This window comes from Sarcophilus harrisii, chromosome 2, assembly GCF_902635505.1.
Source record: "Sarcophilus harrisii chromosome 2, mSarHar1.11, whole genome shotgun sequence".
NCBI lineage: Eukaryota > Metazoa > Chordata > Mammalia > Dasyuromorphia > Dasyuridae > Sarcophilus > Sarcophilus harrisii.
In genome coordinates, this window is record NC_045427.1 from 493,323,659 (window position 1) to 493,449,761 (window position 126,103).

At 37.3% G+C, this 126,103-nt stretch overlaps 1 gene segment (V, D, J or C); it reads left to right on the plus strand.

The window, feature by feature from the left end:
- Positions 1-15,377: 15,377 nt before the first annotated feature.
- LOC100935636 lies at positions 15,378-106,785 on the plus strand. The segment is given in 5 exon segments: positions 30,321-30,482; positions 103,280-103,537; positions 104,017-104,061; positions 105,457-105,564; positions 106,120-106,785. Coding segments are annotated over 4 exon segments (438 nt in total).
- The last annotated feature ends 19,318 nt before the right edge of the window (positions 106,786-126,103 follow it).

Here is a 126,103-nt window from a genome sequence, read left to right on the forward strand (position 1 = left end):
TGGAAGAAGGTAAAAGAGTTGGAAGGGTATGGAGAGTCAATTTCATATCTAGCATGTGTTCCACCTGAAGTCAGCCACAGAAACTCTCTGGGCCTGTTTCCTCCTTTGTAAAATGTTTGGACTAAATATTTTAGCCCTTTCTACATCTAAATCTGTGACTCTACAAATTGTCCCCCTGGGTCACCTCACTCCAACCAAAGTAATATCCTATGGACAAAATGGAATCCAGCCAGAGCTTAGAGGCAGATCCACACTCTTTTTATATAGAGCAGAGACTCTGAAAATTTGGGGGTGGGAGGGACCCTGATAGCCATCTGGTGAAGCAAAATGAGGGCAGCAACCCTCCAGCCCCTGAACAACAAAGCCCACCACACACAAAGGAACCTAAAACATGAGCCCATGCTGAAGCAAGCACAGCAAATGGTGATTGCTTCTTTTCTACCTTAATCCTCATGACTTGCCTATTAGTGAATCCTTGCAAGCAGCTTAAAACCCAAGTCTCATCTTTGAATAGCCCTCTGGAGCCTTACTATGAATCCTGGTCTTGGTCTAATTTCTCTTTCATTTCCACTGAGCCATCCAACTGTCTCTAAGGCAAACAGGATTAAGTGACTTGCTCAGGGTCACACAGCTACTAAGTACCTGAAGCCAGATTTTAAACTTGGTCTTCTTGAGTCCAGTTCTCATATTCTATCCACTGAGCCATCCAGCTGCCTCTTCTGGATACAAAGAAAGTGCTTAACAAACATTTGTTTCCTTTTCTTCCCAAACCAGCACCCGTAACTACTGTTAGGAGCACACATACATCCCTCCAGTGGCCTGGGCTAATAAAGAACAACTGTAGGGTAGCTACAAATTGCTCCTTTTTCTGAATCAGCGGCTCTCAGTGTTGCCCAGACCTAACCAACCATTCTCTCTGGAGATCAGAACCAAAAGCCCAAAGTTACATTCTCAGATTTTGTTAGTAGAAGCATACATTTGCCACCCTAGCAACTGTGTTTATAGATCAGTAATAAAGATTTTGTTTTTCCTTATCAGGGGCCACAGGCACAGAAACAAATCAATTAAAGTTAAGTGAGACTTCATTTATTGGTTTTTCCCCCTCAGAGAGCATGTAACAACTGCTTTTTAAATGAATTATTAAATTCATAAATTGTTGCATGAAATGTTACTCAATATATAAATACATATTTTGTTTGGTGTGGTTCTAAATGAGAGGTAGTATGGCATAATGAAGAGTACTCTGAATTTGGAGTTGAGACCTGCATTCAAATCTTGTCTCTCCCCCTGAATAGCTGTGTAACTGACAATAAGACTTCTCTATAGATCATCTGTAAAATGGGGCTAATAATATTACATGCACCTACCTCAAAGGGTTATTGTAAGGGAAAATGCAGCATAAAATTTAAAGGACTATATAAATTTGAGTTATTACCTGCCTCATAGGGATTTGTGAGGAAATTGCTTTGTAGGTCTTAAAGCACTAGATAAATGGAAATCATTATCTAAAAATAAACTTCATTTTCCTATTGTGACCAGTTAAAGGAGAACCAGGAGGAGGGGGTTGGTATACATAGAGAAAGAGGGAAATACTAAAAGAGACACACACTGTGCTAAGCACGGGTGAGACACTTAGGAAAGGAAGCTCATTAGACTTAGACAGGAATATGCAAAGTGTTCTTGTCACATCCTGCTTGCACTAAGGTTGGGGACTTTAGAATATATCATCATGGGGAAATGATCAGTCAATTTTTATTCCTTAGCTCAGATGTATAGTGAGTACCTCACAATATTCAAAGATTTTTTCACTGTTTTTATCAGGAAATCCTTAAGGTTTTGGGGAGAGAACGTACTGAATTTGGAGTCACAGGATCTGGATTCAAATTCTGACTCTGATATTTACCTTGATATTTACTCCTAGATAACCTTAAATAACTTACTTCATTTCTCTGAGCCTTATCTCATCTGTAGAATTGTTGCACAAAGCAGTTACGAAGCAACTTTTTTTACCTCTAAATCTATAAATCTATGAATTCTTCCCCAGGTTGCCCACCCAGACCCAAATGATATCATATGGACAGGATGAACTCCAGCTAGAGTCAGGAGCTAGATCCACATCCATGCTAAGTATAAACTGTAAAAAATACTCTAGGAAATTACTAGATGGATTCAAGAAACACTAGGGAGGCACAAAAATAAAAGAGGAGAATGGGAAGCATCCTCCAACCCCACAGAATCTATTCACCAGCATTAGCAGTAGTAGTCATGATGGTGGTGATGATAGGAGGGGTGGTAGTAGTAGTGGTGGTGGTGATAGTAGTGGTGGTGGTGGTGGTGGTGGTAGTAATAGCAATAGTAGTAGCAGAAGTAGTAGCAGTAGTAGTAGTAGAGTAGTAGTAGTAGTAGTAGTAGAAGCAGCAGCAGTAGCAGCAGCAGCAGCAGCAGCAGCAGCAGCAGCAGCAGCAGCAGCAGCAGCAGCAGTAGTAGTAGTAGAATAGTAGTAATAGTAATAGAAGCAGTAGTGGTGGTAATAATAGTAGTAGTAGTAGTAGAGTAGTAGTAGTAGTAGCAGTAGTAGTAGTAGTCATAGCAGTAGTAATAATAGTTGTAGCAGTAGTGGTAGTAGCAGAAATAGTAGTAGTAATAGTAGTAGCAGAGTAGTAGTAGTAGTAATAGTAGTAGTAGTATAGTAGTAGTAGCAGTAGTAGTGGTGGTCATGGTGGTCGTTGTGATAATGGTAGCAGCAGTAGTAGTGTTGGTAGTAGGAAAAGAAGGAGGAAAAAAATAGTAATGGTAGTGATAGTTGTGGTAACAGTGGTAGTGGTAGTGATTGTAGTAGTAATAGTAGTAATAACTTATTTACATTATGCTTTAAGTCTATAGAACACCACACTCAACAACCCTTTAAGGTAAACAATATGGTTTTTTTGTATATTTTTCCCATTTTATCATCACGGAAACTGGGATTCAGAGAGATGAATCATTTGTCTCAAAGGCCATACCAGAATCTAGGTGTTCTGATCCTAAGATTCTTCACTCTACCAAGCTTTATTTTCCTGAACACAGGGGCTCTCCCTGTACTAGCAGTCATGTCTCTCTTCCTCTGTGAAGAAAAAGCCTTCATTTGCATACATCTATTATGCTAAATTTCTATACTATATATAATATTTTACATATATAAACTCTATAGCTAATCCTCAAAAGTTAATTGATAATGGGTAAGCAAGCTTAATCAGGAAGAATTGAATGGTTCCCCGTGGGTCAATCCTCAGTTTCAACAATGAATAAAAAGTAGCAACCAAGCTAATATGGAAGATAAGTAATAAAAAATAAAGACAGGCTTTCCTTGGAGTTCTGCAAAAGCAGACCAAGAAAGACCTATTACTGATATGTTCTAGTAACAAAAGGAGGGCATGTGGTGTAATAGCTAGAACTCTAAACCTGAAGTTGGAAAGATGTGAGTTCCAAGCCTGCTTCAGACACTTCTTAGCTGTCTGAATAGAAATCGATACATAAAAGGCAAGTGTTAAATTTGAGGAGTGAAAATTTACACCTTGGAAATTAACAAATGGATATCAATATCGTCAGGAAGTGGGGATTCTTTCAGGTCTCTGCTCATCAAATTGTGTCAATATGAAGGATAATTTAAGTAACTCTGAAGAATGATAGTGAAAGTATACTGAACTCCTACATAAGAAAAAACTGCCGGACTATTAGTAGCAAGATCAATAATCCCATACTGTTTAGCTTCACACTGCGCTACCAGGTATCTCATTAGCAAAGTCTGGAATGGCCATGGCAAAGGGGATAACAAATTAATTCAGCTTCTGATTATCTAGTATTAGTCACCAGGCACCATCCACTATCTTTGTTGGCCACAAAGGGTTATTATGAGGGGAGTTTGTAAAGCAAAACTCTCTGATCTCCTTCATCTCAATTACAAGGGAGGAAAGTGCTTTAATAAGCCATCCCTCCAGGACCCTATATTATTTAATATTAACTACATGAGATTGTTTTAGCAACTCCAAGAGCATCCATTTAGTTCTACCCACGATAAGTGGCATAGAAGCTACCAAACATATCAAACACAGGTACCAACTTCCAAAGAATTCATAATATCTGTGTTGTAATATGACAAATATCTACTAATGTATCCCCTCCCTGTTCTAACATTGATCAGGCTTGAATTTTTCTAAAGGTTTTCTAACAAAAAGAGGAGGCCTGTGTGAATGGAGCAAGCTTAAACTACTTCTAACAGCTTTCTCATCAATTCTGAATGATTTGATATGGCTTTCTTGGGTACAGAAAAGGTGGGGTCAGGGCCCTTCAGATTCAGTGAATGCCAGGAGACCAATCAAGTTAGTGTCCTGTCATGATAAATAGAAGCATTTTCATATGGAAATGGGGGGGGGGGCAAGTTGAATATTCTTCCTATGGCTGGGCTAAATAAATCTCCTTGAATTAACTTAAATAGCCAAGATTGCCTCATTTCATCTTAACTTGGGACCTGAACTAGCAAGATGCCCCCTCTTAACATATACCCACTATACATATCCCTAATCAGCTATCACAACTGAGAACCTCAAAGTTGGGGGAAAGGGAATTTATAGGTCACTTAGTCCAGCTTAATCCCCTCCAAAATGTTTCCCCACACATAATCATTCAGGATCTACTTGAAAACCTTCAGTGATTAAAAATTTACTATCTTCTGAAGCAATGGGATAATATCCATTGTTGGGTAGTTTTCCCATTCTTTAAGCCTAAATTTGTTTCTTTGCAATTTCTACCTATTGTTTCTAGTTCTGGCCTCTGGAGCCAAAGCTGACTCTGCAGATAGGGACTGGACATTTGGTCCGAGATTCTCCTCCCACCTCCCTTATATTTTTCATATACAGTAGACTAGCCCCAATCAATGATGGGAAAAAATTGTTCACAGAAAAGCATTGGAATATGAGCAGTACCAACAGAAGATCCCTCAAGGTTAATTCAGCATCACAAATAAAATTACTATCTACATGCTCATAAAAAATGACACCTATGGTAACAGCCTAAAGGGAGAAGGTGGGGGAGGGATGGAACAAGATGTGCTGGAACTGAACCTTCAATCAATTGTTAAATTTTCAGCATAAACATTTATACCTTAGAAATCAGCAAAATTTATAGATTAGGCCTTGATTTATTATTGGATTGATTTGCTAGACTTAGAGAAATGATGGGGGAAATGTTAATAATGCTGATTAAGTTGAAAAGCATGTCCTACTTACATTTTGGGAGAGTGAGAGATCCAGTTGTAAAACATTTAGCAGAGTGAGTATGAGACCCTTATCTCAGCCATGTCTCTCAGTCATCCTTGCCAAAACTCATTTATTTTATAACTACATATCTTCCAAACATAGCCTTTTATCTACTCACAAATTCTACCCTAAGTGCAGATTATCTTCACCTCTCATCAGAAATATTGCAATAACATTTTAATATGTCTTCTTGCTTTCATTCTTTCCTTTCTCTAATCTATCAAGCACCCAACTACCAAATTAATATTCCTAAAACGTAGTCTGTACCCTTACTCAAAAATTTTAATGACTCTCTATTGACTCAAAGATAAAATACAAAATTCTAATCTAATACTATTCTAAAACTCACTATAATTAATGCTGCTACCTACCTTTACATTTTTTCTTCATCTTATTCTCCATCATGCTCTCCCTGTTCCAGGCTAACTGTGGCTAGTACCCCCGACTATGTTCCCCATATGCAATGTCTCCTCTCCTTCCTCCACCCCTTTGTATAGATGGTTCTCCCAAATCTGAAAGGTACTCCCCTTCTCACATGTACTCCTTCAATTCCCAAACTTCTTTCAAAATTCAATCTAGATGTCACTTCCTATATAAAATCTTTTCTAATTATCAGCCCTGCCAATCCAGCTGTTAATGTTCTTTCTTTCTTTAAATTACCACATGTATACTTTGTGTTTATCTGGATATACATTGTATCCACCTAGGATATATATTCAAAGTCAAATAAGAGCTACTGTTAGCACTTCACATTTCATTTCATGATTTGCTCATCTAAAAATGATCTCCAAGCCCCGGATCAAACATTGCCTCCTCCACAAAACCTTCCTGTATTTCCCCCTAGGTGGACATGCTCTTTTCCTCATCCAGTTTCAAAACACTTTGTGCTGGTTTTATCTGCTTTCCATATTCTAATTTGTGTTATATTTGCTTGTCTACATATCATCTCTATTAGATTGCAAGTTCACAGTCTCACTAACCCTGTCTTTCCCCATCTACAAGATGAGAAAATTGGACTATATGGACTCTAAGGTCCCTTCTAGTTCTAAATCCTAGGATACCTTAAAATTGCCAACTTTTCATTTCTTGTCATCTTACCTTAGCTCATGTCAGCAGCCAGAAGCTGTCCACAGAAAACACTTGAAAGATCAACCTATTTGTTCACTTGTGCCACCTAGTGGAAAACAAAATCAGGAATTCTGATGAAAAAGAACCTAGGGTTTAGAAAATAATGATTTTTTTTTTAATTATTCAGCTTTCCTTTAAATGGCAGAATGTCAAAACTATGGAAGAGACCTTGGAAATCATTTAATATAACTCCCTCATATATATTAAGAAAAAAGGAAGCCTATAAAAATTAAGTGCCTTTCCCAAAATTTCATAGATGGGGTGTCCCAAAAGCCTTAAAGACTTTTGGCATACCTTGTAGAATCATGATGCAGTCAATGGAAGAAGGAATATGGAGCCAGAGGACTTCATTTCCAATTTAGGCTACCAGTTATGTGACCTTTGCCAGTCAATCTATCTGAACCTAAGTTTCTTCATCTGCAAAAAAAGAGGGGGTTGCACTAGATAAATCTAAAATCCCTTCCGGCTCTAAATCTATCATCCTATGGAATGTCAGAGTAAATAGGACTTCAATGCTTTTTTTCCCCTCAAACACTTATTGATATTTTTAGCTTATTGATATTCAGGGAATGGCAATACAGTAGAAAAGTTATGATAAGGTGACTAATTCACATATAAATGTCAGTTAAAGGAACTGTGTGTTTTGAATCTGGAGAAGAAAGACTTGGAGGTAGAGGATAGATGCCTACAAATACTTGCAGAACTGTCATGTAGAAGATGAATAGACTTGTTGAGCTTGGTTCCAGAGGGCAAAACCAAGACCAAAGGAAAGAAATTACAGGGAGATATCTGAGCTTCCTGAATAAAATGTCTTAAGACCTAGAATTGTTTCCAAAAAAGCATAATGTGACTCCAAAGTTAATGAGTAAATGGTCACTGTTCATATCCGAGCAAGAAGCTGTAGAAAGATTCCTGCTTCAATTAGGTTGCACTGGATAACCTCTAGGACCCCATCCAAATTCTAGATTAAGATTCTGAAATTTAATTTTGTGATTCTTTAAAGATAAATAAAGCCTTTGTCTCTGAAGCCCCTGGAACTTAACCTACCTAGTGACCTCACTGGGTAACATACTTATTTGGACTTGAGTTCCCATCTCAAAAATATGGGACAGACTCATAAGCTGACACTGACTTGAAAGCTGATCATTCTATAAGAGTCAACCTATTTTCTAGTGAGGAATAGGAGAGCAAAAATAGAGCAATGGAATCATATTGAGGGACAGGGTCAGCTTCAGACCTGTTTTTACCAGTGCAGGAAGTTCTTTCTACAAATGGAGATTAGCAACCTCTTCCCTTGAAAATCTATCTAGGAGCCTGGAAAATTGGGATTTGTCCACACTCATACAAGTAGTATGTTTCAGAGGTAGAATCAGCTTTCTATGCATTATGTCATGCTGCCTCTCTGTGATTTTCTGTTCAGGCTCATGATTTCATCAGTATAATGAATTCCCAGTGAGGAAAATCCTTCTACCAATTCAAATCAGCAGGGTTTTTTTGCAAATTATACTCTCATAAATTTGCCTAGTACTGAGAGGTAAAGTGATTTGCCCAAGGTCACCCAGAAATATGTGTCAGAAGTAGGACCTAAACTCTAGACTTCCTAAACTCTTGGACCAGTTCTCTATCCAGTACACCAGGCTGCCTTTCTTATCATTATCACCCTTTAATTTATACACTGCTTTAGTTTACAAAAATAGCTTTCTTCTAAAAAGGTGCTGCAAGTTTTATTCCTTCTGTTTTACAAATAAAGAAACTGAGTCCCAACTAAATAAAGTAACTATCTAGGACTGACATCAAAGTCTCCTGAGTCAAGTGCTGGGACACTTGACTTTTCATACTACTCTTTAAATTTATTAGGTATTATGCAAACATGAAACTCATCATTGTGTAAAAAGCCTGGCAGCGAACAATCCAACCTGACTTTCATTCCTTTGAGAAGGACTTGATACATCCAAGGGTCTAACACATATTGCAGGTGCAGCCTAAAAACTGATAACCCCAACATCAATAAAGTGAAAATCACTGTTGACCTGAACCCTGTGTGGTCAAACACTGCCCCCTCTGGGTAAAGGTCACTGCTTTCTGAATGGCCATCTCTTCCTGATCTGCTGTCTACAGCCTCTGTTGAACAAAGCTTATAAGCACTACTGAATATTTATAGAAAGACTTAGGGATCCTTTTCCTAATCTAATGTGTCTTTGACGTTAAGTAATTGACAATTTAATCATTCAAGGTCCTCTATAATGTTTCCTGCCTTTTTCAACCATTGCCCTTCTCTCTGATAGAATCAAACTAAACTCATCACCCGAAACATAGCCCAATTCTCTTCTGCTCCCTACATCTCTCTTCATATTTAAAGTGAAATGGCATAGTGGATATACTGAATAACGCAATGGATAGAATACTGGATCTGGTGTCAAGAATTCAGCATCAGATGCTTTATAGCTCTGTGAACTTTGGCAAATTACTAGACCTTTGACTCAGTTACCTCAACTGTAAAAATTACAAAATCCCCTTTCACTCCTACTACACCATCAAGGACGCCTTAGGCCTAATACTACTACTCCTAGTACTCCTCCTTCTAGCCCTATTCTCACCAGACTTACTCGGAGACCCAGACAACTTCTTACCAGCAAATCCACTAAACACACCCCCTCACATCAAACCAGAATGATACTTCCTATTTGCATACGCAGTCCTACACTCTATCCCCAACAAATTAGGCGGAGTTCTCGCTTTACTAGCATCTATCCTAATCTTCCTAATCATCCCTCTGCTCCATACAGCCAACCAACGAAGCATGATATTCCATCCAGTATCCCAAACCTTATTCGGAATCCTTACTTGGATAATAATAGCATTTGGCACCAGAGTCAGCATTTAATAAATGTTTGTTACCTTCCCAATATCTAAATGTTTTCTTTTTCATTGCCTATATCTTAAATTCCAATTCAAAAATCCACATCTTCTGTAAATCCCCAAATGGCAACCCTTTCAGCTCAGACCTGAAAGAGGTCCTTGTTTTGTAAGACACTTATAATGTCACATTATATATTCTGAGCATGTCCATATCTGCTAGACAGTAAGTTATGTCCCTGTTAGACTTCAAGCTCCCTGGGGATCATATTTACACTAGCTCACAACATCATTATTGTGAGGAAAGTACAGCATAAATGTGAGTCATTATTATTGGGCAAGCTGACTTCCCATCATTCTCTATTTGTCCAAATTCTTCAGGGGAGAGATGCCAAATAAGTCTAATAAACAAAGCTGTGAGATCTAGAAAATGGTATATGAACCATAGAAGCAAACACCTATAGATATAAGGGACTTCAAGCATTTTACTCTAATGCCCTCATTTTATAGATAAATTGAGACCCTCAGAAATTAAGTGATTTGCCAAAATTACCGTGTTATTACATGACAAAGTCAAGATTTGAAGTCATGCCTTTTAAATCCAGATCCAACTCTCTTTTTACTCTACAACACTTTCAGTCCCCACATATTTCCAATTATACTTAGCTATGAATGTGTCATTCCAAATTCTGTATTCCCAAAGACTTAGCTGCCCTCTGTTATTCTCCATAAGTATAATTACATGAGAAATGTATCCTTTTGGTCCAGAATTCTGCTAAGTATTATCACAAGATATCACATTGATCATGAGTGAACTGAGATGACATTTAGAATTTTAGGTCAAAATATTGTTGGAGTGTTGTCCCATTATTGATCTTGCATGGAAAGTGTCCAAATACTAAAGAATTCATTATAAAACTGTCACCCACAAAAAAGAGCAATCACAAAGGATGGGTGCCATGTGAGACAAAGGATCATTTTAATTTATTTTCTTTTCTGTGAATTACCATAACCAAAGAATTCACCCTATCTCCTAGTTATAATTTTCTATATATGTAGCAAAGTTGGCTCTCAGATAGCTAGCTTACTCCAAACTGGAAGCAGTATGAACTCAATCTAGAAAAATGGCAGGAAAAAAGAACAAAGGGTTCAGAATTACATGGGGGTTTTTTGGATTGTCTATAAATTTTAACTATAGTTGCTTTAAATTATAGACACTTCTATCTAGTATAAATACTTCTACTTCATTGACTGCAAATTCTCAAAGAGATGAGATTACCAGCCTATTTTACTCGCTTCCTGAGGAATCTATATATAAGTCAAGAAGCAGCAGGGAGGCAGGGAGCACCTAAGCATACCCTAAGATCTTCCAAAAATGGTGTTTGGAATCTCTTTTTTAAGTAAAATTTAGTTGTTAATTTGTATAATTATCTAATTTTCATTTCTCTAATTTATTTGATAAATTTGATAAATAAAATAACTTTTTTGACTGAATATTTGATAAAAGTTTACCTTTTAATTTTTTTTAATTACCTGGATATATATTCTACTGAAACATTGCATATAGTTGGGCTCCAAAATATTGGCCTTTGTTTAGTGGATCAAATGAAATAAAAGTAAAGCACTTTGTAAACTTTATGAAAGTATTATATGTTAGCTATTATGAATATTATTTTACCATTTTTATTAATGCCAAGAAATGATAGTATATTTAAAGAACTGAATCATATTACTAATGATAGCCTCCCAATAAACAAAACCAGAAGACAAAAGGATTTTTAGGGTAATTGGAAGAATTCAAACCAATGCAACAATCATGTATCATATACTTACTATATACAAGGCATTCTTGGATTCTAGGAATACAAAAATAAAAATGAACCAAATGTCTCTCCTTAAAGAAGCTGACTGAGGAATTAACCAACCTGGTTTTATTATGGTCTCAAACATCAAAAAATATTATTTCTTGGAATATTCAGTCATCTTGCTTTTGATACTTATGATGTCCATAAACAAAAAGATCCCTACCATAAATTAATTTCCAACATACATTGAAGAAATGAAAAGATAGATAAACGTGACAAAGACCCTTCAAATCAGGGGCCAATATGTTTGGCACTTGGTAACTTCACTGGGAGGGCAGATGGCAAAAAAAAAAAACCCAAAAGCTTATCAAGCATTTGGAAGACTTACCTTTATATACATGAATACTTTCAAGAGACAAAAGGCATAGGGCATGGCAAATACCAAATAAAATCATTAAATAATTAAATTTATTATATCTTAAAATTAAGAGATGACTGTTTCCTAATGCAGAAGTCATCAGTTTCAGCTGCCTGAGTATAGTCAGATCATCAACTAGTTAGAGCAAAAGTCAAAATCAACAAACATTAAATTAGAAAGAAAGAGTTAAGATAAGAAGACTCCATAAACAGTTGTAACAGCATCAGATTGACTGATTCAAATGGACTATTAATACCTCCAAAAAAAGGATAATGAGAAAAGAGAAAGATATTGACCTTGATTAATAATATTTCTTATAGAAATTTAACTGGCATAAAACTGTGAGTAGAGCAAGGAGGCCAAAGGAGACTAAAAAACAATTTACCAATTTGGCAAATGAAAAGATATGGCAGACAAGAGCAATACTACTTTAAGATGAAAAATAAAACAACATGTAGGTGGATGGTGGAAGATTACAAACAATACATTTTTATGAAAGTGTGAACAGCAGGGTAGAGAAAACAAGTCTACTAGAAAGCTTGGCACAAAACCCAAATGAGTCACATCATCCCAAGAGCATTCATAGATTAAACTGGCAGGAAAACAACAAACAGATGGAAATGGAATGGATTTGTCAACATTTCTGTAACAATCTAACTTTATCATTGAAAAAAAGAAGAACTATCAGATTTGGATTCTAGTACCTCAAGTCCAATATACTACTTAGGGTACAGAAATAGTACTTAGTTGACAAAATCAGGAATGGTGAATGGACCAAATATACTTAGGAAATCTGTGCTTCATAAAACATTGAAAGAATTTAGGGATCATTTTTATAAAATAACTCAGAGAAAGGTGCCCAAAAAAAGCTAAAAAAGAGAACTTTTTTAGTCTAAACCTAGGATTGAACAGATCTCATTATTTCCTCAACAACAAGACAAGAAAAAAAATCAATAATTTCTGATCCATATGTCTATTATCTTATCTTTATAAAATCTACGAAAGTAAGTTACATTTGAGGATATGCTGAATGAAAATATGAGAAAGAAACAGGTAGGTTTTTACACATCATATCTTTTCCATAACACAATGGACTGAAAGTAGCCAAGAATACAAGATTCTATTGCATTAATTATTTATGGACTACCGAAAAAAGAAAAATGTTTAACTTAGAGTAAAGGATGTCTCAAAAACTACTCAAAAGAATTCTTTTTTGCATGTCTTTAAGAACATGCTAGATTCTTTGATCAAAGCAACAGCAGTTAACTGCTCAATTACTATGAAGATACATCAAAACATAAAATGGAGAGGTGTATGTTTGCCCAAATTGTTTACCTACTATCATGAAAGATGTTCTACACAAGGTTCAAATGAAAGAGAGATGTTCCATTAGTCATGAGGTCTCCTAGATGCTCCTATCTATAGATGCTGTTGTGCTGATTACATCAAGTTCCAGAACATTACAGAGCTTCCCCAGTGAGATTCATGATTACTCAAAAGAAATCAATCAAAAATTCCACACTGAAAAAATGTTATTTACCAAACCATTACCTGTACTCGGATGAGAATTCCAGCACACAAAGTTAGAATGTGTCTACATATGTATGTAAACATGCATGTATACACCGGGTTTTTCTATTTTCATATATGCATACATGTATCATATGGGTCAAGGATTACAATGGGACAATGACTTGGTTCCAGAATTGAATAAGAGAAAAAGAGCATGGATTTCATTTGGGAACGTGTACAATGCAAGGGAATTTCAGAAAAATATCTACTTCTACTTCATTGACTGCAAATTCTCAGAGATGAGATTACCAGACCATTTTGCTCGCTTCCTAAGGAATCTGTATATAAGTCAAAAAGCAATAGATAGAACTGAATATGGAACATTTGATTGGTTTAAGATTAGAAAAGAAATATGACAAATATGTTCTTGAAACTATTTATAATTTCAGTCTATAACAACTTATCAGAATAAGTGCTGGGTTTGCTGACCAGTCTGTAAAATAATCCCCCTTTAATTATTCTAATAACAAATTCTTCAAATTCCAAAAGAGAGTGGGGACCTTCCTCACTCAAAATCTTCAGATTGAAACAAGATGAATACTTGTTGGTGATCAAATTATGAACAAGAAGAGATTCTTGTTCAAATCGGCACTGAAAGAGATAGCCTATGATGTCCCTTCCACCTTTTTCCTCTTTTTGTTAAGGTTCCAGACAAGGTATTTCTGAAGAATTTGTAGGCTCAGCCTCATGTCCAAACAGAGACAAAGATATTATTATTGTAAAACCCTTGGCAGTGGGAGGTAAGTTCCAAAATGAAGTTAGTGAAGAAGAGGAAGAATAAGAACATATTGTTAAATATTTAACAATTGGCTCTCCAGGGGGAAAAATGTCCAAGTACTTTTAAATTTAGTCTGCATTAGTAACATCTTCTCCATCACTTTCTTTAATCTAGACAATCCACAATAAATCAAGCCTTGACTTGTAGCACATATATGCTCCCACTGAAAAACTAATAATTGTTTTAACACTCCAGAATCCAGGAGTCCAAAGACAGCTTTGAATTCAAATTTTACCACCTACCGGTTATATGACCTTGGTATTTCACCACTAAGAGTATCAATTTCCTCTTCCGTACAATGAAGTTGAACACCTGGGTTAAGGGTTTAAAGTTAGGAGTTAACAAACTTCTTACCTCAGGGAGTTTACAATTTAATCCAATCATGGGACTAAAATGTGAGGTACAGATTGGACAAATTGACCTCAATTTTACATATAATATCTGATGTTCTTTCGAGTGCTAAATTTTATAATCTAGTCCCTTGATTCATTAGGTTGCCCTGTTTCAACTCAATAAAGATTTGTTGAAATATGACAACCAGAAGCAAATGACACTTTCCAAAGGGATTCTAGAAATGCCCTCTGCCCTCTCTTTCATGCCCTGGTTTCTACTCATGCGTACATTGGAGAGAAACTCCAGAATCCATTTGAGATTCATAGAATCTCAGGACTGGAATTGGTCCTAGAGATCCCACCATTTATAAGTGTACATGACTGGTGTGCTATTTTGATTTGGGTTAATGGGATGGGGTTGCTTTATTCTGGAGTGCCCTCTACTGCTTGAATCCTCCCATTGCAGCAGGCATTTCATCCTGTGGGTTTCAATTTAATTCAAGTTACCCACTATCTCTATATTATTCACATGTGAATTATCTTACTAGACTGTAAACTCAGTGAGATTATGGGCCAAATTTTCTCTATAGCTGTATCTTCCCCAGTAGCTAACACAGTGGCTGCTTAATTAAAAAAAATTTTTTTGAAAGGTTAACTTCCACAAGAAAATTTCAACAAGGAAGACTCATCTTTGTGATTTCAAATCTGGCCTCAGACACTTATTAGCAGTATGACCCTATGCAAGTCACTTAACCCTAGTTGCCTCAGTTTCCTCATCTATAAAATGAGCTGGAGCAGGAAATGGAAAGTTACTCCAGGGGCTTTGCAAGAAAACTCCAAATAGGGTTCTGAAAAACCAGGTATGTCTGAAAATGACTGAAGAACAACAAAAATTTCTGTTGAATTTACTGTCAGGGAAATGAACAGTTATCAGACTAACACAATCTTTGTCCTTGGGGAATTTACCAAGTAAAGGGGTTTGAGGTAAAAGGTGAACAAAGCCAGAAATAGAATTTGGGATCAGAAACCTTAGGATTGAATCACAGCTCTACTATGCATTATCACTTTTGCTTTGTGTACATGACCTCATTTCTCTAAGTCTCACTTTTTTCATCTCTAAAATGAAAAGGTTAGAAGAGATGATCTTTAAGGTCCCTTCTAGTTTTAAATTCTGTGAATCTGCAGCACAAGGAAGAGTGTTAGGTCCATCAGCATGCTACAAGAGTTCAGAGGAGGGAAAAAGTTTCATCCTCTTGGGGAAATGCAAGATGGATTCATGTAGAAGGTGACATATGAGCTGCAAGTTGATGTACAGAAAGTAGGTCAAAAGAGGGAAAATTCTCTCTATAAGCTACTTGAGTTAAAGTCTATTCTTTCTGCTTCCCTTCACCTTCTAGGTCTACAGCTGACAGCTGCTTCTCTGCCTAGCCCAAAGGCACATGGTTTGTTGACCCTAGTGCAAAGCAATGAAGAAAACAGTGACTTTAAGGTGATGGAGCAGCACCCTGACAAAATGGAAGAAAATTGTCCTACAGAAGAGGAACCGGGGGTCATGGGGAACTTTGGAAAGAATGCATGAAGGTCATCCATTTCCCTTCTTAGGGTTAAAGAAAAATTGAGACAGAAGACAGTTATTATTCCAAATCAGAAGCAATGAAAAATGAACCCATACTCAGTGAGAAGAACCTGAAAATTGCATCTTGTGCTAATACGGAGGGAGTTAAATGCATACCAGGTGGGCTTATAACTGTTTTATCGTGGAAAGAATATTAAATGTGCAGTCATAGGAGATGGGTTTGAATTCTGACTTATGACCTCTATGATCTTGAGGAAGTTAACTTTCTTAGCTTCTCTTTCCTTATCTGTAAATTAAGATTTTTAATTGATATGATCTTTTAGGTCTCTTCCAGCTCTAACATTCTATGATTCTTTACAGATCTAATCTGTGAACATCATTAGCGTTTTCCTCCCTCAGTGTGTGATTCCTGGTAAGAGGCAAAAATAGCAGTTTCATTTGAGGAGCAGAATGATTTCTTGGTCCAGTGAATATATATTACAGACTCATCAGAGCTTGAGGGCTTGTGTCCAGATGCCAACTTAAGAGCTGGCTATCATTATCTCCAATAAAGGCAAATCAACAAAAATAGCTTATGGGGAAAATATCAATTTGACCCAAAAAAAAAAATCTCGTAGAGTGTGAAAACATTTTACTATCTTACTTGATCTCCTTTTGGCCTGAAATTTCTTCACTTCCCCCCATTCCATACTATAAAATGGAGGACCCCTTTGGAAAAACTAGTGAGTGACTAACAGTAAATACTGCCCCTATAGGGCAAAATTGAAACTATATCTCCTTAAGTTAAATTAATGTGTATTGTTTTTGTAAAGATGTTCACTCCTGTGGGAATCAGGGAGATAAGAAACTAACATTTGGAGCTGGGACTAGAGTACATGTGATTCTCAGTAAGTAATACCTGACAGAATTATTCTTCTTTCATCCAAATGTTATCAAAGAAAAGCTAGAACAGCTCCTCAAAGAATAGGCAAGGAAGATGAATATGTGTACAATTACAGTTCTTTAGGTATGAGTCTGTTTAGTCTCCTAACTTTTTTTCCCTAAATATCCTTGGGTCAGTTTCAGAAATCAACCCCCTGGGGAAAGACTTTCACTATTTAGAACTGGGGAGGAATTTTAGTTTAGGGGGGAGTGGATTGTTTTTAAGCCTAATGATTAGAACAAAAATAGATTTGCCTTTGCAGTTAAGTATGAGGCTGAGTGAATAGTTCATTTTCAGAGACCTTGTCTGCTATGAAATGAATAATCCTAAACAAGAGCCAATCCACAAACAATTTCAGTTTTAATTTCAACATTTATTTTAATACTTAGGGGATAGGAGAAGGAAGACACATTTGCCTTCCTGAGAGTATTTTTCTCACATTGATTTCTCAGTGCCTCTCAAAGGTTATAATATTTATTGTAATTATTTATTATTGTTATTCTTTTATTAATATTATTATCGTTAATAATTTGACATTTGTCTAATGTTCCAGGATTTTCGCAGTGTTTTGTTTTTTTTTTTACATTTTGTCATGTGATTTCAAAAGCAGGTCAGTATTGCTACCATGTACTCAGTAAACATGATCTCATTTTTTCCTCACAGTAGCTATTGGAGGTATAGAATGTAAATATAATGTGATCACCCCATTTTACAGATAAGGATACTAAGATTTAACAAGGTTAATTAACTTGTTCAGGGTCATTGATAACAGAAGCAGGACTAGAATTCAGGTCATATAACTACATGGGGGGATGCTAGTTAAAAATTATGAATTATTGAAATAGGTTTTCCTGGCAGTTGGCATGAGATCCCTCGGGGTCATGTCTCTAATGTCAAGATGAAATTAGGGATTCAGTTTCATAGAGAACATATCTCAAAGCTTAGAGCTTGGGACTATGTCCTTAGGTCCATGCAGGTTCTTGCAAAGGAGTAGAGCAATGTGTGAAGCAAGGCAACAACGCTGCCAAATTTGGAAAAGGAACCTGGCTCTCTGTAAAACCGGGTAAGGTTGGCGCTATCATCCTCAAGATCTGAATCTTTCAGAATATAGTAAATCCAGATGATTCCTTGGCCTGTGGGTGTCCCTATTTGAAATATGGTTTTCCCTATAGGTCTGCAAAGAGATGCTCAAATACTGATCTTGAGTTCTGTGAATTTTCTTTTATATATTTTGAAAACTTTCAATATAATTCGTTTTCTTTGTCATATTATGTAATTTAATTTGTGCATTAAAAATATTATTTTGAGAAGAGGTTCACAGGCTTTACCAGACTGGGGGAAATGGTTAATAGGACCTTGTCTTTGGCATCAGGGAGTTTTGGTAAAGGCCCCAAGAACTATGAAATGAATGACAAGAAGCTCACTTTGGGAAAAGGAACACAATTGACAATGGGACTGGATAAGAAGCTTGGGTCCAGAACCCACAACTTTAACTATATCTCTAGGTTATACCAATGACCTGAGTAACTGTGAGGGTAGTAATTCTTATCTGAATGTGAATACCACTTATCCATGAGAAGAAACCACCTTCCTTCTGGTTTGTAGGGAGCCTATAGTTTTTGTAAAAAGATTAATTTCTGTGGGAAGGAAGGAAACAGAAAAGTTACATTTGGAATTGGAACAGTGGTGAGAATAAAACCTAGTAAGTGACTATCTTTAAACTGGAAGAACAAATTTGTTTATTTTGGGATTTGAATGTTAGAGAAGGGGCCAAACAAAATTGAGTATTTTTCCTGATGTAATAGATTTAGAAACTCTGACTTCATGGTCAAATGTTGAGTCATATCTGAGCTTCCTCTCCTTCAGGAATAGCACACAGTCTTTCCAAGGCTGAGAGAGACATCACAATGAGACACACGATGATATTTTGAGTTCCATTTCTATTATGGAGTTAAAATACCTGGGGGGTTAGATGGTTTTTAGGAATCATCTCACTTAATCCTGTCCTTTTATAAATGAAAAATTTGGGGTTCAGACAAGATGAATGACACACTCTGAAATCCAAGACAGTTTCAGGCTATTATAATTCATTGCTCTCATCATATTAATAGTCAAAAATGGATAGCATTTTAGTTCTCTTCGTGGTTAATATTAATGATAGCATGGTTTGGAGTATTCCAAACACTGCCCACTCTGTGCTGAGAGTTTGGCAAGGAACTGTTGACTTCCCAAGGGAACAGAAACAATTCACTGTATATCTAGTGAGAAAAAAAAAAGTGGGCAAGGAGAACAGGTGAATTGCTTCAGTAACACTGCAGATACTTGAATTGGGGACAAAAGCAATCTTTAAGCTGATTTAGGGAATGACACAAAGCATGAGAAGATAAAGCTGCTCTTGTCAGGTAGTGGCCATGATCATTAGATATTCCTGCATAAGTGTTTGGTGCTAGATGGCATGGCTTAAACAGGCATGGCCCCTTGACTAGAGGCATTTATGAGATAATATAAGTCACAGCATTTGGTAAATGATAAAACAACATACAATTAAGCAATGAGGCAGACTAAAAAGAGTACTGCTAATTATTACCTGGGTGGCCTTGGCCAAATAAGTCATTGCACCCTTTGGGTCTGTTTCCTTAGCAAAATTCAATCTAATTCAACAAGTGTTTATTAGACATCTCCTGGGAATCAAGCATTGGAGATACAAAGGCATAAATTGAAAATTGACCCTGCCTTCAAGGAGCTTACATTCTATTTATGGGAAACAATAGTATATGCACAGATAAGTACATGCAAATATATGTATAAATATATATACATATGTATATACAATGTATATATGTGTATTCATACACACATACATATATATATATATATATATATATACTCATATATGTACGAAGTAGCTGTAAGAAATTTCAGAGGTGAAATAATATGTTAATCATTGGAGGATTTGAAAAGATCTCTTGTAGGTGATATTAGGTGATTCTTGAATAAAGACAGAATCCAAAAGGGGAGGGAGGCAGGGAATGAAGGGATTAGTTCAATTTTGCCATACATTCTATTCTTATTATGAAGACTACAACCCACACAGATTTTCAGAAGCATTTTATTGCAAGTGATAAATATATACTGTGATAGAGATCATTTTCTCTATCACTTAGTGATCTGAGTCTTTCGTAGATTGAAGCACAATCTACCTTAGATTTTGATAGTTTGAGATATGTTTATCAGAATTGAAACCTTGGATCACCAGGAAGATATCTGATGTCCTTTTCCTAGATTATGACAGGTCAGGAGAAATCTTGGACCTTGGGTTAGAATATAAAGTTGGGCTAAGTGAAAACAGTCACCATTGGTTTTTACAAAGCATTTATGCATAGTGTTAATCAGGATGCTGGTTTCAAGTTGACATTTGGAAAGGGGACATACCTTACAGTGAGTCCTGGTAAGTGGATCAGAAACACAGTCCCCATACTTGAATGTAATTTAGGAGTGAGTGATGCAATTTACATATATGTATATTAATATAGATTTGGATCCTAGACCAAAAAAAATGCCAATATCTTTGAAACTAATTGGCACAATGATATTCTCTATGTGAGGAGGCTCAGCCATGCTGCAGGTTAAGGATCTGAATTTTTTCCCTAAATTTTTTCTATTTCAATGAAACACAAAAGGACCACAAGCATTACTCTATAATGAGGCTTATTGCCTCCATACATTCCTACTAGTTTATCTGTATGAGGGAAGAAGTTCACTTGAAACAAGATTTGGAGGTATAAAGTACATCCTAAGCAGAGGAATCTCTAGGTTCACCTTGGTTCCTTTTGAAATTAATTGCTCTTTGTTTTAAGAAATGCCTTTGGGAAATGAATCAGATGATAAAACCCAGTCCTGTTGTTGAAATTTGAACAACGATTATGTTTTGCTCTATACCAGGGGTGTGGAGCCTTTTTCTCTGCCAAGGGCCGTTTGGCTATTTACAACATCACTTGAGAGCCTACAAAATTATAAACTTAAAAACTCAAGCACTGGGAGGTTGATGTATCTAGCTTTCAGCTCATCGTTGTTTGAGATTGCAGTGTCAGAACCAAATCAAATGATTTCACAAGCCTTCTACAGCTTGTGGACCTGACATTTCCCACCCTTGCTCTAACTTGATCCAGATCCTGTACATGAGGATGTATGGGACCCAGTCCCACCAATTCAGCAACCTATGAGCATTGATTTTGCAAGCTGTTATGTGCCTGGCACTATCCTAATGTTGTAGAAACAAATTGTATGTGAGAATTCCTGTCTTCGGAGAGTCTCCATTGTTGTGGAAAGATCCTCAGTTTCTCTGTCAGTAGGTAATGTGAGCATTTCATGATTAAAGGAACTGAAACTATTTAGTTGAGAAAAAACAAAAAAGGAAGTGAGAGCTCTAAAGTCTTCAAGGCAATGAATGAGTGGAAAGTGGATAAGTAGTATCCATCTGAAAACAGAATAAAAGGAATGTCTTAAAATATAATGAAACATTTAGATTAGAGAGAAGAAAAAATTAATTTTTATGGGAACATTAAAAATAAGATGAATGGGGCAGCTAGGTGGCACAGTGGATAGAGCATCCGTCCTGAAGTCAGGAGGACCTGAGTTCAAATGTGACCTCAAACACTTAACATTTTCTAGCTGTGTTATCCTGGGCAACCCCAATAACCTCAGAAAAAAATAATAAATAAAGATGAATGAATGAATGAAAAAGCATTTTAAGTGCTTCCTAAGTGCCAGATACTATGATAACATTCATATGGCAAACCATGATATGTATGTACTCTTAGAAATAAAGTGAATTTCCTTTTGTTTGAGACACAGAACACAAAAGTCCTCCTCCTAATGCTTCAATACAGCATGGAAGAGGTCTTGGCTTCCAGAAAGAACTAGCAAAGAACATATTCTAATAGATCATATAAAAGTGAGAAAAGGTTCTATAACTGAAAATTACCAAGAAAAGCCTACCTAAATTCAGAAAGACTCATCATCAAAAGGTTGGCTATAAGGTCACAAAATCCTTGACTAAGGCCAAGTACCAAAGTGGGAAATGTGCTCTTATGGCTAAAACAGATCTCCATTTGTTTGGGGACAGTTGTCATTTATTACTGCCAAAGGATAGAGGAATAAGCAATAAGAATTATTGAGGTCTCTTCTTCTCAATAAATATTCTTTATTTCTGAAAATAAATAACCAAAACTCAAATACAGTTGAAATTTCAAGCTATATCATTATATTCAAGAAAAATGAAGCCTTCCAGTTTCCTCTTTCTTCAGGCATCTGTTTCTTACCTGAATGGTTTCAAGAACAATGGATATATGCATGCCTGAGCATACTGTGTGTGTCTACTTAAATATTGCTCAAGTAAACATCTGCAAAAGAAATGAAAGCCAGGCATCTAATGAGACTCCAGACAAAAAAAAATTAGCCATTAAAAATTTTTTTCTAACTCTTCCCTTAGCAGGAATAACCAGGTAATTATTTCATCACATGGAATCTTGTTTCTTCCATAACAATGCCTTTGTAACTTTGCTGGTAAAGCATAGAGGAAAGATTGTCTTGGATGTGAGACAAGACACCTGGTTGCAATGCTTTGGCAATATTTGTAAAGCAGTTTGTGGTAGTGTATATTCAGTCTGGCTATCAAAGGCCTAACTTTGGAAAAGGGACAAGGCTGATAGTAAACTCAAGTAAGTTTTAACAGTCTTTATCCCCAAATCCTCTCTGGAACCCTGATATCTGAGTCTCCCACTTTGGTTTTCAACATGGCTCTAGATCATAAAGGAAGGTTGGGAAAGAAATTTATGCTTTTTGGTAGAAGGTGGACAAAACTATTCAGGTCCTTTGATCTTTGAGATTTTATTATTTTATGAATTTTATCAATTTACAAGTCCATGGAAAGGGGTATTGAGGTCAAGCATTTAAAAATTTGTTTTCTACTCAGTGTAGTTTTTTTGTATTGCAAATTACTTTATTTCACTGAGCCTCTTATCTTCTCCATAAAATGGGATTACTAATCCCAGTGGTAACTACTAAAATGGAATGCTATGAGTAACTGTTGGCATATTTATCATCAACTAAAGATGTCTAAAAGTGGAATGGGCTCTCTCAGGATATAATGGGTTCTCCATAACTAGAGGTCTTTAAGCAGAAGGCTCGTACCCACTTGCTCAAATCCATGATCTTTCTTTCTTTCTTCCTTCTTTCTTCCATGAAATAATATCATAGAGGTAAAGATGCTGCCCCCTAAAATAGTCACAAGTATTCTATTCAAGTATAGGTTGTACGAGATGTCCTCCAAGAAACCTCCCTCTGTGACTTTTTCAGAGAGACAGTGATTTCAAGGTAGGAAAAAAGGAGTGGCTTAAACTAGTTTGAAAGTCCCTGAATAGTAAAGAATCAGTTGTATCAGAAGGATGATGGAGTGAATCTCTTTTGTACAGGGATGGAGTGCATAAACAAAGTTTTTGCAAAGCTCTGTTGCAGAGTGTAAGAATATGGGCAATCAGATCACATTCGGGAAAGGTACAACTCTGATTGTTAAACCATGTAAGTTTAAAGGAAAAAAATATCCATTCTTATAATTATTTGAAATTCAGCTGCAATTGGTACTTTTCTCTTTTGGTCAAGCCATTTACAAGAATTGCTTACACTTGTAGCTTTTCAGTGGCTCCTCACTCAATGCCTTTAAATGTATTATTGCATGTTTGTTAGTTTATAAAAATGAGAAAAGTCTGAGGAATGAGAATAATCCTTGGACCAAGAATTGAGAAAGGGATTTGAAGGTGTAGCAACAAGCGCCTTGTTCTACATTTCAGGAGACTTTCGTTCTCATTCCAAATCGGCTGCTAATTATGTTGTATGACTTTGAGCCAATCACTTCAGCATCCTGGATTTGTTTCCATATCTATAAAATGACGAGTTGGATAAGATAATCTCCAAATCTTCTTTTAATTCTAAATCTTATGATAAGTCTCTTTATAATTTCCTCACCTGTAAAATAGTTGGACAGAACTGGGCTCTGAAACCATTCCCAGTTTAAGATACTGTGCCTCTATGAAAATAAGATTTGCTTCTTATAGTTCCTAAGTATTAGAAGTAGCAATCAGCAAAAACAAACACCACTGAGTTTCTATTTTTAATCCTCAAAGGAATTTCTATGAAAGTACCTCCTGGAGGTACTATAGTCATTCCTTTTTTGTGTGCATTTTTTCCCTAAAATGGGCATAGAAAAGAAATCCAAGTTGAAATTCAAAAAAAAGCATTCATGAGATTTATCTTAAGCTTTCCTTGTCAGCAAAATGGAAAGAGCCAGAATGATAGGAGGCTGACATTTGGGGACTAGCTTAAAAGGAAATCCAAATTAATCCTTAGAAACAATAATGATGACTGTGAAACTATAGACATCAACTCCTCAAGGTGGGTTTCACTGAAATGGCCCCTTGGGAGTCAAGGGGGCTGTGAGAGTAAGCACACCTATTGCAGCCCTAGCCTGCTTAGCTTTGAGTAGTAAAGAATCAGAGCCCTTTAGATACAAGCCCTCCAAAGTCCTTGCAATATCTTCATTTAGGTTGAGTTTATCATTATACAAAGTGTTCTGGAAGTAATCGCAAAATGTATTAAAAACTTCAGCAAATGGAAATGAGATGTAAATTTAGATTGTAAATATGTGACTGCAAGCAAGCCAATAGTAAGAGATTAGAAACTTGGCACCATTTCTCTAACCCTAAAGGAGATATTTCTATAAATAGCTAGAAAGAGATGGGAGAATAGGCAAACAGATTTTCTCTTAATCCTCTTTACTCTATAGCATTAGAAATTGTTTCTCTAGATCAGATCACCCTAGCAGAGGTGAGGAAATGGTGTCAGCTCTAAGGCTCAAAGGACATCTGGCTGGGTGGGCTCTTGTAATTGTTTTTTGTAAAGCACCCCATGACAGTGGCAGGTGCTGGCAATAAGCTGATATTTGGAATAGGGAGCAGCCTGAAAATAAAGCCAAGTAAGTGTGAAAGGACAAGCCCAGCTCTCACAGCAGGATTTCCCCCGGATTTTCCATATTGCCTTTTAATCTTTATGTCTTTCGGTGATGGGTTGGGTTCCCCAGTGGGCCTAGCCCTAGAATTCAGGCTGGTAAATTTAGGAAGAATGGGAGTTCAATTTCCCACAGGGAGACCTAGGATCTTTCCAGATCCTTTCTGATTATCAGTTATTATGACAGGAAGAGTTCTGCCTATAATTGGAGGGGGGAGACATTAAAATCCTGAAAGTTAAAAATTGGGGTGTCAAATAGGTGAAAGAGTAGGAACTCTGGTGCATATTGGTAACTGTACTAATCTCCTAATCAATACTGCTTTGGTCTGAAGAGATTTTCTCCTAAGGCTCTGATTAGTTGGATCAGGACTATTCTCCCAGGAAGACAAGGTAATTTTGAGATGGAAGCGAGTTTCAACTTGAGGGAAACATGGTGAAGGGTATCCAGAGAAGTTTTTTGTTTTTTTTTTTAAGTTGCTTATGACAGTGTGAAGAAGGCTTTGTTGGAGAAAAGCTGATATTTGGACAAGGGGTGACTCTGATAGTCCATTCAAGTAAGTAGGAACAGATTAAACTATCTGTAGGTACCAAATACTTCCTTTCTCTTGTTATTTAATTCTTTTTCTTACCTTCTGGTTGAAGGATACAGTTGAGTCCTTTGCTCTAACCCAGGAAAGAAAAAAAATGTCCACTCCTCCCCCAAGCAACATTCTTTAAACCTTGGACTATTAAAATCCCCAGTTTTCCTCCCTTTTCTCAATCAGTTTCCAGTAAACCAGAATCGTGTGAGATGATGAGAGCAATTTCAATAAAAAGCCAGGAAATAGTTACCCCCAACGTGCCATAAAGTAGAAATGATGTGAGTACCAGCCAGGGAAAGGCAATTAGGAGAAGTAAGAAAAAACAAATGGATTCCCCAAAATGAGGCAGCAGGCTACTCGTAAAACAAGGTACTGTTCCATATAGAAACTCGGTTTTCTTCAGCAGTCAGCCCAGCCACTTAGGGTCCTGAGTTTTTCTGGGCCAAGTACCTTAGTTAAGATTGAGGGTGAGAGTTCAAGACCAAGTTGAACAGCAGGGGTCCCCCAACTGAGAAGAGCTACCTTACCTGTTTTTGTAAAGCTTCCTTTAGATGTGGGTATACTGGGAGTTCCAACAATAAGCTAACATTTGGAAAAGGAACTATCTTAACTGTAAAACCAGGTAAGTTTGAAAGAATGAAAACAAAAAGAAAAAAAATACTTTCCCTCATATCTAAACCACTGCTACCTCTAAACACCTTAGTTTAGCTTCTAAATCTGATTTTTTTTTTTTTTTTTTTTTTTTTTGGCCACTTGGAGATCTGCTTTTTCCCCCATCTTGGGGAATTAGAACTTGGTTGCTACAAAGACTGAATTAGCTTCAGCTGAAAATATTCCTGTCATCCATCTTAAATAAGATTATTGGGACAAGGAAGAAATTTTGAATACTGACTCCTAAGGGATTTTACTAAACCCAGAAATGTTTGCCCAAAAGATAGAAAGAAAATTGGCATGTTGTATATATGCAAATTCATTGGGCTAAATTAAATCTCCTGACATTGATATTAAATCCCCTAAATTCATTGTCTAAAATGTTGGAATGCCATGATGTAATTAACCAATACTGAGGGTCTTGAAGATATACCTCTTCTTTTTATTTTCACCCATTTCTCTCTGAAGGAATGTTTATCAAATCAGAACCCAAAGTTCTAATAATAGAAATCTCTCTACTTTGAGCTCTGATCTGGTCTCCATAGATAGCTACCTGGCTAATTTAAACAAACACCCTAGCTTTGCCTGAGTTACCCAGGTAACTGTGTTTGGTCTCCCCTTTGGCTATAAGCTACATTTGATATAAGGTAGAGGAAGTACTGAATATCAATGCAATTTTCTCTGCAGATACAAAGGATATCAGATTGTGAATACCTTTATCCCCTCCTCCTTTTACCCATAAAATTAGATAATAGAGGTAAAAAGTGCTTCAAAAAAAAAAAGTCACAAGTATTCTACAAAAGTAAGTGATAATTATCAGCAATTCTTGTAAATGGGAATTTCTGATTATAAAATGATAATGGGGAAACCTAATAATAAATAGAGGTGTAAATGGAAGAAACTATATAGATAACTCTTAGAAAACATCAATAATATTCCTCATATTTTTCCCCCTAAAGCGGGAAAGTGTTCCAACAAAAAACTAGGGCATGGAGTCAATACAACTGAAAGCTAGGTAAGGCTGCAAACTGCTTTAATGATCCAGATCTCCATTCTGAAATCTGGAGAGAGTAAAACGTGTGTTTAGGTAGGGAGGAACAGCAGCTTGAGCTGCCCCAGAGATGCAATCCAACCAGTATCTGTGTGACCCTGTAATTCCATGCAGAAGTGAGAGGTCACAAGGAGAATGAAGGGGGGAGCAGGCGATTAAGGACGAAAGCAGCTGCCCCAAACATTACTCATTTCTCTTCAGTCTTGAGCATCCATGTAGTTGAAATGCAAGCATAGGCCTAAAGGACACAGCATGTGATTAGCTATGAAGTTATAATGCACAGAATTGTCTTTCTCAGCAGGGGTAAGATCAGCACACGTCTGCAGCAAAAATTAAAGCTTTGAGCAGCAATGAATAATACATAATGTTGTTAAAACCCATAAATTCAACAGTCTCCAGGGCTTTGCTAAATTAATTCACCCCTGAGATGTTCATTCCAACTCTCGGGAATCGAGGCACAAAACACAGGGGCAGAAAGAGATCAGTGGACTTATTCAGAAATGCCCTGATCTGGAGTCAGGACATCTCCAGCTCCTTAGAATGGTCTCTGTAATAATGGAGTGAAGCAATAGCTACAAGTTAACATCAAGGGAGAGAAGGAGTTGAACAGTCATTCTAAATATGAAAGGAAAAATACCTATTTGCTCCCACCCACCATTCCAGCCAATGCTTTTGACACTAATAGGCTTCAGCCTTTCTATGCAATCGGCTCCTTTCAGTATTCAAAGGCTTAAAGGGGAGGTGAAAGTGGGGGAGAGAAAGTCCATCTGATACATGATTAGATTCAGCTTTCCTCCCATCCTTCCTTGCAGGCTGAGATTATTGCCAAGGCAACAGTTAGGGGCACAATTGTGTGCAGGCTTCAGCTGAGGGCAGGCAATTTGGTCTTTAATTAAGCGCTGTAGTGGATGGGAAAGGGGGGGGGGGGGGGGGGTGCCGGGGGCGACTGTGCAGACAATGAATAACATCTAAGGGAAAGAGGTGAGGAGACACATTTGAATCACAGCAGTCCACCCTTAAAGTGGTCGGACAGCTCCAGGAAAATGAGCTCCTGCTTTATGAAAATGACAAAATGCTGAGATAGAACTACAGGTAATTCCCCTTCGTGGAAGCTGTAGATAAGTGGGGTGAGGCTTTGACCCTTTATTAATGAGCCTGTAGTCATGAGCAGAGAATCCAGGTCCGAATTCAGTCAAAGTAGTTTAACTGGATCCAATTGGAAATAATAATGATCCTGTTAATGTAAAAGTTGAATTCGGCCCAAACATCCAGAGTTTGGCAAGACCGTGTCAAATAACAAGTCAGCCTATTTTTTCATTCATTTGCTTGTTTGGTTGGCAACAGTCTGCTGGGGGAGCTCAGGTTCTTGTAAAGCTTCCAGGGACTGTGGATGCTAGTGGTACAACAAAGGTTGTGTTTGGTAGTGGGACCAAAGTGACAGTGACCCCAGGTAAGTCTGAGAGATAAAACTCTAAAGTCTTCTTGCTAAGTCACTTTAATTTGACCCTTCTGAGAGGCAGACAAGCCCCAGCCAACATCTTCTGATGTCAGGGAATCTGAAGTTAGGAGACACCATAGAATGCTGTGTGTAAAGCTCTCTGAGATGGTAGTGTAATAAAAAAAAAAGCCTTCTGCTGATTGAACTAGACCGATACTAAAAAACATATAAGCATGAAAGGATCCATGAAATGTAACCTACCTCCCATTTCTGGCACTGGAGCAGGCAATGAGGGGGCAGGGGTAGTATTAGGGAGAGGAGATTATTTGATGCAATGAGAGAATAAATCTCCTCCATTCTGTTCAGCCACCACAAAGCTTCCAAATTCCCCCTCTCTTTAACATGGATTCATTGTCATCAGAAACCTGTGACACTTCAGGGTACGGATGAGGGGAAGGGCACATCTTACACTGACAGGAGAAATTGTCCTGAAAACGATATTGTAAAATGGAAATGAGACCTTTAGAGAGAGATGCTCAACATGTGAATTCGGTAAACCCCCAGATAGAAGCGAGGGAAGATGGGAACAGATGGAGGCTCCTCTCCGGGATAAAGGAAGCACCACACAATCAAATGTGACAATGTTCTTCCCTGTGACCCTTTTGGCAGAACTCATTCCATCCCCAGCATCTAAGGGCCCATTAGCTCAGTGTTTTCCTCCCCAGTTGTGGGAGAAGGGGGATAACTGTAAGAGTCAAAGCATTCTTGAGGAGTTTATGTAAAGGTGTCTGGGGCAGTGCTAACTTCTGGTGCCAGTTTTGGGAATCTGAAATTTGGACCAGGGACTACTTTAACAATCATGCCAAGTAAGTGCCCCAAGAGAGCTCATTAGACCCCCTGGAACTTCACCCCCAAATTAAATAGGAGGTCAGTTTTCAGAGGACTATGCCCCTCTCTGCTCTGATCCATAGGAAAACCCTGGGCAAGTAATTGCACTTCCTTGGGACTATGTTTCCAAATCATTAAAATAAGGGCATTGGATTTGATTTAAGGTTCTTTCCAACTTCAGATCTGTGAGCCTTGATACCAAGCTCACCAGGGCAGAGGGGTGACTTGATGGATAGAATGCTGAACCTGGAGTAAAGAAACCCTGAGTTCAAATTTGGCCTCAGCCCTTTGCTGACTGTGTGACCCAGGATAAGCCACTTAATTCTCAGCTGCTCCATCTATAAAATGAAAATAACAGTAACACCTATGTTGCAAAGGGGTGGGGAGGATCAAATAAAATCATATTTGTATAATTTTTTTGTATTTTTAAAAATCACTAAGGCATTTTATAAATATTTAAATTATTATTGTTAATTAGCTATGAATTGAGGATTACCATCTAATTGGGGGTAATATGGTTCCTTCAAAATATCTCCTTTTTCTTTCCAATATTCTGACTACTCTGGTTACTTTTCTAACAGTCTTCCAATCTATACCTTTTCTACAAAGCAAAGTTGTCCCTAAATCAGGACAGACATATGCTGATTATTTTTCACAGATTTGCAGGGAAGGAGATTCCCCAACTTCCATCAGTCACCCTTTCCTAACATCTCCTTGCAAGCCCCATTCTTGCCCAAATGACTACATCCATTAGGATCCTCTAAGAATAAAGAGAAAGAAAGAATAGAAGTAAGTCTTTTCCCTATTTCTGAAACTAGTAGGCAAAGGAATGTGACTCACTTCAAAGACACCCGGATATGATGGTTAGTGCCTTTTTCCGTGTGATAACAGTTCTCTGTGCTAATAAGGAGAGAAAATAAGGAAGATGTGGGCTGATTGGGCTTTGGTGTGTGTGTGTGTCTGCCACTGCTGATGGCTTCTTTGGAAGAGATGGAAACTCTGTTGGCTGACTACTGGCTTTTAAGATTCAAGTTCCCTCTGCCATTTTTTGTAAAGCTCCCTGCTGTGGTGTGAGGAATGACTATGGGAAACTGACATTTGGAATGGGAACACAATTAACCATAAAACCAAGTAAGTTGGGAGGATGGAGAGAAAAAAGCAAATTCTCTACTTCTGAATGTTTCACTGTAGTCCTCTATTGAAGTTTCTGGTCCACTCACAGGAGCCTTAATAGGGTAAGCTGAAATAAACTAGAGGAGAATTTTGAAATCCCATGAGTATAAAAAATAACTGGAATTAGTCTGAGACAGAAAGGGGAAAGCCCATTTATAAAAAGAAAAAGAGAAATATCTTTCTTTCACTGAAGACTGATAACCTGGTGTCAAATTGGGATGGGTGGTAGATGGCAGAAGAGCTGAAGCTGGCTCTCCAGTAAATATTTGCATAGCATATTTTACATTTTTTCCCAAGTGTTCAGTTTAGGGTATGGAGCCTTGTCATAGTTTCCAAGGGTGGGGAGCCAGCCCCAGTTGCTTAGGAATCCCTATTCTTCCCTTCTCACTTGCCTCCCCACATTCCCAGGGCATTATTGATTAGACAGATGACACACTGCCTATACTGCAAGAAGTGGGAAGGTCACAGAAAGTACTTTCAAGTCCTTCAGGGGAAACTGAGGTTCATCGAGGTTAAAGATGAAGAGACATGAGTTAGAACATAATGCAATCAGATGAATTCAAAACTGGTTCAGTGGTTAGAATTAAAGAGTTTATTAATGGTTTCATATCAATGGGATAAGAAGTATGTATTTAGCCTTGTGTTGCTAATATTTATAGTAGTGGATTAGATAAAGTCATAGGTGACTATGCTCATCTGATTTGCGGATGGATAGCTAACATACTGTGTGGACAGAATCCAAAAGAGCATTGGGCTGAATCTAATAAGATTAAAATTTAATAGGTATAAATGCAGTCCTAAATATGGATACAAAACATTATCTTCACAAGCGTAATGTGGAGAGGCATAGTCAGATGGAAGTAATTCTGAAAAAGATCCTGGTGTTTTAGTGGACTGCAAGGGCAAGCCAAGTCAGCCATGGGATGCATTCACAGAAAAGAAAAATGCTAAAACTGATGTCCTTGTCAGATTTCAACTGAAGTGCTGTGTTCAATTCTGAACATCACAATTTAAGAAGTACTTGGATAAGCCAGAAAGTGTCCAGAGGAGGACAGCCAGAATGGTGAAGGTCCTTGAGCCTCTGTCATGATAAAATTGCTCAAAGGAACTGAGTGGGTTATTTGGGAGAAGAGAAAGCTCAGAGGGACCAATTAGGGAGAGCTGTCACATGCAAGAAGGATTAGACTTGCTCCATCTGGCCCCAGATGGCTGGACAGGAGCAAATAGTGGAAGATGCAAAGAGGCCACATTAGTTATACTGGAAGCCAAGAAAACCCTAACCGTTAGAGCTGGCCAAAAAATAAAATAAGCTGCCTCTAAAGGTGGTGAGCTATCTTATATAAGTGGGACTAAATAGATGCCTTTTCAGCTCCCTTTCAACTCTTAAATATTCTATGACTGATTCGGTAAATGACTTGTCTAAGGTCACACAGGCTACAAAAGTAACAGCTGGGACTGGAACACAGTTCTCATGAGTCTTGATCCGTGGTACCAACGAGCCCAGGGCATGTTGGCCGGATTAGCTTCTCTCTGAAGACCATGTCAATTGGGAACGGAAAGCCAGGGGCTGACATTTGGTCCGGGGAACCTTTCTAACTAAACACCTGGACGCCTGAAAAGAACAAGTTCCCTTCAGCCCTGATCGTTTGCTGCTAGCTCTCTAGTGTTTGTTATGTCTGCAGAACGCACCCACCGCTGCAGAAAGGTCAGCTCTTCATTAGCCAGACAAATGAGAACAACATATTGACCGGAGATAAAGAACGAGGGGCCGAGGAGCGCAGCCTTTGAGATTCTGGCATTTCCAAGTCCTTTAATCACGGCGCGTTTCACTGAACATATGCTGTCTCAGGGAGGGCTGGATCAATGGTGCCTGAGGGACTCGGTGCCATCCAAATGAGAGCTGGGATATGAAAATGAGATGTAGATTGGGGATATTGTGAGGATGGGAGGACAATTACGGAGGGGGGAGGAGAAGAGTTGCGGAGGAATGATGTTTTTGAAAACCCGCAGCCTGTCTAGGAAGTATAATGAGATTCAAACGCTTTTCCCACGTCCCTCCGCGGCACGGATTAACAGGCGGGTTCCTGGAACACCCGCTTATAGGTACGAGCTCCTAGCTCACTGGTCTCATAATGTTGAGGATGCAATGAGATCCACAGTGGAAAGAGCCATCCCTCTGGAGACAGAGGACCGGCTTGAAATCCCGCGACCTTTATCTTATGAGTACAGATATATGTGTATATTGTCTTCCTGTTTAGAAGATGAGCTCCTTAACGTCGGGTTGTTTTATGGGGTTTTTTTATCCTTTTGTTGTATCCCCTTTGCTTAGTTCAGTGCTGGCCCAGAATGGGTGATAAATATATGTACTGCTGGTTGATTCATGTGGGTGTCAGTGATAGTGATCCCAAGATAAAGTCATTTCCCCATGATTACACAGCTATTAAGGATCAGGTTTAGAATCAGAATCCCCGGCTCTGGACCGTGAAGACAATGTGCTTTCTTTCCATGACAGCCAACTTTCTCTGAGCAGACCTATATGGGAAAGGGAAGCAGAAGCAGATAGCAGGGACGGCGGGAGGAGTTTAGGGTTTGAGATCTAGGCGGCTTTCTGATGTGTCACTTCACTGCTAATTTTTGCAAAGGGTTGGGTGGCGGTGTGTCCTATAATAACGACAAGCTGACATTTGAGCAAGGCTCAAGCTTAACAGTTTCTGCAAGTAAGTCAGTCTCCTAGGGTGTCTTCTGAAAGGCTATTTGTGGTGATGATGCTAGTCCTCCTGAGATAGGAGAGAAGGGGCGTCTGAAGCATTCTGATTGCTGTGGAGGTGCACAAAGCTAGAGGAATGGAGAGCCTTTATTAACAGATTGAGAACAAAGGCAAGGGAAAACTAAAGGAGGTAGAACCTGACTGAAAACAGCATGAGGCTAACAGACAGAACAGAGAGCACAGAGCTTATTCTATGACATGCACACACATTCCTAGTATCTGCAGAAGGAGAGGTAGAGAACAAAAGAAAACTGGGGGTGGAAAGTTCACACAATAGGGGAATGCTAGGGATATGAGAAAAGTTAGAAATGAATGAGAGAATCAGAGCCCCAAGCTGAGTGATTCTGGGAGAAAATGTGGGGCCTGAGTAATTTAGCAGAGAAAAGTAAATTGAAGTTACTAGGATCCAAAGATGTAAGAAGACCAGTTTAAAATGCTTTTCAGTATCACATGATCATCAAGAGAGAAATAAAATTTTAAAAGAAAAAGGGATTACAAACAAACCATGAACTGACCATAAAACAAATGGTCTTGGAGCTCTGATTAAGCAATAAATGCCTTTTCTTTTAATCCTGCTCCAGGATAGGAATCAGTCCCCACATCAGCATGATGGCCACAGCTGTTTCAATCATTGAGGCTCCTTCCTGGGGTGTCCCCCATGCAGGAGCCAGCACTGAAGGAAAAAATAGTCATGTGGCAGGTTGCTGCCCTCCCCCAACCCCTGGTTTTTGTTAAGTTTCCTATCACCGTGTAAACAATAACCAAAGACTTTTTTGGGGGACTGGAACAAGTCTAACTGTCAATCCAAGTAAGTCAACCAGTCATTAATATACTATGCAGAAAAATTAGAGAAGAACAGGTGGGAGATCACCTACTTTAAACCTCTGTCTCTAGGACCAAATGTACAGAGAGGTTGGTAAAATATGGTTGCTGTTTTTATTATTTCCCTACTTGAGGATTGCTGATGGAAGGGCAGACTGGTGTACCTGCAGCAGCAACAGCAGCAGCTAACATTTATATAACATTTACTATGTTCCAGGCACTGTACTAAGCAGTCACAATTATTATCTCATTTATCTTCACCACAATCCTGAGACATAGGCGTTGTTATTATTTAACAGATGAGAAAAGTGAGGCAAACAGATGTTAAGCCCAGGGTGATACAGCTAGTAAGTATCTGAGGCTAGATTTTGAACTCATCTTCCTGACTTCAGGCCTGGCTCTTTATCTACTGCTGTAATAGAGACTTGGATTAAATCTCCACATTTGTGTAGGCTAAGAGAAAAGGGTAGATTCTCAAAGCTAGGAACTGGGGATAGATGCTATTCAAAGAAATCAACATTTTGTGCAGTTTCTTATTTGTATAGGCTAATATTCGTTGCTGGAAATATAAAAACAAAAATAAAACATTCCCTGGCCTCAAAGAGCTTTTTGGAGGGGGAAGGGAGAGAAATGCCATGTGTAGATAGATAAGTATATTATAAAATAATCTGAGGATAATGGGGATCCTTAACAGGGAGAGCTTAGTACAAGGATTAATGCTTGAAATGAGGATTTTGAGAGACTCTGATGAAGGCTTGTGTTTTTGGCAGAGAGTGCTACTTGAGCAAATGCATAAGGGTAAAAGTGTTGACTCAGTTCAGGACAAAACCAGTAATTCATCTTGTCAAGAATAGAGAATTCATGAAGGAGAATAATATGAAATGAGGCTAGAAAAGTAAATTGAAGTCAGAATATGAAAGGCATTAAATTTGTTGTTATTCAATCATTTTTCAATCATGTTCAACTCTTTGGGATCCCATTTGGGGTTTTCTTGATAAAGATACTAGAGAGAGATCTCATTTCCTTCTCCAGTTTTTTTATAGATGAAGAAACAGGCAAACAGGATCACACAGCTACTATGAAGCTGAGATCAGATTTGAACTCAGGAAGATAAGTCTTTCTGACTCCAGGCATTCTATCCACTTCAACACCTATCTATCCTGAGGCCTTAAATGGCAAACTAAAAAGTTTGTATTTTAAGCCAGAGAGAATAGGGAGTTGGTGAAAGTTGCTGAGCAGTGAAATGATGTGGGTCAAATCTGTGACTTAGATTATATTTACTGCTATCTAAAACATAGATTGGAGGAGGGGGAGAGTATAGGCAGAGAGTCCATTAGGTACTGGACAATAGTCCAGTGAAGAAATGATGAGGATCTGAGCTAGAATGGTGTCCAAGTGAGTAGAGAAAAGAAGAAAATATTAGAGCAGGAAAATTAGGTGATTTCAGAGAAAATTGAAAACCTTTGAGGTATGAGAAGATGATAAAGAAATGACTATCAGGTGCTTTCAGAAGTTTTGTGTTTAGACTCACTGATACCATCCGAAGAGATTTCTGTTCTTCCTACTTTTGTCTCATGAAGAAGTATTTGGTAGAATCACAGTAGATTACACATGTCTGGCATCTCTTAATTAAAGCCTTTAATCTCAGTTTCTCTCCACTGCTCCAGCAGAGCATGATCTGAAAGGGTCACCTGGAAACTTTGATGATGTAGAAGTGAGAAGGACTATGTTTCTCAGAAAACATTAGGGAGAGGAAAAGAAGTGGAGGGGGGAGAACTTTCATTTTTTTTTAAAATGAAAGTATTTTTTGTTATGACTTAAAATAATGTATTTGGTAATTTGATGGAAAAGCTCATCATTAGAATGATAGTCAGTCTTACTATGAAACACAGTAAGTCCTTTATCCTTGGTTAGGAAATCAGGTTATTAATTCCTGTTTTATACACCACAGTTAACTTTCAGGCGATCTGTGTAATCGGCCATGGTTTTACCAGATTGCATATGGTATAGCTACAAAAACGTATTACCTTTTCTTTTTGGTAATTAGAACAGGTCAGAAACCCAAGTTTTTCTAGGGGAAATCCAGTCTTGAACACTTAAAACTTAAAACTCAAAATAATATTCACAACAATGAAAGATTATTTTTGACCAGTGCTTGGGTGTTGCCTTTGTTTTTTGTTTTGTTTTGGTTTTGCCCCTACAATTATTTACAAATGTGAAGAGAAGCGTATTAGAGTAGAATGATTGCTTCTGCATTTTCATCTTATGTGATAAATTTACTTTGAATTATCTCAAGCTTTAGGCAGAAATCAAGGGAGATAAAGAGGTATCTAGAAAGCATGTATTCTCAAAATTGGTTTTAGTTGTTGGCTGTGGAGGTTTTCTTTGTTGTTGTTGTTTTTTTTTTTTTCTGTCTTCTGGTAGCAAAGGAATTTTCAGGAAAATGAGAATTAAATACTATGCATCAGGAATGCTCCCTATTTCTAGGGAGAAGACACAATCTCACTGGAAGGGGGGAAAATCTCACTTGGAAAGGTTGAGTTAGTTTTTGCAAAGTAGGGTATCATTGTGGAACTACAATTTGGAACTTATCAATTGCATTTTGGGCAGGGAACAAAGTTAACTGTGAAATCAAGTAAGTGAATCTTGGCTTTATTTTGTTTTAATGAACAGTAGTGCATGCAAAGCACAGGGAGATAGACATAATGCACACAATAAACCCAAAAGGAATGGTACGGAACATTTGAATGAGCCCACTCTTGTAACTAAAGACAGCTTCAAAATAATATGGAAAGAAAAGCAAAATCCAAATGGGAAAAAAATGAGATGTGAGAAAGTTTTCCAAGTTCAGATTTCATATCTGTCTCAACCACAATCATATCCTAGAGAGATATTTTCCCCTCTATTCGAAACTAGAAGAGCAAGGATTGTGAATTTAGAGGATTGAAATCTCTTAACAGGAAGGGTAATGTGATGTTCTTACCAGAAGGCATCTTTCAGAGAAACTAAACAAAGCAGTTTTAGGTGTTAGAGGGAAAATACCCCTCCCTCCAGGTAAATCATCAGAGAAGAAAGTATTTCTCTCCCTAGATTATAAATGGGGAAAATGTATGCCAGAAACATGCCCTTGATTATGTGGTAAATCAGTGGCAGGGCAAAGCTGTGGGGCCAGGAAACTAAAGGATGCCCAGGCTTTTTTTTCCCCATAGCAGGATCCAAAATCATCAGTGTTCTTCGGGGAACAATGTCTGGATACAAACTTAGCATAAGCAAGGAAAATGTCACGTTTCTGCATGCTGTTGTAAGCATTTCAAGGTAAGAAGTGCATTCACAGCATGCAAAGAAGTTTATAGAAAAAAAGAGTGATTTCAAATTAATAGTCACAGGGACAAAATATATGCAACTTATTTGGAAGCGATCTATTTCAAGCTTATTTTTCCAGGGGATGTTTCCAGCAGTCTAAGCAGGATTTATGTTTCCCATGGGTTAAAAACAGATGATGAGAGAAAGCAAATACCTTCTTTCAGGACCTGAAAGTTGAAGGAAATCATCTAAAAATATATGATTGGGGGCACTTGGATGAAGATCTCTGGCTGGAAATCTGCAAGCACTTCCTAAAAGGAAGGACATATCAAACTTTGGGGATACTTTGCCACTAAAGAGTTGTAAAATCTCTTCTAGCCAAGGAAGAAAATATGCTATGAGTCAAATCTTCCATAATCATTAGAGGTTAGTTATACAACTGGTCTTTTTTCATCTTGGCTTCTAAATGTTTCCACAATCATTGTGTCTTGTGCTTCTTAGCAAAATATCAGCCAGTTCTAATAAGCAAGATGAGGTGATCATGTGTACACTTTCTAAGGTCTGAGTTGTTTTAAAATTTTAAGTGAGGTCCCTCAGGCTATTTTCATAGAGAACTTTGTCTTTGTGTGAAAAAGGAAACAAAGTTATCTTTGGCTCTGGAACCCTTTCCAGAGTTAGACTCTGTAAGTATGAGAAGATTGCAAAACACCCAATTCCAACTTAAGCTTTTATTACAGAACCAAAGAAATCTTTCAAATTTAGCTTCTACAGAAAAAAAAAAAATTAGTAATGCCACTAAAATCTTCATCAGATTAAGAACTAGCAGGAATGTCCCTGTTATTTTTTTTTTAAGAATTAATTCTACCTGACAATTGCTTTTGCTTAACAATTTTGAAATAGAATTTGAATTTGAGAATTTGAGTTCTGTCTTCCTTGAGTTCTTTAAAAGGTCTGATTCCTGATATTCAAGAAGAAAGTTACAAAACGGAAGCATTATCTTATGATTAGCAATTATTTTATCCTAAAACTCTCTGATTTGGAGATTCCTTAAACTATTATGGGACTCAAGGACTTCTAGGATGTTTTCTAAGCTCAGAATAAAAAGAAACCCCCTGGCAAGCTCTTAAATTCTGAAGACATAGATTAGAGATAACTATCAATACACATTTTTGTAAAGCTGCTACTGACTGTGAGAAGTGGGTAGTTCTGAAAAGCTCATTTTTGGGAGTGGGACATCTCTAACTGTCCTACCAAGTAAGTCTAAAAGGAATTTAAAATCTTCTTTATATTTTTTCTTACTGTAAATAAGAACTCTTACTGAATTTGTTTTCTTTAGCTTAACATTTGATTCTCTAAGAGTCCCCCATTCATTCATTTCAATAAGACATTTATTCAACAACAACCACGTAAAGTCCCATAAAAAATGGAAAATGAAGGCAACCAGACATTACCTCTCATAAGCTAATTGAATGCTCTATCATTTGAGCTAATTCCTCAGCGCTATATTTCATAAATTATGGTGATGGGGTTGTTTCTTTGGCCTTTTAAATACTAATTGATGGGAGTCCTGATCCAACTCATCTCACAAAATCATAGGATTTAAAGGTGGATGAGACCCTAGAGAACCTTAGAGTTATTTTTACAGATGAGTAAACTGAAGGTCTCCCCAAATGTCAAAGGGGTTGCAAGATTTTTGAGGTCATGTCATAGAATTATAGATGCAGTGCTGGAATCTTAGAGACTGGCTAGTTCACTTCTTCTAAGTTTTAGGTAAGTGATTTGGCCGAAGATGCCCAGCTCATAAGTATAAGATGTAGGGTCCTCTTACTACAAAGACAGTGTTCTCTCCACTGGATCATACTCCCCAGTCTTTATTTCAGGCCTCTTTTCCCTTACTATTGTTTCACTTGTATTCTAACAGTGAGAGATTTGTAAATGGTCATCAGAACACAAGTACTAGATGAATTTTTGGACTCACATTTACACATAGAGCTCGAGTTTATCAGTGTGTGAATGCAGTCCTTAGTGACAAACTCATGAACATAGAGTTCTTTCAATGTTTTTACTCCAAGAGACTCTAAATGAGATCTCCTATCACTTCATCCTGATTTTCCACCTTTCCTTCTGCAAATCTGTAGATCCTTTGAATTGCCTAATAACTTTAGTCAAAAGAAATGATATGACAGCTCTTTGGAGAAGCTCTTCAAAATCCCTGCTGCTCTCATGAGTTTTCCAAAGATTAAATTAGGAATTCTGGTACCAGCCAAAAAATGTAGAACTGTTTTATGGGTCACTTGACCAGCCACATCTCCATTATCAGATCTGGGCTAGAATAGGATATGACTTCCATAGCAATTGGTGCATTTCTTTGTTTTGGTCTTCATTTGTTCTTCTTAGTCAGTTTTAAAAACCTAAAATCAATGAGATAAGATGATGCTTCCTTTGAATCCTTGTCACCCAAGGCCATTTAGCATAAAACTACACAAGTGAAAGTAGCAATAATAGTAGCTAATAAGCCTTTAAGATTAACAATGGTTTAAAGGTTTTAAATCAAGATTTGCAAATATTATATCATTTAATCCTCATAACAACCTAATTTATTAACTCTATTTTACTAGTGGGGAAACTGAGGTCCAAAGAGGCTAAATGACTTGCACAGAGTCACATAGTAAAGATCCAAGGGAGAAATTTAATTCAAACCTTCCTCTTTCCAGGTCCCCTACTTTTTAGGAGAACCCAAATCACTTTCAAAAGGACTTTTCTATTACTACTCTGGGAGATAGATAGGACAACATTCTTTATCTCCATTTTGCAATGGAATAAGCTGAAGCTTAGAAATATTAAGCAATAAACCCACAAATGAATGATCCTTAATGGGACTTTCATTCTGTTGTTCTTTTTGACATACCTGAATCACCCTAAATAGAGATGAAGAGTAAGAACGAAATGAAAACTCAACCTGAAGTTTTTGTTATCGAGTTTATCATAGTGTAACACTGGAACTAACAACAGACTATTCTTTGGGGCTGGAACCAAACTCAGAGTAAATCCTGGTAGGTGATAAGAATAATCATTTAATTCAGTAAGATTTATTAAATGCCTACTATGTGTAAGTCTTTTAATGATAGTGTGTATTCTTTTTTAAAATAGCAAATATGCAGCTAAGTAGGAAAATCTAATAGAATACAGAGTTTTCTTCTCCTTTCCATCCTTCCTTTGGGAAGTGATTTTAAAACAACTTGTTAGACTGAGAATTCCTATCAGATTTCACTTCCACCTGTGAATACAATCCTTCACTTTCTCTATAGAATTCTTGGGTCTTGGTAATTATATGTGTTTCCTTTGAATTGATTTATCATCAGGACACTAACTCTGGGCAATAGAATTTCTCTCACAAACCCAGTGTACATACAGAGGACCCTGACATACACTATGCCTCTTAATTAGAGAATGGAAAACTATAACAATCCTGGGATCTTTTTAGGCTATGAAATGGATGAATGAGAGGGAATTGGGTGATTTAGAAATTAATAAGGACTTGACTCAATGTAGGAGGTAGCGTTACATAGTGAAAAAGAATATTGAATCTGAAATTGGAAAATCTGTATTCAAGTCTCTGCTCTGCTATTTACTAGCTGCTAATGATAAGTAGATTGCACAGTGGATGAGAATTCCAGACTTGGAGTCATGAAGTTCTGAGTTCAAATTACACCCCAAATATTTACTGGCTGTGTGATGCTGGGCTATTTAACCTCTGTCTCAGTTTCCTTATTTGTAAAATGAAGATAATAACAACACCTACTTCACAAGGTTGTGGTGAGGATCAAATGACATAAGAAAGTAATTTTTCAATTCTTAAAGAACTGTACAAATGTTAACTATAAACTATTATTATTACTATCATTAACTATATAATCTTGATCAAATATCCAACCTCAGTTTCCTCATCTGTAAAATGATCATATGATATTGCTTCTATTTCATAAATTATGGGGTGGTTGTGAGCAAAGATTTTTGCAAACATTTAAGTTTATATAAATTTGAATTGTGATTATGTGTTCATAGCTTTTTCTTGAAATAGTGAGGGCAATCATTTTATTTTTGCTTTTTACATTTTAACAGGGAGTATTTAAAAAAAGGCTCTCAGAATCACTCTCAGCCTTTACCCCCACCAAAAACAAACAACAACAACAAAAAAAACTTTAACAAATTACCTTATTCAAGAAATTTGAAACATGTACATGCATAGATGATTGCTTTGCACCAATAGCAAAAACAGCTATTATATAGGCTCCACAAAAAGTAGGGACAATGGGGGGGGAAACCAGCACATTTACAGTAAAAGGACCTAGATTCAAATCTTAGCCCTACTACTTAGCTGGGGTTACCTTAAGCAAGGGATTTCATCTCTCAAATTCTATTCTTTCACCTAAAAATGAAGGGCCTAGAATAAGGTCCCTTTCAGCTCTAAACTCTCTATTCTGATATCATATAGCAGCACCTCACATCCAGTATTCCCAAGGGAAATGGTGTTTCTGTTTCTATGCCAAATTAAATTAGTCCTACTCTAAGCCCTCGTGTAGCTATTTATCCTTAGCAATTGGATTCTAGACCTGCTTCAAAGACCTTTGTGTCTCTGGGGAGCGCCGTTTGGATTCCTTGTCAGTTTTGCTCCACTGGCCACCAGGTGACCACTTAACTCCATAAATGAGAGAGCCCTGTCCCCTCGAGGCAGAGCAGAATTGGAGGCTCATTTTTCAAGATGCTTGACAGGTCTCCTTGCTCCCTAGAATGGTGGGGACTCAGCAGAGCTTCCTGGGGAAGCCAGGACAGTTTTTGTTATGAGATGTACTGCTGTGTCCAGAACTACAATATGCTATTCTTTGGAGCAGGAACAAGATTGGTAGTAAAAGCAAGTAAGTATGGCCCCTGAAATGCTCAAGGTCAGAAAATATCAGAAACTAGACTGAATTAGAAGAAGGGAAGGATGCTGGGGCTCCTGGGCTTTTTCTTAATTAAATGAGAGTGTATTTCTTGGTTGGACTGGAAAGTAGTAGGGGTCTCTTTTAAATCTCCTGGACTCTCCTGAGTCTGAACCACACAATACCTGCAGCTAAGGAGCCTGTTTGGACATCACTCAAAAGCAGAGTTCTTTGGGGTCAGGCACTAGCTCTGATTCAAGGAAAGCATTAGGCTAATGGCAGATGACTTTATTAAAAAAACTATTTCCATTCAATATGGTATCTTAGAAGTCAAAAGTCCTGATACTAAACAATTAATCTAGGTAAGATAAAGTTTTCCATTCTTTAAAAAAATAATTGTTGATGATGATTTTACAGAACATTCTCCGTTCCAATCAGAGTGACAGGGAAGGTAAAGTTGGACAGCTAAGAAGAACCCTTAAATAACCATTCATAAAGCAACTAGAGCATAACTGATCCTTGGGAAAGTCAGGAAATCCAATGACTTGACTCCTCCTGCCTGGTGGATGCTGTCCTTGCTATCAGATAAGCAGAGCTCAGACTTGGGTTGTTCTAATAAAACTTTATTCACTGAGAGTGGCCTTGACAATTTGGGGGTTTAGTACAAGTCAGCCCATTTACCTAGATCTCTTTATCAAAATAAAGACACTAGCTTAAAAAGAAGAAGAAAAAGATAGTCCTTTACAAGAATAAATAAATAAATCTGGATAATACATATATATTTTTAAAAAGACACTAACTGTTGGGCCATCATCTTAGAGAATAGCCATGAAGAAGATGCTCTAGATGGGGAGTCAAGAACCATGGAATCAAATCCCAGTTCTAAGACTTATTAACTAGATTCCTTAACTTCTCTGAACCTCAGTTTTTTCCTCTATAAACTGGGATCAATATTTATACTGTCTGTATCACAGGACTGTTGTAAGTAAAGAACTTTGTATAAATTTAAAGTACCATATAAATGTAAGCCATTGGTTTTTAATAATCTCTGTGCTTTTCTTCCTCTGCTTCTTTGTAGAGTTCAGTGTCCATAAGAGTAGGACAGTGTATATAAGATGGGAATTTTCTTAGTGTGTTGATCAGTTCTACTGTGTGTGTGTGTGTGTGTGTGTGTGTGTGTGTGTGTGTTTTAATTCTAGACCTGCTTCAAAGACCTTTGTGTCTCTGGGGAGTGATAGGTCCCATGGAAGGACAGGGGAATAGATATTAATAAAAATCTATTATATTCATAATAAGATTCTCTCTTGTCCTCAGTTTCTTCATCTGCAAAATGAAGGGTTGGAACTAGATGATCGCCAAGGTCCTTGGCAGATTTAAATTACTGGATCCCTAAATGAGTTAATATTATAAAGAGGAATCAGAGGAGCAATGTGTCAAGACTTCCACTAGAGGGGAAGTACCCACTCTCTCTTTCTATACCTCAACCCAGCTGATATTGTAAGGGCCTCTATGGCTGTGTGAATTATGGAGGAACCCAAAAGCTTATTTTTGGACCTGGCACCAAACTATCTATAATGCCAAGTAAGTGTGGGGGGATCTATAGAATGTTTATAGCTAGTTATAATAGAAATAATCAAGTTTCTCTAGTCCTGGGTAATAGAAAAATTATCAAACCATGTCTGTTACATAGTCCTGACCTTAGCATGTTCTTTTACTAATCATTAGGAGGTCATTGGGATTTATAAGACAAAATAAGGGCCCTTCCCCTTCAGTGACTTCTTGTGAATGATTCTCCCACCCCCCCTTATGTAAATAAGGGATTTTCTCAACAGTCATTGTGATGAAGGAAACACTTGGATTTTTTTATCAGCTATTGTCCTATAAGATCTGTGTAGAATGTCTCTCTCATATGATATGTTAATGCTTTTTCCCACTGCAAATTGTTTTGTGTGTGCTTATTTCTTTATGTATTGTATCCCTTTCTATTAAATATAAACTCTTTGAAGGCAGGGATTGATTTTTGGTTTTGTTTCCATGTCTCCCATGTCTAATGAAGTCTCTTGCCCATAGTAGGTATTTAATAAATGTTTAATTTGGAAGCAAAGGGAAATATTAGCACCAGGTTAGCTGTTGATCATATACCTCGCTTCCTCATAAGAGAAATAATTAATAGGTATGGAATAACTGGGAGTTATTACTCAGACTCTGGGGGGAGCTTTTTGTTAAAAGGGGTCACACGGTGGGAACAGAGGAGGTTCAAATACTCTTACCTTTGGCAAAGGCACTTCTCTAACTATCATACCCAGTAAGTACTCTTGTTTACTTAATTATCCTTTCTGGAAAGAAATCCAATGGGATCTGTTGAAACACAGCTGAAGTTTAATTGCTTCGTTTATCAGGTAGTTGTTCACTCTGTCAGATGTGTGAACCAGATATGAAATTATGGCTCCTTGGTGGCTGAGCTGGGTGATCAGGTCTAGGGCATTCTAATAAACTGTACTAATATTTGGGAGGCAACAACACATAGCAAAAAGAGAGCCAGACTCAAAATCAAGAAGTCTTAGATTCAGTATCACCTTTGAAGCCATCGTCTAAGTGACCATGGGCAAGTCATTTCACCTTATAAATGAATGGAAAGATAGGGCATTTATTAACTGCTTACTATGTGCCAGGCAATACTCTCAAACCATTAGCTATAGCTAATCATAAATCATCAATAGAAAGCTTTCCTGTCCTGAGTTTTCTTTTTAATGTGATTGCATAATTTATTATTCAGTATAAGATACACATTGTAGTTTAAGGAAAGAAAAGTTTTGTGATATGTATACAGTAAACCAATGAAAAGAGAGTGTGAGAAATCTAAAGTGTTCCCAGAGAAACATGACTTGTAAGGAAATGTCTTTAAAAAGAATAAATATGGTTCATTTGGGCTTTGGAATCATGGATATTTGGTTTTGTTTTAGATCCAGAAGGAGACTGAGATTATCTAGTAAAGGCTATTCACTTTACAGATAAGAAAACTGAATCTCAGAGAGATGAACTTTTTCTAGAAGGTCACATAGCCAGTTAATGATAGTCAGGATTAAAATCCAAATTTCCCAACTCCTAGCACAGTTCCCTTTCAAAAGTATGTAACAGATTTGAAAAGTTAAAAATGTGCTAAAAGGGAAAGTTGGGGCAACTAGAAAGCATATGGATAGGTTAGTGGCTCTGAAATCAGGACGATTTGAGTTCAAATTCAGTCTCAGCCACACTTACAAGTTGTGTGATGCTGGACAAGTTACCATAATTTCCTTACCAAAAAAGGGGGGGCAAAGTTAATTATCGATTATATTCTCCACATAGAAATTCGATCCCAGAGGCAGTGCTTTTTGTAATGGGTCCAAAAACTGTGTGACTTTGGAGGAAATAAGCTCTCTTTTGGTGGTGGAACAGAGCTCATTGTAACACCAAGTAAGTTTGATTCTCATGGAAAGACAAACTCCCTAATATTTGACTGGGAGAAAAGCAAAAGACAATTTTTTCCCCATATAGGTTCCAGTCCTTAAACTATGTTAGTCAATCCTACAGGAAGAAGAAAAGGAAGCTAGAGTTGTGAAGGCTAAAGTATATCTTTGTCCTAAGATCAAGAAAAATAAATTTGTTAAAAATGGAAAATGTCTTAAGGTATGAGCCAGTCAAGAAGGGAGATACTGAAGTGGAAAAAGAATGTCATGACTCTTTCTGCATTAGTCAAGATCAGAATATTTATTTTTTTGTGAAGTAGAGGGAATATGGTACATTCTGCATCAGCATATCATTAGCCAAAAAATGGCATATGTCCCACAGTTTATCTGTATTCTTCCAATAATCAGAGAATCAGAAGTGGAAGGGATCAAGTTTTAAACAATGTTGAAACATTCCCCAAATAGTACTTATCTAGTCTCTACTTAAACCTGAAAAAATATGGAGAACTCATCACCTTACTTTCTACTTTTAGGCAGCTGAACTATCAAGAAATTTCTTAAGTTAAAATCTACTCATTGATCTTAGTTCTGCCCTTTGTAACCATGACAAACTACCTGTTGTGGTGTAGTAGAAAGACTATAATACTAAAATCAGGGTCTGGGTTCAGGTATTCTATTTCTTGCCTTGTGTGACCCTAGGTATGACTTTTTTCTTCCCTGGGCCTCAATCTCCACATCTGTAAATAGAAGGTTTAGACTAGATGGTTTCTGAAGTCTCCTCCAATTCTAGATTCATGATCCTATCAATCTAATCACTCTCCCAGATTACAGCCTTTCAAACACAGTCCTTGAAGTCATCTATCCCACCTTACAATAGGAATTGGGCCTCCTTTTTGCCATATCCCTTGTGCTTGTAATGTGGCTATATGGTAATACAGCTTTTTTTCCTCAACAAATATTTTGGGACTTTTACATCCATATGAATAGTGTTCCCTTCAAAAATTCTCCCTTTTCATGTTGTAATTGTTCAAAACAGCTTTGGAATGCCTCTTTAGAAATTGCCTTTAGAATCTGCCACATGGTCTTTAAAATAGTCTAAAGATAGTGGCAAATCATGATCTTTGAAATGGATTTGATTTTTCAGAAACAAAAATAATTAAGAGCTAAGACTAGTAAATAAGTTAAATTATCAAATTCTCAATAGTCATTTTTGGTTAAAAAAGAGAGTTATATAACATAATAAGACTGGTTTTCCTATGTAGTTCCTAAGCTAGCTGAGAAAGCAAAAAGATAGGATGGAATAAGTATGTAACATCACACATTCAGATATTTTGGGGGAAAATGTGTTCTTGTTGTGGTGTTCAGTCATTTTTTCCAGTTGTGTCTGTCTCTGTGACTCCATTTTGGGTTTTCTTGGCCAAGATATTGGAGTGGTTTGCTATTTCCTTCTGCATAGATGAGGAAACTGAGGAAAACAGAGTTAAGTGACTTGCCCAGGTTCACCAGCTAGAAAGTGTTTGAGACCAGATTTGAACTCAGGAAAATGATGGGGAAAGTAATCATAGATATAAATAATTGCTTAAATTTTAAGAAAGACAACGTCTACCCAAAAAATTATTATGGAATTTGAACAATATTAGTAATTTAGTTCATCAGACATTTACTGAGTATATAATGTAAATCAATATTATAGGGGCTGAATAGCTATTGGACAGAGAAAATTGAGCAGAAGCCCAATTACTACCTGACCATAACTAGTCAGGTAGTCAATAATCACATATTAAGTGCCAACCATCGTACTAGGTATAGTGCTAAGTGATAGGGATACAAAGAAAGGAAAAAGACAGTCTCTGTTCTCACAATCTGATGGGGAAACAACACATAAACCACTAGGTACAGGCAGGATAAACAGGAAATAACAGGGGGAAGGCACTAAAAATAAGGCTAATCAGGAAAGCTTTTCTGTAAAAGATGGGATTTTCACTTGAAAGGTAGTATTTTTAGCCAGAGAACTGCTCCAAGGAGTTCTAACACAAACCTGAGTTGGTTTGTGTTAAGAAATATAACACTGTGACCACCACTGGGGACTACAAGTACACCTTTGGGTCAGGCACCCGAGTGACAGTGCTAACATGTGAGTATTCCAAAAAAAAAGCAGACTTCATTTAAAAAGGTAATGAATCCTACTTGAGAGGCGAGAGGGAGTCACGAAGGGCAGTCATATTGTGAAATATTAAAGCTGAAATGACTGCTCTTTGAACTAACTAGAAGAAAGCTTGTAAATGTTGCATACTGTGATGAAGACCACTCACAGTGCTGGAGTACACTCCGCTGGTCATTAGAGCTGTGCTAACTCTTTAAGGAAAAAAAGTACTAGTTAATGATCTTGAGGGTTTCTTTGAAAATGGCTGAGATGTTCTATTCTCTTTTTCTCTTTTTTTCTTCTCATTTCATTCCTACAGAATGTCCCAAAACTCTTAGTGCAGTCTTAAGTTTTTAAAGCTTATATGTCGTCTTGTTCTCTCCATCTCTCTCTTGCTACAATCCTAACCCACCTTCTCAAAAAATCCTTATCTTCTGAAAATTATCCTTAGCCTGGCATTCAAGAGCCTTCTTTTGTGAAATTTCCACTACTCCCCTACACAAACTTTCAGATGCAGTCATGTGCTCATAGTGTCTTAAACATACCCTACACATTTCTCTCTCATGCTATCACTCATGCTATTCTCCTCTCTTGAAATACCCTTTCTGGGCTCATCTAAATCCTAATGTCTTTTAAAGGTTCAGCTCAAACCCATTTCTTCCTTAAAGTCTTCCCAAACCTCACCAGCCTTTAGTAATCATTCACTTCCTTGAACTATATTGCAGTAGACAGCTTAGCTTAGCGTAGATAGTGTAGACTAGAAGGGAGGAGAGATCAGGGATGTCAATCTTGCCTTGGATAACCAGCTAATCACTGGTCCAGCAAATCTCTTCACTTCCCAGAGCCTCAGTTCTCACAATCTATCAGCTAATCACTGATCTAGCAAATCCCTTAACTTCCCAGAGCCTCAGTTCCTACAATTTATAAGAGGGGAGAAAAGCTATTTGTTCTATTCATCTCAGATAGTTATTAAAAGGAACTCACTTTATAAACCTTAAAGTGCTATATAAATATGAGTTATTATTTTCTCCTCGTTTGGCTCTTAACCACTGCTCCCTTATATTGTAATTTACCTTTTAAAATATATCCTGCTCCTTCAATTGAATTTTGAGCCTCCAAAGGGCTGGTATCAAGTCCGATCAAGGCAATAAGCATTGATTAGATGCCTATTATGTGCCAAGCATCAGGCTAAAGACTGAGGATATAAAGAAAGGCAAAAACAGTCCCTACTTTCAAGAAACTCACTGTATCTAATATGTCCTCTAGAATATGAGAGAGACCATAAAACTATAAAAAATCTTTTATGCAGAATAACTTGGAGATAATCTCAGAAGGAAGGCATTAGCATTAACTAGGAAAATCTAGAGCATCCAGTTCAGCACCACAGACACAATAGGTGCTATATAGATGTATATCAATTATTACTCTTGGATCCAATTAAAAAAAAACAAAAATTTCCTGTTATTACTGGAACCTAAAATGGCTTTTCTCCGTCTCATTCCCTATATTTATTTTTATGAGCCCATGGCTTAGAGGCCTAATAAGACAGGACCAAAACATTAATTAGCTGTTCCTAATAGGCTGTATATTGCTGCACCTCGTGTTAGGGATTTAGAAATAATGGACCCATTGCTCTCATACCACTGAGACAGGCTTGGTAGATAGTGGTGGATAGTGGTGGACTTAAAAGTCTCAGTACTGGGTTCAATTTATATCACATAGACCCAGTCTAAATGTGTCCTTATCTATTTCTGTGAGAAATCAATTTGTTGTTTGTTTTTTGTTGCTTCGTTGTTTTAAATGGAGAAGATCTAGAATGTATACAGTTTAACAAATGCTTATAAAACTAAGAAAGGAAATGGGTGAAGTATAGTTTCTGTAAAGAGGGTAACTGCTGTGGGAATACAGGAAGTGGCTATGACTTATCCTTTGGAAAAGGAACAAAACTGACTGTATATCCAAGTAAGTAATTCTTGGGTTGCCAGATCTCTCTAGATTTCTCTTACTTTTCCTCCGGAAATATAAAATACTAAAACTATCTATACTATAGATAGTATATATCTATACTAGCATGGGGTACTAGTCCTGAAAGTAGTCAGGAGTTTGGAAAGAGGGAGGAGATTATGTTATAGAATGAGAAATATAGAGATGTGGGGTTTCTGATTCCAGATTTTCACTTAAGTTGACTCACAAAGTAAAACCCCAAAAATTTATCTCAGAAAAGGGATAAAAGGCTGTAAAAATCACTCCTAGAACAAAAATGGGACCCTAAACAATACTTGTAAACTTTTTCAATTTCAGTTTCCTTATATGGTCTCTAAGTTTCCTTAATATTTATAATTCTATGATCCTAAAAAATCCCATCAACAGTGACCATATTTATGAAAAAGGATTTGACAAAGGTCTTAAGCCAACGTAGTATATGAGCTCTGGGTCAGCCTATTTTCTACAATTATCTCTTTCTCTGGGAACAAAAAATAGTGACATGCTTTTAAACATTCAGTCAGCTGGACAGCAGTTGCCTGGACCTGAGCCCAAGCCAGTGGGTCTGCAAGAGCCCCAGTGAGGAGTGTGCCATGTTGATTTCTCTGATGTTTTAGCCAATGAAGTCCCGAGACCCCCCCAGTCCCCTCTGCTGTGAACAGTCTCACTAGCCATTTCTACATAGGCAGATTGACCACTGGTCATTCCACTTTGTCCAGATGTGGCTGTGATTTCCATAACCTCCAAGGGAGTCACAAGGTGGGAGAATAATTGACCAAAACATAAAAGAATATTCTAATACTTTCAGAGTTAGTTTCAAGGTCTATATAAAAAGCCACCCTCCTAAGATGACTCTAGGTGATTTTAGAGAGATTTTTCATTTGCCTAGTGTAGAAACAGCCCTAAATATCCCCAATGACACCGGGGTTCTGTGCCAGGTTATTACTGTAACGATTGTTTAATATTCTCTGTGAGCGCATAGTATCACTTCTTCCAGAAGATCTTTAGGGGAAACTTTAGCTCAGCCTCTGGGAGGTTTTTACTGAGCTGATGATCACTGTGTGAATAATAATGCGGGCTACGCACTAACATTTGGAGGGGGAACAAGGTTAATGGTCAAAACCCGTGAGTATCTGTGCTGTATCCATAATGAAGGCTCTAATTTCAAAAGGAAGCTAAAATGTTAAGCTTCAATTTGGTCCTTTAAAAAAAAAATCCTCGTTCATATTGATTTTTCATAGCATTTCTAATGATTATATAAAGAACCATATGTACATGTGAAAATGGGCACAAATGCTGCCTTGTCAAGGAGGAGGACACATAATTAGCGGGGGAGGGGGGGAAGAGAATCCTAGTCCTTTTTTTTCTTTTTTTTTCTTTTTTTTTTTACCCTTAACCATTTTGCTTAGAATTCAGTTTGTCGTAAAATGCTAAAATGAGTTGCCAAGAGAAGCTTGAATATAGATTTTTGGATAGAATTTCCTTTCCCAGCAGTCTTGAAATTAGGGCATGGAGGCTTCTGTCTGAGCCAGTTAAAGGGCAGCGGAAGACCCCTTCATCCTGATGCTGTGCATTTACCACAGTCCCAAATAGTCCTTTTGCTGCTACTTTGGCCAGAGTACAAACTGAAAAAGGCACACTGGCAGTATTGAAGGATTGAAAGGGATTTCCTGCTGCCTGTTGGCCTAGTAGGTTTCTATAAAGCTTTGTGTAATAGTGTAATGCTGTCAGCAATACTAAATTAATTTGGGGATTGGGATCGAACGTGAAAGTCAATCCAAGTAAGTCTTCGCGTTAAGTCCTAACAAATGTGTCTCTCCCTCCACCCCCATTTGAGAGATCTCTGACTCTGCTTCTTTCCATTGCAGACTCAATCTAAGATTCCTTATTATCTGCAGAATTTGCTCCAAAGTATAACTCTGGCCTAGGCTGGGAGGGGGTTTTATATTGACAGAATTAGATCTGGGTACCTGGAAATATATGCAGTTCCCCCCTCTTATTATTGTCCCCAGAAGAGGAGAGGGGATGTTGTTAATCTGTTCTGTGTATTGATTTCTCTGACAGGGTTGGGCAAAGAAACAGACAGGTAGACACAAACCCAAAAAAAGAAGAAAAGAAAAAGCTGCAATGCAGCAGGAAAGAGAAAGGAAAGGGAGGTTGAAGTATCCAGCAGGGATCCTGACCTCCGGAAGGCCAGGGACGAGGCTGGGTCGAAGCTAGATTTTGTCTCACTGTAGATCACCAGAATTTATTGAACCACAGCATGTCCTAGCAGATCTGTGCCAAGTTTGGAGTTCCAAAACGTATACAGCTGCCTCTTCCCAGGCAAAGTCAAGCCAAATGCTGGCAGAAAGCTACTAAACTCAGGATTGTCCACACAAATAAATTTGCTGGATAATTAAGGACAGGAAAGATTTTTTGCACTAGCAAAATTGGCAAGAGAGGTAATAGCAAAGAAGAGAGATTTTACTGGCTAGAAACTGTCAAATAATAGCACTTAACAGGCTGATCCATTGTAAGGAAACTGAACTCACTGTTCTTCCCCATAAACCCTTTATCACTTGAGGAGAAAACCTTAATCTGTAATGACTAGCTCTTTGTATCACCATACCTAATGAATTTCTAGATGAGTTTCCCTGAGTCAGTATGATAAGACTATCCAGGAAGGAGGTCACCCTCTTGTTGTAGATTTGAGTCCTGGAAATGTAGAGGAAGGATGATTTAGGACTATCGACTGTATGCCCCGAATGAGAAGATAGATAGGCATAAATATTGGGCCAAATTTTTTCAAATCATTATGTTTATTATTTGGATTTATAAAGCTGGGTTTTTTAGAATAAACAATTGCCTCAGAGAACATTCAAGATTTCAATGTAGCTATGTTGATCGACAAAGGGCAAAATGAAATAAAGAGATGACAATTATCCAGTTAATATGAATCAAAGGTCTACAGCCAGTCCCTAAAACTCAAGCCAAAAAGAAATTCCACATTAGGACCTAAATCAGGCACCAGATTAACTGGATAATTGCCTAAATTCCATTTTGCTTAGGGTTATATAGACCTAGTTGAAGAAATATAAAAATGCCACTGTTCTGTGTCCTTTCTGCAAAGGAAAATTCCTTTATTTTAAACAGTACCTCCCAGAACAAAGGAAAGAGACACAGTAAGTCATTTGACTTATTATTGCAGTGACTATTTTGCATTTATATGACTTCTTTTTTTCCTAGGAAGAGATTAAGACATTTTATAAGACATTTTAGCCAAACAGATTGACAACCTAATTAGAAGAGAAAAACAGATTCTGCATATATTTTTTTTTCTATCCTCCTGGGTAGAATTTGGTCAGATTACTACATGGCACAGAATGAGACAGAGACAGGGATCTCTTTGTTGTATTTGTGAGTTTTCTAGAATGATTCTATGACATCCTAGAATGTAAGAACAGGAAAGAAATTTAGGGCATATCTAAATTCAATCCCTTCATTTACTTGTGCACAGTCACACAGCCACACACTGGAAGATCTAGGACTCCAGATCTCAAGTGTCTTGACTTCCAGGTAAACATTCCTGCTATACCACATTGGCTCTCCTCAATTTGTAAAAGATATTGTCACAAAGGGTGAGATAAGAAGAATGGCATTGTGCCCAATTTTATTTTTCCTGAATTTCATGCAGGAAACATTTCTATTCTGACAGAATAAAGGTAGCAGTCAAACTCTGGCACTAATGCTAGTGCCTAAGGCCTTTTAGTATCTCCTTTTTCCTCTGCATGTCTTATTTTTTATCTACCTCTCCTCTTTCCCTTCATAATTTCTCTCTCTTCCTTTCCTTTCTCCATTTTTCTTCTCTTCTTCCTTTTCTTCTTTCCTACTTTCTCCACATTTCTCTTGTGTATAGACCTTAGACCTGCCCCGTGGCATTTGTAGATATTGCTGAGTTTCAGGGAAGGCCTTTGAGGGTAATTGATAGTTTATGGCTACCATCCAGCCCAAGGATAGAAGGAGCTTTAGGGGATCAAAGAACAAAGCCTGGACAAGGTATTTGTGTATGTTGTAGACAAGATTTTTCTCCATTTAGAGGCCCCCACATTTCTCCACATTTGGAAGCTTCAAACCTCTGCCATAATCTTTGCAATTTATTCTAAAATAAATACTTATTGTCATAGAGAACAGAATTTTCTGGCATTTGAAAATATGTACATTTATAAAAAATAATCTTTAAAGTTGCTTTCATTTTATTTCTTTTCTTACCTTCTGCCTTAAGCAGCTCTCCTACCCCTTTCCTCATTCCAGCTCTGAGAATATCTTTAAAGATCATGAAAAGAATTTGGTTAATTCGTGTACTCAATCAGATTAGTGTTATGATGGGGATCAAATCATTGATTGTTAAGACCCTCCAATACAGAATGCTTGGTTTTTCCCTGTTTTGGGGGGTTGGAATGTTTCCTATACCTGCAAACCCTCTGCTTCCATCTAGGGGAGGAAAATTCAGCATTACAAACTGCAAAGTAGACATAGTTTTTGTTGTGAAGTCAGTCACTGTGTAAATACTGGTTATAATAAGATGGAGTTTGGATCTGGCACTCAATTGATGATTAGACCAAGTAAGTGTATCTTCTTATTTCTATGTGGATCAAAGACCAATAGGTCCTTTTGTTGGTGAATGACATTGGCTAAATCTGTCTGTGAGTTAGCTAGTTTTCTGACTCACCTAGAAATGAATTTAGGCCTGCTTTCTTCATCTCTCCAATTAATCACCAATGAGGCTCAATAGTTTTGAATGTTAAGAAGATTAAGATAATCTAAAAGGTATCTCAATTGACTTTTTAAAAAAGCACACTGACATCCATAAAAGATAGCTGTTCACTTAGTTCTCAGAAGTAATGAAAAATAGGGAGGGAATTCTCAGAAGCAGCCCAGTAAGGTACAGCCAGCCATTACACTCTCGAAGCTTTGTGCCTAATTTGTTTGGAAGCCAGTGGAATAGTGGAAGGCAGAACAATATAATAGAAATAGTGCTGAATTTGGAGAACCTAGGTTTGAAATCTGGATTGGATAAAATATCCTCTAAGATCCCTTCCAACTCTAATTCCAAGAACATGGTATATAGAAGCAGTAATCTACATGAAGGTACTAAAAGCATCATCAGTTATATTCTGAGAGAATTCATTATCCTTGGGCAGAAGGAGTCACCCAGCTCACATGATCTTTTTCAATTCTGTCCCCTTTGCACAGGGGAACTAAGCATATTCTTCTATTAGCTTCTTATTTATTTCATTTAGTCTATTCAACTATTAATTTTGTAATTTGATGGAAAACATAAAAGAACTGTTTTTCATCACTATTTGAAAAAACCTACATTTATCTTTAGGGACTTTATGCCTTGAATAGCAAATCTCTTATCTTATTAATAACATCCTGCATCTTTAAGGCACTTTTTCTTCCAGGTGGCTTAAGATATATTTGGATAATATCTCTCGTGAATAGACTTATGGGCCATATCTTTAGAGCATCCTCTGTTAGGTAAACAGGGCCAGATATCAAAATCTTACCCATAGAGGTTAAGTCATCTGCAAGCAGAACATCAGGCAGAATGATGCATCAGAAATGGGAAATTGGAGTCACAAAACCTAAGTTCAAATTCTGCTGTTACTACATGTTTAGTCTTGAACAAATTACTTACTCTCAGGTTCCTCATCTGTAAAAGGAACAGAGTGAATTCTGTAGTCCCTTTCAGCTCTGAATCCCATGAACCAGTGAAAAAAGTAGGATTTGGGGCAGCTAGATGGCATAGTAGACAGAGCATCACTATGGAATCAGGAGGACCTGAGTTCAAATTTGACCTCAGACACTTAACATTTCCTAGTTGTATGATCCTGGGCAAGTCACTTTACCTTGCAAAAATAAAAAATAAAAATTGAGATTTGAAGCTCTTGTGATGTGATCCAAAGATTTTTACAGCTAAAATGTTTCACTTTCTTTGGATATCTCTTGCCCAGAAAGGCAACAGAGGAAAACTGAAACTGGGTATTTGTGGGGAGGAAGAGAAGAATGCATATAATTGAAACAAAGGCTGATTCATCATAAACAGGTTTAAAATTCTTCCAGAGATTTTCTACAGCTTGATGTTTGTTTGAAACCTGTGGGAAAGTTGGAAGGAAAACTGTAGGTTATTGGAAGGTGAATGCAACTCAAGTGAAAAAGGATTGAATCACATGAATGAAGAGGATAGAGTAGGCTTTTTTGGTTTGTTTTTGTTTTTGTAATTGACTGTGTCACTGTGCATACACTGGATCTACTGGAAAGCTAACTTTTGGGACTGGGACCAGATTAAAAGTTTTCCCAGGTAAGAGATAAAAATGAGGAAGTATTTTTAAGAGCGATTTTTTATTTAAACAACCAGCATGTAAAAAGCATTTCCTTTAAAGGAGGATAGAATTGACTCATCCTAAGCTTGAAAAATCCTTTCACCTTTCAAGACCCAGCCTTTCTTAGGATCTCTCATAGCTAGAAGCTTTCAATAAACTATCTTTATCTTTAAATTTGGGTCATAATGCCGCTAAAATCATATCAGCAGTGAGAATGGAAGACTAGAGCATATATATATTTATAATTCTAAACAAATGATATATTTCTATCTTTCACATTTCCATTTTAAACAACAGGGAAAATAAAGTTCAGTTCCCCCAAGTTAAAAATTGTTTATGAATTATGCTTCCCCCTATGTGTGGAGAGACCTCTCTTGACTTCTAATGTTTAATCATTAGATTTCCTCATCTGTGCCTGGAATCTATTAGAGGCAGGGGAATCAAATGTAATTAAATGAGCAAATAATCTTCAATAGTCAATATTCTGACATTGTTTTATGTGCTTTGCTTCAGGCTCTCTATCTGAGTTTGATCTCTAATGGGCTTCCTAGAAGGGACAAGGGTGTTTTTTGTTAAGGTTTTCATGGCTGTGGGGATGGCAACTATAAATGGAACTGGGGAACAGGGACAAGGCTAATTGTAAATCCAGGTAAGTCTCTGGGAAAATGGTCATAAGAGGGAAGAGAGTCTGATTAAGTAATAGATTAGGTTCCAAGTATATTTTTAAAAATAATGCCAGCATTAGAAGCAAATGGGCTTTCCCCCTCTTTTCAACAGTTTCTGTCCTAACTGACAGGCTGACTCTTGGTTTTTTCAAAATCATTTGCTTGGTCCTATTGATATGTGTGAATTATCTAATAAATAAATGGATTGACTCCAGTTTTTCTTAGGTAGGCTAGGAAGAAAAGTAGATGGAGAAGGAAATATTTTATTTAATTCCAAATGATTCATATCATTTCCCAAGGATGACACTAGCCTTTTTTCCCTCTAAGGAGAATTTTAAGGAGAAAGAAATGATACCATTGTAATAGAGTAGATGAAAAGTACCCCCCAAAAATCTACCTTCTTTTTTTTAATCATCCTTGCTGTTGATTTGTCACAGCCAGTGGAACGTCAGAGTTATCCAATTCAGTGATTCTCAAAATATGGTCCAGGGACTCCCAAGAGTTGTTTTCAGCAGTCCTCAAGGTCAAAATTATTTTCATAATACTAAGACATTTTAATTTCTAAGACAAAAAATATCAACCTAAATTTTTAAAAAAGGTCGAGGGAGACAAAGCCTTCAATAATTTTTAGTGTGTTAAGAACTCCTAAGAACAACCAAAAAAAAAAAAAAAAAAAAAAAACCTTGAGAAGTATTAGTCTATTTTTGCCATGTATTATAGAGCCTTAAAGCTAACCCTAGAATTTAAAAGTTGCTCCGTGGTAGATCAATGGAATAAGAGAATGTGATACAAAACTGAAGAGTATTGGATAAGTTTGAAAAGATGCCAGTTTTTACAGCCCTGATCCCTGCTTTACATCAAGAAAAAATACTACTCCCCAGGGTTATTGTAAAGCCACTTAGGACTGTGCTTCACAAAGTGGTTTCAACAAGCTTGTCTTTGGTATTGGAACTCGGCTTCTCGTCCAGCCAAGTAAGTCTGCTTGGTTCTGTGTTTGTGGCACTGATGGGAGGTAATGATCACTATTTGTTGGAAATGAGATTGACTCTGTTGCCCTCAATCCTCATCTACTGGCAGACTCTGACAGGTTCTCACAGGCTATTGTCATCCTGGCAGTCTCTCTGCAGCAGGGAGGGGAAGCAGAGAACAGGGCTAATTCAGTAGATAACCCTTATGGGGAAAACGATTGAGGAAAAAGTTTTCTTCCTCTCTTTAATTGATATAGATTATCTACATAGGGGCCCCAGATCATTGTTCAACTCTTAGCTTCCCTTTGCTCGAGTAAAGGTAGCCCTTCAGTGTTGTAGAGCTGTTTGCCTTTGTTCTGGAGAATTAGGTGCTCCTTCTAGCTCAATCATTAGGATAAATGTAGTTCTTTTTCATACTAACTCATATGTATATAGTGTTTTAGTGTTTAGAAAGAGCTTTCTTCCCAATTACCCCATAAGGAAGTTAATATAAGCACTATCTCCATTTTATTGATGTAGACACCAAAACTTACAGAAGTAGAACAACCAGCCCTGAAGTCAGGAGGACCTGAGTTCAAATCTAGCCTCAGACACTTAACATTTCCTAGCTGTGTGACCCTGGACAAGTCACTTAATCCCAATTGCCTCAGAAAAAAAAGCATACCAATAATTAAGTGAGGGTACTATCTTATGACTTAACTCTTTCCATTCCTCCTAGATTCCTTCTTTCTTTCAAGATAATCTGATAGTCTGCTATTCCAAGTTAAATGAACATTTCTTCCATCTTTGGGGGAGAGCAGAATTTTTGTGAAATTTGCCTGACAGAGCTCAGCACTGGGTACACATTAGGTATGATATTGGGAATACCACTCCCCTCTGCATCTGGAAATGAGTGACTTACTCTATCCCACATTAAAAGTTGAGTTCAAATCCTCTAGCCAAACTTGATACAGAAAGTAAAAATTTTTAGCAAGTTATCTAACCTAGATTGACAGGTCGAAATCCTATAAATGAATGGTAGAGTTAGGGGGGAAGTGTAGAACAGATACTGGATCTGTAGTCATAACAGGACCTACATTTAAATTCTATTGTTTTATTCCCTGGGTGAAGTTGTGTTAATCCCTCTTTCTTGTTTCTTCATTTGTAAAGTAAGAGTTTGACTAAAAGAATTGTAGGATTCTAGCTCTAACTCATAAAAGGGAAACTGGTAGCTACTTTTCTTTTATGAGAGAAGTTAATAGGAAGAATCATAAAATTGGCCCTTTCAAATTAAAAAGATCATTAGCATTATGTGGCAGAAACAAAGACATGGAGAAAAGTATCTATGGCCTACAGGTCCCTCTGCCCAAATATTGTACATTTGGGGAAAAGGGAAAGGGATGAGAATCATGAGTAGTATAGCCACAAGTTTTAGTTGGGGCAAGGAACACTGTGGTTCTAACAAATAACATCAAGTTGGTATTTGGAAATGGAACCCTGCTGCAAGTAAAACCCAGTAAGTGTGCAATATCCTACTCAAATATGACCACAAGGATGAGAACTTTGTAAATTTAATAGAGGTATGATGTTGGATTCTCTTGAATTTTTAAGGCCAAAATGCACATGAGACCATACAATCTAATCCCCTCATTTTATAGAAAAGGAAGATGAGATCTGGGAATACCGTGACTCATTCATGATTACATAATTAAATTCAAGTAAATAAATGTTTTATGCTAGATTCTGAAGATATAAAAATGTGTCCTCCCCCCCAAGAAAAAAGTCCCTTCTCTCCAGGAACTTACCCTCTCCTAGGGAAAACCACACAGTTAGAGCAAAGATTAGAACCTATATATCCTGACAACCAGTCAAGTGACTTCTAGACAATGAATTCAATGAAGGCTGAATCCTAATTTGTGTTTTTAATTTTAGTTTGATATAATAACTCTATATTTTCTTCCAAAGGGCTTCTGGGCTTGGATATATGAGTGACAGGGGACAATAGTGCCATAAACTAGAATGCTATAAGCAATTATTTATATTTATGATTACTTTTCCCATCAAGCCCATCTTTTATTACACTCAAAGTAGAGAGAATCAGGCTCATTTAAACAATAATCATGTTTATAAGGTGCCTTTTATTTCCTCACAATTACTGCCCATACTTTGTATTCTAAAGGAACCAATAAGAAGTGCAGACATTGTCCAATTTTAGCAAATAGTCATGCTTTATCCATGGCTTGTCAAAATTTCACTGAAAAATCTGGTTTGTCACTCAGTTAAAATGGGGAAAAAACAATCCAAGCATGAATGGATGAGCCCAGATGGTTTTAAAAAACATCCAAAAGGAAATTCATGTGAAATGAAATGTGCAGACGTGATGGCAAGCTTTTTACCTTACGACCAATTCCTGCAAGAGGAAGGGGGAGTAAAGGGGTAGAAGGGAGGGAAAGTGGATAAACGGCACTTGGAGGGAAATGACAAAAATGCATTTAACTGCATTTGTGTGCTTGGGGAGTGGCAAGGACTCCTGTCAGCTTTTCCAAACCTTTGTTGCAGAAGCAGCTGGTCTTAAAAGTGGTTACTGTAGATTCACCCAAGTCATTGGGCAGAAGGTATAAGAAGTTTAGGCTTTGCCCAGTCAATCAGTAAGCATTTATTAAGTGCCTATTTTGTGTTGGGAGCTATACTAACTGCTGGGAATATAAAGAAAACATAGATACTCTCTGATCCCCCAAAATTCAAAGCCTACTGGAGAAGACTACATGCAAACAACTATGTGCTAAGATTGGGGGGGGGGCATTTCATATATTAGATTGGAGATAATTGCAAAGGGAAAATCCTAGCATTAAGGGAAATTGGGGAAATTCTTATAGAAAATAGGATTTTAGTTAGGACTTGAAGAAAGCCAGGAAGTCCAGGCTACTGTCTGGACTAATGACCATATGTGAGTACCCTTATTGGTAGTGGAGGGGATCAGAGATTGAAAACAAGAAAGGCGTATAAAGGTAAGAGATGCAAACTGTCAAGTTTACTAGGTTATTAAACTCTATAAACTATGATAAAGGAGACTGTGAAATGGCCTACCCAATAAATCTTTCAGGACAATATTGTCTAGTATGTTTGGAGTAATTTAGTAGTTGTTTTGCCAGGACAGAGCTGGATATACTAGCTGACTCTAAGTTTATGAAGGTCATTGAGGGTCGAGTCAAAATGACTACTGGATCTGTGCTGAATTCTTACTGAATGACAGCATGAAAAGCTGTGTCTTGTGAGCCTATTGATCGGGTTCAGCAGAAGAGAAGTAATAGGCTTTTGTCACTGGTCTTTCACTGTCTCAGAAGAATATAGGACACAGAGGTGGCTACACAATATTACCTTCTTGTCGGTGTTTGATGATCCCTGTGACTATTGAGTTTGGGGCCAGTTCCCAGACTTGGCTCTAGAGAGATATTAATTGACCACAGTCTAAAAGATAAAAATTAAAAGAGAGAAAAGTCCACTCTCAGCCAGGATGCATAGAAAGGACTGGAGTTGGCAGGGTAAGGCAGTCCAGGCTAAGTCTCCTTGTCTTGGTGATGATGACTCTAATGGTAACTGAAGAGTCATAGTATCCTAGATTTAGAAGAATGCATATAACTAAGAAATATGCACTTGTCTTGGGTTCAAGAGTATCTTATACAGTTCTGCAAGCAGGAAATGGAGATGTGTATCTTGGAGATGACTCTTGTTTTCACCTCCTTCTTACCTTGGCTCTTAGAGAAAGTGGATTTCTATCTCAGTGGCTGTATGCCCAGACACTTTAGTCTGCAGTAACATAATAGAATTTTGTTTGGTATCGGAAAAGAGTTTGTTGAATTGTTGCTTTATTATTCATTCTCTGGTGTCAGATGAGGTCATTCAATTTCCCTGCTATACATTTGCTATAGCAACATAAAATTCAAGCAAAACAACTGAGAGGTAGAAAGATAAAGATAACTAGGGAGATAATGAAGCTTGTGCATCATGGTAGAGGAGACTAGGGTGGATATTCATAAGCTCCATGAAGGGGAAACCTTTGTGGAGGGGTAAACTGGTTTCCTAGAGACGTCTCACCTCACATTTTTGTAGTAGGTCATATCACTGTGTGAACAGTGCAAACAGATGGACCTTTGGTAAAGGAACCCAGCTTCTAGTTTCTCCCAGTAAGTGGTTTATATACTTCCCTAACACTTATTTCTTATCTCTTTGCTTCTAATAAGAAGTAACCATGGTCTTTTTTTAAAAATTGATTTCTTTTTCTTTCTTTCTTTTTTTTAAGTTTTGAGTCCTTTTAATCAAAAGGACAAATTGCTTAAAACCAGATTAGTGGAAAACCTCCTCCAAGTTCCATGCTCAGCTATCAGAATGTATAGAGTTTGGCAACAAGGCAAAATTTCACCAAATGGCAAAGTTTGCCCTATGAGACAAACTGGAAGATATTTATTTGGTCGTTGTATTACCCTTCTTAACCCATTAAATTTTATCTTTTGTTGATTAGGTAGCATAGGAAACATACTTTCAGAATCCATTGTTCAGAAAGTTCATGTTTAAAGCTATTCCCCTGGGGTCAGCCCTTATCATGTTTTCTCTCACATCCCTGAAGCCAGCATACCAGCCCTAAGCTGATTTTGGAAATGGTACCAAGTTAACCTTGGCCACTACCATATCCTACATTCCCAAGTAAGTTTCCATTTATCTCTATTTGATTGCTATCAGAACTGTCCTAACCCCAATCTCTTTATTTCCCTCTTCCCTGACTAGGTGGGATATCTTGGGAAGGTTATTTTGCTGTCAGAGCCAATAAAACTAATAGATGAGCCAAGAACAACTTCTCACATTGGGCCTTCTTGGTCCATTCAGCCATTTTTCTGTATCCACATCTTTTTTTAAAAATTGGCCTCTCAGAGGTCACATTGGGCAAAGTTCAGTGTGAGGCTGGAAATGAGCTTCCTATAGTATATTTTCCAATCTAACTCAGACCTGATAATTCCACAAGGATTCATGAAATGTCATTCAGTTGTTCTTTGGGGACAGAGTTAATAAGTGACTTACCAAGGAAAGATACCATTACTAAGCACTCTAGGTTATTGCTGTGGTAAAAATCACTGTGTGACTACCAGCTCCACAGGTCTTGTCTTTGGAAAGGGAACAAAACTTGTTGTGATTCCAAGTAAGTGTCTCTGACCTTTCTTAATGTTAATTCTGTAACATCTCATTTCCTTGGGATGGAAAGGAGTTATTTCTGACATTCTGAAGAATTGTTGGGACTCCAAGAAGCTCTGGTTAAAATAGCCAAGTTTGTTTCAAGCAGAAAGAGTAAGTTTTTTTCAGAAAAAATTATAAAGTCAATCAACAAACACATGTTGAATATCTACAGTAAGCAAGTAACTGTATTAGATGTTGATTCTAGCTTTAGACCTTCCACTTTGTTTCAGTCTTGAGATAATCTCAAAATAATCCTGAAATAACCTCTCATAATCTTCACCTACCAGTCTCATTTTAGAGATCCCTTTCCCAAATCCTATCAGACCTATAAGTTTTAACATGGGGAAAGTCATTGGTATTATTTATTAGCCTAGGAACATTAGGACTTGTGGAAGATTTAAGAGCTAACTACAAGAAAGTGCATTATGTAGAAAATGGAAACATGTGGCCCTCTCTCTGCTGAGGAGAGAAAACAAGGACAGAAGGATATGAATTAAATATAAAATGAGATTACTAAATAGGCAAAGGATATGGCATGGCAAAGCAAATGACATCAAAACAAGTTTCTAAAGAGGGATTGTCCTCCACTTCTCTGAAGGTCTTAAAAAAAATACAAGACTGGTTTAAGTGTGCTCTTTCCTAAAAATGTAGCATGGTCTTAGAGAATAGTATTAGATTAGTATTAATACTAGATTGTATTAGAAATTAAAATGTTTTAGTATTATTCTATCAAGTAGAACAAAATTCAAATCCTACTTGTAACACATTAATGTGTTACCATGGGTAAGCCATTTAACCTTTGTGTTTCAGGCAATTCCCTAAAACTCATCTGGTATAAAAGACAAAGATTAGATGATTAGAGAGGGACAGAGAGAGAAAAGAAGGGAGGGAGAGAAAGAGAAACTAAGCTGAAATCAGAAAATTGGGAGTTTAGAGGTGATCCAGTCTAATTCCATGCTGGAAGTTCACAAATTATTCTCCAGTCTTAAAATCATAGAATTATAGATTTAGAGTTGGAAATAGCTAGAGACCATCCAGTGCCTTCATTTTACAAAAGAAACTAAGATTTGGGTCACACGGGTAACAAGTAACAAACTTAAGATGCAAACCGAAGTCACAGTCTCCAAATTCAGCATGCTTTCAACTGCAATATGCTGTCACACGCCACTGCACCATTAGCAACATTTTGCCTATGACCCAGTTATTGCTGCATTTGTGGCTCTATGAGCTCTCTCCCTCTGCCCCTGGCTTGGGCATGGGCATCCTGGCTGTCAGTGCCCTGCAAGCTTCTTGTAAAGCAAGGAAATAGTGTGGATACTGGCTCTGCAGGTTACAAACTCATTTTCGGGAAGGGTACCAAACTCACAGTGACACCGAGTAAGTTCTTCTTTCCAGCTAATTATTCTTTCCAAGAAGCCCATCTTCCATCATGCAGAAGCTGTCAAAACACAGGTGGTGTTTTCTTTGCTTGGTTTGTGTTGGGTGGTTCGTGATACCAGTTGGAAAACAAGGTTATTAATGCACGTATCCCCGGGGGCATTGTAGTCGAACTTTTAATATCTATGCAATCTAGCAAAGAAAATATATGCACCATGGTGGGAGGGGGAGAGGGAAAGAGAAGGGAGTAGGCAGACAGGCAGAAATTAGATAGAAATAGATAGAAATTAGATAAAAATAGCAGGCAGTAATGATGAAGCGCCACAAACAGATCAGTAACTTCTTTACCTGATTTCAGGAAGGTTCAACCTCCACCAAGCCCTATTGTTTCAGAGGCAAATATAATCAAGCTGGAAAATTGTTGTTATTAGTATTCATTACCCGTCCTAACCTAATTACTACTTTGGCCATCAGCAGTCATTCTGGCTCTTATTTTTCCCCTTTCCACCATCCCTCCCCACTGCACCCCCACCTCCAGCTCTACCTGTCTCCCCAAAGGACTCATCAAGGTTATTGCAATGGCACTGAGTACTGTGCGGTTCTAGTGGGGGCAAGTTAACCTTTGGGGCTGGAACAAAGCTCACTGTGAAAGCAAGTAAGTTGTATTCCTTAGCTAGGCTGGTCTGGGCAATCAATCAAAGCATTCGCCTGAAAATACTTTAATCCTGGGCATCTGCTTGAGTTCTTTGTTACTGTTCTCTCTAAAGGCCGATCCTGTGTGGTTCCCCTTCTCTTTCTTGTGACAAGCCAGACACACACACACACACGCACACACACACTCATTCTCATGTTGGGGAGGCTTTGGGATTGTACACACAACTTCCAAAGCAAGACATGAATAAAAAAGGACCAGGGAAATCATCAAATTGTCGGACTAGAAAGGATCTCCAGAGGTCTTGTTATACTATCATCATTATTACTAATAATGTCTCCTATTTGTATAATGCCATAAGGCTTACAAAGCACTTTTTTTACAACGATCCTTTGAGATGGATCTTCGTGCATTTTTCCCTTCATGTAGCCAGGCTTCAACTAAATCAGCTGAACCAAACAAGGGTCTTTCTGGTTGGGAAAAAGTAGTCCCAGGAAAGAAACTCTCAAGTTTCTCTCCATATTGCATTCTAGCTATCAGGAAGTGCTTTCTTACTTCCATTTGTAATTTCTCCTTTGGTAATTTAATTCCTTGATTTAAAAGGACTAACTTTGTACATTTAGATAAGAACCAAATTTCTACAATTAATTATATAAACTTCAGCATTAAGTCTACTTTACCTAAAGATCACAATGAAATCTGGAATCTAAGGACCTGAGTTCACATCGCAACTCTGCCATTTACTTGTAAATAGCAGGTAGCAAATCTAATTAGGCAAGTTACCTGACTTTTGTATATCTCAGTTTTCTCATGTGTAAAATGGAAAGATTGGATCCATCTCTAAAGGGATTATCTAAATTGATTCTGAAATCAAATTTTCCATAAAGGAAATTCAATAGCCTAGAACAACTTTAGACTCTTCAACAAAGAAAAGTTCTCTTAAGTTCCTTGAGGAGAGGGACTATTCTTTGCCTCTTGTTATAAGCCCAGTACTTAGCACAATGCCTGGCACATAGTAGGCACTTGATAAATATTGATTAATTTTCCTCTTGCAATTTTATAGAAAAATTAAGTCAAACATCAGGAAAAGTGTTGGTAAGAAAAGGAGGAGAAAGAAAAATACTTAGTGTCAATCTGAAATATGAAAATTTTTCCATGACATTTGGAATGAATTCCAAGTAAAGAGAAGTATAATTCTGACTGATTTGAAGATTGAATCATCCAGGTATCACAAGCCACTAAATTTCTATAAATACTATTGTGATTACAGCTTTTTGACTATAGCTTCTTGTTTGCCTTTAGAAATGGAATCCAAGTCATGATTCCATGAGGAGAGTATTGAGCAAATCTTTGTACCCATTGTACAGCCTGACCCACACAGACACTTCTTCCTAGCTTTCTCAGCCCTTTCCAAAAGTAACTGGATTTCTGAGTATCATATAAGAAAAAACAAAGAAGGATGTGATTTTCAATGGAAGAGACAGCCTTCCTGAGGAAAAAGTGATTATTAATAGAAAGACCAGAATTGAAGAATACCTCAAAATACATATCACGTATCATGTATCATTTGAGGCATCTAATCTTCATTGATAGAACCATATATTTTATTTCTTTTGTTATTTGTAAAGCCTTTAGAATGATAGGGGGAGCACTTGGGGGGAGTCATGAAATATGAAGTTTTTTAAGTCGTTTTTACATATATGTGTATATATATATATATGCATATATATTCACACATATATATGCATACACATCTATTCCTTACTTTATTCATCAGAAAATGTCAAGACATAGATCTCTAATTTTGTTGAAATTCAGAAAAAAGAACTGGAATCAGTCCAAAGGAAGGGAATTAAATGAGTTGCCCTTCTGAAGTGACTTTTAAATATGAAAAAGTGCTGACCAGAGGGTCTATAGAAATTCCTTCTCCAGAGACTTTAGGAAGACAGACACCCATCTGTCAAGGATGCCTGAAGTGTAGCCCTACCTCTGGTAAGTCTTTTTCAAGGCCCAAAAGTCTCTTTCTCTGAAAAGATGCTAGCATATTAGATAAAGAACTGAATTCCCTGATACATAGAGGTTTACTCCATTTAGTTTTGCAGGTTTTTATCATTTCTATTATTTTGTTCAGTTCCCAACTTGTTTTCAGTTCTATGTCCAAGAAGTGACAGGTTGAGTTTTCCTCCTTGAGCCCAAACTACTAATTCTGAGTTTTGCCTTGAGGAAAGGCAGCTCTGGAGTGTTTTTACAAGAGCTGTGTGAGTGGCAGTAAATGGAGGCTGATTTTCAGACCTGTAACCATATTGTCAGTGACACCCAGTAAGTAGAGTTAAATCCTGGAGAAGAACAGGGACTTGTGTCATTACCTAGACTGCTAACAAAAGCCTGGAATGAAAGTGGTTTGAAAGGACCCTCTGCTAGCTTGGGTTTTGTAATACAGGGGAGGGAAGATAGAGGGAAATACCAGTAAAAGAAAAGGGAGCACAGAAATCAGGAATGTGAGATGAATCAAGAACCAGAGGCAAAGGAAGATGCATTTTGGAGAGGTATTTGTATAGGAAGGAAGTTCACTGATTCATATGAATAACATGAGGAAAAATATAGATTCCCCTAAGGAAGGTGACTCTATGAGGGTAAAGTAGGTTTGTGTGAACTGGAGCTGGATAGGTTTTTGATGTAAGGATAATCACTGTGTGAGAAATCAAGACTTCTTTACCTTTGGGAAAGGAACAAAGCTGCTCGTCAAACCAAGTAAGTTGCATATAATTTGAATTGTGCACTGAATAATAATGATCCCAGGCATATATATCACTAGTATCTTTCGGGGTCCACCCTCACTTCCTCAGATCCCAGATAATCAGAGACTTCTCAGACTGAAAGGAGCTCTAAACAGGCAACTAGACCCCACCACTAATCCTTGCCTACCATCTCAGGTATCCTTTAAAAAACACTATCAGAGAGGGAGGAAAAAGTAACTTCTCTAAATTCATCCTCAGGGTCTTTGCTATGGAATTGTCTTATACATATTACAAAGAAACCATTTTAGAGCAAAGTCTCTCTGGCATTTCAGCACCCAAACCAGCTTAGATTTGCCAAATACTCAATTTATATAAGCCTAGCAAATGATAGAGATTCCCATACAATTAGCTCCATCTTGTAGATGGGAAAATCTAACCAGAAAAGTGAAGGGAGTTAAAATCTGAGACACAACCTAGAGGTCCTGAAACTCCTTTTTAAATGGAAATTCAGCAATAAATCAGTTGCCATATGAGTATGAATTACTAAAGATCTTTAGACTTAGAACTGGGAATAGAAAAGCTATTAGATAGTAGTGGGTTTTCATCATCCTGGAGATGCGATGAGCTTCATAAACTTAAAAGGTTTCACTGGCCCTAATGTCGGTGGACTGCATTGCTTTGTTCATATCATCCCCAGAATCTCAGAAGAAGAGAAATTAGGATGCAGGGGAAGAGGAGAGGAGAGGGCCAGAGGGAGAGAACCTTTTTAGGCTTCATCTCTTCTAGTTACCTCATTTTGCAGCAAGATTGTTTCTCCTGAACAGTTTGTCTTCATTTAGCAAATGTCTTCTCTGGAGAAACCATTTAAGGGAGGATTTTGGCACAATGTAAAAGCTGGGGAAGTTTCTATTTGGGATGGGAACCCGACCTCGAATCCTTTCAGGTAAGTCACCTGTCCTTGGATTCTAACCTCAAAATAGCAAGTACTTTGAGCCAAGATTGTGAGGATCTGATAGTAAGAAAACTGTTCACATGGGCAATGGTATTATCTGGAGCCACTCAGCTGAAATGCCAAGTTAGGTTAGGAGCTATTTGACCCTGAGGTAATATCTGTGCCCAAGAAGGAGTCTTTTTTCCTCCCTGTCAATCCCTCTGTGTCTAATTCCTTATTCCCTGGATAAAGGAGAAATCAATCCACAGAAAAGAGTGCAGCCCTGAGTCACTCTGCAGTGTGGGGGAGAGCAATTGCGGGTTTTGCATGTGGAAGATTAGAAAAGCGTTCAGGCAGCTTGGATGTGTTTTTGACAGGACATGTAGCACAGTGTGAATTCTAATGCAGCAAGCTCAACTGTCTTTGGAGGAGGAACCAAGTTATCTGTGATTCCCAGTAAGTAGACAAACTTATCCCTAGATAAAGCAATGCCAGTACTGATCTCTACAAAATTACACCCTGTAGCTTGAGGATATTGGTTTTGATGAGTGAATTACAAACATTATTTAGTGAGGTTAGAGTACCTCTTGGTTAAGATCTGACATGTTACAGATCATATAAAAAGTGTTTCAGAGAACTCCATGGCTATCTCTCCCAAATTATTTGTTGGGAGACAAATGGGTCTCATAAACACTTCTCAATGGGTAGAATAGGTTTTCTTGTTGAGGGCCAAGCCAAATATTTAGTTGTGATAGAAGTGGATAGAGTTTTGATTCACTAACAAATTCTCTTAAGTCATCATCTCTCTTTGACCAGGGACATAGGGTCTGATTGAAGCAAATATAGTACACTATAAATAAATAACATCCAGGAGACCAGGATACATGTGAAAGAAATAAAAGCATATTCATGGGCACAGAGGGAGCTTTTGAATCCCTGAGGCTTCAAGCACAATTCCTGAGAGAATCTCATCATTCATTCTTTCTGACCTAAATGTCAAAACATCTGTAGGTGGTATGTCTGTCCCTCCTAAACAATAAATCCCACCCATGAAGGATTCCCATGTAGCCTCCCAGATCACAGAATGTTATGATGTCCATCCCCATACTGTTCCCAACTGGGCGCTTTCTTTTTATCGTATTTACTGTTCACTCGTGTTGAGGACCACTATAAATTAATTTCCCCAAACATTTTAAAATTCAGCAGCCAAGCCACCTTGGTATTAGGGAACTGGAACCTAAAGGGAACTGGAAATCATCCAACAAAGATTTAATGAACCAACAACTGTTTTCAACACCAAACCAGTGCAATGGGTTTTCATTTATCAAATTAGCTAGAGAGTTGGCAACTCTATACTTCACAGTGAGTCATGCAGACCTAGCCCAAAAGACTGAAGGCTTTCTAAATCACTGAAATCACTAAATCTCTTGGTGATATATCCCAGATCCTGATTTTGGGGCTGGGAACTAAGCTGACTGTCCAACTGTGTAAGTGATACCAATGACATTTGAAAACAATTCCCCATCTGGTCCTCTTGTGATCCTATTTAAATAAACCATCATCCATGTCTTTTCAATATCTGAATCAGGTAGCAAGTATTCTGTCTAGCTGTCTATAAACACAGAAATATGAAATGGGCTTATTGTGGGGACTCAGTCTTAAGTGATAGGAAGTAGGAAACAAATATATGCTCAAAAGCAATCAGGATTCTAATACCAAGTTTATAAGGTCTTAAGTATTAGGTAAGCGATTATTCTGTAAATTTGCATCTCATAGACATTCAACTTATAGTTAACCAGCATCACATCTGATTATATGGTTACATGCCATCCATCATTCCTCTCTTTGCTATGTCAATCTAGCCTATATGATCTAGAGGGTTTTGTTGTTGTTGTTGCTGCTGCTGTTGTTTCTTACTGTCATTATCATAGTGAGAGGTCTGGGGTTAGAAATTTACCTCTAGATCCATCTTCCAATTACTCTTGCATCTGGTGGGCCTCTGTAACCAAAAATAATTTCAAAAGGGTCCCCTATAGGATTCATGTTTCCAAATGTATAATATATCTATTTTAAGGGTGTTGGGGAAGTGTCATTTACTGTCAGTAACTATTTAAGAATGGGAAGAAAATAATTTAGCAAAGACAAAGAGAACATGCATAGGAATATCAGTGAAAGGATCTCCTTGGAATGATTTGTGAGAAAGAGGGGGAAAGTAAACCTTCCTGAACTGAAAATTGTTGTATAACTATGCCAGTGCCCTAGAGAAAATTCTCTGCTTTGTGTGCTGTTTCCAAAGGAATTACACCAAATGAAACAAAGTGGTTGTGTAAAGAAAGAACTTAAAGTCAGCCTTAATGGTGACCAGATGTGGTGATTCTTGATTCTCTAGAGTGTTTTAAACAAGAAGGGTGTCCATGTGATGCATTTTAACTGGGTCTAGTTTCTATACCTTTCTGGTACCATTCAAGCTAAGTATTCCCACAACACATAGTTCATAATTTCTGCCAATGAGACCAAGTCCCTGGTCCTCCAAAACTTCAGGGAAACTTGTGCTTAGTTTGCTTAGACTGAAGTCACCTCTTATTTTATTTTTCATAACTTTGTTCATCAGTAGAGAGCCCTTTAAATCCCAGTGGTGTAATAGTCAGCAGTGAAGTTGCTTCTTTTCTCTTGAAATTGTCAGCAAATTATTTCGTCCATAAATAATGTTTCATCTAGACTTGCAAATTATTCTTGACACCAAAGAACACTTGGTACATATAAGGAATATGCAAACAGAGAAACAGAGATAGTCATAAACTGCCTTTTGTTCTGAGATCAGCGGCCAGGGTCAGAGATATGGTAAATGAACTTACGTGATAACAAGTGCCACAGAAAATAATATGTAGTTGTGTTCTCGTGTTGCAAAGATAGGTTAAAAGACAACATTTAATGTATATTAGGATGTAATTCCTGGAACTGATTGGCAGTGTTCACAATTCAGCTGTTAAGACACAATATGGATCCAGTGGGGACGTGAAGAATTTATAGATAGCCTAGAGATAAGGAGGATCTTTCTTAACCCTCACAGACCAGCACAAGTGTATCCAACAAGTGTTTTCACCTGCAATTAAGGGGGAAAAGCATAAATGAGTTTGCATGCAGTATCTCATTTCAAATACTCAGTACATGCAGCACAGAAAAGAGAATTAATCCAAGCAGCAAATAAAGGGAAAGAAATCAATAGAACCACTGAAGAAAATCAGTTGCCCTTATCTTTCTTGTCGGTGATAATGAATGTGTCTTCTCAGTTCATTCCTCACTTTGGTTCTTAGATTTTGCAGGGGAATTGCAAAGAACTGGCAGGATCAGGTTAGTCTGGACCTGGGAAGTCTTAGCAGCAGTCCTAGGAGGGGATGTATGCTCTTGCATAGGAAGCTTCATAAGGTTTTTGTAGTGGTGGTAAACATGGTGTATACAAAACTCTAGAGTTTTCTTTGGGTCTGGGACCAAACTCCATGTGAACCCAAGTAAGTATATAGAAGGAAAAGTCATATTCTTCCACCCTCCCTGCATTCCTTTAGATAGGAGTCTCTCTCTGTTTAATAGTTTCAGATCCTGCTGTCATGTTACCCATGTGTCTCAAGCAGAATGACCAGTCGCTTATACAACAGCTTGTAGAAACTTTATCTAGGCTGCATAGGTCTCCATGCAATAAATGTACTTGCTTGAGATCATAATAGAAGGCTCTGGACTCGATTCAAGCATTTAAAGACTCCTTGGCATTTCAGGGAGGGAAATCTTCAAGACTAGGCCCCTAGCCCTGTATGTGAAGGGGACAGAGAGGACTAAATATGTCTTTTATCCTTCGTTGAGTTTGTATAGCAAGTACAACACTGTGGCTTCTAGGACTACAAGCTTATCCTTTGGAGCTGGAATCAAAGTGACAATAAGACCAAGTAAATGTTAAAAGAGAAGCCAAAATCATTTTCAACTGAGAGGGGGATTTATGTTTGAAGCTACTGAGGGCTGCGTTCACCAAGTGAATGAAAAATGACCAATAACTAAATTTCAGAAATTTTTCATGGTGGCTTTTTTTCCCTTCAGGGCCATAGTCATCTTTCTCTGCCTCCCTTTGCCCCTTCCCTCATCTCCTAATTGTTTTCCTGCCCAGCTTTACCTTCAGAGTGATGTGTTTGTTGAGGGCATAAATGTTCTTTATTAGATAAAAATTGAACTTTAAAGGCCATTTGGTATTTGACATTATACCAAGCCTTCACACTTAGACTAGGGGGAGACATGAATCATAGAGCCATAGACTTCTTTCCATTGAAAAAGATCCTAGAGGTCATTGTTATCCAATCCCTTCATTTTACAGATAAGGAAAGGGAGGTTCTGAGAAGTTAAATTAATTGCCCAAGACAACACAAATAGAAAATATTGCTCCTGGAGGCAAAGCTAGGTCCGATGGGTAAAAGTTGTAAGGAAACAGATTTTGGTCCAAAATAAAAGATACTTTCTTGCAATCAGAGCTATCTAACAATGAAATAGGCTGACTTGTGAGACAGCTCCCAATTACTGGGGGTATTCAAGCAGAAGTTGGATGGACTGTCAGAGAGACCACAGATGAGATTTCTGTTCTTTATGGGAGGTTAAACTAAAAGACCTATAAGGACCACTCAGAATGCAATGATTTTGATGATTCAAGTCTAAAGGATAGAAGAGATGGGCATGAAAGTAGTTTTTCTGCCTGATTGTTTTCTATTTTGATCATCAAAAAAAATTGGATTTGTCAAACTAAAGCCTGCTTGATGGGGTGTTTATGCAAGAAGATGATGGTAAATAATTTAACAGTGCAGAAGAATAGGAAAAATGAAAGGAGATGTCAGAGAAGAGAGAAGTGGAATGAATAGATGGAGATAAAGATAGGGAAAGAAAGAAAAAGAGAGAAGTTTGCAAAGGATATACCTATTAAATGACTGATGCATCAGATTTTCAAAAGCTCAACTTTGGAAAAGGAACAAAAAACTAAATCCAAATAAATGGAATGACCTTTTGTACTAGGAAATAAGGTCAAGGGGACAATTTACATCAAACTAGCTTCAATCCAAAGTCATTCAAAAGGAGCTTTCTGATAGGAGAAAAACCTGATGTTCAGTCAGAGAACAAGGCAGGCACAGAGGAGAAAGAGATGAATTATCAATGACCACTAGATTAAATTTAGCTGTTGGTAAATACCCTACTTAGACTCCTGTGGAGGTTCAAGAGGTAAGAATAACATTCAAAAAAAAAAAAAAAAAAAAGAAAGAAAGGCTAAATTTTCAACCCAAGACTGCAAAGCTAGAGAGATATAAGAAAGAGAAAGTTTATGTAATGAGATCAAGCACTGTGTCGATAGAGAGACATTCATGGGGAGGCTGTTCTTTGGAAGTGGAACACAGTTGATAGTACATCCAGGTGAGTAATGTGCTAGTCCAGAAACAATAAATCAGTTCAACTCTAGGTGAGGAGAAGGGGGAAGGGGATAGAGAATATAGAAACAGGTAACTGTGGTAATCTATAGAATTCCCTCCCCCAGGAAACCCCACCCCCACCCCATTCTCTTAGTTAAAGAGAAAATAGGAGAGTGGACAAAGTGATGTGCATGAGAAGTCAATGAGAATGGTCTAAGGTTAAGAAGAATACAGAGGTGGCTTCATTTTGCCCTGGTGAGGGGAGGATGGTAATGGGGGAAAAAACCTGGAAACCTGCTGGAACAGAACATTTATTCCATTCTACTTGACCCTGGAGGATAGAAGCAAGAGCAATTAATGGAAATTACAGGGAGGCAGCTCTGGGATACAAGGAGAAAACTTCCTAATGATTCAGCAGCACAAAGTTAAAGGAATTATTTTGAGTTCTGGACTTAGAATCAAGAGGAACCAAATTAGGATCCTGGTTCTGAAATTTACTGTGTGGTTTGGGGCAAATAATTTAATCTCTCTGAGCCTCATATCACCCATCTTTAAAAAATAGGAATAATTATCCCTAGAGCACCTGCTGTACAATCTTTGTAAGGATCAGTCAACTGGCATTTACTAAGTATCTGCTATGTGTCAGGCACTGTGCTATATACTGGAGATACAAAGAATGATATTTAAAAAAAGAAAAAAAAAAGAAAAGCTAGTTTCTGGTCTTAAGGAGTAGACAATCTAATGGGGGGAACAACTTGCAAACAACCATGTACAAAGTAAGTACAAGATAAATTGGAAATAATCAACAAAAGAAAGACACTATCAGTAAAGAGAATCAGGTGAGACTTTAAGAAAGCCAGGGAAGCCAGGAGGCAAAGCTGAGAAGGGAAAACATTCTAGGCATGGGGGACAGCCAGGAAAAAATCTTAGAATCAGGAGATAAAGTATCTTGTCAAGAAACAGAAAAAAGAGCAGAGTCACTAGATCAAATAAAATAATGTATGTCAAAGCATTTTATGAGCATTATTGCCATTAGCATTAATTAGTTAACAACTGAAGGGTAAAAATTAAATGAGAGACTAATCTTACATGGTAACTCAGAGCCTAGATCTTTCAATTTCCTAGAAAGATTTCAAATTTTAAAGCAATCCTTTGTTTATTGGGAATCCCTCTCTGTGTCCTCTTTAAATCCTGGGTCTCGAGAAAGACTATTCTTTCTCTGTCCAGTATACTTTCTAGCCCCATAGTCTCTTATAGTCTTTCTTGTCTTTTTTCCCTATACACACACACACACTCACTCTCTCTCTCTCTCTCTCTCTCTCTCTCTCTCTCTCTCTCTCTCTCTTTTTCTCTCTCTCTCTGTCCCTGAGATAGGGCTCTAAGAAAAGTAGAGTCTATATTCCTGATGGATTTTGTGGATGGAGTTGTGGGATTATTTTGTGGTTAAACATATCAAAGTGGGACACAAGGACTAAAAAAATGCTTAGAACTTGAGGCTTCTGTTAACTTAAAAATCACCCCTCTTGAATTATAGCAACTTACTAATTATAAAAGTCTATTCAAGTCATACATTCTTGGAGGTTTTTGTTGGGCCACAGATCACTGTGTCAACAGTGGGGCAAATAAGCTGATTTTTGGAAAAGGAACCAGAGTAACAATAAGACCCAGTAAGTAATGAAAATAAAGCCACAATTCTATTTTTAACATAAGAACAGAAATCAGATTATCAATTTTATGACTCTTATTGACTTAATTTATTCTATGTTGTTTCCTCAATAATGACATTTAATGTTGTTTTAGAAATATGTGTTCATATATAATGCATTGGCAAATATTATTTGTGTTTCTAGTGAGATTTGTTTTACATTTATTCTTATTAAATTTAATAGTAATAATAATGATAATAATAGTAACAGCATGTATATAATTTTTTAAGTTTGCAAAGTATTTTATATATGTTATCTCAATTGAGCCTCCCATCAATCCTGTAAGGTACATGCTAGTATTATCTCAATTTTACAGATGAGAAAACAATCTAATGATATTCCAATGTAATTTCTAGTCTTTGTTATTAGGGAACAAAAGTGATTCTGTATCTCTTAATCTTTTCTCTTATTGTCCCAGAAGGTATCAGAATGAGTTAAGGGAGGGATCTCTTCATCTCATAGATAGAAAAATTGATACAGAGGGGTGAAGGGATTTTATCAAAGTCACACAGCAGGACCCAAGTTTTCTAACTTTTAAATGATGTTCTTTGTGCAAGCTGCAGCATCTGTCATCATCACCCTGGTTAATCTTTTCTTGGCCTCATTTTTCCCAATTTATGCAGTGGAAACAATGGTAGCTGCTTGTCTTCTTCCTGCCTCATAGGGAAATTGTGAAGATTAATGAGATGCTATCTATAAAGTTCCTAGAGGTCTCTAGGGAGAAACACACACACACACACACACACACACACACACACACACACACACAGATCAGTATAAGTGTGAGTACTTATAAATTGTATTTTAAATATAATAATAACATAGGAAATGTCTTCCACTAAAATACTGATTTTATGCCTTATTATGCCATGGCAAGTTATCTTAATTTACAACTATCAGTGTAGTATATCATATCACATATTATTTCTACCCTTCATTGTTAGGAAACAAAAGCGTTTCCATATCTCCTAGTCTTTCTTCTGATTGTCCCAGAAATGATCCAAATGAATTAAGGGAGGGATCTCTTCATCTCAGTAATAACACAAATTGGTTCAGAAGGATGAAGGGATCAAAGTTGCACAAAAAGGCCCAAGGTTTTGAGCCTCCCAAGTTAAAAAGGCTAATTATGACCATAGTAACAGAACTTGCATAACTTTTTTCATCCTTGCTTCATTCAGAGAGTATGATCAACCAGAGATTTGGCTAGTAGATTTTTTTTCCTTCTATAATGCCTCATAGTAACATACATATTAGAATTATAGCCTACATTGGTGAAGAGAATCCCCATTCCAATGCAATCACAGATCTTTCCAAATATCATGGAATAGAAAGTGAATGCATAAGGAAAGAAATGATCACCAATGATCTAAAAGAATTCCATTTTTAAAAAACTTTAAGTCATCTTTAAGGATAGTCAACAAAATGATGAGCAAGCTGAAATAGGCTTTCACCTTACAAAGAATTTAGCTTAGAGGACAACTTCAGGGAATATAAACTTATACAGATAACCAAGAGAAGGTATATTATCTTTTTTCCCAAGATCCCTAAAAATATATCTGTCTAAGGTAGTTTAGAAAAAGTTTTATGTGAAGGCAGAGGTGTAGATGAATTGAAATTGACCCCTGGGTCATTTTTTTCATTCCAAATTCTCTGGAAATTCCATATTTTAGTGAATCTGCAGAGATAGGTGCCTAATGTTAGATCAGATGCTATCAACTAGGGCTCTTAGAAAAATCACTGTGTTTGAAAATGAGGCAGCTATTGGTTTTTGTTGAGTTATGGATCACTGTGTGAATGTGAATACAGGAAAGCTGGTTTTTGGACATGGTACTTTTGTACAAGTTGAGCTGAGTAAGTATTATGTTGAATACAGAATTTCCTTAGTTATTCCAAGAAGTAGTAAAGAAGTCTTGCTAAACCAAGCAGACTAGACTGAAATCGTTTAAACACCATCCAAGATTTGCCATGAAATCCATAATGCTAGTTTCACAAGGAATAGGACCTCTCTAATACCTTAGAGAAACTTATTGGTTCATTCATTGGTTGAGGTATTGGTTGTTTGGAAACTGATTTGTGAGGAGCAAAGATTGGGTTCTCCTTAACTCGGAGAGTCCTACTTTATCATAGCGAATTATTCCTTCTTACCAATATATTTTATAATACTTCTTGTTGGCATATTCTTCTATTTCAATATGCCATAAATAGCTTGCCCTACATTCACCCAGTTTACCCAAACAACACCCCAAAGTCACTTTTAAAAATACTATTGACTTTCCCCCAACAAAAATTTTCTCCATATTTAGCAAGGCTGGTCTTTGACAGAGAATTCTTCATTTATATAATTGTGATATAGAAGATATTCAGAGCTTTATTGGAGCAGATTGAAGACAAAGTGTGATAGTTATTAAAACTTCAAAGGCAAGGCAGGTAGAATAAGGTTCTTCATGGAGTATTTGTAGTACCTTGAGTCACTGTGTGAATTCTCAAGGATATAATCTCAACTTTGGGAAAGGAACTACTCTGCTAGTGAATCCTAGTAAGTATGCCCTCTGCTTATCCGTGACGACAGTACAGTTATAGCAATCTTGTCCTTTGAAATCATAGAAGCAACCAAATCTTTTTTCTTCTTTGGCTGAAGGAGCAGTAGATATTAAGTCAAAAATAAAAGGTCATAAAAGGAAAAAGAAAAAAATCTTCCTGTTTTCTAATCCCTTCCACATTAGGGATACTATAACTACACACGCACACACATATATATATTCCTACTTCCTTCTACCAAAAAAAAAAAAAATTATGAAAAAATGTACACATATTTGTATACTATGTTTATATGTGTGTATATATCATACACAGCCAAACTAGTTCATCAAATAATAGTAGAAGGAGATTTTGCACAAGTGTTGATCTCTGCATAAAATAAAATGTGAGAAATGGCATCCTGAAAGAGAATTTTCTGGGGAATTTCTCAAATGTTACTGGCACAAAGAATGGCATAGTTTTCAGAAGAATATCCTACCAACATTTTCCAAGCTTCCCTGGGCATTCTTACTATTCTGTCCTCTGTAAGCAGACCCTCATAAGTTGATTCCCACTATTTAGTCCTAATTCTAGTAAGGGGTCCTCAATGAGGTAGAGAACAAGAACATGATAAAGACTTTAATATGTTATTAAGGAAGCTGAGGCCTTTTTAATAGAGGTACAGCACTGTGAATTATGTTAGACTGATCTTTGGTTATGGAACAAGATTATCAATAAGACCCAATAAACAGATAATATGTCACTGAAATAGGAGAGATTAATATGGCTACTTAGGCTAACTAAATTTAGTCCAGTGTTTATAGGGCTCATATATCAAGAAACTGATGGTTTATAGAGACAAAAAAAAAAATTAGATATAGGAAAAAGTAGAAAAATGATAACTGTGGATCAATTAAGAAAGCAGATAAGATACAGATTCTGAAAAGGTAGATTGTGAAAGATGCAAAGTTTCATAGTAAAGTGAAACAAAGATTGAAAGAGCAATGATAGCTCTACAGTCAGATCATCTACCTGGGTATAAATCTCTAGCTCTCCTACCTACTACATGAGTGATCATGGGCAAATTTGAATTTCTGAGACTCAGGATTCTGATGTAAAAAATAAGAAAGTTGACCTAGATCTCATCTCTAAGTCTCTTATGATTCTACATAGCATAATAACATTGTAACAGATCCCTGGGATACCCATAACAAAAATTTTGCTCGGAAGAGAGAGAGAGAATTTTGGAGCCTTCCCATTTCTACTCTGCCTTACAAAGAAATTTTGGTCATCAGAAAAAAAAAATGGCTGATTGTGATATTATTTGATAATGTTTAGGTAGTGTGCCACTTGTGAATGAAAATTTGAGAACCTAGACATATGGGTCAAAAATTCCAATAAAAATATGGCTCTTTGAACATCCCAAATGAACTTTGTTAAATGGATTCTCCCTAAAAAATTTTGTTGCTGATAATGGTAAGAAGTTTTTAAATGTTTGTCAAATATATAGTCAGTTATTCAAATGAAAAGTGTCAGGTAAAGGTAAGCCATTTTGTTAAAGACTATATCACAGTGTGGATTATGCAAACAACAAACTCACATTTGGAACTGGGACAAGACTCCAAATTATTTCAGGTTAGTCTAGTTCCCTAAACTAGATTCCAAAATATTATTCCAATATTTATTTGTTTGCTTGATTGTTTGTTTATTTATTTAAGGGGAGAGAAAGAAAAAGGTGGGGAGAGAGGGAAAGGGAGAAGGAGAAGAAGAGAAATAAAGCTAAAAGAAGGTTAAACAGAGTTAGGGCCAGACTAAGAGTAGGGCACTTGTTTTTGAATCTCAAATCTGATCCACGCTAGTATGAGTTTAGCAGAGCTGGGATCTGAATCCCAGGTTCTGCCTTCACATCCCAGAGAATTTTGTATTATTTCCTGGACAAATCACTTAAACTCTTTGAGCTCCAGTTTCTTCTATAAAATGGTTCTAATGGAATTTTAAAATATTAAAATTGGAAAGGAGCACAGCAATCATGTAGTCTATCACATATCCAGAAAGGGATCTCTACAACATAACAAACAAGTGGCCATTCTGCTTCTATTTAGGGACCTCCATTTAAAGTAAAATATTTATACTGCCTATTTCACTGGGTTATTGTGAGGGCAGCTCTCCAAGGTTTACAAAGTGCCAAAGAAATGTGACTTATTGTTATTACTTTCCCTTTAAGATTCAATAACATTTTATTGTCCTAGTTGTGTTCTCTCTAAATAGAGCAGAAAACAAAAATTAATACCCACCCCAGAGCTATCGAAGTAACAGAGGAAAGAAGAAAGCTATAGAGGATCAAATCCGACGAGCACAAAAACTGTTTATATATATATATATATGTATGTATCTACATTTGCATGTGTGCAAGTTCAGACATATCTACAGAACAGAAACTATTCTAATACATTTGTGTGTCTATATGAATGCATTTAGGGGAAAAAAAGCTGTTCTGATATATATATAGATATAGATATAATATATATTTATATTTTTGTATTTTAAGCTCTGCTTTTTTCTTTATGTATGTGTGTATATATCCATGTACATACATATATATGTGTGTATAAGTATATACACATATTCTTACCAGCTGAATACTTTTACCAAAGAGAAATGTATTTTAAGAATAAATTCAGCTTATTTTATCAGTTTGTTATCAATAAGGCCAAGTAAGTCACAAGTCTATAACTGAGTATAACATAAAGAGTTAGCTGAAAGGGAAAAGATTTAATGTTCATAATTACCTGAAAGTGATTTATAGTAGAGTTTCAGATTCATTGAAGCTTAAATTAAGAGGAGATTTGACAGGAACCTTAAAGAGAGATTGTGAGTTAGAATATAATGCAAAGGTATGCCAGATAAAAATGAAGAGAAGTAAAAGGAAACAAAGAAAGTAAGAAAAAACATGATAGGTCTAGGGACAGAAGCAAATACAAACAAATATAAATGTTGTTTGGTGAATTTTCCAACTCTGTCTTCAAGCCAAATGAGCTTTGTGTTATCCAAATGGAAAACATAATCAACATATGATCATTTCTGTAAGCAGAAGAGCTATACCCATCCCCAGCCATCAAAGGGAGAAAGAGAATAGGGGATTATGGGTGTTTTTGTCAGAGTAAGAAACATTGTGTGAATACTGGAAATTATAAATGGACTTTTGGGAAAGGCACCAGACTCTTTGTGAGACCAAGTAAGTTGGGTGTCCTTGAAATGATAGAAAAGGATTATTTTAGGCTAAAATGTATTCCTATTTTATGTAATGATAAAAAAAAAAAAAAAACCTGAGATCTTTAGCAATTTAAAGTTTTACTCTAGCAATTGGTGTTAATTTCAGTGTACCTGAAATCTTCTTTTCATCAGGGCAGGATTTTTCTCTTATACTCTCTCTCCAATTTTATCCATTCTCATGCTAAATATCTTAAGCCACATAGGTGCCTGTTGCTTCACTTGCATTGTTTTGCCTATGTTGTGACGGTGGTTGTTCAGTCATTTTAGTTATGTCCAATTCTTCAGGACTTCATTTGACATTTTCATGACAAAGATACTGGAGTAGTTTCATTTCCTTATGATTCCAACTTATTTAACAGATGAGGAAACTGAGGCAGACAGAGTTAAGCAACTGGGTCAGGCTCACACACTAAATGTCTAAGATCATATCTGAATTCAGGTCTTCCTGATTCCAGACCTGGCACTCTATCCACTGAGCCATCTAGCTAACCTCCCCCACCCCGGTAGTTATTTTGTAGAGGGTTGTATCATAGTGCAAACTCAAGGTATAAACAAACTCATTTTTGGAAAAGGAACCAAGCTCCTAGTATCTCCAAGTAAGTTTTTTTATCTCCCCTACTTCTCTTGAAAGTTTCTTAGCATATCCTCTAAACACCTAAATTGGTTGTCATCTATGAAAGTGATGCTGAACCAACAGAGAGAGATTTTTTTAAAAAAAAGTGACAAACAGTTACAATTTCTAGTTTCCCCGAGGAATTTTGTCTTCTTTGCTTTGTAGCTGTTCAGGATTTTTAAAGTTTTTTCTGGATTTAAATCTATGGATCTGTATTACCCTATCTTATCCGTTGACCTTTGAAAATGATTCTGAACATTCACAGGGAGAATATTTTGAATAAACCAATGGCAAGGACAAAAAAAGGCAATAGGAGCAGATTTCTATGGCCAGAGCATAACATGGAAGGGGAAAACCCTAATGCAGTATAATTAAGGCACCAAATTACCCTTAGCTTTAAAATGTCCAGGAAATTCAAGGAAAGTTAATTTGGCATTTATTATCTGAATTATTGCCTTCCTTCAGATATTATCTTTTTTCTGCTCACTCCTACTCCTTTTAGCTGTGAAGATGTGATGGTCTGTTCCATTCTGCTTCAGATTCCCACTTCACAGAGAAAAACAGTCAGAAGTCCTTCAGCCTCAATCCCTATAGAAGCCATGTCTCCAGGGCCAAAATGAACTAAAGCATAACTGAATTATTCAGTGCATTTGGACAATGTAGGAAGAAAATATGGTTTGTTTACTGGAGAGAAAGAATACTTTTTATTCACCTAAGTCAGGTCAAAAATAGTCTTATTAAGAATTGAACATCTCCTAAATACAAAGGGTAAAAGCAGGAAACAGCTTGAGGTTGCAAGAGGAGAGAAGGGGTTATAATATTAGCATGAATCACTGTGTAAATTATGGGGGAGCAAACACTAAACTCATCTTTGGGAAAGGGACACAGCTGAGAGTGAAACCAAGTAAGTAGTAGCATCAGAAACTAAGAGATTTGAAAGTGATAAACTAGAGGACTGGAAATAGATTTTGTATTACTTGTGTTTATTTTTTTAATACAAAGATATCTCCCTAGTAGACTGCTTTCCTTCTGTCATTGTTTTATTTATGGGTACATAATGAGTACTGAGTAAGAATGATGGCACCAGGAGAAATGGTGTCAAATAGGAGAGAATGTAAGATCATAGCTTGAAAGCTTAGAGGTCATTAAGTCTAAAGTTCTTTTTACTCAGATGAGGAAACTGGGTAAGAGGAAGATAAATAACACTAGCAAGTGTCTGAGACAGGATTCAAATGTAGGTGTGCGCTAAATAGTTTTTCCTTAAAAGTAAGACATTATTAAACTAAAATATTTACCCACAATATTTAAATGGAAGCCACATCACTAGAGACTTGAACTGAACTGAACCTAAGAGAGAAAAAATTGGAAGAATAGACAGCTATGTGGAAACTCACCTAATAAGCCTTTTCTGTTCCTAATTAGCAAAGGATTCTAAGGCTAAGAGAGAAGCAAATATCAGCGATCAGTTATTATTCATTCCCAAACTTCCATGTAAACCTGAAGTTAATCTATCTCAAACAGATTCAGGAAAGATGAGGGTAATCTCTCCAAGAGAAAGTATTGTGGCAGGAATGTTGTCACTGACTATCCAAAATTAGAATTTGAGCAGCTAATTTATATTTGTTCAAGAAATAATGGAAAGTCCATTAGGTTATGGAAGTAGAAAGTTATAAATATATAAAGTTATAAGAGTAAACCACATGGGACTAGGCTGTTTGTCAGATCAAGAAAGTTGAATGTCTTTGGAATAAGGAAACAAATGAACATGAACTGAAACTCCTTCCTGTTAACATGTGATGATGAATTTACTGGGATGTTTTAAGTGGAAGTTTGGTGTCTGAGTCTAGAATAAGAAGTGTTATTCTAATTATTATTAATAACCAGATGTTGTAGATGAAAAGTAGTTTATAATTTTAAAGTGCTTTCATATATATGATCTCATGTTAAGAACCACATGATAGGGATCATATTCTTGTAAGGTGTATAGTAAAAGTATTATTATTCCTCATTTTATAGATGAAGATCCAGGGTCTCAGAAAGGTCATATCTTTCCTGAGGTTTCAAAGCTAGTAAGTGACAGAGCTGAGACTTGTATCAAGCTTGGTCTTCTGACTCTAAACCCAAAACTCTTTCCATTATATCAATTGAACTCCCATTTCAGTAGAAACCAGGATAGAACATTGCAGATCTTTTTCCTCAGCTCTTTCTTCTCCTCAAACTAAGTGCCTTGAGCCACAGGAATTTCAATGACTTTGTTTGGGATTCTAAATTCACCATTACACAGTTCAAGAAAATTATAGCAAAACCCAGGGGCCATTTTTAGGAGATTGTGCCATGCCTGGTATGAATTTAAGATTTAACAAACTAATCTTTGGAAAAGGGCCAAGCTCCTAGTTTCCCCAGAAATGTTCTGCCCATTCTCTATCTGTCATCCACATTTTTTAAAGTGCCCTCCACAAATGTATCTGAATTGGTCTTCTTTAGAGTTTTCCATAGGCTTACTTTGGTGAAATGGTCATTAGAAGAAATAAAATGGCAATGGCAACACAGAATAGAGAGCCAGGTCAAAAACATTAAAGCAAAGAGTTTTCATTATGAACATACAGGATACCTTTTCGCAGATGAAGGCAATCAAAAGTCAATCAATTTAAAACCCCACAGAAGCCAAGTCTCTATGGCCAAAATGAACTGAAGCATAACTGAATTATTCCAGCAATATACAGGGGAATTTGGATTGTATTCTTTTAAGGAGTAGAGAGAATACTTTGTCTATCTAGGCAAGTTCAGAAAAGGGAGAATCTTATTTACTTTTCAACAAGGCATAATCAGGAAAGAGGGAAAGAGTTTATAATATAGCATCAATCATTGTGTGAATGAGGGGACCATATCTAAGCTCATCTTTGGGACAGGAACACAGCTCAGTGTGACGCCATGTAAGTACTGGAATTAAGGAGAAATGAAGTGATTTGAAGAGAAGAAAATAGAGTTATCACTGTGTTTAAATTATGGGTATATTGTGACCTTACCAAGTTTTTAAGAATAATTTCACTTAAAGAAATGGGATGCAATTAAATAAAAAATGAATAAGCATACTTTTATATGAGGAGACATTATGAAACTGGGAAGTCTTTCCCAAGATGTCCCCAAGGAAAGCCCCTCACTAGAGACTTGAAGTGAACTGAGCCTTAGAGGAACAATTACAAGAGTAGATGGATACAAGAGAAATCAACTAATGAGTTATTTTTCCATTTCTAATTAGCAATGGGTTTTAGGACTAAGAAGGGAAAAAGAAACTTTCAGATATCATTTCTTCCATTCCAAAACCTCCAGGTAAAACCAGACTTAATCTTTCTCAAACAGATTATGCTAGCCCTCCAAGAGGGAAAGCATTGTGGTACAGTGGTATGAGTGTTGTTCAGCAAATGTTCCAAACTTGTAATTGAGTTAAATGAACTGTGTGTTATCCATGAGATAAAGGAAAATCCCTTTGTGGTCATCTCTGTAGGCAAAAGGATTATGCCTCTGGTTCTCAAAGAGAGACAGACTATGGAGAGTCGTTTATATTTTTGCCACATTATAAAACATATTGTGTGTGTGAGAGAGAGAGAGACAGAGACAGAGAGAGAGACAGAGACAGACGGAGACAGAGACAAAGACAGACAGAGAGAGAAAGAGAAAGACAGAAACAGAGAAAGAGAGACAAAGAGAGAGAGAGAGAGAGAGAGAGAGAGAGAGAGAGAGAGAGAGAGAGAGAGAAACCAATTATAGGTTTATGAAAAAGGGACCAGATTGTTTGTCAGACCATTTAAGTTTGGAATTGTGGGAGGCATGAATTTAGGCCGGAGTTTCTTCCTGGTGCATGTATTAATGAATAAACTTGGATCTTTGGTATGGAGGTTTGAAGTCTGGCTACAGCACAACCATTTTTATTGTTATGATTTTTTGATAGGGTGGTCTAGACTTGTGATTTACTTCAACTTACTGAGTAAGCAACTCCCAGTACAAAAACAACTTGTACTGATAAAAATAGGGTACTTATATGCAATCTAGAGTTTTAGAGTTTTTCCAGGGGCAGTGAGAGGTTAGCTCATTGGTCCATCATCATCTAGTTGGGATAAGCCAAGGGCTGTGATATTCCTGACTCCAGAGCCTACTTTATATTCATCATGCCAAACTGCCTCTTATGGTAATCATAATACTTTGTATTCTTGCCACATCCTTGTGAGGTAAAGAGTCAAAAAAATTATTCCCATTTTACTGATGAAGAAACTGAGGCTCAGAAAGATTGTGACTTAGAATATGCGATTATGATTTGATAGAGTTGGCACTTGAACCCACATCTTTTGAATTCATATAGTGTTTTTTATATTGTGCCAAACTGCTTATTCCTGTAGCTAAAATCCCACTGAGTAAGACCTGGAGGAGGATCTTCCTCTCTCAGCCCTTTTTCTAGATTTATGCCCTTCAAACTAAATGCCTCAAAATACATGAATCCTCAAGGCTTTCTCTGGAATGGAATTTCAATTTAATCAGTTCCTAAAATTTGGAAAGGATCTTAGAAATCATCTAATCTAACCTCCTCAGTTGCTACAAATATCCAGAGCCATTTTGTAGAGTGTTGATTCACGGTGAGACACTGGATTTAACAAACTCATCTTTGGAAAAGGAACCAAGCTCCTTATCTCTCCAGGTGAGCTCTGGACCTCTGTTTGACAAAATTGGTTGCCATTTCCCTTAAATGTGACACTGAGACTTTGAAAGTAGCCATGTGAAGAAAAGCTAATAGGACCAGGTCTCTTTGGTCAAGTTGAAATAGATCAAAAACCTTGAACCAAAATAATTAAGGCATCAAGCTATTTTATCTGAAACAGCCAAAAAATTCCAGCAAAAAGTGTTTGATGTTTATTATCTGGATTACTACCTCTCTCAGTCATTATCTTCCTTCTATCCCTTCCTTGCCTCCTATTAACTGGAGATATGGATAATTTGTTCCATATAGCCACAGGGTCTCCTTTCACAGAGGAGGATAATCAAAAGTCATTCTACCTAAATCTACCATAGAAGCCAGGTCTCCATAGGCAGGGTGAGCTGAAATTGTAACTGAATTATTCAGTAAATTCAGGGAGCATGTAAAGGTAATACAGATTATTTCATTGTGGAAGGTCAGAAGAGAGACATTTTTTCTTCTTCTATGCAAATCAGACAAATAATTCCATTTTTAAGTTTTTAATATTCCCTAATTCAAGGGGTGGGAAAGATAGCAAAAACAGGAAATTGGATGAGATACCAAGCAGAGGGTTTATCACATAGCATCAATCACTGTGTGCCTTACGGGGGAGGAGGAATCAAACTCACTTTTGGGACAGGGACACAACTGAGAGTGAAACCAAGTAAGTATCAAAATCAGATGGACACAACAGGATTTTGGGGGGAAGAAAATTGTCTTGTTTTAATTAAATAATTACATTATTGTAGCTAATTTATAAAGCCCTTTCAGGTTTACAGAAAGTTTTCCTTTTGATCTTATCGAATTACTAAAAATGGTGACAGCAAAAAATATGAAATGAAAGGAAAAAATAAAATAATTATCCAGAATTATTTTTCTTTGGGATGTAGACATTATCACACTGCAAAGTTTTTTCTCAAGAGGCTCTGAGGGAAGCCCCATAATTAGAAATCTGAAAAAAAAATAGAATTGAGCCCCAAAGGAGATGACTAGAGAAGCTGATCAGTGTGTTGGACATCATCAGTATTTCTGACAAGAAAAGAACTGGGGATGAAGGGTGAGAAGCAAAATTAGAGTAGAAGAAGGAGAGAGAATTGGGGATCTGTTGTTTGTCCTTCATTCTTGATAAGGACCATGACATCAGGGAGGTGATGCTATAACGTGCAGTTCTTTAAATGAAGGAGGTGGTGCAAAGTCACCAGCCACACTTTCTCCTCCAGAGACATCTGGATCCAGTGGCCAGAATCAGAATAATTAGAGATGGCCAATAATTATTGGGAACTAGACTTAAATTTGGGGTCCCTGTTCCACTATTAGAATGCTATGAGATCTTAGGAAAATTACTTAAGCTCTTTGGGCATCAGTTTTCTTATCTATAAAGATGATTTCAAAGCTGCCTTAGGATTTTAAATCATAGTATCATAAAATTTTAAAGTTAGAAGAGGTTTTAGAGGCCATCTCATCCAAAAACCTCATTTTAAAGATGAATAAATTGAGGTCCATAGAAATTAAATGGCTTGCCCAAACTCATACAATTAACAAGGAAAATAGTTTTGAGAGTTTATAACCAATAATTTGCCTTAAAGTTTTCCCAGTGTTTCTGTAACTCAAGACAAGAAAGAAGCTTTATAGTTATTTCCTAGACAAGTGGGTGCCACATTCCAAAGCAAAGAAAATAATTAAAAAGAATCTGTGAAGATTTTTGGTTTTCTATTCCCTAGTGACCAGAACAATGCCTGGCACATATTAAATCCATGACAATTAATAACTGTATGACTGTGGGTAAAGCACATGATCACTGCTTCTCTTGGTTTTAGTTTACCCATTTGTAAAATGTATAAATCAATAAACATATCATAAGGTCATAGATCTATAAGGGAAATTTTCAGAAGCCATGAAGGCAAGCACCCCCATTTACAAATAAAGAACTGAGACCCAGAAGAATTTTAATGTAGGACCTTGGAATCCAAACCAGAACTTTTTCAGCTTCTACCACTTGCACTATCTAACTTGTCATGCAAATCAAATGTGATAAAGAATGTTTGTGAATCCCCTTCAAAATCTTAATTGTATATATTGTACATGAATTATTTTAGACTATCTTTAGTTTTTTCGTCAATAAGATCACTGAGAAATGTTGTCTCATGCCTTTAATATTTCTAAAGGATCCCTTTAGAACAGGAGCTATCTCCCTTTTTCTGTGTCCTCCTCCCAAAGATCAGACTTTCCTGTACCTCAAGCCTCGTAGAACTTACTTGTGCAATAACTATACTTGCAGTTTTTGTCATTTTTCATTAAATTGCTTTCCTTGAATCAAAGAAGAAATTCAAATAACTGGTTAGAAGTTAAATACAGGGAACCAAAAATGCCTCTGCACTTTTTTTTTAATTTCATAGCTTTTTATTTACAAGTTATAAGTATGGGTAATTTTACAACATTGACAATTGCCAAACCTTTTGTTCCAATTTTTCCTCTCCTCCCCACCCCCTCCCCTAGATGGCAGGATGACCAGTAGATGTTAAATATATTAAAATATAAATGAGATACACAATAAGTATACATGACCAAACAATTGTTTTGCTGTACAAAAAGAATCAGACTCTGAAATATTGTGCAATTAGCCTGTGAAGGAAATCCAAAATACAGACTAGCAAAAATATAGGGATTGGGAATTCAATGTAATGGTTCTTAGTCATCTCCCCCAGAGTTCTTTTGCTGGGCGTAGCTGGTTCAGTTCATTACTGGTCCTTTGGAACTGATTTGGTTCATCTCATTGCTGAGGATGGCCAGGTCCATCAGAACTGATCATCATATAGTAGTGTTGTTGAAGTAAATAAGGATCTCCTGGCCCTGTTCGTTTCACTCTGCCTCTGCACTTCTAAGGAGTTTCTGTAAAGTCTTGTGATACAGTGGGAATGCTGGCATGAGAGGACTTACCTTCGGGAGAGGGACACAGCTCTGGGTGTCCTCCAGTGAGTAAATCATATACAAGTCATTTCTTTGTATAAATCCAAAGACATGGCATATTCATAATCATAGATCCCTGGCCATCTTGAGGTGGAACAGTTTCTTATTCTGAGAACGAAGACCTGAAACATTGAAAGATTTAGCCTCTTGGGGAGAAAGGAAGGGAGAAGAAGGGAGAAATTTAGAACTCAAAATTTTATTTTAAAAATGAATGGTAAAAAGTAACTTTATATGTAATTGGGAAAATATAAAATAATATTTTAAAAAAGAAGCTCTAACCATCAAAAATATAGATGAAGAGGTTAGATGTTATGAGGGGTATTACTTTGATAGCTAGTATAGAGACACAAAACATCCTGACTGAGAAAGAAACAAGATGGGAACAGCGAAGGACATATGTTAATAGCATACTGTAGACTTCCCTAAAAACCTAAATATATCTCACAAAGGAAATGTTTAAAAATACTACTTATTAATAGTTTCATCTCTCAAACCTTACTTCCCATAAAAGGACCAGCTCCCTAGCTGTGGTGTACAAGTAGAAAGGGAGGAATGAAATTGCCTATTTTGTTGCAGTAAAAATCACTGTGGGAAGCATAGGAAATTTCAAAGCTTCCTTTGGAAAAGGAATGAAACTGATTGTTGAAACAAGTAAGTTCTATGAGACAACCTGGCTTGTATTTTGTGTAAGGAGAAATTCCTAATAAAAGATAAGATCTTATTTAAAAGAAGAAATAAATTGGAGCAAATAATTTGGTATGTTAATAATACTATGTCAGGTCAAGGGATTTGGGTGAAGTAGAGGTGAAATATAATAAGTCTTCACATTCTGTGAGAGACACCTATTTTTCAGATTTAGTATTATGTATAACCTTGGGTCAGATTATTGTAAGAACTAAAAAAAAAATGGTGCCTTTCTGATTCTGTCTCCAATATATCCTGTCAATACCTTATTTGTAGTAGTTGTTTGCAAGTTGTTTTCCTCTTTAGACTATGAACTCCTTGGGAGCAGAACCTGTCTTTTGTCCTTCTTTGTATTTTATGCTAACTAATCTAATGAAGGCTATCAAAAGGTGACAAAAATTCAGTCTCTGGACAGTTTCAGGGAGCCATTTTGTAAGCTGTCATGTCCACATGGAAGACCATTGCTAGGCCTTATAGCATATTGTACAGTTATAACAATACTGTATATTCTCATTATACTTTTACAGTTTTTCAAAGTATTTTTATGTACTTCTTCCTTGGGCATAGAATAAAAAGTTTAATTTAAAAACTTTTTAAAATAGAACTGAAAGACCTATATCCTCTCCTGAGATGTCCCTCCAGTATAAGGAATGGGGGACTACTCTAGTAAATGAAGCAGCAAGAAGCACATGAGTCACCCAAGACATTTATTTAGATATAGAAAAGGACACGTTGGCTCCAAGTCGTGCTACACTTGTGTTTTTATTTTATGTCTTGGTATAAGATGATGAAGATGTTCTCACTCTGCCTCAGTCCTGGCAAAGCAAGAGTGAAAAGATGGTGCCGTCTTCACCAAATGTGAGACATGAGACAAATAAATGGTGTAATGTCTGTCCAAATTTATAGAGATATGTTTTGCCCTCAATGAATACAAAAAGAATCTATGAACTGGGCACTATGCTAAGCCCTGGAAATAAAAATATAAAAAGGGAGTCCTTATTCTCAAGTAGATCCCTTTCTAATTAACAGGAAGGATAGCACATATTGGGGAATGAAACCAGGAAAGTTGGTTTGGGAAGTCACAGAAATAGCAAATTTTCTCTCATAGTGTTTTGACAAAATTTTGAACTTCCAGGACATAGTCAGAATCTATATTTATGGGCAGATAGACATCATATTAAGAAAAAATAACAGCCCATAGTAGCACTGATGGTATGATGGACAAATTTAAAGCCATTGTTTTTTCATCTTTAGATATCACTCATTACAAACAATGCTTTGGTTTTCAGGATCAACTTTTTCTGCTGTAGGGGTCTAGATGGCAGAGAACTAAAACTCTTGATACAGCTTAACATATTCCAGCCCATCATACAGTGGGTGGTACCTTAGCTTTTTTATAAGGCAGTGACCCAGAATGTGAGCTCTGGAAATGGCCAGTATTTTTCTGAAAGGGGATCCAAGTGACATGTTCTAGGGCTTTTTGCCACTCCCTTATATTTTTTCTATCTCTGCTGTCCCTTATCTTCTTGCAGAATCTCTGATCTCAACTGTGAGATTTGTAATCTTTTAAAAACTGACCATGATTCAGGACCCCATATGAATAGGAAGTCAGTAAATCAAAAAATCTCTTGGACTACTCTGAAGCACTGATGCAAATAGGATGCAGAATTACTAATGTAGAAAAAGAAATAACTATCTTGTTCTGTAAGTTCCAAGTAGCTTAGGAGCAGTTTGAAAGCAGTGACCTTCACATAACCATTGAAGCAGACAAGATGTTGAGAACACTGTAGCGTAGAGAAAAAGACCTGGGATTCTGTCCAGCTCGGGCACTCCATATGACTAGACAAAACATACAGGATTGGAGGATTTAGACAGGATCTTACAGACCAAGTCCAATATCCTTATTTTATGAAGCCCAGAGAGGAGAAGCTTTCCTAAAATTACCCCAATGGTAGATAACAGAGACAAAACTGTGAATCTAAATCTAGTGGTTTTCACTAATCCTATTATCTCCCCATTTGTCTTATTTATATGACAAGTCAAAATGAGGTAAAGGAGCCTGGAAACTAAGAACTCTCAGAGATAATCCTTGGCAAACTATGACTTTAAAATAGTTTCTCATCCCCTTCAACCCATTTTTAAAGGACCCTTGGATACTTTTCCCAAATGATTGTTTCCTCAAATACTAAAGCCCTAGCCCCCAGTCTTTCAGTACAATGACAATATGCCATCTAAACATTCATTAAACATCTAAACATTCAGGAAATTTGCAGGAGTTATTTCTTTTTATTCCTCTGCTGTTGGGAGAGTGAGCATGGAGGAGTAATGTACCCTTTCTAATCCATCCAGCTTCACTCCCCAAAAACCCAAGAAGAAAAATATTTCTGCAATGAAGTTGGGAGCAACTGAGACAATTCTAAGTAACACTCTTGAAATCTGGCTGAGTTAATAAATCTAATCCTATGAGTAATCTTTATTCAGTCCATATTGTGATCAATAGGGAAGAGAGAGCAAGAAATTGAAGGATGAAGTTTTGGGGCAGAGGAAAGAAATACAAAGGGATAGAGAGGCAAAAGGGAGACAGAGACAGAAAGATTCAGAGGTGGAGAGAAAATATGAAAGAATGAATATTGTAGTGTGAGATGGTTTATTGCAGAGACTGCCTTTAGGGTGTATATCTGGTAGAAGTTATATTCTCATACATGGGAGAGAAACTATACTCCTAATATGAATTTTAGAGAAATGATAAAGGAAACTTTCCAAACAAGGAGAGAATTATGAAATGAAGCTTCTGAGAACAATCTATGACAAGTCCCTTTCCACTGATAAAGGAGTATTGTGTTGTCCAAGAGCTGTTTACTTGTGTCTTTCTTTCGGAGAAGCAGAGCTAATGAAATTATTGGGAGTATATTGGGAAGGAGTTTCATTTATTGGTTTCTGAGCATGCCTTCAGGCAATTAGGCCTGGAAAAGAAACTTCCTTCCTTTGGCTATGAGGTTCAACATTTGCCACCACACTTCAGTGGCCTCCAGACCACTTAAGAAACTGAAAGAAAACTCTCTTCCTATCCTAAGCCAGTAAAGTTCTACTGGGACAGGTGCCTTGCCTCAGGGGAAAACAGGTCTGGGTTCTAATAGCTTTCCTGAATAATACTTCCTTTTTCGGTTCCTACAAATGAGTTTCTTTGCCTGGATGACTGTGGTACAGTCTCTTTGGTAAATTACATTTTAGTCATTTAATGAAGCAACAAGGAAGAACTTGGTATAATGAGGATGAGGGGATTTAGGAGGTGTTATTATGATTTAAAATGGCATAGAAAGTGGCATTATTTCATGAATAAAGCAACCATGAAATAGGTTTGTATATGGGATGTGATAGTGAATTTGGAAGATGGACTTAGGCAGCCATCTTATCATACAAAGTTGCAGGTATTTTGTAATGCTTTGAACCAGAGTGCAAACACTGGAGCTAGAAATCTTATTTGGGGGAGTGGGACCATGCTTCAGGTCCATGAAAGTAAGTGTCTCATCTTCTCCTTTGGTCAGGAGTTGAGAGAATCCTAATTATTTTTATCTAAGCTTTTGTTTTATTAGCTCATTTTTCATAGTTATTCATGAGATTTGAATAGGTGAAGATTGGTCACTCAGTCACTGGTTTAAGGAGTATATTCTGTTCTTTTTTGTTTATTTACTGATTTACTGATATTCTTTTCTTATTCTATAATACTCACTTTTTACAGATTCAGCGCACCCCTAAAATAAATTTCTCTCCAACAATACCACTCAATCCCCAGAATCGAAAAAGCAGTCAAATAAAACAAATCAATACCAGTCACATCTGAAAATGTATGCCTCTTCCAACATCTCTGGTCCAACACATCTCTGAGGATTAGGATCAGAAAGCTCTTTTACCATAAGTCTCCTAAGTCATGATTGGTAAATTTGTTGGCAAGGTTTCTGAAGTTTTTTATTGTTATTCTTTTTATGACTATAGTGATCATGCAAATTGTTCTCCTAGTTCTGCTTATTCTACTGTGCCTAAGAAGGTTGTTTCCTAATAGTAAGCTGTTATTATGGTTAGGGAACAGGGAGAGAAGAAAGAGAAAAGGGTGGTAAAGGGCATCAGCTTCCCTGGCATATCGATGGCTTGTCATCCATGGCCATTTGAGACAAATGGTTTTTGCAAGGATAAAATAAGACTATGAATCTAGGAATTATTTGGCACCATCTGGTTGTCATTAAAGGAGAAAAGTAAGCTCCTCAAGGTTCCTGACTTTTGCCAGACATTTACAAGAACGCAAAGTCTAGCTTAGGATTCCACATCTTAAGAGAAATGTAGAAATCTTATTTTTAAAAATAAGCATTAGCAAGCAAGAAAGACATTGAGTTTGACCCTGAAGTATGGATTATACAATCTCCCAAACCAGCTTGACTAAGTTCAAAGAGATTTATCACCACATTGGCCAGAGAGTGATAATTTGGAACCATTGTAGCTGAATACCATATTTAGCCAAATAAAGGTGAGCCATTGTGGGTGCAATTTGGAAATTCCTCATCATCAATGGCCATGCTACAATGCTGCAAAGAAGGGATGCATAAAAGCCAAAGAGGGTCTGATTCAAAATGTAAGTAACCATTCCTCCTCTCAAGACCAAAAAGAGAAATGATTATCTGATAGATTTTCCAAAAACTATGCATCTTTTTGCATCTCACCAATGAGCTTTTTAGAACTTAAGCACAATAGTTTTTGTAGTATATGATTCCACAGTGGGCAACTGGAGGAGACTACAAACTTACTTTTGGGAAAGGAAGCAAAGTGGTCATTGTCCCTTGTAAGTAGACTGCAAAATTGAGTGTCTGGGTTCTACATAAGTTGCATGTTAATTGTCTGCATCAATATCTGCTTTGAACAGCTTTTGTCCACATCAATATCTGCTTCCAAGCAATTATTAAACATGTACTCTGAGCAGTTGCCCCACAGCAATCTTGAATGTTCAGTGATTTGATCAAATAGATTGAATAGAATCATAATGATTAGGAGGAAATTCTGATGATCAATTAAATTCCACAAGTATTTGTCTTGTCAATTATGTGAAGAGCACTACCAATTTTTTAAAATATATTTTGGAATTACAGAGTATTAGACATCATTTAATCCAACTTTCTTGTCTTACAGATCAGGAAACTGAGTCCCAGAGTTCAATAATTTACCCCATATAATTTGCTAATAAGTAACTAAATAAGGACCCAGTTCTCCTGATTACTGGTCCAGTGTTCTTTCTAGTTATTTCTCTAGGAGTAAGTGGTGAGGTAAAGAGTGGTGCACAGAATGCTGCACTACACAGAATAAGAGGTTAACAAATGTATGAATGGATAAGTGAAATACAGAAAGTGATTCTAAAAATTCTACAAGTGACTATCCCCCAAGAGCTTTCATTCTCTTCCTTCTAACAATTTGTATAGCTCCAGATGGATGCTTATTCTTATTTTTAAAAGTTTTCTTCAGGGAAATAGATTCAATGACTTCTAAGAATCATTACCAGTTTTTAACAATTTATAGTCCTGTAAGTTTCTGGCAGCTTGAAAGTCCTTTTTGACATCATAACTGAATTTTCCCTGGTGTAATAGCTAAAGGAAGGACTGGTTTTTGAGATTCTGTAGATTGGAAGTAGAAAGCAGATCAGAGAATGTCCCTTGCCACATCCATCTAGACTAATAGGGTAAAGCAAAGACTGCATGTAAAACTGTTACCTACTATGCATATCTTAGAAGCTATAATAAAACTGCCTTTTGGAATAGGGACCAGGCTGACTATATAGTCCTGTAAGTATGATACAAATGATCACCACAATTGACAAAGCAAGAACTAAAAGGAAAACTAGATGGTAATTTATGACAAATAAGAATCGGTCATTTTCTACTCTTAGGAAATTCACTAACTTAGATGACTTCTACTTAGCATATCTAAGAAAGAGACACCAGTAGCAGGCCAAGCGTAAAAGAATGAAAACGGGACAATTTGGTATGTCATGGTCCCCTTTGGAATCTGGTGATTCAGTTTCAGAATAATGTTTTTAAATACATAAATTATATGATATGATATATAATATACTGAATCATATATTAGCTGTCAAAATATTTTATTTTGAAAAAAGTTCAGACTCCTGCCTTAATTAAGGGATATATTAAAAAGGATCTCATATGCTCTGTGATTTAGAATAAAGCCAATATCAACATCAAATAATCTGAATATTGTGGAATTATCTAAATAAGATATGAATTAATGGGCAAATATAAATTCAGCCCTTGCAAGAGAATAGCTAAATTCTCTGGCAATAATAATAAGCATGTTTAACCTAACTCCTGTTTCCAATGTGATAATTATTTTACAGCAATAGTATTCACAGGATCATAATTCTAGAGACCTTAGAAGTCATATCCAGTCTAACCCCTCTTTTTTTATAGGTGGGGAAGTTATAGTTCTGAAAAACTTTAGTAACCTGCCCAAGATCAACAGTAAACAGTAAAGCCTAGATTATAGACCCTCTAATGGGGATGATTCTGATCCCAAAGCACAGGTTGAGAAGGAGGGATAGAGGATACATTAAATCTGAATGAACTTTTTGAGATGATAATGCTACTAATGTTCCTTTTCCCTACACTCCCCTCAACGACTCCCTTCCTTAACACTAAAATTCTCGAGGGAAAATGTTTCCTAGAGAGCCAGGCAATGAGTTTAAAAGAATTTGAAAGTGGTTCTTGAGATGTAACTCATTAGCAGGGAGTATCATTGTGAAGGTTATTGCAAAGACTTCCCCCGCTGTGAGAAATTAGCAGGCGGTGGTAGCAGTCTGATATTTGGATTGGGGACCAAGCTGAGCATCTGTCCAAGTAAGTGAGTAGATTGGGATAAGGAAAAATAATAATTAATCCTTCTATGCTCAAGGTAATGGGTTTCCTTCTTTTCCATAGTACTATAGCACATCAGGGAGGCAACTACAAGATCATAATGTTTCTTTTGCCCCAAAATTTTACAAAATCAGAATTCAGTATTTGGGAGTACAGAAAATCTATCTTCAGGCTGAATATTAGGAATGTAAATAATAAAATCAAGGACTGTAACTCTGAACACCTTGGGGAAAAGAATTGGACAATACCATCTACTTGGTAATCACTTCTTAACCTCTATTAAGAAATACATGGGACCACTGTTTTTTGGTTTTTTATAATGCTGTTTCTGGTGGTGTGAATACTATAGGAATTATGGGTAAATTTACTTTGGGGAAAGGCACTCAATTAACTGTTATGTCTGGTGAGTATTATAGGAATTAGACCTAGAAAGGCTCATAAGATGTCCAGTAAAGGCCATCTAGATCAGTTCACTAATTTTAAAGATAAGGAAAAGGCCCTGAGAGATTAACTTAAGAGACCCAATTGGTTTTTGTCTCTGGGTCTCAAGCAGCTAGCACAGTGGCACCCAGTCAGTCAACAAATATTTATTTAATATTCAATGTATCTCAGGTACTCTATCTAGTACTGGGAGTACAAAAACATAAGCACTTGATGCTTATTAATTTGTCAATTGTCGAAGGTCATATGTAAAAAAGTAATTGAGTCAGGATTTGGATATAGATGCCATGATTTAAGATCAACTATGCCAAATGGTTGAGCTGTCAGCATATGCAATCCCACAAGTCAAAATCAATTAGCAAGCATTTATTAAGCACCTCCAAATATACTAGATATCTTAAGCACTGGTGGGGGGAAAAAAAAGAAGGAATTCCTGCTCTCAAAGATGAAATGCTGATAGGCTAGCTCTTGAGTATATTGACCATTCATGTTTTGGGGGGAGGGAAAAAGAGTATAATGAGTGGGCTAAGCAATTCAAGTGTCTGCTATGAGGGTAAGCTTTGGAATGTCCAACTTCACTAGTAGCAATGCTGACTGCTTAGAATTGCCACAGATAACTTTTCCTCAGGAATCACAAAAATAATCTTAGTAGAGTAGTAATTATTTAGTACCTACTATTTGCATAATTTTATACTAGATACTGTGGGGGATTTTTTTTTTTAATTATAAGACATGGTCCCCTCCCTCAAGGAACTTACAGCTGAGTCGAAACTAATACACATTGAGTAGAAAGAGTACAATAAACTGTTAAAATATTATACAGGAAGGGTTGGGAGGTTAAGAGTGAAGCTTTCTTGGAGACAGTGGAATTTGAGCTGAGCCATGACAGATGGATGGTAGAGGGGGAAAAATGCATTTTAGGCTCAACAGCATGAGGTGGGAATACAAGTGATATGATTTCCTTGATTGAGAGAGAAACACGTAGCGGGAATACTGAAAATAATGTCAAATAGAACAAGGTAATAGTAGTCTTTGAAAGTTAATCAGAAAAGCTGACTTCCTTAAAAATCCCAAAGGTGAAGAAATAGGAACACCAAGGTCTTGAAGTGAACAGAAGAATCCAAAACCAAAACTCTCCAAGCAGGAGGAATAAGAGCAACAGCCAGGTCCGGAAATAAAAATACAGCATCAGCCTGAAGCTGAAGTTGCCTAGGGTGATCGATGCCCATTTACTGCTCTCCTTTTCCTTGGAAAGAAGTTAACCTATTATTTAATAGAGCAGATACCTGGATGTTTTTGTAATAGACATACAAGAAGTAGTACACAGGAGATTCAATAATCAACTTATATTTGGTAAGGGAACTAAAATGACTATAATATAATTTTCATTCTTCATTTCCTATCATGGATCTGATCATTAGTATGGTTGCAAGGAGTCAAGGCAACATGATATAGTAAAGAGTTCTAGATTTGGAATTGTAAGACAAGTTTAAATCCCATCTTTGCCACTTACTTATTGCCTATATGATTTTAAGAAAGTTATTTCACTAATCCTGGAATCAATTTCTCAATCCTATAAAATGAGTTTGACAGTTACCACTTAAACACCAACCAGCTCCAAATTCTATGAATTCTATGTGAGATATAAGAATTCTGCTGAGAAACAAGCTTGGTCTAAGCCTATGGCCAGTGTTGCTAACTAGGCCTAAATAAACTTATTTATATGTAGCATAAACATTATGTGAGCTGTAAACCATTCAAACACCTGCAATATATCTAAGATCTAAAACATGACTTTCCAATCATTTGCAGTTGGACTAAAATAGTAGATTGGGATTTAAGATTAGGTAAACTCCCCTGCTGAGAAATATGGGTAGCCTTGCCAAATCAAACAGCTTCAGGCCTTAGTGTTTATCCAGTTCTTGTGCAAAATCAAATAGTGCAAAAAATTGTTTGGATTTTACACTCAGTCAGTTGAAAGTGTTCCCTCAATCCTCCAATTTTCTTATTGCCCTTAATCTGCATCTCTTCTTGTCTTCCTTAAATATATTTTAGTATAATCTATATTGACCGTGTTAAATTGTAAACTACTTGAGAGTCAAGTCAACTAGCATTTACTAAGCATCAACTATATGCCAAGCACTCTTAAACACTTGAGGGGAGGAGTAAGATATACTAAGAAAGACAAATGCAGCTCCTCTCCTCTAGGAGTTTGTGGTCTAATGGTGGGGGACAGAAGAAACAATAAGCAAACAACTAATTATGATATTCTTCATCCTTTTATCTCCATCACAGCATTTTGTTTTACATATAGTTGGACTAATTTGGAGTTTTGGAATGAGGTATAAAAGGGAAAGGAAATGTTTATGGAAGGAGAATGAAAGTGAAAATGGAATCTGTAAACTGAAAAATTGGAACTAGTTTGGGGAGTGGCACCCAGTGTACTGTATTAAATGTTAGAGCAGCAACAACTCTGTCTGTCCTAGGATTCCAAATGAACAGTGGGCAGATGTGGAAAGACCCGTTAGCCTATTTGCCTTCAGCACAAAAGAGCATTAAGTGAGGTTAAAACCATGTGACTCGGGTCTGGGGGCTGCTACACAAGTCTATAAGCCCCTGAATGCTTAGTCTTCTGAGTGGTTATAGCCTCAGAGAGCTACTGAAAGAAGACTTCCAAGTGACCCTGTGCCTGGGGACTAAAAAAATTAGGAAACCACACAGTAAATCCTGGCATGAGTTCTGCTTTCCTCTGTCTCCTTGATTTGCAGGAGTATTTGATGTTGTTTATTGCAAGTAGAAGTGATCCTTTGTTCACAGTTTAGGAAAGACTACCATCGAGGCTACCTCTTTCTCCAAACAATCACATTCTACCTATGTAGAAAAGAATCTAGCCCACATTTTAAGATTACAAGGGAAAGTAGTTACAGGCTCCTCCATAATCTATTCACATGCTTACCAGTCCTCTCTAATGAACACTCAAATCTTCCCCACTTCTTTTCTATTTCCTTCTTAATCTATTAGTACAGATGGAGTTTTCCCCCAACCCTATCTTTTCCAAGTTCAACAAACCCAATTACTTTAGGAAGTGGGGGATGTTTACTTAGAAAAGAATAGACTTCATCAGTGGGTAATAAAAACTCGCATGGATATATAAAATGCATTAAGGTTTACAGACTTTCCTCACAATAATCCTCAGGGCAGGTAATAGAATATGAATATATATTCTTCAAATATCTAAATCAAATATCTACAAGCTAATTTGTAGGAGTAGACTTTTCCACCACCTACTCTATCTCCAGGGAGAGAACAGCCCTGTGCATAAAGGTCATCTCTCTGGTTTATTTTTCTTTTGACTCAGCCTCTCTCATCTATGCCTAGGGCTGGTTTCTGCAGGTCTCAGCTCTGCAGGATGTTTATGTAGCCAAGACCACAACGGCTTAGTGTGTGCAGTATAAGGTCTGAGCAGAAAAAAAGCAGGCAATGATGCTGGCCTGGTGGGAGGCCTGTGGGCAGGAAAATCGAACCCCAATTCTGTTCGCCTCTCTGGGTGGTCTGGATGTGTTTGTTTTTCCCTCCAAATTTCTACTTTTATCTTCTAAACATAGGAAATTGTGAAGCACCCCCAATGAGAATCCCTTAAAGCCCTGAATATTTTTTTAAAAAATGCTTAAGGCCCAAAAATAGAGAATCCAGCTTTTACTTATTTCACAGGAGTACATTGTAAAGACAAACTGTTACTATTTTTATTACATAGATACAATAGATTTTAAAATGTTATAACAGGGCCATGAGGCATATACCATAATGTTATTGAGATAGAAATCTCCTAGTGACAGGCATCCCAAATTGGTGTTGATATGTAACCTTTTAGTTCTTCTCATTTTTGACATCACAAGACCACCTATGGAGAAAACAAGACATTCATCAGTCATCCATCATTCCTAGCACATGACCAGTTCATATTTTTCCCTAGACATTTCCTTCATATCATCCTTTATTCCAGGTCTTCTCTAATTCCTTGTTTACAGTGTATTGGCTCTTCAGACACCATATTTCTTTGAAAACCATAGGGTTGACAGACATACAATAATACCTATAAATATTTCTATTGAAAAATGGGACTGTTTCAGGGAGTTTAGCTAATTAAAGAATTTCACAACTTCTCAAAAGCAACCCAACATACTCTTCCTTTCCCCTTTTCTAATTCCAACTCTATTCATTTTCAGTGGTTGATAACTTACATAGTTAATAATCTAATTATAATTAACTATATAGTCTGGATAATAATCATTATCTTTACCAAACTAGAAGCTATTCAGTGTCTTTGCTAGGAATTTTGATCTATGATTCTTACTCTATCTTAGTATATTTCATATTACTATCTTTGTTTTTATTTCACCTTTGTTTCCAAATATTCCCCTGCCACTACCCTTCACAAGTCATCTCTTGTTAACAAAGAACAAAAAAAAAAAGAGAAAAGGAGGAAGGAAAGGAAGAAGTTCAATAAAACTAACCAACATATCTGACTATATGTCAGCCTCCTCTTTTCTGCAATGAAAGGGAAAAAAGGACACTGTCTTCTCTTCTTGAAGGCCAAACTTTATCATTAAGGCCAAATTTTATCATTAAAATTGTATAGCATGCAGCTATATATATCTTATTCTTTCAGTATACATTGTTGTATTCATACCATTTTCCTGGTTTTGTTCGTTATGCACAGCAGATTATGTAAGTCTTCTATGTTTCTTTATAGTCATCATATAAATTGCTTCTTCCCCAGAATCTAGATTGTTGACTGGTACATAGTAGACATTTAATACAAGCTAACTGATTGATTCATATAGAAGGAATATTCCATTACATACTAGGTTTGTTTAGTCATTCTCCCAATTAATAGACATCTACTTTGCTTGAAATGTTGTTACAAAAAGTGTTATATTTTGGTATGTATAGGACCTTTCTTTCTTTGACTTTGGGAGGTAGTATGCAATGTCTAACTAACCACAGGATCTATTATTTATATTATCTCTAATTCATAAAAATCTGAAAATATTATCTTCTGAGCAGAGAAGATTCACCTTTTGTAGACTCAAGATTCCACTTCCAGCTCAGTGTGGAGAGTTAATAATATGGAGTAGGAAAATACAAGAGGAGATAAAAACAGCATCTCTTTAACTCCATGTCTTTTTTGTTCACAGATATCAAGAACCCTGAGCCAGCTTTATACCAACTAACAAGCCCCAAGTCAAGTGACATTTCAGTCTGCCTCCTCACAGACACTGGTTCTTATAATACAACCTTCAAAAATGAATACACAAATGGTAGCAACCCAACAGTGCTAGAGATGATGACAATGGAATCCAAGAGCTATGGAGCAGTGGCCTGGGGTAGTAAATCAACCTTCAGTTGCACAGATGCATTCCTGCAAAACTTGGTCAATTTTACACAGCCCTCAGGTTAGAAGATGATTCTTGCTACACTGTAGGGGTTCTGCTATGGCTCTCATCTAGATAAAAAGCTTCTAAAATCTATTTCCATCCCATAGTCTCTACTTTTGGATATCTCTGTCTTATATCCAAATAAAGAGGGCATTTAACTTGCACCTTTATTACTGAGAGGATGAGTGATCAATAAACTTTCCTTTCCTACTAGCCCAATGGCAATCCTTTTTGAGTTGTGGAGGGAGGAAAAAGGAAATAGGGAAGTGCAGTAGTAGGAGGGTATCTTCATCTAAAATAAGCCAACCATGAGAAGTCATGGAGAATATTTGCTCTTGACCACCACATAAGAGTCCTTCTCGCAAGAGCTAAAGGTGCTATGTCTATATTGCACACTAATTAGACATATCTTCCTAGCTTATAGATGATTTGGGGTGGGCAAAGGTATCAACTTGAGGATCTGTGAAAGTTATTGGGTTTTTTTTTTCTATTTGCAGGTTCCACATGCAATGTCAAGGATGTGAAACAAAGCTTTGAAACAGGTATGTACCAGAAATTATTCCTGAATACAGAACTGGGAAGGACATGAAGGGAAAAATGCATATTAACTCTAAAGAGGAGAGGAGTGCCCCTACAATCCAGAAGACCTACCTCAGAAGTGAGGGAATAGGAGCAACACTTGAAATCCTAAGTGATTTTTTTGTTTTCTTGACAATCATATAGGACTTAGAGCTTGAAGGGATCTTAAAAATCATCTACCTCAAGGATTTTTAACCTAGGTCCTATGTAAAGGATCAATGAATAAATTTCATAAGGTTGATAAACTTGCATGAAAAAAATACATCTTAATTTTCACTAATTTTCAACTGAAATTTGACATTTCCTTCAATTATGATCTTTAAAAATACTGTTTTGAGAAGGGATCAATAGACTTCACTATACTGCCAAAGGAGGTCCATGATACAAAGCAAAAAAAAAAAAAAAAAAACTTCTGATCTAGCCCAACCTCTTCCTTTTGTAGATAAGGTAATTGAGAACTAGAGAGATGAAGTAATTTTTCAAAGGTCACTTTCCTCCCATAGTCTGAATTATTTTTCCTTCTTGGTATCCATACCCTCTAAAGCTGGTTCCTGCTAGACCATTTATTCATTTAAGGTCTCCTAAAATATCTTGGCTTTGTTGTATAAGTAGCCAAAGTGAATTACTTATTAGCGAAGATGAGATATGATTGGAATGAGCTAAACTATAATAGAGCACTGGACAGCTGAATCAACACTGAGGTTATTTCCTCTCAGTAATCAAGGACCATTATCTCCTTGGTTTTCTTTTTGTTGGTTGGGGGAGAGAGGAGTGTTTTGTGTTTTGTTTTGTTTTTTAAGTTATACTCATTTCCACTGAGAGGCCCCTGAATCATTCATTCCCCACCTAAACCATGCATGTGCTTCAAGTTACATTGCCTCTTTGAATCAATCCATCTTGCAACCTAATAACCAAATGGGTTTTCCTGAGTCTACAAATGCTTCAGGTCTGAAAGTTAACAGAAGGCAGGTACTACATGATAGAAAAAAAACTTTGGACTAGAGAAGTGAGGGTTTCTTTCACTTTTTTCCCTTACTGGTTGTTTGATCGCATGCATATTATTTGACCTCAGTTTCATCACCTGTAAAATAGGTGTTGGGCAAGAAGTAAATGATCTCTGAGGTCCCTCTCAGCTCGAACAGACTATAGTTTAAAAAATAGATAAGAGACTATTAACAAGATGGGGTCCACAATTAGGAGGAGAGAGAAACCAAGAGAGATCATGGCCAGTCATCACCAGACTGTTGACTGCCTGGTAGACTTAGGCCTTCCTTGGACAGGAGTAAGGCCTCATCAGACAGTGGGTACAGAACTCCCAAAGTGAGCTCCAATAACCCTATGTCAACTTGATGTTTTAGACAAAGACTTGAACTTGATAAACTTGTCTCTGATTGGGCTCCGTATCATCTTCTTGAAGACTGTGGCATTCAACCTGCTTATGACATTTCGTCTATGGTCAAACTAAAGTAAGTAATGTATCTTTGGGGTTACAGAGGAGGAAAGGGTTAGTAATGGATTCTTGCCAAGTTCTAATAATAATCCTCATTAGACTTTGCCATTTCAGATTATAAAATACATATATTTAGCATACATATATACAATTATACCGACAAATACACAATTATTTATATATATATATATGTATATAAACAATTATACATATATAAAATTCAAAATTTCCATGGCATTTTACATTTTTTCAATTCACACTCATATACATTATGCCTAATAAGATAGGCAGAGAAGAAGTAATCCTCATGTTACAGATGAGGAAACTAAGGCAAAGTATTTTGTCCAAGATTTCAACTCCTATTTCATCAGCTTAATCAAATTATCATATGATGTTAGTATTAATCGTTTCTGCAGTCTAGATATAGATACGGTAACATTGTCCCTACCCCCCAAGGATACTCTAGGCTAAACCATTTCTATTATTACCACCAAACAATTCCAGCTATTCTACCTGCCAAAGACCTCATTATTCCAGTGACTGATTTCCCTATTCTCTTCCATCATTTTAGGTCTGATAAGGCATCAAATGGACTTCAAACTTCCACCTCCCTTTTTCTTCATCTACCCACCACTTTTAGCATGAGATGAGACTACCTACCAACACCTGATGAATAACTATACACCTAGATTCTCCAGGCATATAAGAGATGTCATAGACTGGATCCTACCATGTATTTGGGATACCAAAATAGAAGAATCTCCCCAAATCGCAGCCCAACCCTTTAAGTTCCTTCCTTGCTGTTTTTAATATCTGTCATTTAATGGAAATAGTAAAGGCATGACCAGAGACTTTTATGACCATGAAGAAATGTTACACCTGCATCTTCAGCTCTCTTGAAAGACTTTCAGAAGAATGGATGAGAGGAGGACCTCATTCATAAGTCCCTAAAGGTCTCTTAGATCTCCAAAATCCTTTCATTCTTTGGAAAAATTAACCTCTGATGACTCTTCCTTCTCTTCTCCACCCCCCTTCCCACATCCATATAAGTAGGAATTTTAAGATGTTTTTATTTTTTTAATAGAGTTCATTTTAAAAGTCATTTAATTCTTTTTATTGTTGTAGAAGAGATTATATAATTGGGTAAGATCAATTTTACTATGTATCTGAGTTGTACTATATTCTACTACCTTGCCAGGTTGATAGGCTGTATTAAAGGTGCTTTTGAAAAAGCAAAGATTGTCCTGTTCTGATTCTGGGTTGAGTTGGTATCACTGATCTCGATAGAAATGATCACTAGCTAAAGGCCAGGGGGAAGAAAAGAAAGCCTCTCTCCCATATGAGTGTTGAAATAGAGCCAGACAGACAGATGGTGATTTTACAACTATACCTCAACTCAAAATGTTTATAAAGCACCCACATAGAATGTCCCACTGAGTGCCATTATGAGCCCACATAAGAGCTATGCTCCCTATGTTTTAAAACTTAGGCCATCATCTCCTAAAACCTTCAACAATGGGAGACCAGAAAGACACTTCATAGTGGACAGAAGTAGAATGGTGACAGGCATGAGTTTCAGAATAAGTTTTGCCTTTAAGTAAAACTTTAAATACAGGACATTCATACCAGATCAGTGCCCTCTGGCATCATCTCCCTTCAGATAGACCATCTGTTGGGTGGTTTCTAAAAATGTTATATCATTGAGCCCCAGCTTCAAGACAGGTTGGACCACTATTCTCCTCTACCATACATATCCTCTCTGGTATGACGGCTGGTATAACAGGTATACCATAAGCCTCAGCAAACATTTGATTTTTGACAAAGGTTTGAATGGTCTCAAGGCCAGCCATATCCTCTGTGATACACAGAAGAAACCTGAGGCTCAAATCTTCTGCAGTTCCATAAACAACAAACATTAAGAAGCATCTATTACATATGAAGCACTATAATTGGTATTTTAGACATTATGAAATTAAATATTCCTTACCCTCAAGTAGCATAAATTCTATTGAATAGAAATTCACAATGAGAATGCAGGAAGGGAGATAGCACTCCTCCAGTGCTTAGAGGCATGCTTGGTTTGAAGAAAATGGATTTCCTTAAAATCTGAACCACCCCAGAGGAACAACATTCCCCACAGAGAGAAACAGAAAAAGGAGATACCCCCTCTGATTTAGGTACAAAAATCCCAATGTTCTCAAACCTCAAGGCACTCATTCTTTCCAAAAGATGTTCCTGAAGCAAGTCCTTCTACCCTAGGAGTTATTTTTGTGTCAAGGCAGCCTAGTGAAATCTACAGCCCTTTCTCAGAATGTTTTTAAATGAATACACAGGAATATAAAGGAAAGCAATTTTACTAAAGAAGATTCTCTTCCAAAAAAATGTTGTGTTTTTTTTTTCACTGCCTCCAGGCTGAGTCCTAATCCAACCCTCCCTCCTCCCTCAATCTCTTGGTGGACAGTTGAGTTCTGTTACTTAAGGCTGCTATGACTTTGGGTAAATCACTTAATCTTGGAGTTGGATATGGTTTACCTGGAAGGTCTCTTCCAGCTCTAGATCCATAATCCTACAAAACTCTAATCTTTTCATGGGGTTGGGAAACTTCATCTGGAAGGAACTATAAAAGTCACTTTATTCATCCTACTGCTTTTCCATATTTAAACCAATTCAAATCAATCTTTTCAAGGAAGGAGGATTTCTATTACTAGTCTTTGAAAAACTTAATCTAATCTCCCAGATCACATTGGCCAGAAATTTCCTGTGCTCAGCTTAGAGTTAAATCCTATTTCCTCTTATCTCATTCTTCATGAAAATATAGACACACTTTCTTTTCTAAGTGATAACTCTACTGAGACTAAATGCAATGGGAGGAGAAAGGCAGGAGGTTCACCCCATTGGAGAACACATATTTAATTATGATGGCAACTTCTGGGGATATTCAGAACATAATCCATATATTAAAACGCCACAGGTCCATTCCCATATGTTTCATGAGGCTAGCGCTACTTCCACTAAATAGAGAGTTTAGTCACCATCTCTCAGTTGCTGTTATCTTCTTCTCCTCACAGTCCAAATCAATCTTTTCCAAATAACTGTTTTTTATGTAAAAGCTATAGTCAATCAGATGACTCATGGTAGTTAAAAATAGAAAGGCTGCTGATCAGAACTACTGAGCAAGTTTCACTATTAAAATGAGAAGGCCTTGGAAAAGATATCTCATGTCACAACAGAGCTGATCTCAGTTATCTACCTGGTTTGATTTAGGAAGGAGCAAGATAGGTTATACTAACTCAAAAAATATCTCCCCCATGAGCCTCCCAGAGATTTTTACCATTACTAATTCATTCCTTTGAGTTGAAGAATTACAGTCCCAATTACCCATGTTATATCACTTGATAGAACAAGACTGTAGAGCAATAATACTATATTGTCCCCATTTTATCGATTAAGAAACTGAAAACAATAGGGTGTAGTAGGAAGGGAACTAGATTTACAGTCTTCTAACTTCAAATTTAAATCCATTAGACTATTTGCATAATTTTGGACAATTTTGGACAATGCCTTCACCCCAAAGAGCCATAAACTCCTCAGTTGAATAATGAGGAGGCTGAACAAAATGATATCTAAGGTTCCTTTGACCAACATCACTTAATTTAAAAGTGGCAGAGCCATAATTCAAATCCAGTCCTTCTGACTCCAAGTCCTTTTACTATAGCACACTGGATGATAGCTTTCTGGAAGCAGGATTCAGCAGGAATAAGATGTGGACTGGGGAAGGTTTCATGAGACGAAAATTGATCTAAAAACAAGGGATACTTGCTAGTCCTGGATAGGATCATGACAGGGGATTGAGGAGAAGGGGAGTAGAAGACTTAAATTAAGAAGATGGCCCTATATTTCCCATCTCTTCATCAGCTCTTTTCTATAAAAAAATACATGATAAGAATAGAAAAAAACACAAGGAGAAATGGTTTGAATAAGAAAATGGAAAGGAGCCAAAGGCAAATTAGCTAGACTATAAACTCTTAGAGGGCAAAGACTTTTTTTCCTCTTTTTGTATCCCCAGCACTTTGCACAGAGCCTGGCACAAAGTAGACATTTAATAAATGTTTACTGCTTGATTGATAGTGCTGACACTGGCTGTTAAGGTTAGGCCTGGAATATTCAGACAATCTTCAGATAATTCTCCCATCTGCATCTAAGCTTAAATATGTTTATGTGGCTCATCAAGATAAATCAAAGGCCATCACCGAGAGAAGGGTCAGCACTGTCTCTTCAGAAATCTTGTCACTGATAGATAGAGGGTTTGTGTCAAGGAGTCTCTTCTCTCAAAGAGTAAATGAAGTCCAAGAGTAAAATGAAGCCAATCAACAAGTGATATGAAAAAGTGAATGAGGGGACAGTCCTAGGACCTTCTGCCAACTATTGAGTGACAAGATCACCACTTCTCCCAGAAGTAGATCTAGGGCCTGATAGGAGTTAAGTAGTTAAAAGGAGAACAAGGAGGCATAAGAAAGAGTTATGGGTTCTGAGCTTGGACCAAGAAGCAAAATCCTTCTAAGCAAGAGAGGCTGATATAGAGGTAAGGAATTTAAGATTATTATTTCATCTGGAGAAGAAAAGGCTAAGAAGATAAAAGACCAGTCACAAAAAGGAAGAAATGGCTTCCTCCACAGGACAATTGCCTATGAAAATAAGTGGAAGCTAACACAGGAAGAATGAAGCTGAGTGAGCATATTCTGATGGAGGAAGAGTTAAAAGGGACATGATGGGATGGGATACTCTTAGCAAAATGATTTAGGTACAATCCACCCAAGAAGAAAAAGTTGGGGAACAGACTAAATGATCTCTCAAGATTTCAGTCTAAAGACTGTGAGGATGTTTGAAACCTTATTCAATTTGGTTTTAACTCATCTCTACAATGCCTACACATGGTTTAAGCTACTACCCAGTTTTTAAATTACTTCAACAGTACCTGAGAAAGAGAGCTATAATCCAGTGAGGTCATTTTCACTAGAGGTGTAATTAACCTTATGAGTAAGTGAAGATGAATGTGGTATGATCTGAGAGACTCTGGAAAAAAATCCCTTGCCCCATATATCACTGATCATTTATCACTTATCATTCCAATATTACAGCTTTATTCCTGTGAATCTTGAAGGTTTTTCAGTTTTCCCTGGTCCTTTATTAAAATGCAATTGCCCCCTGAATATTAAAAGCCCTTTTTAACAAATACCTTAAGCAACACAGTATTAAAGAAACTGCCTGAGAGGAAAAAATACTGAAATGAGAATAAGTGTAGATTCGAATCCTAGTTCTGACATTGTCTTAGCCATGTGATGTGACCAGATTATTTAACTCAACTCTTTGAGCCTCAGTTATTTCATTTGCAAAATGGGAATAATTAGGAATAATAATATTTAGTAATAAGCAGATAAACAGTTGTACCATCTACTTCACAGAGCTGTTGTAAAGCAAGTAGTTTAAATATTAATATGTATATGTGAATCATTATAGATTTTCAATCAACAAACATTTGTTTATGAAGCACATTCTTATGCCAAGTACTGTTCTAGGTACGTGAATATAAAAATGAAACTATATGCAGAATAAATATCATGCTAATACAACATTGTTAAATGCAAATATAAAATAAATACAATATATTTCAATCCAAACTATTACATAAATTACAATATGGTTAAGTACAAAGTAGTTAGGGAAAGAGGGCACTAGAAATTGTGGAGATCAAGAAAGGTTTAATGCAGAAGATACCTGAAATGTTGTGTTGAAGGAAGTGAAAGATTTGATAAGGCAATGATAAAATGGGGATATATTTCAAGTCAGTGGACAAAGGTATGTAGATGTGAGATGGAGTCCCACACATAGAGAAAAAGCTAGTTTGGCTATATACTGCTGAATGAGGAAAGAGAAGCAATATATAGTAAAGCTAGATATATAGCCTGAAACTAAGTTGTGAGGGATTTTAAAAGTCAAATAGAGGAGTTAATATTTTGTCATAAAGGCAAGAGGGAGCCACTGGAGTTTATTGAAGAGGGAAATGATGATCAGAAGTGGGACAAAAATAGGTGTTGAGAGCTGGCCTGAGTCTATGCTTCCTTTTCTCTCATCCCTGTATCCAAATAGTTGTTATATTTTGTCTCACTTCCATAACAATTCTTAAACACATCTGTTTCTCCCACTCACATTAAAACTACACAAGTATAGGCCCCTCATTACCTTTTCATCAGACTAAATAGCCTCCTAATTGGTCCCCTTAATTCCAGCATTTCCCTGCTCCAATCCATCCTACACATAGTTGGCAAATTAAGACAAATCTGATGATGTCACTTATTCAAAAATTGTCAGTGGCTCCATATTGCCTATAAGATATGAATTCTTCACATGGGTTCATGAATAGATTTCAGGGGATCTGTAAGCTTGGATGCAAAAAAAATTATATTTTTATTTTTACTAAATGTTAGCTAAAATCTGGCACATGCACACACACACACACACACACACACACACGGCAAAGGATCTCTGCTCTGAGAAAAAGTACAAATTATTCAATCTGGCATTTAAAACCTTTTTGCAATCTGACCTTCCAGCTACCTTTCAAGACTTTTCAATGTTATTTCTCTTCCCACAACTCTGCATTCCAGCCAACTGTTCTATTGAGTTCCCCGGACTCACCATTCCATCTCTAGTCTCCAAAACAGGCTGTTCCCATGCTGGAACTTACTCCTTCCTCACTTCTCTACATTTTACAAATACTAGTTTCCTTCAAAAGTCAGTTCAGGTATCTCCTTAACATGAAGCCTTTCCTGCTACCTTGCCACTTCAGGTTATTAGTTTCTTTCCTGAAATCTGATCCATCCAAAAGAATTCAAATCCACAGTAAAAACCAAGCACATGAAGAATGATTTTTGCCCATTCTATCATATACAGTTAGATGAACCATAAAGCAGATCCGACAGTACAGATAATTTAGACAGACACTATAGATGATAATGAATTGGGTCTAGAATCAAATAGGAAAATGATCTAGATTGCCTGTGGAAAACTTTTTAATAACCTTAAGCTTCTCTCTGGAAAAAAACTACCTCTTTTAAAAATCAATGTTCTACTCATGCAACATGGCAGGAAGATCATATAATACCACAGTCTCTGAATAAATAAGGTTCAGATTGTACACAGCAACAAAAAGATTATATGACCAACTCTGATGGACTTGATTCTTTTCAACAATGAGGTGATCCAGGCCAATTCCGAAAAGACTTGTGATGGAGAGGACCATCTGTATCCAGAAAGAAGACTATGGGAACTGAATGTGGATCACAACATAGTATTTTCACCTTTTTTTTGTTTGCTTGGGTTTTTTTTCCCTCTAATTTTTTTTTTTCTTTTTGATCAGATTTTCCTTGTGCAGCATGATAAAAGTGAAATGTTTAGAAGAATTGCACATGTTTAACCTATATTGGACTACTTTCTGCCTAAGGATAGAAGAGAGGGAGAAAACTTGAGAACACAAGGTTTCGCAAAGGTGAATATTGAAAACTATCTTTGCCTGGATTCTGAAAATAAAAAGCTATTTTTATTTTATTTTTTTAAGGAAAAAGGCTATCAATAGAGAGGTATATGGTGGACATGAGTAATTACAATTGCCAGTAAAAAATTGCATAGGAAAAGCAGCAGGAAGGATATCACTAGAGTTTTATCCCTGGAAAAGGAGATGAAATGCAAGGATAATTGAAGGATAGTATACATATTGTATCAGATAATGTCAAGAAGTTGAGAGGGAGACACCTTTTGCATCCCTCATGGGATGAACCTTCTGTAAAATACCAGTTTGAGGAGATAACAGAGCCTTCAAAATAAAATTTAAGTCAGCAAGCTGTATGTGTTGCAACAGAATGAATGCTCCTTAAGGACAGGAGCTATTGCTCATATATGCTAATACAGCATCAACTGATGTTTGTCCAATTGAACCAAGGTGAAGATTGGGGGATTTTTCAGTGGTAATATTGCATAGCAGATGGTAGTTTTGGATCAAGAAGACCTGGTTCAAATCCTGCCTCTGATACAGCCAGACCATGATCAAGTCGTTCAGTGTCCTCAGGCAATGCTCGAATAAATTACCCATCTGTAAAAGTCCAATCACTGCCAGGACCCAAAAATGAAAACAATAACAACAATAAATGTGGCTCCTTTGCCAAGGGCTTACTGCTTGCCTGGTTATTCTAAAGAGATTCTAGCCCTTCCTCATCATAAAGGGGTGAGAAGTCTGACCTTCTATCGGGCGCTACAAGAAACTTGGGGCCATCATCCGAATTGAGGACATCGTTATTGACAATTGTTTGACAACAGAATGTTACAGTAAAGGTCTCAGGAACTTCGGGGAACGCCTGCCAGAACACAGAAGTGAATACAGGAGGGGTTCCTGCCCCCCTCACCCTCCCCCCCACAAATTCGAGTTTCCTCATTGCATCATAGATTATTTGAGTTTAAATTTACACGCGGGACAGACAGACTCAGGAACCCAAAGTAGGCCAGGAAGTGGAAAACGCTACCACTTCCTCCCAGGTGCTAGATGAGGGGGGGAGGGGACATAACCCCCTCAGAGTGGGGGGGGGGGCTGAGAGGCCTCGCCCCATTTCCGTGACGTCACTGCGGCAAGAGCAGGAACAAGTAGGGCATCCTTTGAAGCTCCCCCACAGAAGCCACTTCCTATGGAAAGCCGAGTTAAAAATACAGAGGCGTTAGGTGCAGCTCGCGCCGTGGGGCCCACTGCGAGATACCATCTCCCGAGGCCACGTGTCAGGGAGAGGAGGGCAGGGCCGTTAAACCACAGGCAGCAGGTGCGCAGCCGCCAGGGCGGCGCTGCGGGACCCTCCCCCACCCCGAAGCCAAGCCCCTCGTCACGAGGGATGCCCCGCCCCTTGCCGGTGCCCTGGGAGAGAGGTGGGGATGGGTGAAGGCCGGGCGGGGCTGCAGCTTGTGACGTCACTATCAGGAGGCTGCCGGAGCTCGCGTCCTCCCTCCGCCCCTCCGAGAGCAAGGCTCGAAGGGGAGCACGGCAGCTGTCGGGCGCTCGGGATCCCATGACATCTCACCACCTTACACACAGACGCCCCTCATCCCCAGGAGACCTACGGAGACCCGGAAGAGGGTCCCGGCTCTCCCCGGCCTGTATGGCCCGGTTCGGGCTCTTCCCTCCGTGTGAACACCAGGCCTCAAGGGTTCCGAGAGCGGCGCCCACGAGGCCCACAGCCCCGCGCAGTTCCCACTGGGCCCCGCCTGGGGGAGCCCGCGCTCCACGTTATTGCCTCCCGCGTCCTCTCTGGGCAAACGCCGGAGGCCGAGGTTGACGCGGGGGCGCCTCTGGGCTCTTCGGGGCGATACTAGACTGGACCATTCCCCTCGGCGGCGGCTTCTGTCTTTTCAGGGCCCCAGTGCCTTCGGGGCGAGCCCCAGATCCAGGGGTCCCCGGTCTCTTCCACGCCGAGGCGGTGTGCGGTCTGGAGCAATAGAGGCAGCAGGGGGCGCTGCCTTCCAGAGTTAGGCTGGACTGCAGGGGAGCGTGAGAACTCGCGACTGCCAGAGGTTATGACCTTAAAGGTCATCTCAACCAGTGACTTCTTTTTACACGCAAGGACACCGGAGTTCTCTTTTATAAAGTCACTTGATAAACCGGTCATTCAAGAAGCACTTATTAAGAACCTACTGTGTGCATTCAAGAAACACTTATTAAGAACCTACTGTGTGCTAAACCCTCACATAAATAATCCCTTATTAAATGCCTCTGTGCCACAGTTATGTTCCCCGGGATTTAACGTAGCAAAAGGGATTCCTGGTCCAATGGGGGAGACAGCGTGCAAACAACGCGGTCCTAGCAAGATGTATGCAGGGGAGGGCAGGAGGAAGAGAAGTCCAGGCACGGTGGAAGGGAATGTAGGAGGAGCAGGAAAGGCAGAGTCTGCATCAGAGTATGTGGATGTGCAATAATGTGAGAGCATGTTAGAGAGGTAGAAAAAATCCAGATTATTAAGGGCTTTGAACACCAGCCGATTTTATATTGCATCTTAAGAGGTAAAGAGGAGCCACTGGAGTTTCCTAGGAAGAGATGGGGGTGGTGACCTGATGAGAGGTACTTTGTACTTTAGTGCTGTTGTCTTCCTTTGTTACTGGCACTTCAGACCCTTTGTACTTTAGGAAAATTTGACAGGTGGAGAATGAACTCGAGTGGGGAAGAGACTTGAAGCAGGAAGACCAACCAGAAAAGTTATTGAAGTTGTCAATGGGTGATAAGGTCCTGGACCAGGAGAGTAGCATTGACAAAAGAGATATAGGAGAGACAGAAGGAAGCTACGTACCATCCACTCCATTAGGTGCTGGGGATAAAGACAGTGCCTGTCCCTAAGGATGTTACAACCTTTTCACAGGGAAGCTATTAGTAATAGTGGTAATAGTGCACATACACACACACATAAACTGCTTTAAGGTTTGCAAAACATTTCATTTAATATATGCATATATGAATGTTTATATATATATTTATGTATGTATATACATATGCATATATATTTCATTTGTTCCCCACAATCCTGTGAGGCAGATGCTATTATTATCTCCATTTTACTAATGGGATGATTAAGGACAGACAGATTAAGTGATTTACCAAGGATCAGAAATGTTACAGTTAGGGAAAGAGAAGAGGGAAACGAATAAGTATACAAGTATTAAGTAACTGCTATGCAAAAACAGGTGAAATAGTCCCTGTCTCCAAGAATTTGCAGTATAGTGGGATAACCTATAAAGTTTGGATATAAGCAAAATATATGCTAAATTATTGGGGGAGGGAAAATAGTGAACACTATTCTAGGACATTCAGGAGAGGTTTTTACTAAAGAGGTTGCTGATGGAGCTGAACCTGAAAGGAAACTAGAATTTCAAAAAGCAGGAGAATACTTCAAGCATGAGGGTACAGGGGAGGGGAAGGAGGGAAGGAGTGAGTATCCAATAGTAGAAAGGTCACTTTAGCTGAATCATGGTATGTAAAAGGGGTGGAGGGCAGAAAGATGTAATAAAGCTGCAAGAGTAGGTTGGGAGCAGTTGTGAAGGGTCTGAAGTGCCAGTAAACAAAGGAAGACAACAGGAAGAGTCTCATATATAACCTGGTGGCCTTTTAAATTTAAAACTGAGCTCTGGAGGAAACTGAATTTTAAGGGGCATAGGTAAGGAGAGAGGGCATTTCTAGACCTGGAGGAAAACCTTCACAAAAGGAAGGAGATCAAGGTCACATAGTATCAAGTCAAGATTCAAATCCAGGTCTTCTGATTTAACTATAAAACACCACCTGGATATATAATCTGCTGTCAAATTGGTTGAAAGCCAATTACAAAAGGTTGTAAGCACTCAGAAAATGGAGGGACTTTTTAGTTTCTGTCTTCCTACCTGAAACCTAACATAAAGTCTAAAAGATGGGAAGAAGGGGAAGAGATTGGATTGAATTCTCAGTCTCCATTTCTCAGCTCCTCCTATATCACACTGAGTTAGCCTAACTCAGAGACTGGCTAGGATCTGCCCAAAGTGTCAGCCTAGATTGTAGCCCTGAACTGAACATGAGGCCTGTTAGTAGCAACTCCATTGAATGCCAATAATTGCTATACAAGAGAGCAGCACTATATATTACCATGTACGAAGAAATATTGACTTTATTCATTAAGCATGGTTACTGAATCAACAAGCATTTTATTAAGAGCCTACTATATGCTAAACCCTGTGCTAAGCACTAGGGATATAACTGTTGAACAATAAAACAATCCTTATAAGGATCTTACATAACTACATACAGAATAAATATGAATAAATATGCTATATAAATGTATAGCAAATAGTTAAATACAAAATAGTTTGAGTGGGACAGTAATGGCATTTGTGAGATCAAAAAAGACTTCTTACAGAAGATGATATTTGAGTTTTAACTTAAAAGAAAGAGGGACTATATGAGGCAGAGAGAATTTCAGGAATGCAGAATAGCCACTGCCAAGGCATGGTTCTTAGAGTTGGAGTGCCAGAGGGGCCAATTTGAACAAGACACAGAGTATGGAAATGGGAAGAGGGGTATGATGTCATTCTAATGAGACTAGAAAGAAGAGGTCAGGATCAAGTTATAATGGGCTTTAAAATCTTTAAATAAAATAAAGATATATTTTATCCTGGTGGCAACAGAAAGCCACTAGAGTTGATTGAGTAGGGTCAAATTTGCTTTTAAAAAAATTACTTTGGGCAGTTGTGTGATGGAAAGGCAAGAAACTTGAGGCCAGGGGACAAATTAGACTTGCAATACTATAGGTAAGAAATGATGAGAGCCTGAACTCAGGGGATAGCTGTGTATGTGGAGAGAAGGGTCTATTGTCAAATGTTATGAAGGTAGAAATAATAAGGTTTAGCAAGGTTTGGTTTGTGGGAAAGAGTGAGTTGAGAAAAGTACCAAAGTTATGAACCTGGAAGACTGAAAGGTTGGTGGTGCCTTCAACAGAAACAGGGACATTTGTAAGAGGGAAGCTTTGTGGAGAAAGATGAATTTATTTTTGAACATCCTGAGTTTGAGATGTCTAGGATATCCAATTTGAAAGTTCATTAAAGAATAAAGTAGAATCGAAGCTTATGGCTGAAATGAACTAAGTATCTGTATCTATATAGTAAATGTGATAGTTAAACCCAGGAGAGTTCATAAAGCTATGGGAGGTGAAGGGAGAAGGGAAGAGGACCTAGGACTAAATCTTGGAGAATAGTTAAAGGGTGAAATATGGTTTATGATTGAGAAAAGGCATTCAGACAGGTCGGAAATAAACCAGTAATAAGTCATAAAAACCCAGAGATAAGAGAATATATAGGAATGAAAAATGATCAACAACATCAATTGCAGCAAGAATGAGGACTGAGAAAAGACTTTCAGATTTGTCAAGCTTGATGAGGTTAGGAGCCATGTTGTAAAACATTTTACTGATCAAAAGAGAAGAGGAAATTCAGACAATGAATGTGGTTAGCTTCTTCAAGGGGTTTGTGTGAGAAAGGAAGGAAATATAAGAAAATAGTTTGTGGGAGTGGTTGGGTCTATTGAAGTTATTTTGTTTTGTTTCAGGATGCTTTGGGTATTTTTTTAAGACTACATGTATAGGTATAGTAGATTCAAGGATAGGAGTGGTGATGGAGAATGAAATCTGTTGGAGAAGAGAAAAGGGAAGAGATCAACTGCACATATGAGGGGTTAGCCTTAGCAAAGAGAAAAGTCACTTCTCTTTCAGAATGTGAGAAAGGAAAAAGAGTGAGAAATGATGTTAATGAAGGTTTTTTAGCAGAGGAATGATGTGCAAATAATTCTATTTTATTCCTTTCATCATATTGCCCTGACTACTGATCTCCATCACCCTTGTCAAAACCACAATTTCAGAAGTGGGACTTCAGAAGCCATTTAATCTAATGCATATCTGAATAATAATATTCAGTCATTTCAATTATGTCTGATTCTAATTTCTTTTGGGGTTATCTTGGCAAAGATAACAGAGTACTTTGCCATTTTCTTCTCCAGCTTATTTTATAGATGAGAAAACTCAGATAAACCAGGATAAAATGACTTGCCCAGGATCACACATTTAGTATGTGTCTGAGGTCATATTTGAAATCAGAAAGAGGAGTCTTCTTGATTTCAGGCCAGACATTCTATTCACTGTATCACCTAGCTACCCTGAATAATACTAACCTCTTCAAAAGGTGTCAAACACACTACTTCTTAAGGTTCCTACAACACTCTCCTATAACCAGAATTAGAGTAAAATATAATTAGAAATATTTAATAAAATACAATAGAACATGTCTAATATTAACATGGGATTTTCTAAGTCAATATACAGTTGCAGGGATCCTTCTGTGCAGTTTAGTGGCCCTGTGTCTATTCTAGTTCACCATTGCTCTACAATTTACCCTACAAGCAGTGACCTAGACCTTTTTTGAAGTCCTTTGCTATGGAAGGGACTCACTATCTCCTGAAATTTCTCACACCCCTTTTCAATTGTTCTTATTGCTATAAAGCTTTATGTCGAGCTTTATATTAAATTTAGTAGAAGTTTCCCAGGCTTAGAGTAGCTCTGAGCACAATTTGGCCATAACATCAATATTCTAAAGTTACAAGTTTAAGTGATAAAATATGAATGCAACTTCTTTTAAAATGTTTTTGTCATTCCTTCTTCACTTATTATAATTTTAAAGTCATTTGCTATAATGAGGCTCCAACTTCAGTGTAATGATGGCTTAGGTATGCACTTTTGTAACATGGTGGAATTTGACCTGTGTAATTGCTGCTACTATTACTTATCAGCCAAGTGACCTTGAACAAAACACTTCCCCTTTCTTGGCTTCCAATTTTCTCATAATATAGGGCTAATGATTCTTGAACTATGTACATCAATCTTCTAGTTAAGAAATATTTGAATAAATCAATAGATTCATGATCTCAAATCTGGACATTCTCTTTCTAAGAAATATAGAATAGTAGGAAAAGCACTTTATTACGTTCAAATATTGATTCTCCACTTATTGTCCAAATTTCTCTGGGCCAGTTTCTTCATCTGTATGTATGTGAGATAGAGTTTAGAAGGATTTTCTAAGCTAAACTCACGATATATAGGATATGTTTTCAAATTAAAACATCACATTAGCAATGTAACAGCTATTATATTTAATATATTATATTATATATAAAATAGCTATATGGATCTATATGTGTTGTCATAGAAATGGTGGAATGTTGCTTCTACCAGATGCAATCAAATGCAGGAAAGAGGTATATTTTCATTTTTCAAAGACCTACACAAATCCTAAGAACAAGGTGATCGAGGCACCTTTCACCGTAACACCAAATTTATCAAAGAAGAAAAGACATGAAATCATTCAAAGCAAATAACATACAAATATGAAAAGAGAAGTAAAACATCAGATTCATGAAAGACTTATTACATTGACAGTGAAAAACAACTATCATCCTGAGGACAGGACAAATATGAACTGGATATTTATATATTCTTAAACTTTCTGTGGATAGGAACATCATAGCTAAAATGTTATATAAATTGGAACTATTACAATGGACCCTTTCTTGTGTAATGATGAATATAAGAAATCACACTAGAAGGGAATTAGGTTTTAACCTTAGAAGACACCTTCTTCCAATGAAGTTAGTGAAGCAATACAATAAATTACCAAAGGAAAGTGTTCATTATTCAATCAATCAATTTCTGTGTGCTCAGGAAATAGCAATACAAAGAATAAAATAATCCCTATATACAAGGAGCTTATGTTCTAATATTTATATAAAATTTCACACTTTTTTCAAAGTGCTTCACTATTTCCATGAGATGAAAAAGATGAATAATTCAACATGTATTATTTAATATACAGTAAATTACATATAAATATAATAGTATATTATTAAGCTCCTACTTATTATGCAAATCAGGAAAATAAGACAAAGCAGGATTGGAAGCTAGAAGGCCTGGATTCAAGTACTGCCTTGACATAGTAGATTATTAACTGTGTAAGTGTGGACAAGTCATTTAGCCTCAGTGCTCTAAGCAGTTATTCTTAAAGACTAAGTTAAAGAAAAGATGCTGACTTACATTGATACTAACAGTTTCCTCATTCAGAATTCCTTCCAGGGGTCCTCAAACTACGGCCCACAGGCCAGATGCGGCAGTTGAGGATGTTTATCCCCCTCACCCAGGGTTATGAAGTTTCTTTATTTAAAGGCCCACAAAACAAAGTTTTTGTTTTTACTACAGTCTGGCCCTCCAACAGTCTGAAGGACAGTGAACTGGCCCCCTATTTTAAAAGTTTGAGGACTCCTGAAATCCAACCCTCTCATTTTACAAATGAACAGTGGGGTGAGAAGCAAAAGTCAAGACAGGCAAGTGTTGGTGCTAGGATTTAAACTCTAAATCCTAATACTAAATCCAGCAATCTTCCCATCACAGAAACCAGAACATAGTAAGACTTGAAAACTGTGCTCAGGAATTGTATTTTACCCATTAAAAAGTCATTGAAGTTGTTGAATGGGAAAATCACATGATTGGTTCCTTAGAGAAATTATTTTGGCAGTTGTGTGGAATTGGAATAGAGTAGACTGGAAGCAGTGAAACCAAATAGGAAGGAGGTTATTATAAGTTCATAGGCAAGAGGTGTTGACCGAGTAGAAAAAAGGAAAGATATGAGAAATGTAGGAGTAGAATCAACAAGCCTTGGTGAGCAGATCATGAAAAAGAGCAAAAGGATGATACCAAGGTTATAAATCTTTGTAAAACAGACAAACTGGAGGAGTGGGAACCAAATGGGAAGACGAAGTGTCTTAGACATGTTGAATTTGAGAGGACTACAGAATAACTGGGAGTGAAGCCACCCAAAATGATAACTGACCAGGAGAGATTGTGATTAAATATAAATTTTTGAATCATCTGTATAAAAATGACTATTGAACTCATGGAAGTCAAGAACTCCTTGTGACTTGCCCAAAGTGAATTGATGTCAGCCATGGATATATATTTGACTTATGCTTTTCTGAGCCCAGTGGCCTCAGCAAGGTAGGTTAAGTGTAGTACTAATTTGGGTTGGGGGTGGAGGAAGCATGAGTCAACCCAGGGAGGGGTGGCAAATACCAGATTGGACCACATCCTCCAAGTCCTAGCCTAATGCTCTTTTCCTTCCTTATTTCCACATCTCAATACTAATCACTGGAAGAGAGTAATAGCACAGTGATTTAATAGGCACATATAAAGGTTTTTTGATGGTGGTAATGGGACTTGTTACAAATATTCTACTTCTCAAATGTAGTTCTCAGGTAGAACCATCAGTTGCCCCCCTTCTCTTGTTACTCATGAAGATTGAAGAGGAAAGGAACAAAAGACTACTGGGTCTACTATCTTAAGGCTCAAAATATTCTTCAAAGATTGATCTGCTTAACTGACAAGTACTCAGTAGCAATTCAGTGAGGCACGTTGGTCTCATTCTCCTAAAACAAAGCACAAGACCCACCAATAGCTGCACTGATCTTTTTATTAAAAACCAGTGGCTCTAGATGTGCAGTTAGGTGTACAGCATCATTCCTCTTAGACAGCTACATGCCACAGTGGAGAATGCTGGCCTCGGAGTTAGAAAGATCTGAGTTTGAATTTAGCTTCACTTATTATGTGACCCTAGGTGAAGCACTTGGTTTCTGTCTGCCAAAGTCTATTCATTTCTAAAATGATGACAATAATAGCACCTATTTTGCAGGGCTGCTGCAAGAATAAAATGAGATAATATATGTAATACACTATATAAATGTCAGCTATTATTATAGAAACCTTTTCCACAACTAAAGCAATGAGTGACATTTTAGAAATACCTCCATTCCTTTTCATCTATATGTTCAGTATACACAAGTTCTGACCCACTTATTCTTGAGCTGAAACAAAACTCACTAGTCACTTCTTGAATTTGGGAAGTGAATTCTTCCTCTTCACAGTATCACCCAAGTGTCAGGGAGCTCCCAAAGGATCATTTTACCCTTGAGAGACTTATTTTTAACGTTATGGAGTTAGGAGACTGCAATGGCCCAAGACACAATCCAAAAGACTCTGACCCCCACAGTTTAAAAGCAATATTGAATCCGAATTGGAAAGCAACAAAACCATTTGGGATAAAATTACTTCAGATTTTAGAAAGGTTACTAGCCCAAAGTATAACCTGTCTGAGGAAGTTTGCTAGTTCCAAAGGCAAAAAAACAGGCTTTGGTGACTCCCTATTTTTCACTCATTTTAAAAACATGTTTTGAAGCTTGAAATAAAAGAGGTTGATCAGCAAGGAGGCCATGGGTGTCAGCTGTTAAAAGAAGAAAACAAGAGAGATGGTTTCCATGTGATAGGGGACAGGAAATGTGTAGGCAGGAGTTATTCTGTGCTGGGCTTCCTGCCATTTCAGAGAATAGCAGGGAATAAGTTGTGTATAGGAGTTGTGGTAAATACTTCCGGTCCTACATAGAGCACACTAAACAAAAATAAATCCACCCTATAGAGGTATTGGATTGATGCAGAAGAGAACAAAGACAATTGCAAATGCAAGATCATAACACTGCCAATATATAATTTTAAGACAATTATTTTCAACATTCAATACAATATTTTGAATACCCATGTACAAAAGCATTATAGAAATGCAAAACCAAAATCAAAGAATTTGGAACCAGAAGGGATCTTAGCTTTTAGTTCAGATAAGCAAACTAAAGCCCAAGACAGATGAAGTTATTTCCCCAGTGCTACAGAGGTACTAAGTAACAGGGTCATTTAAGTGTTTACTATTGGCTTGGTAGTCCTGATTCAATATACAGTGTTCTTTCTACTATATTTATACTAAGTTACCAGTGCAGCTGAATTTGAAGATCAATACAAGATATCTGATTCATGACACTATATACTCAAGAAGAAAAGCAAAGTTTAGCATTAGGTTGATATATAATTAAGCCCAAACCCAAAGAACTAATTGTGGTAAAATTTCCACCAGTGAAGTAGAAAAGACATGCTTCATTTTAAGTGAGAACACTGTTAACCTTTTAAATCAGACACCACCCACCACCCACCTGCTGTTACTTCCAGAAATTAATCTAATTGGAACACCCAAGTAAATACACAAAGCAGTCATCTGTATCTATGGATGACTTTATTTCACTCTTCTCAGGCATCTCAGCAGACATCCTTGTATCTCCCATGTGTTTTTCCTCAGTTCCAAAGCAAGTGATTGCTGCAAAAATATTCAATTCAACAGATAATCAACTAAGCACAAGAGATACAAAGAAACAGAGTAGTATTTGCCTTCAAGGAGCTTACATGCTATGGTAATAACATTGAAAATTAACTACTAGATATGAAGTAATTTGAGGTGGGAGATCAAAAAGGCTTTCTGTTAAGAGATGTTTACCAGAGCTGAACCTTGAAGCAAGCTGGAGAGATCATAGGAAGCAGAGATGGAAAGAGCATTTTTGGCACAAAGTATAGCCAGTATACACAAAAAAGATATGAAATGTGTCTTAGAAACAAGTCATTCAAGTTTTATAGAATGCAACAAGAGGGAGGAATATGAATTGTCTGGGAAGGTGAGCTGAAGATAGATTGTGTGAGGACTATAAATGTACACTAAAGAGTTCACATTTTTTTCCCAAAGGAAATAAGGGTCTATTAATGATTTCTGAACAAAGAGTAATATGGTCAGGCCTAACTGGGGCTTTGGCAGCTATAAAAAGGGAGGGAGACTGGATTAGGAAGCTACTGCAATAGCCAATTGAGAGGTAATAATGTTTTAAACTAGATTAGGGGTTTTGAGGAAACAGGAGACAGATTCAAGACATGTTACAGTGTAGGTTGACTCCACACTGGTAATAATTTGGGTTACTAAGATGATGGTACCCAATAGAAATCAGGAATTTTAGAGCAGGGGTGAATTTAGGGAAGTAACAAGCTCCATTTTAAATGCATAAATTTTGATATGGTGGAGACAATCAGGTAGAGATATGGCAGTTTGGCATGCAAACAAAATTACTGGATTCGGAATAAGATAAACAGATTTAATTACAACTCTTTATCATTAACTACTTGTGTTAACAGTGTGACACAGAGTTTACCTACCTGTGCCTCAATTTCCTCGTTTATAAAATAGATGGATTAGATGAGCTAAAATGTCCCATTCAGTCTTAAATCCTATAATCCTATGTACAGAAAGTAGCTGATTTTGATACTGAAGAAATCAGAGCTGGATTGGGAGTCATCTGCATATTTACTTAAACCAAAAAATGAATGAAGAGCCCAGAACATTCTTAAGGAATATTCTTATTTAGGAATAATGGGCACACCAAATATTATCTCTGTCATTCCTAAATTTCCAACCCATTAAATCTTGGGTTTCAATAGGAATATACTATAGAACTTAAAGCCATGTCTATCTAAGGTATCCACTTTTATCCTATTTAGCCTTATAAACAAGCCAGAGACACATGAAAGCTATTTAACCAACCTGTGGGATGCCTTGATATTATTTTTAACAAAGGCTGCCTACCTAAAACATCCAAGTTTTAAAAATGGAACTTTCACCATAATTTTGCTTCCTCTGAAAAGAGCCCAGAAACAACTTAATGTTTTCCCAGCATAGTGAAGGGGGAATAGTCCTAAAGAATAATCAGGGTCTTACATTCTAAGCCTGACTTTTCCCAGTAACATAAATAAGTCACTTAACCTTATGCTTTCAATCCCCTCAGTTATCAAAATGTGAGATCACGCCCTTTACTTCAAAATCATGAGCATCAGAGAGCATATGGAAGCACTTTTGGAAAGTATAAAGATGGCAAAAAGAATCTCTACTCATAGCAGGGGACCACCATGAAACAATTTTTGCTTTCCTCCAATTTACATTTCACCATTCTCTTTCTCTTTCAATATTACCTAATCAAAGCTGCATTTTACTTCCTAACACTT